Source organism: Phyllostomus hastatus, unplaced genomic scaffold, assembly GCF_019186645.2.
Source record: "Phyllostomus hastatus isolate PE091 unplaced genomic scaffold, TTU_PhHast_1.1 phas_contig_196, whole genome shotgun sequence".
Taxonomy (NCBI): Eukaryota; Metazoa; Chordata; class Mammalia; order Chiroptera; family Phyllostomidae; genus Phyllostomus; species Phyllostomus hastatus.
This window is the reverse complement of record NW_025333709.1, coordinates 7,217,394-7,339,289: the sequence shown is the minus strand read 5'-3', so window position 1 is coordinate 7,339,289 and position 121,896 is coordinate 7,217,394. Positions and strand designations below refer to the sequence as shown.

General features: G+C 46.2%; 1 protein-coding gene across 6 annotated transcripts; it reads right to left on the bottom strand.

The window, feature by feature from the left end:
- Positions 1 to 18,677: 18,677 nt before the first annotated feature.
- On the bottom strand, positions 18,678 to 114,169 carry C1QTNF7 (C1q and TNF related 7). Of its 6 annotated transcripts, none has more exons than XM_045834327.1 (4): positions 114,066 to 114,169; positions 113,736 to 113,785; positions 26,746 to 26,991; positions 18,678 to 20,826 (listed from the first exon to the last, which is right to left on the bottom strand). In XM_045834327.1, coding segments are annotated over exons 1-4 (930 nt in total). In that variant the 5' UTR covers positions 114,068 to 114,169; the 3' UTR covers positions 18,678 to 20,194. The 6 variants fall into 6 exon arrangements, with proteins under 6 accessions (XP_045690283.1, XP_045690287.1, XP_045690284.1 ...); XM_045834331.1 differs by lacking the exons at positions 113,736 to 113,785; positions 114,066 to 114,169 and adding exons at positions 33,230 to 33,405; positions 35,959 to 36,272; XM_045834328.1 differs by lacking the exon at positions 114,066 to 114,169 and having other exon boundaries at positions 113,736 to 114,014.
- Positions 114,170 to 121,896: the final 7,727 nt, after the last annotated feature.

The window sequence follows — 121,896 nt, the reverse complement described above, 5'->3', positions numbered from 1 at the left end:
CTGCTTCTGCTATTTATATCTTGTAGAAACTCCCTAGGGGACACATTTTAAAAGCAGGCGCAGGTCACAGTATCACCCTGTGGGTGCTGGGCAAGGGCAGACACGGGACTGTTCTGGAGGGACACACCTTTGAGCCATCCGTTCAGGACGGCGGCAGAGAGACCTGCAGACGGTGAGCTCACCGTCCAAAGTCAGGCAGCCCAGGGGAACCAGCCAGGAGTCTGCAGGCAACCAGAGGGCCCTGCTAGATGCCCAAGAAGTTCTGATAGCACAGTGATCAGAGGAAGAAAATAAAAAAGTAATGGCCGTAATAGAGCTTAAAAGGAGGCTTTGAAAATATAAAAGAAGAGTGAGATACCATCAGAAAGGTCAGGAAAATGTGAGAAAGAACCAGCTAGAACTTTTAGACATGAATAATACGGTTATTCTTTTTTTTTTTTGAAGCAAAGCATGGGTTAAATATCTGATGAGAGGGCTGGAAAGAGAATTAATGATGTAAAGAAGAGATTTTATTTTTTGTTTTGCCTTATTTTTTCTTAAAGAGTTTATTTATTTTTTTATTTTTAGAGAGAAGGGAAGGGAGGGAGAAAGAGAGGGAGAGAAACATCAATGCGTGGTTGCCTCCTGCATGCCCGCAATGGGAGACCTGACCTGCAACCCAGGCATGTGCCCTGACTGGGAATCGAACCAGAGACCTTATGGTTCACAGGCCACCACTCAGTCCACTGAGCCACACTAGCCATGGCATAAAGAGATTTTAGAAAGTGAAAATATGGCAGAGAGAGATGGACAATGGGAAAGAGTGGATGAGGGTCATGGGGGAGAAATCGAGGAGATCCATGGAGCTTCAGGAGGGGAGCAGAGAGGGAGAAGTTGAATGCAGGGTACTGAAGTTGGGGGTTCTTGGTCAACTTCCTTGACTTCGCTAGATTTCAATTTCCTCATCTGTACAATGACATGAATGATAGCAACTACTGCAGAGGGTTGTTATGAGGTTTATTAAGTTAATGATTATCAGGCAGCAAATGCTGTACACTTTATTAAATGGAAAAAAGATGGCGAATGTCGTCTCAGATAACTTTAATAAAATACCACAGACTGGGTGGCTTAAACAATGGAGTCTGATTTTCTCACGGGGCTGGGGGCCGGGAAGCCCGAGGCCAAGCTGCCAGTTGCTGCGGTGCTGGGCGAGGGCTTGTGCCTGGCGACTATCTTGCTCTGTCCTCACGGGGCCTTTCCTGGATGCGCTCAGGTGGAGAGAGACATAACTCTCCCCTCCTATCGGACGTCCCCGACTGGGATTAGCACTCCACGCTTAGTACCTCATTTAACAGAAATTACCTCCTAAGATTCCTGTCTTCACATACAGTGACACTGAGGGGCAGGGCAGCCACCTGGGAGTTTCGGGGGACACGTTCAGTCTATGGCAGATGTTTACGGTACGAGATCATTCACTTGAAGCGATCAGCTGCCACACAAGCAGAATCTGCTCACCCCTCTGGTGCTGATTCCCCTTCTGATTATACCCTCCCTCATCTTTTAACATTTAACCAAACTGAAACCCTGTTCCTGAGAATTCTACATCTCCTCATAATATCCTGAAATTATTAAAAAGCAAAATTCAAAAACATAATTTCTTGCAAAAAATCATATGCAAGAACAATAAATGAATCTAGCCGATTTGTTTTAAATCAAAGTGTAAAAATGCTTGTTCTTATAAGTTAAGTGTTCCTACCTGGTTAAAGTGTTTTTAATCTAGAACAAGTGTTGAATTATATATCAGAAGCATTTTTTTCCTGCATCTTTTGAGATCATCAAATATGATTAAAAATATTTTAATGTGAATGACATTAACAGGCTTTTTGATGTCAAACTTTTCTTGTGTTTCTGAGATACACTAAACTTGGTCAAAATGTTTAAAAAATAGGGGAGAAAAATGGGACAACTGTAACAGCATAATCAATAAAATCTGTTTAAAAATAAAAAATAATTGTTAGATTCAGTTTTTAATATCTAGATTTTTTTGCCTTTATGTTCATAAAAGAGACTGTACTTTTTTCCTTTCTTGTATTGCTCTTGTTTTATTTTAGTATAAAGGATATTTCTAATCTCAAAAAAGCAGACTAATCTCTTTCTTCTCCTCTCCTTGTTTCTGTCCCCCTGTCTCCATCTGTCCATCTCTCTCTCTCACACACACGTTATCTGTTCCGTGAACTTGTCTATACAACTGTTTGTGGAATACTACCCGGCTGTAAAAAAGAAAGAAATCTTAACCTTTGAGACAGTGTGGATGGACCTGGAGAACATCATGCCCAGTGAAATAAGCCAGTCCGAGAAAGGCAAATACCATATGATCTCACTCATACATGGATCTAATGAACTAACAAGCAAAACAGAGACAGGCTCATAGGTAGCGAGCAGGCTGACAGGTGTTGGGATTTTTGTGGGGGTGAAGGGATTGAGCAAAACAAAACAAGCAAGAAAAAACTCACGGACATGGACAACAGTGTGGTGATCGCTGCGGGGAGGGAGGTGGAGGGGAGTTCTGGGGGAAACGGTGATGGAAGGAGCTTCGACTTGGGGAGGTGAACGCACAGCGCAGTGTATGGATGAAGGGAGGGAGAATCGGAAACCTGAAACCTGAACAATTTTGTTCACCAGTGTCACCCCGATACATCTAATAGAAAGGAAAAACGTAAAACTGGATCTGGTGAGATTCTTTTCATTGTGGTGAAATATATACAACATAAAATTTGCTATTTTAGCCATTTTACTCAGTTTTTCAGGTATAATTGACACACAACCTTGTATTAGTTTGAGGTGTACAGCATAATGATTTAATATATGTATATACTGCAAAATGATGACCATAGCATGTCAACATCCGTCACCTCACATAGTCACAAATTATTTTTTTGTGAGCTGAGAACATTTCAGATTTACTCAGTCAGCAACTTTCAAATGGAAAGCCACTGCAAGTGTACAATTCAGTGGCATCAGTTACATTCACAACGTTGTACAACCAACACCACCACCTATTTCCGTAACGTCTGTTTGCCCCACCCCGAGAGAAACTCGGTGCCCGTTAAACAAGAGCTCCCCATTCCTCCCCCTGGTACCCTGCCCAGCTCCCGGTGACCTCCAATCCACTTTCTGCCTCCACAAGTTTGCTTATTCAAGTTATTTCTCATGAGTGGAATCATACAAGGGTGGTCCTTCAGTGTTTGGCTCAATCCACTCAGCATACAGTTTTCCCTGCTTATCCGTTCTGTAGCCTGTGCCAGTACGCCGATTCTTTTAAAAGCAGAATCATGTCCCCCTGTGTGGGTAGACCACACCTGCTTATCCACCTACCTACTCCAGGACACTTGGGCTGTTTCCACCTTTTGGCTCCTGTGATGGATGCGTTAGTAGACAGTCACATCCAAGTCCCTGGTTTAAGTCCCTGTTTTTGTTTCTTTTAGGTATATACCTAGGAGTGGAATTGCTGCGTTGCATGGTAATTCTCTCTTTACCTTTGTGAGAAACTGTGAAACTGTTTTCCACAGTGGCTAAGCCATTTTGCATCCCAACAGTCTTGTAACAGTGTTCTGATTTCTGCACATTCTTGCCAACATTTACTTCCATTTTTTGGTGATAGTCATCCTAGGAGGTATCAGGTGGTACAGCGCTTGGTTTTAATTTGCATTTCCCTATGAGTGGTGCGCACCGTGATTCACCAAGCTTAGTGGCCAGTGGTATATCTTCTTTGGAGAATAGTGTGTGTGTGTGTGTACCTCCATTTTTGACCAGTGCCTAGATTTTTTCAGTGCTTATAAGTCTCTTCAGGTTCAAAATGTCTTATTTCAGTTTTAGCATAGTATATCTTTTTAGAAAATTGTCCTTTTTCTTTGTTTTTGAATTGGTTGGTATCAGGTTTTTCAAAGTATTCCTTATTATTTTAAAATGCCGACATAACCTGTAGTTATATCCTTTTATTACTCCTAATGGTACAAGTCCCGTGCTGTGAAGCTTCAGCCCGGTATGCCCCCGCTGTGGGGTTATAACGAAACCTCCGCATTTCCTGACATTCCTCCTTTCAACACGTGGGGGCGACTTCTTCCCCTTACGTCTGAGTGGGCCTGTAGCCACATTCACCAGCAGGGTTTGGTGAACGGAATGGCGACTTGCTGGCTGATTTCTCAGGCCGAGGCACCAAAGATGATGCGGTTTCCATGTTGTTTTGTAGAGCTTTTGTGCTTAGAGTCTTAAGTTGCCGTTTGAGAAGTTCCACTACCCTGAGCCCGCCATACTGCCAAGGAGCCAGGCCGTGCACAAAGGCTGTGTGCACGCACGCTCTGTTCGGCGGTCCCAGTCTTCCAGTCGGTGCCAGCCCCCTGGCTCCAGGCATGTGTGGGGACAACCTCTTGGGTGGTTCCAGCCCCCCGAACACTGAGGCCCCTCCCAGGGTTGAGTTTTCTCAGCCGAGGCCCCAGAGAGTGTGGAGAAGAGATCAGCCAACCAGCTGTGTGCTGTCCAAACCCCTGACTCACATCACCCTTGTGCCTAACACGAGTGACGGTTTTAAGTCACTGCAGTCTGGGGACATTTGTGTTATGCAGCAATAGTAACTATAAGAGTCACATTTTAAATAAATTAATAAGTACATGAGTGAATGAATGCAATGTAGTCATGATTTTTTTACATGGGGCCCTGAGACATGTCATTTTTACACGTATACTTAAAAAACAGGCAAATGCATGAGCTGCCTTCAAAGGCAATGACACAAAAAGGTGACGCATTTTAAGCCTTTTTGGGAGATTAAGACACTGGAATAAACATGGAAAAAGCATATGACCAGAAATGAGACTACAGTGCTGTATTTTCCCCAGAGGAAAGCTGCAATGGTACATTATTTAGGTCAATAAATGGCAAAAATATGCTTTTCACACCTGACCATGTGGGGCACAATTTCAGCTTTAGCTGAATGTGTCCTTCTTATTCGGTTCTTCACATTTTATAATATTTTTGATTGTAGCTAATTCATTCTCCGTGAAAGAAAAACCAGTCACAAGGAAAAACACGTCATTAAAATGAGGCTTTACTTGGAAGCTAAAGAATCACCTTTGAATTATAAACTTCATAAAACCATGCTCTTCAATATTTGATTTATATTTTCTAATTTACTGAATTATATACATCTTCCCCTGAAATGCAACTCGAACTCCAGAAAATTTGCACCTCTTGTTTCTATAGCAAATGGAGAGCAACACTTATGGGCTCAGATATATTGGTCATGTAGCCTATTTTTATAGATATTAAGGCATTTAATTTTCTTCCTTCAGGGCTATGATTTTCAACCTGTTTTCATTTGCAACGACTGCCTTCGCAGTTGCCTCATTTCACAACGCCTTCTCCTCCTAAGAGAGCTATTTGAGCTATTCAGAATAAAATGCCATAAGATTCGTTTTAGTTAGAGACTCAGGTCATAATTTGAAGTAACCGGAGATGCTCTTACATAGAGAAAACTGCAGTTCTAGTATCAGTGGTGGATTCTCATATTTTTCTTGCTGAAAAGATTATTCACCGACACAAGCTTGACATTCTCTTCTCTTCAGCTACTCCCCTGAGGTGTGCCCCATTAGTTGACCTGCTTCACCTGCTTTGGGTGCAAATAGCACCACAGTCCATTCACTTTCTTATTACTTGGTTGAAAATGTGCTTGCTTTCATGGGCAGGCCATCCAGTGCCTTGTTCTTGAAGGCTCATTTTCACGTAGAGTTGCTCATGGATCTTGAGAGGTTTACTACTTTCCCATTGTCTTTCTGCATCCAAATGCCACTGGAGAGAGACAGACGTCCAGCTGGTCAGTGCAGGAAACACTCCCAAGGAAGCTGAGCGTTTTTGCCTTGGGTGCCTTGATGGGCCCAAGAGTCCCAGTACTCACACCAGGCACCTTGCCTTTGAGATTCTAGGGCTCTACTCTTCAGCTTATTCCAGTGCTTCTCTACCAGTGTCCATTCTGTCCTTTCAGGGGATGTTCAGCAATGTTTGGGAATATCACTGGTGGTCACAACCTGGAAGGACATGCTACTGGTATCTAGTGGTTAGAGACCAGGGAGGCTGCTAAGCCTCCTACAATGCACAGGACAGGGCCTCACCCACCTCACCCCCAGATAAAAAAATTATCCAGCCCAAAATGTCAATAGTGCTGGGGTTGGGCAACCCTGGTTTCTCCAATGTGGTCTACACCAGGATGACCTGCCACTGTTGCTGGCATTGGGAGAGGTTTTAGACTTCAGTCACAAGTTGTGCCTAAACCAGTACTTACATTCCCTCTTCCCACCTCCTCAGGCCATCTAAGTTCTGATTTCAACCATAGTCACTGGTCCACAGCCCCCTGTCTGACCTGGCATTCCCCTCCACAATGTCCAGCACCCTGCCTGGCTGACCAACTCAATTAGGACCATCCAAGTTCATCAGAGAGGTTTCAATGCTGTTGAAATTCAGTAGAAAAGAGACCAGTGTCCGCCAGTGGTGGCTGGAGGACTGGGTCCCACATTTGCATGCAGATAAACCGGGAGGAACAACTAGGGAGCGATATAGACCACACAACCCAGAGTTCAAATGTGGGGACATAAAGCCTCAAAGCCTCTGACTGGGAAAACCTGTGGGGGTTGCAGCACCGGGAGAAACTCCCAGCCTCACAGAAGAGTTCATTGGAGAGACCCACAGGGTCCTAGAATGTACACAAACTCACCCACCAGGGAATCAGCACCAGAAGGGCTCAATTTGAGTGTGGGAAGTGGGGGAAGTGACTGAACCCCCCACAGAGTGGAGCAAGCAGCACTGTTCCCTCTTGGACCCCTCCCCTATTTACTGGGTCACAAGGCAGGAACGTGGTTGCCCCACTCTGGTGAACACTTAAGGCTCTGCCCCTTAGTATGTAACAGGTGCGCTTAGAAAAAAATGACTCAAATGAAAGAATACGTCAAAGCTCCAGAAAAAATATAACTAAGTGATGGAGAGATAGCCAACCTATTATATGCATAGTTTAAAACACTGGTAATCAGGATGCTCACAGAATTGATTAAATATGGTTGCCAATTAGAGGAAATAATGAAGGCTATAAAAATGAAATAAAGGAAAATGTACAGTGAACTAACAGTGACAGGAAGGAAACCGTCACTCATATTAATGGTTTGGAGCAGAAGGAAGAAAGAAACATTCAACGAGAATGGATTAAGAAACAAGAATTCAAAAACATTGAGGAGAGTCTTAGGAACCTCCAGGACAACTTTAAACATCCCAACATCTGAATCATAGGGGTACCAGAAGGAGAAGAGGATAAGCCAAGAAATTGAAAACTTATTTGAATAAATAATAAAGGAGAACTTCCCCAATCTGGCAAAGGAAATAGACTTCCAGGAAGTCCAAGAAGCTCCGAGAGTCCCAAAGAAGCTGGACCCAAGGAAGCACACACCAAGGCACATCATATTTACATTACGCAAGATTAAAAAGAAGGAGAGAATCTTAAAAACCACAAGGGAAAAGGAGAGAGTTACCTACAAAGGAGTTTCCATAAAACTATCGGCAGATTTTTCAAAAGAAACCTTGCAGACCAGACAGGGCTGGAAAGAAGTATTTGAAGTCATGAAAGGCAAGGGCCTACATCCCAGATTACTCTATCCAGCAAAGCTCTCATTTAGAGTGGAAGGGCAGATAAAGTGCTTCTCAGATAAAGTCAAGTTAAAGGAGTTCATCATCACCTAGCCCTTATTATAGGAAATGTTAAAGGGACTTATCCAAGAAAAAGAAGATAAAAAATGTGAACAGTAAAATGACAACAAGTTCACAGCTATTAACAACCGAACCTAACACAAACAAAAACAAACTAAGCAAACAACTAAAACAGGAACAGAATCACAGAAATGGAGATCACATGGAGGGTTAGCAGCAGGGAGTGGGAGGGGAAGAGAGGGGGAAAAGGTACAGGAAATAAGAAGCATAATTGCTAGGCAGAAAATGGACTGGGGGGGTGATTAAGAATAGTATAGGAAATGTGGAAACCAAAGAACTTACATGTATGACCCATGGACATGAACTAAAGGGGGAGGAATGTGGGTGGGAGGGGGTGTGCAGGGTGGAGGGGAATAAAGGGGGGAAATAGGACAACTGTAATAGCATAATCAATAAAATATATTGAAAAAAAAAAAAGAAAGCAAGCCTCTCCAAGCTCACGCTAGAATTTTGTTAGAAAATTTGTTCTCTAGTAGAGTAGTTACCACTTTCGGCCACTAGAGGTCAGTGCCTTAAAAAGGAAGCTGGACACCTTTCATTCCTCCATCCAAGTGAGTCTTGAAGCAAAAGCACAATTACCATTTTCTTACCTTGTTCTGTGAAGGCAGAAACATTCCCAGGGGAACAGTTTTCCTCTTGACATATTAGAGCTTCGGTCTTGACATCCCCAAACTGTTTTTGGCAACCACGCACTGCATGAAGTTTACCGAAATCTTCATGTGAGAGAGGGAGTGAACAGCTGATACAGCCCCAGCTGCATTTAGCAGACCTACATGCATTGATGTCTGTGCGAGCACACGGAGGAGAAACTGAAAATGATTCGGTGCAGCAGGCCCCTCAGCAGAGTCAGGGGTGGGCTTGCGCCCATGCAGTTACCGAGCATTAAGGGGGAAACGGTTTCGGGTCAGCTATTCTCTTACAGATGTGAGATGGGAAGGCATCATTTTTTTTTTTTTTTTTTGTCTCCCTGAGTCCCCGCCACCCTGAAAAATAAGAACTACTTTCTTATTGGCTCTAAATTGCCAATGACTTATGGCTACCTTCCCATGACTGCTTCCAGTGGGGGGCGGGGGGTTCATTTCTTTCAGCGGCAATTTGACAAGTCTTGGAGCCCCGGGCTTTGGCGTCATTCTTGGGAGAGGGTGCTGTGTAGGGGGCCACTTGCAGGTGCGGCCAGTGGGGGGGTGGGGGGTTTGTGAACATTTATTTATTTTACAAAATAAGACCATGCCATATAGCCATTTAAAAATGTCACATTTTGCTTTCACTGAGGGTGTGAACCGAGGAGGTGTTGCCTGTGAGCGTGGAAACGGAATACAAAGGGCTTCCAACTTCCCTCAGTGTGGGAAGGGAAACTTAGGGCTCATTTAATGCGGGGAAGACAGGCAGATTTCATCGCAAGGGTGGAGCTCCTTGTCCGTGGCCTGCAGCCTGAGCGGAGCAGGATTCCCCAGGCTGCCCCTGGGCACCGTGGGGAGGAGATGCCAGATCCGTGAGCAGCGTCCGCTTTGAGTCCTGAGGCAGAAAGACAGCCACGCCCTTCCCACCACAAATCTAATGTGCAGAAAGACTTACAGGATTTAGGTGTCTTGTCCCAGAGTCACACCAGGCTGGTTACTGGAATTGCTGGGATTAGATCTTAAGTCTTCCGCTTTCCACCCAGCATTTCTCATGTCGTTCTGATCCCATTAAATTCGCTTCTCTGCAGCTGTCTTGGGGAGCCAAAGGATGCACTCGCATCATGAAAGCTGCTGCTTTTCACAGGACTCACGACACGCACGGCTTTGATAAAGGTCCCTTGAATTCATATCATGACTTTGCAGGTGAATTCCAGGGGAGCAGAGTTGCCACGTTTAGCAAGTAAGGATACAAGGCACCCAGTTAAATATCTGGGACACCCTTATACTAAACAGTGATTTCTCGTGCTATCTGAAATTCAGATTTGATTGAATATCCTGGATTTAGCCTGAATTTCACGCCTAGGGGCAGCCGAGTGAAAAGGACTTCTTGTGCGTGCGCGCATCTTGACAGACCAATGCGCACGTATCCTGGGTCCTGCCGGCTCACCCACCCACTGACCGACCACCGAATTATTCTTTGCTGATAGTCCCGCCATCTGGAACACCTCTCTGCTGGCTGTGCTTTCACTTGAGTTCTGAATGTTGCTGGTGGAAGGCAGGCTCTTCTATGGACCTGTGAGAAAAACATTTCATGAACCCACGCACGGGAGGCCGTGGTGTGGCAAGGTTTATCCGGGTGCGAGCTGCCCCTGGGTTTCCGTTTCCCCATCTCCATCCGCCCCACCATGGAAAAAGTCCAGCTGGGTCCTCAGCAAGGCCAAGGCAACGGCCGGCATCCAGAGTTCCTGTTTCATATTAGAGCTTAGTCCCGTGGAGCCCACGTGGCCTGCTGTGGGCCCACACAGCTGCTAGGCCCACAGGGTTGTGTGTGCTGCCAGGTGAGGGAGAGAGAGCGCAGGAATAAACAGTCAAGTGTGGGTCACTGAGCTTCTCCGCTTCCCTGCGGTTGTAGCCTCCCAAGCTTCTACCGGCTTCTGATAGGTCTACCCCCTAGTTAGTCTGACAGGCCTCTATGGTCCAGCACCTCCCCCTGAGCTCCCCAACAATCTGGTACCAGCGGGAGGAATGCAGGAATGCCGTCCCCTTGGGGAAGCAATGCTGTGGTCCCCTGGAGTGTGAAGCTGCAGCTTCCTGGCTGGGCAAGCCGGCTCCTGTTCCCCGGGTTCATCAAGCTCCCCCTCTAATTCCCTTTGGTTCTCCTCAGTATCTAGCTAAACGCAGACGGTAGCACTGAGGCCTGGATGTTTTCTGTAGACAATGCTAGCGACTGCCTATCATCCTTGCAGAGTAGTTTCAGCGACAATGAGGACGCACTGCAGTGCGCGGAATGTTATCTGAAGCTGGAGAAGGGGTGGGTCCCAGAGACTTGCCTCTTCTTCCCTGTTGTTTATTTCAGTCCCGGTGGCATCTTACGAGCTTCTTGTAAAAGAGGGCACTTTTGTGACGTGAGAGCATCTATGCAAAGCCCCAGCGTTTATGATTTTTTCTCCTGTCCGTGCTTCCAGATCATTCCTTGGACTTCTGACCGCGCTGGGCGAGCCTTTACTTCAGCAAATCGTGCCACCTCCGCGAGGACCCTGGGGCGAAGTCTCGGGGTCGGTCCTCTACATCACGCTGTTCATAAACGCCTTTGCCATCCCACAGACGGCTGGCTCCGAGTGACTTCATCCTGTGGCTCTCCCGTTGGGGTCAGAGTTCTGGGCTAATAAAAATTCAGTAACATGATGTCAATTCCAGCAAGACATTTCCTTCCCTCTTCCAGGGAGGGTTGGGATAATCTAAATATATATATATATGGATATGGGTTGTTTGGTTTTCTTCCCACTTAAAGAATCCCTGGAATAGACATGCGGGTACACCACCAGAAAAGTTTAAGGATGAAGTCATTTCTCACTTTGACCTACATTTTAGGCTTCCTTCTCGCTTCTTTGAATTTTTTTTTCTCTGTAACCCTTTGGGATCACGGTAATGTGCAACTACCCCATGGAAGAGCTCACATAAAAAGTTTTATGTAAAATATTTTTACTATGAAAAATGAAAACAAAGATCAAAGAGTAGAAATTTTAAAATTCCTATTACTTTAAATATGGGATAGTTACTGAAAGTGGTTTTTCGTGATCTATTTTCTTCTGCTCGTATGCCATGAGCATCTTAGGGTGCCAGTGCATCTTTGTTCCCATCCCTTTGAATGACTTGTGGATGCATGTCACAAAGCTCGTTTAACTACTGTTCTGTTATCAGACACCCAGGCTATTTCCCAGTTTTCCATTTTACAGACATTCTTAGAAATTGGAGACAGGGTGATTTTTGTATCTTACACAAAAGTAAATAGGCACATTTTGGCTCGAGGAAGAGAGAGTTGGGATGAGGGCATTTCCTTGCTGCTTCTTCCAGGAAAGGGTGCCGTCCAACTAGGGGATGGCCGAGGGGAGTGAATGTCCTACTGAAATGGTGACCAGCCACACAGCTGTGTCTGTGAAAAAAGGAAGGATCAGATGGGGAGCGGTTGTTGTCAAACAGGTGGACTGCAGAGAGTGAGTAGACTCTGTCACCGAGACCAGATTGTGGAGAAGTTCTCAGCTGGGGCCACTTTTGCTTCCAGGGGACATTTGACCTTGACTGTTTGTAGAAATTGTTCATAGTCATGACCCAACAGGAGGAGCTCCTGGCCCTTCCTAGACAGAGGCCAGGGACCCTGCTGACTCATCCTAAGATGCATAGGACAGGGCTGCATAACAGCGGGCGATCAGTTCTGCTGAGGCTGAGAAGCACTGATGCAGAACAGAAAGAAAAGGGAGTATCCATGTATCTCCGGAAACCCTGGTGTAGCATTCGGACAACCCATATCACAAGTATTATGTTTTCTTTTAAATTTTCTTCTCCAAAGGACTTTTCAGTTGCCTGATGTGTTTGGCATGTCTTAGACTCATTCTACAGACCACACTGAGGGACTCGTGATGCCTGTGGAAAGTGGCTTTTGTTAGGATTCATCCTGGGAAGAGTGTGTGTGTGTGTGTGTGTTTGCTGTAAGACCTGTCTTGTGAGGAAAGCTGGGAGGAATTCAGGCTGCCGGATATTTGTAAGCGTAATGATACTGTTGATACCACCGATGACACTAGGCTGGGGCCCTTTAGGCAGAACTAACCCAGGCCCACAGACCCGGCACCGGTCCTCAGGGTCAGTGTCTGTTTCTTGGCCAGAGCGAGGGTGGTCGGTACAGTTTGGGCCCCACAGAGTTTGCAGAGCCGCCTGGACTAGGTACACTGAGCATCTTGGTCATGCATGAGGTGGTCTGATGGGCTTTCCTGCCGAATGAAGTGGGAAGAAAGCGATGTTTACCAGCATTAAAGGAGGAAGATTGAAGCCCTGGCTGGCGTAGCTCGGTGGATTGAGCGTGGGCTGGGAACCAAAGTGTCCCAGGTTCGATTCCCAGCCCGGGTACATGCCTGGGTTGCAGGCCATAACCCCCAGCAACCGCACATTGATGTTTCTCTCTCTCTCTCTCCCCCTCCCTCCCTTCCCTCTCTAAAAATAAATAATAAATAAAATCTTTAAAAAAAAAGGAGGAAGATTGAGGAATGGGGCCTCCCCCACCCCACGAGGGAGCAATGATCTGTTTGTGAAGGCATGTCTTAAGGATGTGGTCCTGAGAGGCAGATGGGTGGGCTCACGGCAGGATGGGCACTGGAGGTGGGTAGGCAGGAGTAAGCACACCACGCTTATTAAGGTTTGACTGAGGCAACTGGCTTAGTGGCTTGGAGCCCCACCACTCTCATCTCTAGCTGGATGAGAGGAACACTTACCTTGTGAGGAGTCAAAAAGCTACTTGGTCAGAATCTCGAAGCCCAAGATGCTTTACTTGCTTCCTGGGGCTGTTGCAAGTTTAGGAGGGGGACTTCTGGTCCATACTGCAAGATCCTGACCCCCAAACTCCTGTGGAATTTGTTTTGTAAGTGGAGCTGGAGCTGGACCTCTCTGAGACCCAAAGGCATTCTGGGACACACATGACAGGCAGCCTGAGCAGCTCTGGAAGGGATCCCTTTCCCCTTCTCAAGGTGGGGCTCCAGTTTTATAGAACCTGCAGCACTAGAGAGAATCTAGACAGGGAAGACGTCAACAAGGGAGCTGCTCAACTTCCACTTGCTCTCACCCATCCTGGTTCCCCAGTTTCTGTCCATCTCCACACTGCTCTTTGCCCAGGAAGCCTGTCTCTGTGCACTGCAACACCTAGCTTCCTCTGCCCCCCCGGAGTCGTTGCGTTTGACCAGTGGGAGGTACAGATAGGAGATGGGGCGGTAGGAGAGTGTGGCCGGGAGGGTGATTCTGCATTTTTTTCCGGCTGTGGCTAGGTTCTTCTCCAGGCGTGGCTCCTGGAAGACAGTCCCTTTTGCCACGTCTCCAGGTCTCCACTGCACTCGGCAACCACAGTGGCTTCCTCCCTTCTGGCACTGGGGCAGCTACAAGTTCCTGCTGTCGCTAATCCTTGGATACCTCAGCGCCCCGACTAGGTTTCTTCAACCCCACCTGCACCTCTGAATACAGTTCTTCCATTCAACTCTCCACAGTACAATACTTATGAGTGTGCCCTGACGCTGGACCCTGAGTGGCACATTCCAAAGAGAAGAACACTTTGACCTCCTTGTCATGTTTGATCAATATCCCAGCACTGAGGCTGCTGACACGTCCATACAATCTTCCTCCTTCTAGGGGGGAGGGGGAGGGGAGAGATCCTGCTTTTTCTGAGAATAAAATGAGGCATCGTGCTAAAAGGACGCAGCATGGTGTCGGTCACTCAGCAGGAACAGAGAGAATGGTCACTGCGGGCAGCCCTAGGCACTGATTCACGGTGTTTCCGGAAACCAGAAGTAAAATGTGACATCAGTGCAGCTGGTAACCTAGAAGGGCTTTTTAATCTCTCCTCCCCGTCATGTGACTGCTGACGAAACAATGAATTGCATTTATGGGTCCTTTTTCGATTCCAGAAAGAGACTAGTCTCCAAGAACGGTTTTTATTTTCCATAATTACCAAAGATAATTGCATGAACTGTTACTTTAGTAGGGTGTTGATGTAAAAAATCAGAAAGTTGGGGGAGAAGAAGTACTGTAGCTGAGAATAACACGTTCTTTCACGAGAAGCGTCGGTGGGAAGCGACATTATGACAGCCTATAGCGTGAGATCACCACAGAGGCCAGGTTCGGGTAGTCCAAAATATTTGGTCAATTCTGAGCAAATAACACAAAAAATTAGATTATCTCAGAAGAAAGTTATCCTAGTAACACATTTATTTTGCATCATGCAGACAAAAATAAACATGCTTTTGATTTCATGTGGAAACAGCCCATAGAAGTCACCTGTTGCTTTTGACTGTCCATCACCCAAACTCTCCTCTTCTAGACCTGGCACCTTTATGTTCCTTTGGGGAGCAACCTCTTCCCCATCCCCCAGACCACGTGACTGAGGACTGATTCTGTCTCTGGCTCTAGGGGTAGACGTGTTACATAGGGGTGGCCAATGGGGAGAGCGCATCCCTTTGACCAGTCGTCGGTTGAGGGATGACTCAAGCAGGACCAATCAGAACTGAAAGACTGTCCTCCCCAGGTCTTCTGCTGGGACTACTGAGAAAGAGAAAGGGAAGCATATGCATTGTTTTCCTAGTGGCTGTCTTTGCCCCAGAGAGCCTGCCTGAAGGGGACGTCTGCACTGGCAAGAGCAGCTTCATTGGGGTGGGAGATAAAATCCCGGTGACAGTGGATGAGCGCCCAGATCTGGCTCTAGAATTTTAGGTTGTTTCCGTGAGTGCCCTCTGCCTTGAGCCAGCTGGAGTTGTATTCTGGCCTTCGTCATCTCAAGATTCTTGATGAATGCACAGGACGAGCATGGGGCTTTTCTATTGTGGTCTCTCTCTTCTTCCGAATGTAACAATTGTGACTGAAAAGAACTTGTGACTGACTAGCTCATCACATTTTTATTGAGCATATATCGTGGCGGGCATTGCGTATAGTCCCGGAAATATCTCAGGAATACAGTGATGGCACTATTGTGCCACGAGCGTGAAACAGGATAAGGACCCAGCATGGTGGTTAGGAACATGGGCTCTGGGGCCAGATTGCCCAGGTCTACTGTGCCACGTACTATTTACTGAGCACGTTTCTTGTCCTCTCTGTCTCTCAGTTTCCTCGTCTGTAAAGTGGAGAGAATAAGTAGAAGGTCAAAGTGAACTAACAATACATGTAAAACACTTGAAAGAATACTCAGTAAGTGCCTGCCATTGCTACCGTGACTGTACACTAAATCCCGGGTGGTAGGGAAGACACACAGACACAAGGTCACCGGTGATTCCCATTGGGCACAGGGCAAGAAAAAAGAAAGTTAACTTTCAAGCTGATCCTTAGAAGATGAGCTAGTCAGCCAGACAAGGACAGCGATGGTGTTACGAACAAAGGAAACAGCATGTTTGCAGGGTCCGAGGCATGTGAGAGCAAGGCGCCCAGAACTGCAGTTTTCTGCGTCTGTTTGCATTGCAGGTTGCATGTGGGTAACTCTGGAGATGGGACTATAAAAGCAGGCAGAGGCTAGATCCCAAAAGTGCTTAGCGTGCTTTGCTAAAGGGTGTTTGTGCTAATATTAGGTAGGGTAGCCTTGGCCAGCGTGGCTCAGTTAGTTGAGCATTGTCTCTCAAAGTGAACGGTCACTAGTTCTATTCCTGATCAAGGCACACGCCCGAGTTGCAGGCCTGGTCCCCAGTTGAGGAGCACGCTGGATGAGATCTTTGTTCTTTCCCTCTTTTTCTCCCTCCCTTCCCCTGTCTATAAAAATAAGTAATAAAATAAAAAAAAGTATTAGGTAGGGTAACATCTTTTGCAAGTGTCCAAATACTCTCTTTAAAAAAGCCTAAGCAAAAATAGCATTTAATGGTTACCATAACTGAAAAGTTCAGACGAAGGGATGGCTGCAGACATGTCCAGATCAGGGTTCAGATTATGACTCCAAGACCTATTCCCCCCGCCTTTATCTCCATTTCTTTGCTTCAGCCGTGCATGGCTCCATTCTCAAATGGTCTGATTTGTGATGGTAAGGCAGCTGGTAGAGGTTCACAGGCTTGAGTCCGGTAGAGGAGAATGAGATTTACTTCCTGTAAAAGTCCAACCAAACCTCATTGGCTCTGATTGAGTCACCTGCTCCAGTTCTTTGGGTGAGAGAAATGTTAGCTCTGATGGGTCAGGCCTGAGGTTTACATACTGCAGGCATCAATTCCACTTGGAAGCTCAAAGACCTCGGATGTGAGTGAGGGTGGTCCTTCAGATGGCAGCTGGGTATGAATATCAGAAAAAAAATATGGATTGCATGTGTATTCAGAGTTGATGGAATTTTTTTTAAAGATTTTATTTATTATTTATTTTTAGAGAGGGAAGGGAGAGAGAAAGAAAGAGAGAGAGAAACATCAAAGTGCGGTTGCTGGGGGCCATGGCCTGCAACCTAGGCATGTGCCCTGACTGGGAATCGAACCTGTGATGGCTGGTTCGCAGCCTGTGCTCAATCCACTGAGCTACACCAGCCAGGGTGAGTTGATGAAATTTTTTTCACCAAAAGCAACATCATTCACAATAATAAGTTATCTGGACACGCAGCAGGTACAAGGAAACACACGTGTCCTATAAACGTGTAACACAGGTACAAGTGCATTTACATGCAGTTTTGTATCAGCCTCACTCTTTCTTCTTTGTTTTGCTCTTTTATTCTCACTTGCTCTGGCTCATGTGTTCTTTCGGTATTGTGTCTATCTTTGTAAGTGGCTTTAGATCATTCTGGAATGAGATAATATCTAGTAATAAATATTTCTTAATGCATATCCATTCCAAGTCAGCCCTTAATAAGAATGATTGGAACGAGGCTTGGAATGTTTTAAACCAAAATTGCTCTTCTAATTCCTTTCCATAAATATCCATAAATGTGGATAAAATGTATTTGTATTTTTTAAGGAATAAAAGACACCTACATTTGCTTAAAAGTTTATCACTTTAATGCTAAAATAGCCTTTCATTTTCCACTTCAGCTCTCTGACCCCCAAACTCATCCCACCAGATATTTCAAAATAAAATTTACCTCCAGGTCTAGAATAAGCTAAAGAATTTTTAGTTTAAAAATCTACTCAAAGTAGGCTTTTTAATGAAGGTGATGGAAATATTTAAAATATAAGCAAGTAAACAATGTCCCCAAAATGACTGCATTAATGGATCATGATTGAAAAAAGTTTAAATTACATAATAATCTCCTTGGTCATGACTATCAACAATAACTTCTCTATTTCTAGTTTTTCCAGCAAATTCCATAGTCTTCAAAGGGCCCAGATTAGCTTCTTCTGTTGGCAGATTTGCACAGTTTATAGTTTGGGATTCTTGGTTCAGGTATATGTGCAGGCAGGTGACTACCTTGAACCACTTTTGCTCAGTCTTTGTGTAAGGGCTGTTGCCCTGGGTCTGCCAGACCCATGTCTTGACTCAGAAACAGAGGGACCAGTGGATAAAGGATCAGAGGCAGTGGCTGATGACAGAAGCAAGGTAGGCCTGGAAGATGGGAGAAGCAGGCATTGCCCTTACACACAGCTGCTCAGTAACTGTGAACTTCACCTCTGCCAGTGGCAGCACCCAGCTCTGGAACACACAGGGGCTCCACGTTTTTTCATAAACAAATGCCCCAACCCTCAGGTTGGCATTCAAGGTTCTTGCAAATATGGCTCCCAGATTCCTTCTCTGGCTACCTGTTCTCACTTTCATGATTTGTCCCATTATCTCTGTCTCAAGTGCCCTTTCCCCTAGTTTGATTGCTCCAACTTCTGCCCATCAATTTGGGCCCAGGGAACAGAGACTTCCCTAGCTCTCCTCTCTCACCTCCTAATGTGAGACTAAACATTTCCCCCTGAGCATTCCTTCCACAGCATTTTGTCTCTATTTCAGTTTAGTGCTTAGCGTATTTTAGCATGTGCTTGCTTTTCTTTCCTTTTTGTTTTAAATATTTTTTTCCAACCAAGGAATTTAAAGGTCACTTCTTATACTCCTACTTTTTTAAAAAAGATTTTATTTATTTATTTTTAGAGAGGGAAGGGAGGGAGAAAGAGAGAGAGAGAAACATCAATGTGCGGTTGTTGGGGGCCGTGGCCTGCAACCCAGGCATGTACTCTGACTGGGAATCAAACCTGCGATGCTTTGGTTCGCAGCCCCCGCTCAATCCACTGAGCTACGTCAGCCAGGGTGCTTTTCTTTTCTTGTACCATTTCAAATGGCAGGGACTGTGCCACTGTTATCTTGTTGTTCCTTCACCTTCAAAGAACCTACCGTGACAATTCACACATAAGAAGCATTAAAATTTTTATTAAATGAAAGATCAGAGAGAGGAATGCATGGAAAGAGGGTTGGACGATACAAAAAGGAGAGACTAAGGGAGTGCTGTTGCTGTCAGCCAAGGGAGTGGCAGATGACAGAATCACGGGTGAGACTCACTGAGGAGTTGCGGTGCAGTGGGAAACACGGGGCTGACACAAGGGAGTGTGGGACCGGGGGGTGAGAGACTTGGAAGGGACAGCTATCTGCTCAGCCATCTGGTCTCCCTCCCTCTCCCTCCTGCTCACCCCTCCTATCAGCTCCCTCATAAATCTGTGGACACTTTGCTTTATCTGAATTCAATACCTAGAAAATCCATCAGACACAATGTCCTTACCACAGTGGAAAGAAATTCCCTTATCTGTGAGAACGCTAAGAGGGTACGTATTTGTCTTGGGAAACTGTCAAGCTGATGGGCTCTGGAGAACCAGGGCTCAGGAACTTGCTTCTCTTTGTTTCCATTACCCCTCCTAGGCCTCCTCCGTTTCTCGGGTTTTCACACCTTCCTGTTTGCAAATACCAACGGTGCTTTGAGGATGGCGTGGGAAGCACGCCACCACTGTATGCCTTATTTTCTTTGCATATTTTTCCATCTACCTAGAGACACACACACTTGGGCACACATAATGTATTTCCACGTTTTCTGGCTCTCATGGAGTCAGTCTGCTGTTTGCCTTGGTGGTCCCTCACATGGAGTGGTGACAATAGGATCATCACACGCGAGCCTGTGCGAAGGTGGGGACTTTGTCTTAACTCATTATTACATCTGACCCAGCACCATAGTGTCTGTCTGGTTCCTACAGGCTTAGCTAGAGAGTTGTTGAATAAATATACAAGGTGGGGCAAAATTAGATTTACAGTTGTAGCCGCTTTCAAATATAGTAATTAATAAATAAGTAACAGTATAAGAATAAACTCTGCACTTTACATCCAAGCATGAAAGAAGAAATAACTAAAAAGGAAACTATGACTTCACTTTAACTTGCTTGAAATTACTCAGTACTGCTTACCTTTGGTTTCTGACTAACTATATAGCCTTTTGAGAATTATCAAAGACTGTCTGAGATGTTATGATTCTTTTAACTAACAGGCAAACATGTAATTTTATGAAGATTTAATGAGGCAATATCATTTCCAGGTGGTGTTATCACTCAGGGAATTTAATAAAAATTTTATTAACGTTGTCTTGCATTTGTTTAAATATTTATAAACACTGTTTTCAAGAGAATTCATATCCTGGGTTATTGTTTTATAGAATTCATTTTGGTTTGCTTTCCACAGTTTGGCGGTTCATCTTATTTTAATAGGCTCCGCTAGAGCTGGCTGTAAATGCTCTGGAATCTGAGTGGGAGTCTCTTTGGACTTCACTTCTGTTTTTCACCACCTCCCAGGGCCCCAGACTGAGTCAAAAAGCATGTCCCCCAAGGGTTTTGGAATGTTCTGCTCGGCTGTCCTGGTCACAGCTCGTCGTCTTCTGATATGGAATCTAGGTAATCCGTGTCCACGTACAGTAGAAATCCGGAGAACAAACTGTCTGCCCAGCCCGGGTCTGAGAAGAGGCCGTTCTGGTCGGTGAAGAAGATCTCCAGCCAGACTTCATCTTCCGGCTGGAGATAGATGACCGTGGACCCCGAAGCCACGTCATGGTTCCCTGTGTTGGCGTCGAAGGTCTTTATCCGGTACTGCCCGTTGTGGACCAGCCCAATGGCCAGATGCTTGTTTGCCAACGTGATATCGTAAGAAAAGTAATAGATCCCTGGGAAAGCACAGATGAACTTCCCCGTGGCAGGGTTGTAGTGCTCTCCCTCGTTGAAGAGGACCTTGTTAAATATAATCGGTAGCCTTTCTTCTGGGTAGCTGGTTGTGATGCCAACTGAAAAGGCAGATTTGAGCACGATGCTTCCACATCTACAAACTCCAGGCAGCCCTGGGTCCCCTTGTTCTCCTCTGTCTCCCTTTGGCCCAGGAGGTCCAGCTGGACCTACTTCTCCTTTCTCTCCCTCTGGGCCCATGGGTCCTTTCTTCCCAGTCTCCCCTTGGTCTCCTTTCTCTCCGGCAAGGCCCAGAGGTCCAGTCTTGCCTCTTAAACCTATAAAAAGAGTTTGCAGTTTAATCAGTAGTTCCTCTAAATATAGAGTGACAAACCGTATGCCCACATTGTCCCAGAATACCCTAAATTTGTTTCTTCAGATAACTTTCAAATGCATACTCCCAAACAATCAATCTTTTAAAGGATCATGAATACACTAAAAGGGAAATATAAAATTTCCATTAGAATTCCAAGTGAATTTTCTTGACTATGTGGGAAGTCATTTAAATCCTGACTAATTTAAAATAATGAACTATCATTCTGATGATGGATCACCTGTCAGTAAATTAGCTACATGCAGGACTCATCACTACAGGAGGAATTTAAGGAGAAGGAGGGTGACATTATCCCCAGAGCGTAGTCGGGGGTCAGGCAGAACCAGGCAGGTCTTCAGAAGCTCTGCTGTCTCATGCCCCGGTTCTACTATGAGTATTAATAACAAAAGAATCAAAATGAGATCAGCTCGTATTTACTGAACATTTCCTATGCACCAAGAACAGCATTTCATTTACATGCATTATCTTCTTTAAGTTCTGCAACAATTTCATGAACTAGGAATTATTATTACTTCCATTGTAGACGAGGAAACTGAGCCATGGAGAAGTCCGTTTACTCGAGGAAACAGAGCTAGTGAATGAAGAAGCTACAGACTGAACTCACGCCTGCCTGACTCTGGAGCCTGCACCTTTCTAGGCAGTGGCCAGAGTCAAATTGTAAAGGGTGCCTGGCACATAGTGAGGGGTCAATATGCTACAATCACTCAGCAATAGTGATTGCCAGCACTGTGCAGCAAGTCTTTTTCTGGAGGAAGAAAACTGAGTCCCACAGAGGTGAAGCAAGGCTAGGACAGGAATCCAAGTCTCAGCCTAATACTGCTTCCCCTCCATCAAAATGCCTCTTACCTTTGGGGCTGGAATCAAGAATCCTAAATTCTGTTTGGCTCTGCAGCTAAGGGTTGTATCGTTTTAGGCAAATCCCTTAATTTCTCTGGGTCTCCTCACATATAGAAAAGACATAGTAGCTGTGAAGAGATTTCAACAAATTCAAAATCACCATAGTGAAATATTTTGTTTGTTCAATATTTTTTATGTCTCCAGATCAACCACAGGCTAAATGCAGAGAAATAGTGGCCATGGCTTGAAAGTGCTAAGCAACAAGTGTTTAATTTTTAAATCACAAGTATAATAGCAATGAATTAGTAGTATTGAAAAGGTCATTCAATTTTATGGCCAAATCCATTCCACAAATAGTGTCTGTGTAACGATACTTTCTCAAAAATATTCAAATTGTTGGTTATTTATAATGTACTTTTGTAGTCAGGGAAAATATATTGTTGACAAATTGTGTAGTTTATTCTCAGGAACTTTTATTAAGCTAAGTGTTTTTATCTTGATAGTGCCTTGATATCATTTATTTGAATATTACATAAGCATCAGTGTAGGAGTTTGATCACATTTCATTTATTTGGAAAATGTAGCAATAAGCATTCTGGATATTGTAAATTTGCAAAGAATAAAACCTACTTTTAAAACATCAGATATTTTGTTTCTATAATTTTGGAAAAGCGTTGCTTGCCAATTTGTGGTGCACAAAAGATGCTAATAATGAAAGCAATTTTTTTTGTGACAGAGATCAGCATAATTACTGATCATAGAATTGTTCTTTAGCTGTATGTAGATGACATTTGTTTTTAAATTGAAATTCCACTGACTCCAGCCAGAACCCAATCTGGTATTTATTTCTTGAAATATGCTTATAATAGTCTGCTATTTCAATATTTGCTTTTTTTTGGAAGAAGTAGAACATGAGCATTATTTTGCTAATAAATTAACTTTTAAGTCAAAGACAAGTTCTAAATTATAAGTTTATCTTCAATAGCAGCTTAAGTTTTGCTATCTTCCTCAGTGACTTTTGATGCATTAATTAAAAAAAAACATTTTGGCATCAGTAACAACTTGACCACTAAATTTCACTATGTGCTCAAATCCTTTTTTCTCCATAACTTTGGGCAAGTCAGTTCTTGTCTGAGTTCCAAATGCTCCATTTGTAATATGAAGAAATTAGATCCTAATCCCTTTCAAACCTGGTGGGAAAAGCAGTAAACTGACTCAGCGGATTAGCCATAAAATCTAGTTCAGCTGTGAGTGGAGTGAACTTGACAAAGGGGCTTCCTCTCTCTGACTTTAGTTTCTCAGACCCTGAAATGAAGGTATTGGACTAGGTCACTGGAGGTCTCATCCTATTGGAAATTCTTTGAGATCAAACCATAAATACTAAGATGTGATTTTACAATAAAAAGGTCTTCACAATTTCAGTCTTTGGAGTTTTTTTTTTAGATTTTATTTATTTATCTTTAGAGAGGGAAGGGAGGGAGAGAGAGAGAATGAGAGAGAGAGAGAGAGAGAGAGAGAGAGAGAGAAACATCAATGTGCAGTTGCTGGAGGTCATAGCCTGCAACCCAGGCATGTACCCTGACTGGGAACCGAACCTGCGACACTTTGGTTCACAGCTCACGCTCAATCCACTGAGCTACACCAGCCAGGGCTCAGTCTTTGGAGTTTTTGTAGTTATTGACTATGCTAAACTGCTGGGAGTTAGATAATCAGGGACCAGCTACAATAACTTATAATGATTCTTCCTGTTTGCATGCGGATTTACCCCTGTGCTCAGGGCCAATTAACTGAGGGTAGAAAGAAGGGATAGATCATCCTCCCTCTCCCTACTCAGACATGACTGTGTAGAGAAGAGAATCGTGGAGAAAGTATTATCTGCATTTAGGTACTGAAGCTTGGAGAGAAAGGATTTCTTCTTAACTCTCTATGATGTGGGCTTACAAAGATTTTTTAATGCCATTTCTTTCTTCCATCCATCCATGCGCCCACCCATGCATCCAGGGATTTATGCATGCGTGCATGCATCCGCCTAAACCATCTCATGCCGACTGACCATCTGCTGTGTGCCGGGCAGGGTACCAGGGGCTAAGTGAGACATCGCCATGAATGCCACCTGTTCCCCCTTCAAGTTCGCTATTCCCGTGTGTTGTACTGTGATCTGCAAATAAGGATCTCAGCTAAGTTCGTAATACCCAAAGCCATGAAATAAACCAGAATTACCCATTTCATCAGGGGGTTCTCCTGTTATTTGAAGATATTTATGTGGATACACATGCAGATTTAAATTCAATGTGAATAATATGCTACAACAGTAATTGCTATAGACCAGTGAAGGAAACAAATATTTTAACAGAAAATTGACAATTCAGTATAATAAGCCATGTGTTTGTACTTTAGAATAGGGAAATTAAACAAAAGATTACGCTGATTCTGCTTGCACGCGGTTGGGGTAAATGTGGTGGGGATGTTCCCCAAAGGTGTGTGGATGAGAAGACTCGTGTGGGGTCACAGAGGTGGGGACAGGGAGAAGAAGTTCCCAGCTTTGTGTGTCATCCTCCGGCCGTATTCAAAGCGTGTCCCCAAGCCCCAGGACTCCGTGGCTCTTGTCTGTAAGTAAGGGGTGCTTCTCTTCATCCACCGCAAAGGCAGGCATTCTTACTTTTTCCTCTCTTAGCTGGTGCATACTCTCACGAATGGATATGTGGATACCAGATTTAAACAATCTCAGGTTGGGAAAGTCATTTTATTTTTAAATCTCCATTTTTTTCATTTGTAACCTTACTAGTGTGGCTGATTATAATAATTGCTAATAGGATTATGGTGGACAATAAGTATTAAAGGTAAAATTTCTGACACATAGGTATATTACATTTTTAAGAAATGGTTATGATGATGGTGATGGTGATGACGATGATGATATACTACTGTGACTGTGTTTTTCCGTATTGACCTCCCATACCCAAATGTTTGCTTAGTAAGGAAGGACAACGTCATATTCCGATTTGTGTTCTCAGCGTCCAGAACAGGAGAACACTGTAGCAATTTGCTCCTGTAGAACCAGGAGCAATTTTGCAATGCCTGCTAAGGGAGAGTTGGTAACGTTGAGACATGTTTGGTCATCACAGTTGGTGGGGGGGGCGTCACTGGGATGTAGTGGGGTGCTGCTACATGTCGTACAGTGCACAGGGTCATCACCCCTCAGTAAGTAATGATTCAGTCCAAAGTGTCATTAGTGTGGAGGTTGCAAAACCCTCGTCGAGAACACTTGTGGATAGCAATAGGTGTACAACAGTCTTGTGGAATGAGTAATGTGTGAGTGGATAAATGAATATATGGATGGATGAATATGGGGGCGTGTAGCTGGCCTTGTACAGGGTTAAAATGGTAGCAATTATGAACACCTGGTGTAACCTGAATGTATACCCATAAACATGTCTTTAAATATAGCACTAGAACTACTTCGTAAACCAGATCACTCATTTCGAGTTTATTATGTAGCTTTGAGTATTCACGAACTTAGCTGTGACTCATATTTGCAGATCCCAATGTCTTAAGTAACAGCAGCTAACATTTACCGAATGCTTACCACATGGCACTTACTCTATTGCATGTTTTACATGCATTATTGTTCTTAATCTTCCCAGTCACCCTTACTATCCCTCATTTGTAAATGAGGAAAACAAGGCTCAAAGAGGCTATTTGCCCATGATACTAAGTAGTAACCAAAGGAGCCAAGATTTTATCCTAAGCCTTGCTGACTCCAAGGCATGTTTGTGTAATCACTGTATTATTGCTTCCAGGCACAGTAAACGGAAAGGGTTGCTAATACCTAATTACGATCCTCATGTTATTTCAAGGGTACTCATGACCATGACACAGCAGTGAGTGGTGCTCGTAGGTGCTGCTGGAGAGAAGGATTTGAAAGATAAGATTTAATTTCCAAATTAATGTTTTTTTAATGTGATATTGAACTTCTACATAAAGATTATTTATCTAATGTTGAACAATACTTATGATTCGGTAGCTGCTCATTTGCCAAATACGCGGTGCGTGACAAATTCAGAAATGAATTATCAGCCAATAATTTGAATATATATTACATTGTTTCACAGAACAGGACAAAACAAGGTGCCGTGACTACAGAGAGACCCATTTCTTAGATCTATTGACATGTTCTGCCTATCTTCTGTCCCAGCTTTTACGCTTAGAAACACGTTTTCAAAGATTGATTCCAAATCGCTTCCTCTTTCAGGGTGAACATGGCCTCTCTAGAATTTTAATTCGTTTTACTCTGAAGGATTGCAAAAACTGGCAAGCTTCCTGGGCTAACTTTTTTTTTTTTTGTCAGAAAAACGTGAAAATTACTGAAAGACTAGGGGACATTGTGTTGCTGTAAAGAGCCTTAAGAAATCTTTTTTTTCCTCGCTGCTGTAGGACAGGTGGGAAGTGATAAACTGGGACAGAGGTATGCTGTCCTTTGCCATTGTCACTTCATCTTTCAGAAAGAAAACCCAGAAGCCCTTTGTGTGTCTTTGCTCAGGGTGTCAGTGCAGAGCAGGATGGCACCCACGCTTCTGGCTCCTAACTCTGCCTCTGTTTCCTCTCCCTTCCTGTCCATCTGTCTGGCCATCCACAGTGCCATCTCACACACAGCCACTGCCTGCTGGCTGTAGCAGTGCAGTGGGCACGACACCCAATGCTGGCAATCCAGCTCTGCCAGTCACTAGCAGTGCCCTTCCGTCTTCAGTGACTCACGGGACCGCGGCATTGCTCAGTATGCTCATCTATAAAACTGGAGGGTTTCCGCCTGAAAGAGGTGCCACTACAATGAAATGAGAATGCACACACAGGGTTGGGAGCAGAGCCTGCTGCCTAGTCAAGGTGCAAGCGACTGTTAGGAGTAACCGCGGTGACGCAGAGGAGGGATTTCAGGAACGGTTCCCACGAGAAAAAGCAACAAAGAAAGGGGGCAGTGTTCATGTGCGGTGAAGGAGGGGATGTTTCACAGAGCCTCATCATTCATTACCTGCAGCCCCCTTTTCTCCTTTTTCTCCTTTTCTGCCATCTCTTCCATCTCTTCCAGGAAGGCCGATCCGACCGTGGGGCCCGGGGGAGCCGTTTGCTCCAGGGGGGCCTGGAGGTCCAGGTAAGCCGGGGATACTACAGATGTATTTCGGGGAGTAGTTCTCTCCTTTGAACTGATTACCCCGAGGTTGCCCACTTGCACAAATGGCAAAACTTGTAACATAGAGCAAGACAAACATCTTGGGCTCTGCAAGAAAAACACACAAGACATAAATGCATCCTCTGGGGTGGGGCTTTTGGTGCAAATGAGCAGGAGAATGAGCAGTTGCAACAAGTGTCTTCAGTGCTCACCTTTCCACGAAGGTGAGAAACCACTGTTCGCTGTCATCATTCTGCTGGAAACTATCAACATATCATTGGTGGGGAGCTCTGAGTGCCCCACACAGGGTTGGTGGAGATGAAGGATTGATTTAAAAAATTTCATACTAAATCCCTTTGTTGCATAGTTCTGCAGGAACCATCGATGGACTTTGCTAAACAATGTTTTCTTTTCGCCAAAGTAATGAGTTTTTTTTTTAAAACTAGGGATGCAAATGAATAATATAAATATCAACATTATTCTCACCACCTGAGGATAATGTCTTCACATTTTGATATCTACATCCTTCCTGTCTTTTTTCTATGCCAAAGAAGAAAAGTGGTATCATGTCATTCATGCTCTTCCCCAACTCTTTTCACTTAACGATATATCACAAGCTCCTGCTCACGTCAAAAATTATTCATAATATTAAAGTAACTGTTGGATTTGATTTGTCTCTACTTTCGTTTATGGACAGAATTCCCCACTATAGACAGTTCTTTCCAGTTCTCTGCCAATATATACACCGTACTAGAATCCTTGTATCTAATCTTTGCATGCATCCCTGGTGGTTTTCTCAGAATTTCTGGGCTTTTTAAAGCAGGATAAAGAAAGTGGAATTTTTAGGAAAACCATGTTTTTCACTAAAAAAGCATGTGCAGTGCCAATTAGTGTTAACTGGAGCACTCTGCATGTCCTGAGGGGGGCCCAGACTTTAATTTAAAATCTGCAGGATACAGTGCCATGGTGTCCCATTAAGCTGTCAGCACCGGGGCCCCATTAAAGAGCTGAGCAAAGTCAAAGCGTGCATAGTGCCAGGTGCTCCGAGCGAGGCAGGCAACAGGTCGCTTCAGCTACGATCTGGTAGGACTTGGTTTCTCCCCCTCTTAAGCCTGGCAGCTGAGGGTGATGGGTCGTTTACTGTCATGCCATTTGGCATGTAGGCTGGAGGGTGTGCAGTGTAGGTTGGGGACACCTGATTTTCTACGCTAAATGTCCTTAGCATTAGTGGTGTCTTGGATTGGCAGAATGTATATGTATTGTTCGGGGGCCACATGAATGAGTAGTTTTTAGATAGTTGGACCTCTGCTTTAACAGGAAGTCTGTGCAATGCTTGATGTATATGCCTGATATATGTTTACCCAAGGAGAAAATTATAAAATGTAAGGGAAGCAATCAGATCAAGTTTCTTTGCTTCTTTGGACAGACACATCAGAAAATGAACCAGGCGCACTGTACCACTTTTATGGTACCCATGGGGAAATTGCAACATCTTGGAATTAGACCCAGAAATTTGCCAGATCATAGGAATGACAAACCAAGAAAAACAGTGTGCACATGTGATTTGAAATAGATCTGGTTCCTAGAAATCTGATTCGTGAAAAACTGAAGCAACTTATCCAAATATAGGCTCTGTCTCCTTGAGCACATTTCCATGTTACCAGTGGGCCCTTTCCCCCCCAATCAACACCTTTATCATGCTTGATTTCTTATACAGCACAAGCCCAAGTAGAATTGCACACTTGGAACCTATATAATTTTATTAGCCAATGTCACCCCAATAAATTCAATAAAAATATTCAAGATTACTGATTCTACGGCTCAAATTGGATTAAGGCAGTTTCTGAAGTCTAGTAGATCTGCTAAAAACACAGCTATCCACATGCATGTCAGATGAAGGAAATGAAAGAGCCTTCTATCTCCACTTCCTGCCACAATTAAGAAAAGATGCAATAATTACATTGCTGTAAAAAACTAATCAGAGGAGGCTTTGAGAAGGGATTTGAAAACATGCTCGTATAAGATAGTCATAAAAAAGCTGTTAACCTGCAGATGTAGGATGTGATGCTGTAGCTCAGGCCAGGAGTTGGTTCAAAGAGGGAGTTGAAATGACCTGGAAAGAAGTCACTTTGGGCAGTGACATCTCAGACACAGACGAAAAGGTGAATCAGCGATCAGTCTACGAAGAAGCATGCAGTGAGGGTCTCAGTTATGGTGGACAGAAGAAGCAGAAATTTTAGGTGCGCTTGTAACTGGGGGTATTACTATTTTCAATAGCCAGGCATGAGGTACTCAAAGGAGGAGTAAGTTAATGCAATGGGAACAGATGCATTTGCAGAATGAATAGTTTGCTTCTCATGGACAAGTGCACTAGAATATTTCCTGTACAGTAGTCTAAGTGCTGGAAGCATCCTCAGTGGGAATTTTTTGAAAGGCACTCAAAATGATTATCTGTTAACAATCCTCATCGGAATCAAGGAACAATGTGTTCTGGTGCCTGATGAGTGATGATGGTGTGGTTCTGAGTGGCTGGTCCAGTTTTTGGACTCAGTTCATCAGGATGACAAATGGGGATGGATTAAAATGGAAAACTGTAGTGGCATCACCCTGTAATGCTTTCTTATTTCACTTAAAAGCCTGTCAAAAGCCTGATGGTAAACAGGTATGGAATGAGGTTCAGAACTTGGGGTGTCCAGGAATACAGGAAAACCCCCCAAAGCCATCACTAGGGGCATGCGGAAGCAGACACACTGGTTGACAGGTACTTTGCATATCAATAACTGCTGGACAGCGTTGGCTAAATAGTTAGACTGCTGCGCTGGGGACAAGGGAGTTGGGTATGACTTCAACCCATGATGTAGCCCAGGGACAGTTCCCCCGGCTGTGCCTGTACGAGAGCAGGAAGGAGGTTCCCCTGCATCATAGAGCCATGCCTGCCCAGATTAACAATGGCAGCTGGAGAATGGCAGAAGAAACGAGAGGATGAGCCAGTGTAACCCTTTGTGGGAGGAGTTGGAAGTGGGGTTACAGAGGAAGGGCAGGCTGGGATTTAAACTCAAGCGTAGGGCAGCCTCATTCTCTTGACCATGTGGCTTGGAAGGGAGTAGGAGAGTCATGAGAGGGCTCTCTCTCTGGCCTGCGGCTTGGAGAAGAAAAGCACAATGACGTAGCAGCTGTGCAGAGCTCTCCTGACCATGCAGCTTGGGAAGGGGAAGCGCTCTAGGCCATGCAGGGAGTAATAGTGAGGGCATGGACATGCTGTCTGTAGCGAGGGATTAGGCCGTGCACTGCTGCCGTGATTGTGTTGTCTCTAGCTGACTCCAGAGTTGCAAAGGACTTCTTTGCAAGGTGCTGCTTTGCAGACCTGGACTTCATCTGGACTGGTAAGACTTGTGCCCTTCCCTGAATGTCACCATGATCCAGAGTGATAGAGAACATTCTTTCCTGGACTATTATATGGAGGCTGATGGCAACGTATCCCAGACTCTGCACAGATAAGGATATGGGAACCTTTTGGGGGTTCTGGCTTACAGTCTTATGGGGAGCATGAGAAGTGTGAGGTCTTGTGGGACAGGAGGGCTCCGAGCTGAGGTGCTCTGAGCACGCCCCAAGGTTGGTATGTTGTAAATAAAGCTCTGCTCCATCCTGCATTAATTGTTGGGTCGTTCGCCAAGGTGGCAGATGGACGGGCCGGTCTGCTCGCTTACAGTCTGGGTGAGCTCAGCGACAATGGTGGATGGTCTATAAGGCCCTTCTTGGCTGGGCACCAAGCTTACTTCCTCCCTGGGCACCAAGCCATCTTCTCCCCTGAATCCATCTTCTACTCTTCTCCTATTCACTTGCTCCGCTCCAGCCACACTGAACTTCTTGGTGTTCCTCAAAGATGCCAAGAGTGCTCTGCTTTAGCATCCTCATACTTGCTCTCGGTCTGGTCGTTTCCCTCTGTGTAGTACTCGGTCCCCCAGATGTCTGCTTGCTTCATTCTCTCCTCTCCTTCTTTGACTCTTGGCTGAAATACCGCCCTCTCATTAAAGCCGACTTTTACCACCTTGCTGAACACTGCAATCCACCTTCCCCTACCTTCCGACCCTCCCTCCCCCTGCCGACTTTTCCTCTTCCAAACTGTACTTATCTCCCTGCAACTCACTAGATTATTCTTATCTTTGTTGTTCTTTTTTTTATGTCGGACATTCCCCTCTGCTAGGAGGAAAGCTCTACGAGGCCGCATCTTGGAGCCACTGACGTCTCCAACTGTCTAGAACAGTGTTTGGCACGCACCGAAACTCAGGCTAGGGACAGAGGAGAAGGTTTTTATTTTTGTGGAAAATGTGATTTTTGCCGGGGGGAAAAAAAAAGACAACCAGAGAGAATGGAACATGACAGTATCACAAGAAAGAGGAAGGGGAGGATTTAAAGGAACATTCCTTTTGCAGAGTTTGAGAAATACAAGTGAAAGACTTGGGTTGTTTTCATTGTTCATAGTCTAGAGCATTTAAAAACATTTTAAACATGTATTTTTGTATGGGCAGAACGTGTACATTCATAAATTTAAAAACTAGAGTTCGCAGAAAAAGATACATTTCTTCTTCCTCTCAGTGTCTCGACAGCAAGGTACAGAGGGGCACGCAGTCTCCTTTCCCGGAGGCCACACGGCTGCTATTGTCTCACGTGTCCTCCTCCCCGTGTTGGCACGTCGCACGTGCCCCTTTCTGCACCTCGCTTTTTCACATCTTGGAGATCTTTTTGTGAGCGGTGTACACAGCGTCGCCTCATTATTTTTAGAGGCTAGAGCATACCAATCGCATGGGTGTGTTGTATTTAACCCGTCTCCTACTGATGGGTATTTGGGATATTTTCATTCTTGTACTGTTATTAATAATAGAGTGAGGAGTATCTCCATAGGGTTCAATGAACATCACCATATATATAGTTTTTGCATGTGGTTTATGACATGAGCAGTAAAAAGTGCTTTCTAGTTTGCCTTTTTTATTTTGTTCATGTATTTAAAAATATTTTTATCATGGAAACACATTTTTAGGTTCGATGTCTTCTGTCTATAAAAACTTCCTTATTTCAAGATTATTTGACCCACTAGCATTTTTTTCTGATGAGGTATGTAAGGTAGGGACCCAATTTTATATTTCAACAACTTATATTGAATAATTCATCCTTCCCTCACTGTCCCACTGGTTTGCAATTAATTGGTTATTTTGGCTGGGACTGACCTGTGTGTGTCATGGCTTTGTAGAAATTACAATGTTTTTAAACAGCTTTATTGAGATTTAATTTACACAGCATAACATTGACCTACTTAAAGGATACAACTCAGTGTACCCCACAATCTGATTTTAGAACATTTTCAAAACTTCAAAAAACCCTCCTACACATTAGCAGTCACTTCTCATACAAAATGCTTTGAAGGATTACATTGAATTATGCAGATTTATAGAATGTGTGCTAAAAGGCCTTTCTCCCCCTGTTATGTTTCTTTGGAGTTAGAAAATCAAAGCTCTGGAAATATTGGCACTCTTGAACGGATCTGTCCTTGATGTTCATTGTAAATGACCCTCTCTTTGCTTTTTTCAGTAGGCATTACAAAGTAACTGGTATTTAGTTTTTTAAGCACATACTGAAAAAATTACTTTGTGGTACTGTAGGTTTCAGAACCTGTGTGCTAATGTGTGCTTTGGATTCACAGGGCAGGCATGTGGTATACAGTGTTCTGCAAGGTGTTTTTTTTCCTTCTGTGATGGAACCTTTGTTCTTGCTAAACCAGCCCCTGCAGACACTTGGAGAAATACTAAATAAATCAGTGCAAAAGGGAACCTCTAGAAAATGTGTCCACAGATCAAGATCCCTTTATAAATAGCATTTTCCCCTTTATTTAGAAAAATAAAACAAACCCACGTATGTACAGTCAAGTGTTATTTGACAAGAGAGCCCAGAATACTCAACGGAAAACCAGTGGTCTCTTCAGTATACAGTGGTGGGAAAGCTGGACATTCACATGCAAAAGAACGAAATTGGACCCCTAACTTACACCACTCAAAAAAGGAATTTGCAATTGACTGAAGACTTAAAAGTGAGACCTGAAACCACAAAACCTCTAGATGAAAACAGGGAAAAATCCTTCACATCGGTTTTGGCAACAACGTTTTTGGATACGACACGAAAGCACCGCCACGGAAGCAAAAATAAACGGCTGGGGCTCCCACACACATAAAACTTTCTGCACAGCAAAGGAAACCACCCACGAAAGGAGAAGGCAGCCCACAGGATGGGAGGGCATGTTTGCAAACCACCGACCAGAGAGGGCACTACTACCCAAAACATATAAGGAACTTACACGACTCAAGAGCGAAGCATAAATAACCTGATTGAACGTGGGCAAAAGATCCGAACAGACATTGTCCCAAAGGGGACAGGCTGACAGCTACGTGGAATGAGGCTGGGCGTCACTAATTATCGGGGACAGGCAGATCAGAACCACAGCGGGATGTCACCTTGCACCCGTCAGGATGGCTGTTACCAAAAAGAGATAAGAAACGTTCATGAGGACGTGGAGAAAGGGGAGCCCTCGTGCATTTGCACAGCCGCTCAGGAAAACAGTATGACTGCTCAAAAACAACTCAAAGAATTAAAAATAGAACTGTCATGTGATCCGGCAATTCCGCTTCTGCGTTTTTAGCCAAAAGAAACGAAAACAGAATATTGGAGAGCTCTCTGTGTTCCCATGTCCACACAGCATTGTTCACAACAGCCCCGAGACGGAAACAACCTGGGGGGCTCCCGACAGACGGGTGGGTAAAGGAAATACAGCACAAATACGAAGGAACACCATTCCGCCATCCAAAGAAGGAGATCCTGCCATTTGTGACAAAACAGATGGAATCTGAAGGCATATACCAAGTGAAATAAATCAGACAGAAAGAAAAAGACTATATAATATCACTTACATGTGGGATCTAAACAGCTGAAACCACAGAAACATGGAGGAAAATGGCAGTCGTCAGGGGCTCAGGGGGTGGGAGAAAGGGGGAGATATTGGTCCCAGCAAACTCCCAGTTAACTGGGGTTTGGCCACTGTTTGGCTCTGTTTGGGGGATCTAATGTCCAGCATGGCATCGTTCATGGACAGTACTGTATGACATCCTTGAAAGCTGCTGAGAGAGTAAATCTTAAATATTCTCATTATATATACACAAAATGATAGTTATGGGAGGTGATGAATGTGTTCACTAATCTGACTGTGGTAATCATTTCAGAATAGTTACGATTATAAATCCACGAGAGACTGGGTGTCAAACCTTCACATGGTACCCCTTACACTTACACAATACTATAGGTCAATTATATCTCTGTAAAACTGGAAAAAAACTGTAGTTGGCAGAACTGTACAATGGCGTGGCTGCTGTGCAAAACAGTATGGAGATTCCTCCAAGAATTTCATGCAGAATTACCGTGAGATCCAACAGTTCCACTGTGGGGTATACACCCCAAAGAAGTAAAAACAGGGACTCAGAAAACACCTGCACACCCATGTTCACAGCAGCAATATTCACACTAGCCAAAAGGTGGAAGCAACCCACGTGCCCTCCGACGGGTGAGTGCATAAAGCAAATAGGGTGTAGACTTGTTACAGTGGACCACTGGTCCACCTTTAAAAGGAAGGAAGCTTTGATACACACACTGCAGCACGGAAGCGTCTTAAAGACTTTGTGCTGACTAGGGTTGAATGGTTCTACTTGCGTGATGTAACCAGAATGGTCACAGTTGCAGACAGGGAGTAGATTGACGATTGCCAGGGGCTGGGGGGCGGGGGAGAGGAGTCGGTGTTTAGCTTGGACAGAGTCTCAGCTGGGAGGGTGAAAAGCTCTGGGGATGGATGGGGTAGGGGTGGGGGTAGGGGTGGGGAGGGGTGGGGGGGGGGTGGGGGGGGGGTTGTACAACAGGGTGCACGTGCTTAATGCCGCAGAACTGCACACTTAAAAACGGCAAATTTTACATTATGTATATTTTACCACAATTAAAATACTAAACATGGGGATGAAGAAGACATATTCGTTTTCTTATTTCCGTGCTAGGCGTTTTAAAGACAACGTTTTATTTTACAAACGAGAACACCAGGACTGAGGGCCCAAGTCCACCCAACCATAAACATGGCTCCAAAGGACTTGAACTGAGCTCTTTCTGTTTGCAGATACTTCAGTTCTCCCCTGTTTCATGGGAGGGAAACTAGAACATGACTTCATGACAGAGGGCTGGACTTGATTATTAATTCAAGTTGAAAATGTGTTTTGCCTGGAAATGATTAGGAAGAGGCTAGGTAACCAGGGGCAGCCAAAGCGAGTCAGATCCCTGGCCTGCGGAGGGGAGATTTCACAATCGCAGGCTTTTCCTTCTCTGGCGGCATGAGGGGTGGCACTGTGAGGGACACAGGATGGGGGGACCTTAGGCACTGGAGCCCCAGAGCTTGTGTTTTGTGGCTCCTCGTATCTGACCCCGAGGTTCCATTTTTCCTCCTGCGACCTGCTCCTCCCGTAGGCCCCGAGTGACCGCCCCTTTTCCTGTGCCCACATCTCCCACAAGACCACACACTACCCTGTGCTGTGGCTGCGGGCATGCTTTTCCTCCACCAACATATAAACTCCACATCGCCACCATTTGGGACAGAGGCTGGTCTACAGTTGATGCTCAACAAAATTCGAATCAAGGAAAAATGTTCATTCATCCATATTTATTTTTATCAACAGCATCGGCTGCTTTCTGTGAAGGGCTACGATGGTATGCCAGTGAGAAATATTGACATTTGTCAAACATGCTGTCGTCAACAGAGCAATGTTAGGTCTGTATCTCCTTCCCAAAGACCCTTTCGTGGTAGGTTGTTCAGGGAAGTCGGGAAACTTCTTCATGGCCACACAGCCAGTGTCAGACCAGAGATTTGAACCCAGGTCTTCAGTTTCATGGATTCCTCTTACAGACCCGTCTACGTAATACACCCAAAAGCTACCATAATGATACAGTCACGGTCCCCACAGCTGCCAAAATTCTCAACAAAAAGAGTAAACACCATACCTTGCTCTGGGATGGCGCGACGCTCCAGGATTCTAAATCCACAAGAGACCAAGAGTCTTGCATGAGAGCTCAGCGAGAAACTTGCGTTGGTACCACGTAGAAAAACAGATCCAAGTTCTCAGAAGTTTCCAAATACTTGTGCTAAAAATAATTTTCTCCTTTAGTCCCAAAGAGTCAGAGGCCCTGGAAGTCCTTCACGGAGCGAGGTGCAGCCAGGGGTGGGTTAAAATGACGGTTTTGTTTGACATAAACCTTAAGCGTCTGCTTTTGTTGACAAAGTTTAGAGGCGCCTCCATCTCTGTGTGTCGTGGCCTCTTTTTCAGATTTGTTTGCTTCATTTTTTCCCCTCCTTCATGTGTTTTCCACTGAGTGGATGTTTCAGGAAAAAAAAAATTACTCACTGACTGGAAATCAGTCGTCGACTTAGAAAAAAAAAGAGTCATTTCCTCTTTGAGAGCTTTTGCAAGGTACAGTCTTCAGACCCTGGGCACAGGGCGGCGTCTCGGGGAGCGACAGGGGGCGATGTCCCTAATGTGATAACCGAGTCAGGAAAATGGCCTCTGGTCCTACACGCTGCAAAATGAAGCGAAGGCATGAATACACCAGTGACGTTTTCTTTGTCCTCTGCCGAAGGGATACATAATTGCATATTCTTAGCAGGCTCATATGTCTTTGTTGCTGTAGAGAACTGATCTTAACACCTCAAAAGGCTGAACAGTTCTTCAAAATCCCGTGATGACTCGTCTTCGAGGCAATCAGTTCCTTTGTTTCCTTCCAGTAGGTACTTAGATGCCTCCTTAGCAACAGCACTATATTATGCATGATGCCATGCATGGAAATGAAGGGACTGAAAACTCTTGTTATGACCTTGCTTTCCCCACCATCCTTCTCAAGCCATTGAGAACACGAATCGGAAGAAGTACTTCCGAAGTAAGGGAGTGAACACTGACCGCACATTTGACCAGGAAGCGTGGTGGGCTCCCCATCCCCAAAGGCTTTACTGTGTGCCTTTGCCACCCCACCCTGCATCCGGAGGAGATGGAGAACGTCTTTAGAATCTGTTGGCTGTCCAAACTCTAAGTGCCATCATAGGGTGGTAAAAACAATTCCTTGAACACAGAAGTGAAGCACAGGTTTTGCCAAATAAAGTTTTTTTTTTAAGTGAAATAAATTTGTCAAGTAACACTGCATAAGTTAAAGATGGACAGGGTGGCACCTCGAAATAATTTATATATTGTAATAGGATTGCCCCTGTCGCACCATTACATTACATAATTATAGTACAATATTATTGTCTATACTCATTATCCTGTGCATTAAACCTTTCTGGCCTATTTACTGCTTTTTATAAGCTTGTACCCTGGAAGACAATCATGCTGTCCTCGCACCCTCATTGCCTGGTAACCACCATTTTACAGAGTAGGACCTGCATCAGAAAGAGTCCCGGGTTTTTCTCATTCTCCAGATGAAATGGTTGTCCTTGATTATTTCTAGTTCTCCTCACTGTTCTTACTATTCTCTCACGGACTACTTGTGCCTCACGAGACAGAGTGTCAAAAAATGGCATCAGCCACTTCCGTGCATCAAGGTAGAGACACAAGTCTCCTTGAAAGCCTACTTTTGTTTTTACGGAGAGAAATCACTCAAATGACTCTTTCCGTGCTGTACACAAAACACAAAAGGAGGGATTTGGTAGTGGTTCAATGGAGGTTTTTCCTCTCAGGCACCCTTTGCTAGAGAGGGGTTGAGATTATCTGCTTAAAGCATCTAGGCCCTTAAAATAGAAAGGAACCAAGGGTCCAGCTTTTTCTTTCCATGATGTACATTTAGGGAAATTAGTAATGGACAATGGGGTTGGCCTGTTTCAAAGCTTGTTGTGAAATAAAACACTGTAGACCACAGGATGGAATTGACCAGGAGGTAAGTGGGAATCTGGGTAAAAAGACCTAAAGGATTTTGGGGTGGTCCATTTTGGTACAGTATGTGAATGGGGCTGAAACTTTGACTGCTTTCAGTCATTCTGTCATAGCAGCTACCCCATGAGGGACAGTTGAAAACATGGTGGTGAACTAGGAGTCATTATACTAGTGAAGGGGTAATGACGGGTTAATCCTGGGATCATCAAAAACATCCCCTACAAATGCATGAGCATCTACCGGATTGTGCTTGACTAGAGCGTCACCATTTGGTGGCAACTGAAGCAACAGGGAGAGCAGACAATCAAAGGTTCTGCTTTCTACTCTCTAGCTGGGGTGAAAGTAGGGATGACCCCTTTGGGATGAGGCAAGCCCCTAGGCTTCCTAGATCATTCGTGGAGGGGAGGATTTAACTCTTGACTAGTCTGCCTGCCATAAAAGCAAGTGGGGCCCTAGCAACTAAAACAGACGTGACTCTATTTGAACTTAAACTCACAAAGCAGTTCAGAGAGGCTCAATGCTTTCATTCACTCGCTCCTAACATAACGTCACGGAATAATATTTTGTCCTGTGTAGGAGCGCTCTGACTATCTGACTTTTAAGCAATCCCCTCACACTCCACATGGAAGTCTTCTACAAGGCTGAACTAGACTCCAGTCCCTACAAGTTTAATGTCAGATGTTCTAGCTTTTGGATATGTTCATTTACTTGTTTAAAAGTGTTGACTTCTTCTTAAAGGGCTTTTCTATTTACTTTCTTCAGAACAGCACAATCTCTGTCAAAGAGCTTACAGATGGATGAGTTGTTTTTTGACCCCTGGCAGTTAGGCATATTCTGATTTTTTTCTGTTTTAACTTGGCCAAGTGTTGATACAATTTGTGGGTATACACATTTGCTTTTGATATGCCCTCTGCAACTTCCTCAACTTCCCTTCGGTGGTTGATGTCAAGGTTTCCTGTATTATTACAGTGTCACAGTATTTTTTGTTCTGCAGTATTTGACTTCTTTTTTATTTTTTAAATCTCAGATAATTTGCTAAAAGCCACATATTCCTGGATGCCTCCTTCTCCTTCATCTTCTTTTTCTTCTTCTCCTTCACAGAATAGTCTCCAGGGCATCCAGACCTCAGATGTAGCTAGAGCTTGTTAGTGACTATTTCACTCCATTACTGTCACACTTATTTTAGAGGCAGTGGTAAAAAGTGGCGGGTGGGAGAATATGCCGAAGGGCGTATTGGCTTCGAGTAAAACGTGAGACTCCATTTTTACTCGTTATTCCTACGAGGGCCAGGGTTCTGGTCCGTTTTTCCCAGGCAGGTAACGGTTTGCTCTTAGCTCCTGCCCTTGTTCTCCCATAGATCCCACTCACTTTTCCACTGAATTCAGCTCCACACAGACTGATTATAATTCATGTGCACAGAGGATCTCACAGTGTGCTGGTAAACTAGTTCCCTTAAAAAAGATTCAGATTTACAGCTCTGTCCATTTACTTGCTGTAAATAACCCCATCATGGCCAATTTTAAGCTACGAACATGACCTTCACTGAATGCAAAGTTGGGAAGATATATGTGCAGAATTGGCCCTTGCTAGCTGGTCTCAGCTGACTCAGCACACCATTGGTGGCATAGGTGCCAATTCTAGGTACTATAATGAGTATAAATAGAAGGGTCTAATGATATATAATGAACACGTACATGCTAAGACATTACACCATTATCTCTTTCAGGTGGGTCACGTTATCATCTTCCTTCCATAGATAAGGAACTAGGCGGTCTGACCCACAGCTGGCCCAGCTGACCTCTATCCCAGTTCCCTCCCTAGGGTGTTGCCATCTACAAGTCAAGGTTTCTGCATCCAAACAGCCTGCAGCCGGGAGAATTGCATACCTGACTCTTCTGTCCCATAGCACTAGACTCTGTCTGGAATCTAATCTCTTTCTAGCCTTAGTGCCTTGTTTATATCATCTCCTCTGGCTTGCAGTCTCTGCCAGCCACGTTTCCTATGCTCTTGTCTTTACCTGTTCACACGTGTCCTCCTTTTGCCAGAAAGTCTCCCTGATTCTCCCAACCAGTTATATAGCCTTCTGTTCCATGACTCCTCCTGGCACATTTTTTTGGACTCTCTCATGTACCTTAGTGCACTGATTTTCAGCTAGATCTATTGAATCAGCACACCACTGAATCAGGTCTGAGCATTTATATTTTTCAAGAGTTCTGTGGGTAATTCAGAAGGGCAGCCAGTCTTCGGGCATCTTTGCCACATCTACTCTTGCTCAAATGATACTCCTTCTGTTAGTCCTTCCAAGCCAGGGCGTTGCGATGATACAGTTCCTGGTCTTCTTCCTCTTTCATCTGTTCCTTTTTATTCATTAGCTGATTACATATTGACTGAGCTGCTCCCATAGTCCAGATTCTGAATGCTTGGTCTTGGTGTTCAATGGAAGGCAAACATAGAGCCCTTGTAGAGGAAAATTCTAGTGGGGAGGACAGACATCCATCAACTCATCACAAAACTCTGCTTAATAAGATGTTAATTGGGACTTTCCATCACTTTGGAGTTTCAGTTGAAGACTCAGAGCAGAGAAAAATGGGCAATCGGTGCCCACATTCATTTAAGACTTGCTAAAAACCAGCTGGATCTGACGCTGCCCATCATCTGGTTTCACTCTACCTAGCAGAAAACTAGAAGTTCAAAAAGATTAATGGTCGAAGAGAGCTTTCAAGGCAGAAAGCTTTTAGCTGATGAGAGTGCTGGAGATCTCTCCCCTCCCCACCGCGCCATGAGGGAGGGCATGAGGAATGACGCCCACCCCCTAGCCTAGTGGCAAGGACCCCACGAGATCACAGATAAATTAGAGGGACCTGCAAGAAGGACACTATTTCTCTGTACTCCAGCGGGTTGGTCACTGAGCTCTGAAGCCGAAAGCCTTGCAGCTAACATGCGATCAGAGAAATGGCATAAACAAGTTGTGGGAGAGCTTGACCCACCCCCAGAGGTTTTTTTTTCTTTTTTTTTCTTTTTTTTTTACAGTGAAAACAATTTTTATATTTAGAATTAGCCAGCTGGAATCTGTTTAGATGATCCAATGTTGTTGGCAGCTTCCAAAGCATCTCAGTTCGACTGAGCCAGTCGAACACGGGCCTTCTTCTCCCCATCAGGCCTGCTCTGGGTGTTGACCTTGGCCGCGTCAATGTCATAGAGCTCCTTTGCAGCCTGTTTGATCTGGTGCTTGTTGGCCTTGACATCCACAATGAACACAAGTGTATTGTCTTCCACCTTCTTCAAGGCTCACTCACTAGTCGGGAAAACATGATGATGGCAGAGCAGTCAAACTTGACTCTCCTGGGGGTGCTCTTCCCAGAATATTTTGGTTGCTTTCGGAGCTGCAGTGTCTTGGCCATTGGAAGTGGGTGACATGCAAACTTTATCTATTTATTTATTTATGGCCATGGATGCATTTTAGCACTGCCCTCTTTGCCTGCAAGGCCTTCACATTGGCTTTGGCTTTGTGGAACAGGGGCTTCCTTCTTCATTTTTGGTGCTATCTTTGTGAAAAGTTCACCCCTGGAGTTTGATGTCTTATGTGGTCACAGAAACCACTGAATCCTGCAGGCTGGGGGCTGACTGAAGGTGAGAGAGCAGTGTAGGGACCGCTATTGGAGAGCCGAGGGTATCTGAGCTTCCCCACGAGGCAGATGGTGCTGAGGATGGCAGCTGGGTTTGGGCCATTTACCGGATCTGCTGAGCAAGGAGGGAGCCCCTCTAGGGTAGGAAAGCCAGTAAGAAGCCATTGAGTGTATCGCTGAGTACAAAAGCTGGAGCTGGCGTGGGACAATGTAAGTGACCCAGGAGTGACTCATCCATGTCAGGGGACTGTTCAGGATGGAGGTCCCTCAGAAAGCCTCCAATGACCCCAGAAATATGTCCAACCAGAGAAAGCCAGTCCTTAAAGATCTGGAGCACACAGCATACCTTGGCAGCCCGGGGAGAACCATGCAAACAGCACCCATTAAGTGAAAGTACCTCAGTCTTGTTTTCCCAGTTCTCCCACCCTCTGGCCTGACTCTGGACTTGCCCGAAGTGGAAGGAGGGTTGGGAGATGGGGGAAGAGAGAAAAAGCAGAGCATATACTGAGCTGGAGATATGCAAAGGGAACGGGCCTTGTATTGAATGTGGAGCTGAAGGTTTGAGTTAGATTTATTTTATTATCTGAAAATGAGTTATAATTGACTCACAAGGTTGTTCACGTAACTGAAAGTGGCCAGAAAGCTAAGCAACTTGCCCAAGGTGTTGTGAAAGGGCAGAGAAGAAAGATCCAACAGAACTTGACTGGGAGCATTGATAGGAGAAAAACAAGGTTGTTTCTTATTTTACACCTTACTCATTGGATAAATGAAGTAACCTCTGGAGAGTGTTCTGAAGGAACGGTAAAAGGTGTTTGCTATGAGAGCTTTCGGGGCAGTGACTTAGTCAAGACTATGGGTCAGGCTTGTGTAAAGAAAGAGCATCTGACTTGAAACAGGGACCAGGAAGAGGGCTGGGGGAACATCCCAGGCTGAGGGAATGCCCGTGCAAAGGCCCTGGGGTAGAAGAGGATGCTTCTGAAAGAAGGCCACTGAAGGGAAGGAAACAGAACATGTGCCTGGAGCGAGGACGTGCCTGGCCCAGGGCAGTCTTTGGGGGCCGTGGGAGCTTCTGGTCAGGCTCCTGGGGCCAGTCAGAGCCCCTGGGGGGCTGTGAGTGGGGTGTTACGGGTCACGCTGTCGACTCCCCCTCCACCCTAGTGTGGTTACAACGTTGCAGAGGATATAAGGAAGGGCAATGCCTGTTTCCACTTTCCTGGCCTGTCAAAGTGAGTTCAAGAAGCTGTAAAAAGATTCAGTTTGGTTTCTGAATGGAAAGATGTGGGTCCTGGCAAGGACAGTAGTTTGCAGAGTAAAGAAAGAAAATTCACCCATTCATTGAATGAACAAATGTCATGGGTCCCTACCACATGCCAGGTGCTGCCCCCGGCCCTGGAGATAAGGAGTTCAGAGGGACACAGATACCCCTCGGGACCCCCCTCCCCCACCATCATTAGGGAAGGAGGAGCCTCAGAAGCCACCAGCCTGATCTTCCCATTTCATAGATGGGAAAGCAGACTCAGCGAGAAGTGACTTGCCCAAAGGTCACTTTTGTACACAACATCATAATTCGCTCTTGGGGCTCTTGGGTTATTTCTCAGATTCCTCTGCACAGCGCAGCCTCTCACCAAGACCTGATTCCTAACACACAGAAAAGACGCTGCAGAATTTTTTTAAAAGACATAAATATCCGTTGTTGTAGGCAATTGGGAATTAACAGTATAGTATTATCCCAGATTGTAATACTTGATCCCCATCGTTATGCCCAAAACATCACTTCTCCTATTTTAAATCAAAAGAAAATTTTTTAAAATTCAGAAAATTTCAAACATACACGAACATAGGGATCAGATGGGCAGTGAGTTCCCACGAACCCTCCCCCCAGATTAACGGCCACCCATGGGGAGTCTCGCTTCGTGGACACACCCAGCCATTCCCTCCCAAATTCCACACCTCGTATCATTTACTCCACGGCTATTTTGGGAAAACCTAAACATTTTTATCATCTTGGACGGTCACAGAGTGATTGGCACCATGCATCGCCATTGGCCCTGGAGGCCTTTTAATCAAAAACGAGCCCATTTTAGATCAGTAAAAAATGTCTTCAAAGCACGTTAACACAGGCTGCTATAGTGTGCGCTAAACGATCCAAAATGTAATTTTATATGGTTGTCAGGGATTTTCAGTGAAGTTTTCGGAAAGCAAAGGGAGCTCTCCGATGGCTTGTTACAGACATTCCCAGAAGACGCGGGTTCCGGGAAAGGAGGCTGCGGAGCGGCCTTCAGTTTCGCTTCGTGCGCGGAGCACAGCGGGTGGTGTGGGGCAGCCTTCCCTCTCGCTGGCCCTGGCCGCCCCTGGCAGAGCCTGCCCCACAGCCAGGATCCTCCTGGGGGTGTCAGACTCATTGTCACCAGGTGGGGGCGGTGCACATCAGCCTCGTGGCTGCCCTCAAAGGGCTGAATGCAATTTTGGAACTGTGTAATTGTAACTACTCCTTAACCGGGGGCAGGGGAGCTGGGTGCAAGGTGCCGGCGGATAAAACAAGGGGGGAGGACTGGATTCAGCCCGTGGGCCTCGTGTTTGCTGCCTTTAGGCAGCACTGGAGGACCGGGGCTGTCTGTACCATGTGAGGTAATGGTAGAGCCTTGGCACTGGAGAGCGAATAGTAACATTTTCTTGAAATGTTTGGCGTTTGAGAGATAACTTTGTTTTGCATGCATGTGTTCTGCTTTTCAAATGGAGTTATAGTTTCAGGGTATGTACTTGTTGCAACATGATCACCGCAGTACATGCAGTGAACACCTATCACCTCACAGGGTTACAAGTTTTTTTGTCTTGTGATAAGGACTTTTAAGATTTACCCTCCACGCAACGTTCAAATGTACAGCATGGTCTCGTTAACGGGAGTTACCATGCTGTACGTTACACTCCGGGACTTATTTTTTTTTAATTGGAAGTTTGTTTTTTTTGACCGCCTTCCCTCATTCCATCCCACTGCCCCATCCCTGCCTCTGGCAACCACCAATCTGATCTCTGTATCTATGAACTCAGTTTATGATTTTTTTAAAAAAGATCTTTCATTCAAGTGGGATTGTATTGCGTTTGCCTTTGTCTGATATTTCACACAGCATAGTGTCCTCAGGTCCATCTGTGTTGTCACAAATGGCAAGACTTGATTCTTTTTAATGGCTGAGTAATATTCCACTATATATACAATATATGTATATTTTATATATATATAACATTTTCTTTGCCCATACATGCATTGATGGACTTTCAAAGTTGTTTCTGGGAAGCCACACCTCTGAGTGATAAAAAATAAAAAGCAGTTACCCTTTATCATGAGTTTATCATGGCATGGCCCAGGGCTGAGAGCTTTATGTGCATTTCTTGTTTATTCTTCACCAGGGGCCTGTGAGGCAGCTGCTGTGGCTCCTCCGTGACACGTGAGGGGGCTGAGGTTAGGGACGGATTGAACCACAGCTCAGGGCAGAGCTGGACTCCAAAACCCTTCCGTTCACAAATGAGCACCTTATCCACGTGGATAAAATCCAAGGACTATTTCAAATCTTGGCTTAGGGGGTCTGTCTTCATGACATTTAATGGCAACGAGAATGGAAAACGCAATGTGTTATTTGGAAGTTTAGCCTTGACTAGACAGAGCATAACGTTAGAGAAAGGATTTTTCTAAGCGTTCCACCGCCTTGTTTATTCTACCTTAGGGAAGGTTGGGTGGATGAATTTGGGAAACTTGGGGAGAACAACTAGGCGTGTTCGGCTCTGAAACTGTAGGCAAAAATCTGCTCAGTTTCATGGAATCTGGATGAAGAAGCTCATTTACCATCACACCTAAGCAATATTCTTTTTTAAAAAGGGTATAATGTACAAAGAGTAAAATTCACCTTTTTTTATGGGTAAAATTTGATGGTATTGACCAATGCACACGGTTGTGTAGCCACCACAGGTAGAGACACAAAGCACTCCCGTTCCCTCCAAAACGGTTCCCCCGCACCCCACGGTCAGACCGCCCTCCTGCCCAGCACTGATCTCATTTCTGTCCCGATAATTTTACCTATTCCAAAGTATCGTGAAAAATGTGCACACACCTCAGAATTTATTTTCTATGCTCTATGTGCTGAGCATAATCATCAAATAGATTTTCTCATATCATATTTTAAATATGTGCCCATTGAGGAAAATTTGTAGAGGAGAAAAGGCAGAAAAATAAAAGTAAAAATTTAAAGTCCTATCTCTCAGATAACCAGTTACCATTTTAGTTTATTTTTTTCTCTTGTTTTGTTGTGTCTGTGTATCGCATAGATCTTTTGTTCAAAGATTTGTAATATTACTCATATATGGTTGCTGCTTGCTTTTCCTTTCTTAAAAAAATAAAACGTATATTTGATATATAACTGTAATTTAAGATATAAAACATGTGATTTGATATTTAGGTATTATAATATGATTGCCATTAGAGCAATATTAGTAAATAGTATTATCATTAATAATAATCATAACTCTTTCTGTAGTGAGAATGATTGAGATCTAGTCTCTTAGCAAGCTTGATGACTATAACACAGCATTGTGACTATTTACCGTACCGTGCGTTAGATCTCCAGGACTGACTTACTCCTAGCTGTAAGCTGGCACCCTTAAACACACCTCTCCCCTCCCCCACCTCCAGACACGGCTAACCAGCATTCTACTCTCTGTGTTTATGTGTTTGTTTCTTTTTCAGATCCTGCATGTAAGTGGTATCCTGCAGTATTTGTTTTTCTCTGTCTGATGTATCTTACTTAGCACAGTGCCCTCCAGGTCTTTCCAAGCTGTCGCAAATGGCAGGATTTCCTTCTTTCTCAAGGCGGAGCACTATTCCATCGTGTCGATCACGTCTTCTTCGCCCCTTCCGCTCTTGCTGGGCCCTGAGGTTGTCTCCGTGTCGTGGCTGTTGTGAAAAGCGCTGCCATGAACAGGGGAGTGCAGGTGTCTCTTCCAAAGCCTGTCTTCACTTGCTTCGGATGTGTGTCCAGAGTGGAATTGTTGGATCGTCTGCTTGCTCTTTCTTTAAGCTAATTGATCGTAAGCATTTCTCCTCTGTTACTTTTTTGGAACTGTGAATGGCCAAACAATATATATCAAGTAGTTGTACCATAATTTATTTAATCTCCTTCACCACGCCCCCATTATTGGACAATTCCATTTTTTTCCTATTATAAATGAGATTATATTGAAAATATTTGTGCATAAGCCTTTATCCCTATTTAGGACTAATTCCTTAAGACAGATACCCAGAAATGAAATTACTGGGTCAGATTTGGATATTTTATGTCTCTCTTGGTACATGCTACCAAGTTGCTTTCCAAAAGGCTGCACTTACGTTGTCCATTGCTGCATTAAAACACAATCCAGGGAGATGTAAGCTCCTCACCCGCCAGTCCCCATCAGCCTCTGGAACCCAGACAGAGCTGCAGAACATCGATCTGGAAGTGACTGCCACGGTCGGCAAAGCCAGCCTCCACCAATGCCTGACCACAGATGTGTGTTTTGCAGACAGAACATCAAAACTCATTCCCCAGCGGTACTGCCAATTGCACTGTCTCTGGGTTGAGTGCCTCCAAATTCCCTACACGCCCTCCGCCGCTGGGGGTTAAGCCTTGTTCATCAGCAAGTTCACAGCATCAGTTCTGTGCTGGGAGCGTTAGGTGCCCAAGCTGCCTTGTCAGATTGGATACAGGTGATGAGACACTCTGCCTGGGTTGGCGTTACCTCACTGTCTCCCTGGGTAGACAGCCCAGGAGGACACCAGGGGCAGCCTTCCACTGCGACAGAACAATCACCCCCTGGTGTGGCCAGGGCTCCAGGGCGCCAGTGGCCCTCAGTCACCAGGCTCCTCTTCTATGGGATCTTGGATGCATGGGACATTGTTATACAGCTTTCCAGGAGTCCTCGCTCAAGGATGGAAGAGTCATGTGGCCAGGGAGGAAGTAGAAGCCGTTTCTATCTCTTCCACACCCAAGCTGTCAGCCCTACTAGCTCTCCCCTCAAGGCTCTGTACTGACTCCGCCCTACTGGTGACCTTTGTCCGGGTTTGTCTGGATGCAGTCTGAGCTTCCTTTGCTCCTCAGACTCTCTAGGACCTCCCACTTTGCCAGGCCCAGCTGAAAGCCAGCTCAGCTCTCTGTAGGTAGTTTATTCGTTCTACCCAGGTTTATCCAGCATCCTCCCGTCCCAGCCGCCGGTCATGTGTTGAGGTCCAGAGTCAGACAAGGCCACTCTGGTCCTCACACACACGTCCTTTTCTAGGAGCTCTGTGGCTTTGTGCGCCGTTTCTCTCCTTCAACCTGCGTGATCTCTCTCTCTCTCTCTGTTTCTTCACCTGGTTCAACCCCAAACTCACTTAAAAAAATCGTTGATATTCTTCAACTGTGTGCCCAGTGGACACCTTTGCGCAGACTCAGCAAGGCCTCTGAGTGTGCAGTGGGCGAGGGAGCTCGCCAGCAGTCAGGACTTCCGCTTTTGTTTTCATTTCATACACGGGAAAACGGAGGCATCGGCAGTATCTTGCCTGAGAGACTACACAGTCTTCGACTCTTAACCACCACATGTTATGACCTCTTCTCAGCAACCTTCTACACACCGAAGATACCAACGTGCCACACAGACAGAGAGGAGCAGTTGTAGACAGAGACCTCAAAGGGGGGCCTAGTTTAACTCTAGGGACTAGGGAAGGCTACTCTAAGGAAGGGACATTCGGAGGGATTCCCGAGGGTGACTTAGACAGGTGCCGACAGCAGAGGAGCATGTGTAGAGGCCCAGGGACAGGGCAGGGGTTTGGGAATTCTAGAAAATGAAAGGACGGTGGCCTGGCACTGTAGTAGAAAGCAGCCTATCACAGAGGCGGTCGCAGGAGGTAGGCAAGGTCAAGTCATGTCAGGGCTTTGCAGAGGGTAGATTTTATCTTTAGAGCAATGGGACAGGAAACCATCACCTGGGTTATGCTCCGAATGGGGTTCTGGTTGCTGCGGGGAGAACGGATTGGAGAGAGCTGGGGAGCCTGGTGCAGCCGAGCAGGCAGGAGACGGCCGTGGCTGGCCGCTGTGGTGTCAGGAGATAACGAGAGAGCCAGGGAGGTTTGGAACTCATCTTGGTTAAGGTCCGATGGGTCAGACGCAGTGTCCTATGGGGAACCTCCTCTGCGCTCATCAGCACCAGCTACATCCACAGCGCCTTCTCTCTGTTCCCGGGTGCCCGACCCCAGGATCTCACAGGCCACGATTCCCACGTGGTCTCGTCTGCTTCCTCCCTGGACGGTGAACTATCTGTTGTTTATGGTTTTACTCGCTGCTACCCCTACCACTAGAACACTGCCTGCCCCTTGCTAGGTGCTTGATCAGTGTTTTTACATTTTGTTGAGTTGGTCACTTACTATGTGACAGTCACTGTACAATGCATTATGTGCGTTCACTTGTGAGCTACACTCCGCAGCCTCAGAGGAGGTTTCATCCCCACTTCGCAGATGGAGAAGCAAAGGCACGAAGGGCCAGTTGCCTTTATTGCTCTCACGTAACTCACGTAACTAGAAAGTGCTAGAGCCGTGGCTTGAGTCCAGAGTCCAGACCTACTGGTGACAAAAGACCATAGGTGACAGCACCCAGCTACGCTTTCTGTCTGCACCTTCCACCAGCTGGCACATGAGAGGAGCAGGGTCTTCGTTTGGATCATCGCTGAATTTCGTATCCCGGCACAATGTGGAGGGCAGCAAGTAGGTGTGTGTGGACCTCAGCCAGACTGGATCAGGCAGCGGGGACACGCAGTGGAATAGTATTTAGCCATCAAAGCAAACAGGGCCCTGATACGTGTTACAGTGTCCATGAACCTCGAAAACATTCTGGATGAAGGAAGCCAGACACAAAAAGCCGCCCACTGTGTGAGTCTCGTTGTGCAAAATATCCACAGTAGGTGGATTCATAGAGGCAGAGAGCAGACTGGTGGTTGCCGAGGCTTGATGGTGGGAGTGAGGAGCAAGGAAGGACTACTTAATGGGTACAGTAGGGTTTTCCTTTGGGGTGGTGAAAGTATTTTGGAACTAGCCCTGGTTGGCATAGCTCAGTGGATTGAGCGCGGGCTGCGAACCAAAGCATTGCAGGTTCGATTCCCAGCCAGGGCACATGCCTGGGTTGCAGGCCATAGGCCCCAGCAACTGCACATTGATGTTTCTCTCTCTCTCTTTCTCCCTCCCTTCCCTCTCTGAAAATAAATAAATGAAATCTTTTAAAAAAAGTATTTTGGAACTTGGTAGAGGTGGTGGTTGCTCCATATTGTTAATAACTGAATACACTGAGCCGTTCACTTTAAGATGTGAGTTTTATGTTACGTCAGTTTCTCCGCAAGAAGAAATAAAGCACTGGAATGAAATGCACTAGCTGCAGAGGAGTGGTTGAGGAGCAAGGAAAGGCTCGAAGTGGAGCTTTCGCTATACCTATACTTTTTTATATCTTTATAAATGAATATTTAAAACATCTCCTTATAAAAGATCTGAAGCAGGAAACCCACGCCTACCATTGGAATGGCGCTTGAAATTCTCTGTATGGAGGAAGGTCGCTAAGACCGCACAGAGCGCAGTCGCTGAGTGTGGTGTCCAAGTTGGCGGAATTTCAGCCTAATTCTCCTTCCACTAAAGCCTGTGATGTTTAAAGCCGGGCCTTCAAAGTCCTAACAGATGCGCCGTGCTGTAGCCACACTTCCTGTCTTTGAGTGAATGTCTGTCAGTGGGAACTCTGACAAGCTGCAGAAATCAGCTTCTCATAACTCATCTCCCTTCCCTCGGATGGAAAGGAGTTGTCTGAGACACCAGCGCACAGCAGGGCGGAGGGCTGCGTCGTCTCCACTGAGATCTCACCGAACGTCGTGGGAAGAGCTGGTGCCTCGACGGCGCAGTTGCCCAGGCGTGTGGGGAAGTGGGGCTCCAGCACCAACACTTGCGGAGGGACCCCCGACTCTCCCTGGGCCCCTCCCCTGTGCACGTGTCAGCGTGGCTAACTTTCAGAATCACCTGGTGGGTGCGGGTCAAAGCTGAGAGAGAGGAGATCAGGCGAGGAACACGCCCAAGGCCACAGAGGGGCGGAGACAGAGCTGGGGTTCCAGCCTGGTCTGCCTGGCGCCAGAGCCTGTGTTCGCCGCGGGGCTTCCCGCCTGAACACACACCCCGGCACACAGAACGGGCCGCTGTGTAAGCCCTTGTTCAACGAATAAATGAACGACAGCAAAATGACGTCACTTCGAATGGCTTAGTATTTGGGTAAAGATGCACAGAGTTCAAACCAGGAAGGGGACAGGCACCAAAGTGTCGCAGGTTCGATTCCCAGTCAGGGTACATGCCTGGGTTGCAGGCCATGACCGCCAGCAACCGTACATTGATGTTTCAAACAGGTTATCTGTGCAAATGCAAAGTGACACAATTTCAGAGTGCAAAATTTAGGCTGACAGATGTATCTGAAGAGTTTGAAAACTGGGCCACCCTTTGTCCCAATACTCCCACTCTTAGGGTTTAATTTGAAGAAAATTAAAGGAACAAAACAAAACAATGAAGGCAAAGCTATATGTACAATGGAAATGATCAGAGCAGAACCTGCCTTTCTGCCATCATACATGATTTATTCTATAGTTCTAGACTGGTTAAGTTAATGGCACATCAACAAAAGGACTATTTTACAGCCATTAAAATTTATATTCTGTAAGAACATTTAATGACAAAGGCAAATGTTTATGATATATTAAGGGGAGAAGTAGGTTACCAAATAGTGTCTCTAGTGTCGGAACATTCATTCTGGCTTAAACAAGAATATATGTTTCAAAAAGAGGAGAAGCCTCAATACCTAAATGTTAATGTGGCTGCATCAGCATATGAAGGGCTATGGATCATTTGTATTTTCTACTTCCATTTCTATTGTTTTTCAATTTTCTGCAAGAGGCAATAAGCATATTTCTTTTGGTCTTAGAAAGTCAATAAGTGCTACATAAAAACAAAAGGAAAAAACCCTCACTCTGCCCACCCTTTGGACAACATCTTGTGTAAATAAAAAAAATGATGTTTTCAAGCCCTGGCTGGCATAGCTCAGTGGATCGAGCGAGGGCTGTGAACCAAAGTGTCACAGGTTCGATTCCCAGTCAGGGCACATGCCTGGGTTGCAGGCCATGACCCCCAGCAACCGCACATTGATGTTTCTCTCTCTCTCTCTATCTCCCTCCCTTCCCTCTTTAAAAATAAATAAATAAAATCTTTAAAAAATGATCTTTTCTGCAAAAAAGAAAGCATTGATGATAATATAAAAGATGGTTTGTGGCTACTTATCTCTGTGTATTTCTCCTTTATTTTGTTTGCTTGTCCTTCAGTGTAGAATCCTAACTGCTCCTTCTCTTCCTCGTACCAGATTTAAACATTTGGTTAGAGTTCCAAATTTTCTTCCTTTCCACCATCTCATTAAGGAATTAGAAAGCAAAGAGTCTTGGAGTTTAGACATCTGGGAGTGGCCAAGGTTTTGGATTTGTTTTGTAAAACATGCATTTGTTCAGCTGAGCAAGTGTGAAGCAAATGCTCTCGGCGTGTCTATTAATCTTTGTGGCCTAAGTGGTGTCAGGGTCTGCTAGCTCGTGTTTTATGATGTTCGGTTGCATAACAATGTTTGGTTTCAAGGCATTGGCCCCCGTCCTCTGTGGACGGGGAGAGGATTTGGAGTATGGAAGATATTTTGATTTTCCTTCTCACATTTAGTTTGTTTTTTTTTAATCATGTACTGGAACTCTGTGACGGTTATGACTAACATATTTGGTGAGTTCATGAAAACATTTATTTTAATTGAAAAAGCCCCAATAGAACAGCACTAGAACCAGAATGCCCGACACACCGTGTTGTGCTGGGAGACTCCTGCTGGGGGGTTTCGGGAAGGATTTAGGTGAGTGCTGCCGCTTTAAAGGGATGGAGGCCTCTGTCTGCAGGGCGCAGACCTGCACAGGTAAAGCCCCACAGACAAAGGGGCTTCCTGGTGGAGTCAGGGAACTGACGCCCGACGGATACTGGCTGAGGCACAGGTGGAGTTCTCTTCGGGTGACACCAGAGCTGAGGTGGATAAAGCACGCAAGGACATAAAAGTTGCTTGTATCCCCGAGAGTCGTGTTAGGACATTCTTCATCTTCAGTCGACTTCAGAGCTATGAGGTGGGGTAAAGCTCGTGTTACAGAGTTCAGTGAAAATACCCTGACGCCACACCACGTGTGCACAGGACTTTGGAAGGAGAAAAAAACACAAAGAAAGAAAAAGCACTCTGCGCTACAGTAAAAAAAAAAGGCCAGAGAGAACTATAATAAAAGGTTTTATGATCATAAAGAATATCTCTAGCTCTCTACCTTTCTCTATATTGTGAAATTTTAATAATCATGCCCTATTTCTCTAATAAAAGATTCCATGAAGGCGCTTTCGGCCTCTAGGGGAGAGAGGCAAATAGATAAGAAGTGCAGGTGGCCACGGGGAGGTATATTTGAGGTCAGCGTGTGAACCACAAAGCAGTGGCCATCACACTTGCGTGCAGTCAAAGTTTAAAAATAATGAAGCGTATGTGTCCCTAACGACAAAGCCCTGCATGCCTGAAAGAGTACCATCTCTTGGAGTCTATGTTGTTGTTTAGTTACGCGTGTGTCAGAGGATGGGACCTAAGGCCGAAGATGCTCCCTTTCGCAGGGGCTAAGTGAGGAGCAGAGCGGTGACAGAGCTTTGCAACTTGTCAGGTTCAGAAATCTAATTGGTCTCTTTGACTCCTCGTCTTCGCCTGCAGCGGCTGTAACTTCACCGACACATTCCTTGAGTTCCACGACGTACTTTACTTCGCTCCCTGGGATCTTGCGTTTTTTTAGGTCATCTTCCTCTGTCATTTTAACGATAGCAGAGGCGTACCCCTTTTAGGAGGAAGCTGAGCGATAAGGATTTCAACAGATTGGTCCGAAGAGGGAAGAGGGATCTGGACTAGGTCTCCAGGGCTTTTCCGAAGAGGCCGGGCCTTCACTTGGACGTGGAGTTGTTTATTTTGGCCGTGGAGAAGTCTATTGGGGTGTTTGCTCATTTCCAGTGTTCCATCCATGTGGTAAGTGGTGGAGTTTGCTCACATGGGTTATCTCTGGGTTAAAGGCGTGTTCTTTATTTATTACACAAATGCTGATTTGGTATGTACCATGTGCCTGGCCCATTCTAAGGGGTGGGGAGGGGGGGTAGGAGGAGGAAGGGGACAACAGTCAGCCGCAGACAAGGCCCTTATCTTCGTGGAGGCACGTAATAAACACTAGACAAATAAATAACGAAGGACGTCAGTGATAACACGCTGTGAAAGTTGTGGTGACAGTAGGCTGTATGCAGGGGGCTGCCTCCTTTTACTGTGCAGCCCCAGTGTTGGCCCGCTGCCCGCCAGCCCTGCTGTGGGACCACAGGAGAGGGAGGTAACTAATCCGAGCCTCTGCTCACTCATCTCTGTTCCGTGGGCAAGCGTGCCCCCTTCCATCCAGACTTGCTGTGACGATGAAATGAGTTCAGGCGGGTGACGTAGGAGGAACATAGTAGGGGCTCAAAACTAAGGGGGGTTGGTACACTCACAAAAAACCCTGTCTCCATTTCCTGTGGCTGCCTCTGTGGGGATTGCTGGGATTCTAAAGGTAACAGCTTTCTCCTCCCGTATTACCTCCAGAAAAGAAGCGATACAGCTACACTGTTTCTTTTCAAGTCGTCTTTTTCGCTGTATTTGCTTCCCAGGCACCACACACTGAATAATGTTCACCTCCTAGCCACCCCCACCCCCAAACCCCCGCGTCTATGAAGGTTACACTACACAGCGAGGAGGCTTTGCAGATGTGATTAAGGTAAAGACTGTGAGATAGGGAGATTGTCCCGGGTTGTCCAGGGGGCACACGGATCTTCTAAGGGGGAGGCGGGAGGGTCAGAATTATAGAGAGGAAGTGATGTGCGGGTGGCAGCAGAGGGGAACAGAATCAGAGACAGGAGGTGCTATCTGATGCTTTGAATCTGGAGGAACGGGCGTGAGCCGAGAAATGGAGGCTGCCTCTGCAAGAAAGAAAAGGCAAGGAGACAGCTTCTCCCAAGGGAACCAAGCCCTTTGCACCCATCTGAGACCTCTGACCTCCACAGCTGTTGGATGGGAACTGTGTTGTGCTAAGCCACTAAGTTTGCGGTGATTGGTTAACGGCAGCAATAGGAAACTAGTACAGGCGAGCCCCAGGCAACAACAAAGAGAGTGGAGGGATCTCTGGGGCTGGTGGACCTGATGTTTTCTGGATCTGCAGCCCACCTCTCCCACCCACGAACTGTTGATCTTGAGAAAATGACAGTCTCTCAGTGCCTCAGTGTGTCTTCTATAAAATGGGGTGAAAATGAGCATACGCTTAGGGGTACATATTAAGAAAGTGGCATGCAGTATGTGCCTAAGAAATGTAAATTGTAATTAGTAGAAACGAGGTCTTGCTGAAATGAACTACTGTCTCCCTGGGATCAGGGAAGATGAGTGTGAACTGTTAACCCTGAGGTGCAGGTAGGCGCTTCCCAGATAGTCACTGAGCGATACCAAAGGATTATTTCAGTTGGTAGACACGTTCATTTCCACGGAGAGTTAGCTGCCATGGAGGCCAGTTTCTTTCTCTTCCTGTTCGCATGTGGGACAAGATGCACGTCGGATGACAGGCTCCTCTGAAACTCTGTTTTGTTTCTCGGCTCTAATTCAAAATTGATGCTGAAGCTGTAGCTGCCAAATAGAGGGTGTCCTTTGAACTTTTTGCGATTGTTTGTCTCTGGTCGATCACAATCTGCCTTGTTTCTGCTTTGCAAAAAGTGATCCCCCTGCTAATTCTGAAGACCAGGGAGAAAGCATGTTCACATGAAATGGCTGTGATTTTTCTAAGTTTAGCTAGGGCAATCCTGTTGTCTAGTGTAATTTTCTATTCGAGAACCAGAATGCTTGCCGTTTGTGTGAATTTGGCCCAAAGAAATAGTTTTTAATTTAATAATAATATCTACCTACAAAGATGTCGATTACAGCATTATTAAAGAACAGGAAAAAAATGGAATCCACCGAAAAGTTAGACAGTAGGGGAATTATTAAATCTATTGCAGAATGGTTACTCGGTGGTTATAATGACTTTGCTGTAATAGGGAAAATATTTGCAATAGACTTTTAGGAGAAAAATTGAGAGATGAAATTGTGTTCATTGTAAACATAATGCTTATAATGATTAAAACTCACATGTTAAACAGCCCAGCAGAAAATATACCAAAATATTGCCACCCATCCTGATAAGGTGGTGGGATTATGAATTTTTTCCTCTCCATTTTCCAAACATTTTGTAATATGTGATTGTCATTTATTTCTCTAAGGAAAATAGAGTTCAAAAATTATATAAAGTAATGAGCCAGAGCATCAAAGTAGTGTGGAAGGGGTCCAAGAAAATTACGAACACACACATTTACAACTTCAATGAAAACGCCTGAGGACTTCTAACTTCCTAGACTGGTGCGAACGGCAGAAAAAAACAGGCTGAGAAATCTTGGCCATTAGCGCTTAGCGGGGCATGTGGAGACCTTTTCTGGCACACACACTTTCTTGCTCCAAGTCAGCTGATTTGGTTTCATAAAACAAAGGAGAGTGTTGCTTTCCTCAATAATTCGGTTCTGATTGTATCCGGAGCCTCTGTTGCAGCACAGGGGCTCATGGAGGGGAAAAAGCCCAAAGAATGTTTATTATTGATTGAGGGTTTGCTATGTGCCAGGCTCTGTGCTATGTGCTTTTTGCATTGGTGGTCTTCTCTCACCCTCACAGGTCTGGTAAGCAGGCCCGTTTGCATGAATGGTGCAGGCGAGAGATGCTCAGGAAAGTGAACGCTGGTTTTCGGGCAGAGAGGCGGCTGCAGGCCCCCGGCTGCTGGACCTACCTGCTCACGGTCTCAAACAGAGCTCTAGCTCCCTAGGCTTCCCGAGCCCCCCAGCTGACGCCCTGTGATGCTGCACCTTGAAGAGGTCCAACAATGCGTCACTAGGATGGCGCTTCCCTCCTACGGCTGTGCACGGGGAGTTTTCAGGTTTGAACACTTCGTATAATAAAAAGCATATCACTACATAAATCTTCCTTCCACATCCATCCCTCATTCCCCAGCTGGTCTTCCCCGAGAAAACCACCATAAATGGGGATCCACGCTCAAGCTTTAATGCCTTACAATCTCCTAGGTTTTCCCCGGAACCTGGACTTTCAGCAGGCTTCTCAGACGGTCTGGAGGCAGGGCGTGGGGCTGAGGACCACTGCTGTGGTGATACAGAGATGCCAACTAAATTTTTTTTTTTAAAAGAGCAATTCATCCTGTGTACTTGAACAGTGTTTCAGTTGTGGCTTTTCTGGAATATCGATGTTTAAAACAAGTTTACCTTTTTGCAAAGTTCAAACAGTTTTGGCACGTGGTGCATTTTAGTTAAAAATGTTAATGAGCAGAAGTGGAATTGAAAAATCAATCTTAAAACTCCACGTGTCCTCGGTGCCCGCTGGTGGCCTGGGAAGAGTGATGGCCTGGGGGAGACTGGGTGTCTCAGCTCAGACTGCGATGACAAAACACCACGGACTAGGCGGCGTAAATAGCACACGTCTATTTCCGACAGTTCTGGAGGCTGCAAAATCTAGGCTCAAGGTGGCAGACTTGGGTTCCTCGGAGAGTGCTCCTGCTGGCTTACAGATGGCTTCCTTCTGGCTATGTTGTCACATGCTGGAGAGACACAGCTCTGGTGTCCCTTCCTCTTCTTACACAGCCACTCATCCCATCGTGGGCCACCCTCGAGACTCATCTAAACCTAGTTGCCTCCTCAAGGCCCTATCTCGGAATACCATCTCGTTGTGGGGTGGAGCTCTGTGTCACGTGAATTCGAGGGGGACACATTCAGCCCGAAACACTGGGCTTCTAGTCTACTCTGCCCATGTCCAGCTGAGTGTTACTGGGCAAGCTACTTCAGTCACTGGGCTTTTGTTTCTTCATCTATAAGGTAAGCAGGTTGGATCAGCTCAAGGGTATCCAAAGTGTTCCCCGGGAGAATCTGGAGCTCTCTTTGGGGCTGAGATGGGGAGAGGTGGTGGCGACTGAGCAAGCAGGTTTCGACCTCGATAGCCCAGCCCTCTCCTCCCCAGCATCATGCTACAAGAGAAGCTCCTGTCTGTCTGTCTTCTATGTATCTGTCTGTCTGTCTGTCTGTCTATCTATCTATCTATCTACCTATCTATCTGCCATCGTTTTAGTATTTAACTCCAGATGTACCAGCTTTTCCACTAATGCTATTTGTCTTTTCCAAGACCAAATATAGGATACCACACTGAAGTTAGTGTCTTTCTTATTTGATTCTTGCTTCTGATTAAAATTTTGTTCAAACCCATGGTTCCAGAACAACAATAACAATGTGTGTCTGATACCCCCTGGATTAACTGCTTGTTAGGTGCCTTCCACTGGTCTGGGCTTGAGGCTGATGATGTGTGTGAGGGTTGACTGTGCTGCCGGCGAGTGCACATGGATGGCCCTGAGATTCAGGCCGGCTGGAGGGCCTCAGACTACTCACCGAGCCTCCCTAAACTCCAGGGATCTCGTCTGTAAAAGGGGGGAGTCGTGCCTACTTTGCATGTTCTGAAGATACAGGGTGTTTGACAGAGGTGAGTTTTGCATTTTGCCTATGGTGGCTATTTCCTGGGTCCATAGGGTGTCACTGGCCCTCAAGTGAAGGGCTTCCTAGGTCACCCCATGGTTGTATCATGGGTCCGGGGCCCCCGTTACGCTTGCCCCACACCCAGTTGAACCCTGTAAACATTTGCGTGCGCCTGGAGTAACAATGAACAGCAGCCTGCTGTTCTGTACCAAGGAGAGACCCTCTGATATCTGATGTTTTGATCAAACTGTTGAGATGGAATTTAAAACATGCACCATAATTCAGTTGTTCCCAATGGGAAAGAAAGATTACACGATTAATGCATGCTATCCATAGAAAAAGTAGACTATATGGCTGACAAAAGGAAGAAAATAAAAACCAGCTGTAATCAGACCACCCAGGAATGGCCCTGTTATCATTTGGGGGTCTACATCTGGAAAGATGCATCACCTCTCTCTTCTTTTTGAAATCGCACTATTCTATGCATCACTGTTTTTGCATCTTATTGACATTACTACATATATATATGTATATGTACACATATATAATCATATTTCCATGTAATACAATACAATTCTGCAGTGTAATTTTAAAATTGTATTATGCAGATGTATTGAAATTATCTTGATTCCCTATTGTCGGGGGGTAGGGCTGTTTATAATTTTTGCTTTTGCCAATACCATTGCGGTACACACCCCTCTTGGGAGGTCTTTGCGGACCACTCTCCAGTTTGGAAGTTCCAAGTTGGCCACTGTCACAGTCCGCCCACACCTCCATTCCCCTTCTTCCTCCTCTCAGAAACCCAGCATCGCTGGTGCTTGCCCGTGTTCCCAGGGCGACCGTGGGCTTCTTGGAGGGTGGCACACATACGTTGTTCATCTTCATCTTCTCTTGAGTACCTAGCAGTGTCGGGGGCCCTCTGCGTGCTTCTGCTTCCGCCCTGAGCTTGCGCCCCTGTTGCTGGTTCTGCTTGGACATTTGCTGTCTGGTTTCCTAACTCTGGTCCATACCTCAGTCATTTCACAGACATCTACTGAGCGCCCCTGAGGTGCAAAGCACAGATGCAGGCACTGAGGAAGCAGAGACAGAAGCGGTCCTGTCCTCGGAGAGTGGTGCTGCAGAGTGGCAGGCAGATGCCCGCCAAGGGGACAAACGCAGTGACCCTTTCGCCCTTTCGAATGGAGATAAGTGCCAGGAAGCCTGGACAATGGTTTGGTGGGGGAAGGCCAGTCTTGGGGAGCTCAGAGGAGGCTTCTGAATGGAGGTGAGTATGTGGAGGGACAAAGGGCCATTCCTGCAGAGGAATGGCCACTGTAAGGACACTGTAGCAGGAACAATCCGGGCTGTCCCCAAAGCAGCCAGAAGGGGATGAGTCGGCCAGGGGGGAAGCATGAGGTGTCAGAGATGGGTGCCTGTGGGGTGGGGGGTGTGGGGGATGCAGGGAGAGAAGCTAGATCCTGCTGGGTCTCAGCAGCCATGGGGAGGAGCTTAAATGCAATTTGAAGTTCAATGTTTCATTTTTGTAAAAGATCACTCTGCTCAGATGTTATCCTAAACTAAAATCATTTGGATGATAAACCCTCATCAGAGAAAGTGATAGCCTCTCAACAGATATTGCTAGGAGGAAGGAACACGGATTTCTGAATTTTAGTTTCCTGAGCTTTTCAGATTTCTTCACGTGGCCCTTCACCTTTGCGTCCAGAATTCTGATCTTCTCAGGTGCCTATATCTGCCCACTTCCCAGCCTCCTCTGCAGGCGGTCTTGGAAGGCATGTGACGTAATTCTAGCCAATCAGGTCTAAGAAAACATGGCGTGGCGAGTTCAGGAAAGGCTCTTTCTTGCTTTCCCGAGGCAAGGACACAGCCACAATCGACTCACACTGAGATGACATCTCAAAGCACAGAGCCATCTTGCTGTCACGTGATGACAAGTGGGAGGATGAGAGACAGCACGTTAGGGATGAAACAGTGGGAAGAGAGGCAGCCTGGGTCTCTAATGGCTGTAATGAGCAGCTGAGCCAGCACCGGCGACCCCCTGACATTTCGTTATGGGAGGAAATAAAAAACCCTCGTAGCTGAAGCTGCTATTACTGAGGCATTCAGTGGACGGCGGCCCAAGCATTTCTAGCTGATGCATTCATCACCAAGGGAAAGTGGGGACTGACTCCATTAGTAATTCCACAGCCTATTAGGCACCTCATAAAAATCCTGAAAGTCTCAGTTTCTGTTGAAAGTGAAATGGTCACCAAACCCAACGTGGGAAGTTTGTGTGTTGTGGATTCGGGCTCAGGGTCTCCATGACAGGGTGGCGTGCGGTCCAACAGTCACACAACAGGAGAGAGATACCTACAGTGCCCTGCAGGCCTCTCCACCTGAGAGGCGAGGCCCGCAGAAGACTCTGCTGCAAAGACCGTGGGGCTTGCTTTCTCTCTCAGGTTGCTTGGTTCCCACTACCTGGGCTGCCACGGCGGATGAAATGACACCCCTGCTCCAGGCGGGCCTGCCCTGACTGTGCCACTTTAAAGTCCCAAGTGCCCATCCGAGATTGGGGAACACACTGTGTAAGTGACCCCTGGTACTGGTGCATTCGAGGAGCTTGGAGTCCGAGCCACCCCGTCTTCCGTAGTGTCTCCCTGGCACAATCCCGCTGAAGTATAATTTGTAACATGAACGTTGTAAACACCCACTGTAGTCTAGGTACTTTATGAGGCACTGCACACACATTATTCCCTCTAATCCTCATTTCATCTTCACTGTGGTTGGCAGGTGAGAGATTCTTTTCCTAATAAAACTCAAGACTCAGAAAAGGAAAATCACTTGCCCAAACTCATACAGCTAAGTAAGTGGACAAAAGGAACTTGAGCTCAGGTGTACCTGGTTCCAAGCCCTGTGCTCTTTAGCCATCCTCGGGCCCCGTGTGTTGTGAGAACTCCTCATCTACGGGGTTGCTTGCTACCTCCGTGAACCACTGAAGCAGCAGCATACCATCTTGGTTTATTTGCCATTCAGAAAGCATTTACAGGAGGTTGAACGGTGGTCCCCAGAGGACATGTCCACCCAAATCTATAGGTGTGGAAAAGGGATGTTGCAAGTGGGATTTTGCAAAAGGGATTTGGGTTCCTCCAGGAGGAACCAAATCCAGCCCAAATCTTGGTTTTGGACGACTGGTCTCCGGAACTGTGAGAGAATACACTTGTGCTGTTTTCAGCACCAAGTCTGTGATAATTTGTTGTGGCAGCCACAGGGAGCTAAGACCCCATCGCCCGTGTAGGAGGATGAGACGGGAGGAGATGGTCCTCAGTGTCTGGAAGGAGAAAGAGCTACCTTGCTGGGGACCACAGCAAGGGGGATCTCTGCGGGCGGGGCCGCTGGCCCTGAGCGGACTGGACGGCTTGGCTGGTATGGGGTTTGGGGGGCTCCAGGGAGTGGCTGGGTAAGTGATATCTGTGGGTGAATTCTTACTTGGTTATGATTGTGGTAATATTTGCAAAAATGTGTCAGCTTATTCTAAAAATTTCCAAGAATCTCAGAAAAGAGCAAAGAAACAAGCAAAACAAAACAAAACTTCTGTCTCTCAGAAACTATTTTGTTCATCAACACGGATGAACATCAGCTCAGACTTCTCTCCAGACACATGTTTAGCAAGAAGCCGGGGTAGATATAATTTCACAAAAACAGATTCAGACTACGCATACTGTTTTTATAAGAATTATTAAACGTACGTCTACTCGAATTTACCAGAATTAAAAGAAACGAGAGTCAAGGCTGAAGGAATTGTTGAACGTTGGATAAACATTTGTTCATCATGAGAGCGATCAGTTCCTAAAAGATGTTTTTAAGGTTAAAAGGCAGTTATGAAAAAAAAATTCGAGAGCGTGGCAGTATTTCACTTTTGAAAACTCTGTATGTTTTTGCTTAATCCAATTTGCACTTACTTTCTGTCAGGAAAGAGGATTTCATGCCCTGCTTCCCCCCCTCCCACCCCCAGCCTCCCAGTGTTTGCCGCTCACATTATTATTTTTGGATCGCCTGAAACGATAACATTTATATTCTGTTATGTCAACTCGCTCCCACTGTTACTCAGTCTCAGTTCGGGGTGTAAACGTATCCAATGCTCTTGTTCTTCTCTGTGACTTTTCCACTGCTGGGTGTTTCGTTTTGGTTCATGTCTTGTTATGCTGGATTTCACATAAAATATTTTTCAAGGAGGGCTTTGTTTTTTTTAGCCCCGGACTTCTAGCATGTTTTAAGGATGTTCGCCTGTTTCACAGCCGCAGTACAATCTGGCTGAGCCGAACACTCGTGGGTCTCCCTTTTCTCCCTTGGCACTCGGTTGATGTTATTCTGTTGTTTTCTGGTGCCGAGCGTTGGAATACGAAAGAGGGATCTTGTGATTCGTGTTCGCTACACAAAACACAGACTGCTCATTTCCCCTCAAATTTCAGTATCTTCACGGCACGTCACCAATGTCGCAATTTCGCTTATGGTTCCTAGGATACGTGTGTCCTTTAAATCTAGAGTCACCCAGCTTCCCTTACTTCAGGAAACTTTTTGGAATTTTCTTAGGGTTTTTCCTGTGCCTTTCTGTTCCCCCGTTCAGGGTACCGATTTGTGCATGCCAGCCTCCTTTTCCTCGGTTTGTATTGTCTCGTCTGTAACCACTTTTATCTCATTGTTCCTTTCTGTTTCATTTCTCGGGATTTCTTAAGCTTGGCATGTGCTTTCAACAGTATTTATCTCTTTTCTGTTGCTTCTGAGTTGACTTTCATTGCTATAATCGCTTTATTTTGTTTTAATCTTCTGTTTATTCCCTGAGCTCTGCCAGTTTACTTTTCAAAGGGGTTTCTTCTTGTTTCTTTTTTGATCCCATGTTTCTTCTTCGAGCTTTTCTGAAAAACCGCGTTGTTGATTATTTAAGACTGAAGAGACTAATCCCACGTTCTCAGGAATAGATCGTTCATGATGTATATTGTTTTAATCTGCCCTGGGCACTTGTTTGCCGTCCTGTTCCCGCCCCCTTGCAGCAGTGCATGCCGGGGCCCTCGCAGCCGGGTTACTTGGGTGGCGGTAGTACCCCAGCATGCACAGGTGTGTCCCACTGCGTGGCCAACCACAGTGCCGACGGTGCAGAGAGGCACGCTAAATTGGGCTCCAAATGACAATAGGTTGTGGCGGCTGTGCTCCCATTCGACCATGGAATGTCTCCCTCAGGCTTTGGTTTCCAGGGGGTCAGGGTGGCTCAAACCCATAAAGTTATGGGCTGTCCCAGAACTTGACTGCCTTCCTCATCCCCTTTCCCACCACAGTCTTTTCCAACCAAAGACCGTTCTTCAAAAACAAACATGGCTTGTCTTCCTGCTTCCTCCTCATTTATTTGCCACTGCCCTCTTTCTTTCCCCAGCCCCTCCTCCCCTCCCGGCTATCTGCAGTGTGGAAATAGATTTTTTATGGGGGTATTCTGACTTCTCTTGTGGGGGTACACAGCATGGTGTCCACCAGTATTTCTGGTTCTATTCTCTTCTGAGACTCACCCCACCTTCCTCATCCCTCAATGTTAGCATGGCCTCATGATTGCTTAGACAGCAAAAGGTGAGTGGAAGTGACCTGAGTTAACTACAAAGTTTCTTCCTTTTCCACACGGAACAAGGAAGCTTCCCATAATGATGGTGGCATAGGAGGCTGGTGAAGTTGGCCAGGTTGCTTAGTGCCTACTCTATGGTCTCACATTGAATGTGTTGCAATAACAATATTGTAGCAACAATAATATGTAGCACAATAATAATAATAATAACAATAAACAATGCATCAACTTCTGCTGGTTTAAGCCACTGAGAGTCAGGATTTGATCGTTACTCCTGCCAGCCTAGCTTCTTTGACTGGGCCAGGCAAGAAAAGCCAACTTGCGCTGTGTGGAACACGAGGAAGCCTGGGCGGTGAGGCGACCTGGAGGGCTGGTGGGAAGGTGTGCATTCCTCACCTGTCCAGGCAGCTGACTAGCTGCAAAGGCTTCCTTGAACGGTGGAGGGGAAATTTTGTAGAATCTGTCAAGGGAAGGCTGCTTGTTGCAGAGGGTTTCAGATTTCTTGTCTTGAACAGGAAACAGAACAATGGGACTTAATCTGTTTCTGCTTCTCTCTGCTTCTTTTCATACATCTTTTGCACCAGATTTAGTGCTGCTGACAGCATCGTTTACCACCTTGGCACAAGCCTGGCTCATTTCTGATGGGTTTCCCTGATCATCTGCCCCTCAGGGAGCTGTGGGGCCTGCTGCCTCCGGGTCTTCTTGCAATTCACAGCCTGAAAATGCTCTCTCTCTCTCTCACTCTGCGTCTTTAAAATTGAGTTATCTCTCCCCTTTATAATAAAAAAAATGTGTATGATCCTAGGCGTTCTACTAAGAATAAAACCTTGAACCTTTGAATTACTGCGTGACCTGGAGACAATTGGAGATGTCTTAGCTCCAGTCTCGTTTCCCTGAAACCCAGCACACTCAGGAGCACTGGGCCACTTCTCTCCCAGAACCGGACAACCCAGGCTCAGACCCCTGCCTTGCCATTCCTGCAGGGCAGTGGCCCTGGAAAGAATTGCATAAACTTCTGGAGCTCATTTTCTCCCTCCCCTCTTCCTCCCTCCCTCCCTCCCTCCCTCCCTTCCTCCCTTCCTCCCTTCCTTCCTTCCTTCCTTCCTTCCTTCCTCTTTCTTTCCTTCTTTCTTTTTCTTTAAGATTTTATTTATTTATTTTTAGAGAGGGGAAGGGATGGAGAAAGAGACAGAGAGAGAAACATCAATGCATGGTTGCTTCTCACAAGCTCCCTACTGGGGACCTGGCCTGCAACCCAGGCTTGTGCCCTAGACTGGGGATTGAACCAGCAACCCTTTGGTTCACAGGCTGGTGCTCAATCCACTGAGCCCCACCAGCCAGGGCATCATTTTCTTATCTGCAAAATGTGATAATGGAAGTAGTCTTTTCAGTCCCACAGGGATATGGGGAAGAGCAGGTAAGCTAATACATGGTAACGCCCCTGGACCAGTGCCTGGTCCCAAGAGATACTCAGTACATGTCATGCATAAGCACCTTGTGGATTTTACAAGTGGCATATCAGTTCATTTACTCATGCACTTAACATATACACAGTTACTAATTTATGTAAGACATACATAAGGAGGCGACAGATGAAGGTAACAATTGTAATCAAGAGTCACACCTATTCTGAGATTATATTTGAGTGTTTAATTATGTACTCAAGCACTGGACTAAGTTTTTAAATGGGTCATCTCATTTAATATGTACAACAACTCTCTATAATAAAGGTCTGAGTCCAACCATTGTTAACATAATGAGAATAGTTTGTGTGACATCAGTGTAACCTGGCAGCCAGGGAGAGTAGACTGGATGCACATGCGTGAACAATGATGACTTCACTGTACTAGTCAGTGGGGGTGGTAGACACAGTTGAATGAGCATGTGTACTGTGTGGCTGTCACATTCAAGATGACTGGGCAAGTAGAGAAACGAACTTGCATCAAATTTTGCCTTAAGCTTGAATGTTCCTCCATGGAAACTATTTGGATGATTCAGAAGGCTGTAGCTACGGGCAGCTGGTGATTGGCAGCTTCATCACAACAACGCACCTGCTCATGCATCATGTCTTGTGCAGAGTTTTTTGGTGAAACATCAGCTCACCCAGGGGACTTAGCCCCACTACAGCCCAGATTTGGCACCCTACGACTTCTGCCTTTTCCCAAAATGGAAATCACCTTTGAAAGGGAAGAGATTTCAGACCACAGATGAGATTCAGGAAAATACAACAGGACAGATGATGGTGATTGGGAGAACAACTGTGTGAGGTCCCAAGATGCCTACTTTGAAGGGGACTGAAGTGTCATTGTCCTATGTATACTGTTTCTTGTATCTTCAATAAATGTCTCTATTTTTCATAGTATGTGGCTGGATGCTCTCTGGACAGACCTTGTATTTCCAGTGTTATCCCCATTGTAAAGAGAAGGAAACAGGCTTTGAGCTATAAAGGAACTGGCTTGGGTCACGGAGGTCAGAGTTGGAATGGGCATTTTGGGCAGTGTGACTCCAAGCATGTGATCAACCCCTACGTACGTGCCTCTGGAGGTTCTCCCAGGGGCTGGAAGCAGACTGCTGTCTCAGGATGGATGGTCGAAAAAGGCCTTTTGCAGAAAAGGACACCTGAGCTCAGCTCCGAACTCTGCATAGGAGCTCTCCCTTGGAGGAGACCTGGGCATGAGCAAAGGTCATCATGGAACAGAAATGCTGCAGGTGTGGAGTCTGTGAGGTCGAGGTGGGAGGGCAAGGCCTGAATCTGATCAAGAGGCTTAGACATCAGGTAAAGAGGCTGGGACCAATGATAGATTACCATCTGACTTGAGCCTAATGCACACCTGGGTGCAGATTTCTTAGCTAAGGCACTTTTGGGTACCTGGGGACTGTGAGCCTCCCCACCGTCTCACCTGTCATCCCTGAAACCTGAAAAGTAGATCCCAATTCAATGTGGATCAACACACATTTTGCATTTTCTGAAAACTATAAAAGACATACTTGTTGTAAAAAAACAAAAACGATCAAGAAGTGTATGAAGTCAAATGAGTGTCTCTCTGCAAATCTCCTCCTTTGAGTCCTCACCCTCAAAGAGTTCCACTCGCCGTCCTGTGTGCACACCCTTCCACACTTTTCCACTCGGCACAAATGTGTATGGACAGGTGCTGCGATCAGCTTTTCCCCAAAATGAGATCCAAACATAACTGTTTTCTGCACCACAGTGTTCTCGCTTAACAATATGTAGTGAGTGTCCATCTCTGCCCAGGGTCCCCTCTGTACTACGAGTGGGTATGGGGTTCTAGGCATTCCCCTACCGAGGGGCATAAAGGTTGTCTTCAGTTCTGGGTCGCTTCACTGCTATTTCTTGAGAGTTCTCTCTGGCTGGCGAGACCCTCTGCAATCTGTCCTTGGGGTTCTCTCTGACCTCAGCCCCCTGTCATCATCTCTTGTCCACCTCTGCCCCAGCCGCACTCCTTACTTTCCTCAAATGTTCCAAACACATGCTAAACCCAGGGCCTTTGCATGGGACTTTTCCTGTGCCTGGAATACTCATATGCTAGACTCTCATAGGCTCGCTCCCTTCCCTCCCTTCCTTCAGGGCCCTGCTCAAGCATAACACAGCTGTGAGCCCTCTCTCCCCTCCCCCACGTGAAACGGAACCCTCGCTACTTTGGCCCCGCACACTCCCTTGCCCTAGTCTACTTCTTCCCTGGGCGCCGCCACCATCTGAGGTAGGGAATGGTCTAGGTGGGGAAAGAGTTTGTACCTTGTTCACTTCTGCGTGCCCCCATGTCTAGAACAGGGCCTGGCACATAGTAGGTCCTCAACAAACACGTGTTGGCTCTGAACATCCCTGCATTGTTGCCTAGTGGTCTCAAATCATCTAGTTGTCACAACCACCCTGTGAAACAGGCAGGTTTGCATCATCTTATTATTATTTTTTAGTCCTTACCCCGAGGATATGTTTATATTCACTTAAGTGGGAGAGGAATGGAGGGAGAGAGAGAGAGAGAGAGAGAGAGAGAGGAATATTGATGGGTTGCCTTTTGAATGTGCCTCAACCTAGGTATGTGCCATGACTGGGAATTGAACCTGTAGCTTTTTTGGTGTGTGGGACAATGCTCCAACCAAATGAGCCGTCTGGCCAGGGCTAGGTTTGCATCATTTTAAAGTTGAGGAAGCAGCCTCAGAGAGATGACCTCCCTTGCCCCAGGTCACACAGCAAGAAAGTTACCTGGTGTGGTGGTTCTCGATCCCATCTCGTCCTCAGAATTTCCAGGGACCTTCTGGAAAAGCACAGATGCCCAGGCCCCACCCTACGTGGTCACATCAGGATCTCCAGGAGTGGGGCCCGAGAGTCTGCATTTTAACAAGCTCCTGGGAGACTGTGAGAACAGCCAGGGTGGGAACTGCTGGGCTAGCGTGTGTTTTAGCTCTCATGGAGGGTCTGCTCCCTCCCTCCCTGCCTCTGAGCGTTAGCAGCCCCGGCCAGGTGGAGAGTCCTGCAGAATAACTATCCCCCAGGGAGGACTGTTGGGCACATTAGGGTAACTGGGTCTCCCAGGCAGGCTCATGGTCTGCTTCTGGGCTCCTATTGCCATTGTTATGGTTAGTCCTCACGGGAGGAGAGCCAAGTTCCAGGCTTTGCATTCACCTGCTTTCCTGCTTGCTTTCACCCCTAGACTTTCATTTCCATCAAATCCCTTTTGAAAACCTCCTTAGTTCTTCCTTCCTTCCTTCCTTCCTTCCTTCCTTCCTTCCTTCCTTCCTTCCTTCCTTCCTTCCTTCCTTCCTTCCTTCCTTCCTTCCTTCCTTCCTTCCTTCCTTCCCTCTGCCTTCCTGCCTTTCATGCTGATTACTGCTCTTTATTGCCAGAAGATGGAGAAAGAAAACAGGCCCGAGAGAGGCACAGCAGACCCATAGGGAATTCCTGGCTCACGGCCGCTCCTCTCATACCCTCCATTTTCCCGGAGGTGCTGGGGAGCCTTGTGGCCTCTGTCCAGCTCGGACAAGCAGGGCTGGAGGTGGGCATTCCTGGAGAGGCTGGGGCTGGACGGACATGGATGTTTCTCTGGGCTTATGGGATGTAGGAAGCAGGGCTAACGCCCTTGGACAGGGGTGGCTGTGCTGGGCACATGCCTGTGATGAAGCTGATGGAGCCCTGGGCTTGGGTGAGAAGGTTTGGCGAACACATGGGCTCTGCCATTCCATCTGGTCTGTGCCGTGGGGCTGAGTGGAAGGTCCCTTCCACTCGGGGGCCGTGGTGAGGAGCCAGTGAGATGCTCCAAGGCAAGAGCCGCTAGGTATGCACAGGTGTGAACCACAGTGGGATGCAGGTGCCACCTCAGCCTCCTGGCATCGTTTCCCGGTGTCTCCAGGGGCGGAGAGTTCAGGGGTTTGGGGAGAAGAGCACATAAACCCTGCATAGTGTCCACGGCACACTTCTAACACTTGCAGTTTCTTTTAGTGCTGCCTAAAACTTCCTCTAACAGAGCCATGCAAATTATTATCACCGAATCGAATGCTGAAGGAATATTCTAGGACACATGATTAATCCCGGTTTAAAGCGAATCGAGGCTAAGGACCTGAATACTCATGAATGCTTTTTTCCCCTTCCTCCTTCCTTCTCTGCCTCCATCCTTGTCTGCCTGTTTTTATGAGGTCCTAGTCGCCACAGAAAGAACACGAGATCTGGGGTCAGTCGGACCTAACTTTATCCACTTAATTCCTTCACGCATCAGTTTTTCTAATCCAGAAAAAAACGGGGCTAAGAACACCTACAAATCCAGATGGTTTGGGAGCCCAGTAACAGAAGTTGATAATTACAGAACAGTTAGCACACGCCCAGTGCGTTACCTATATATTAATTAATACATTCAATCCTCATAACAACCCTGTGGGGCAGGGACTCTTCTCATCCCGTGCTACAGGTGAGGAAACCGGGACAGTGGGAGGCCAAATAACTCACCCAGGGTCACACAGCTAGTGAGGACCACAGCTACAACTCTCACTGCTCTTATTTCAACTCGTTCTTAACAGATGGGAAGTCTGAATGTATGAAGGATCACCTGTATTTACTCTGTTAATAGAACAGAACAAACCTCTCTTTACGTCTGGATAACTTTGCCCACGTCATGGTTCTTTCTTCCTGCTTCCCTTTGCTGCACAAACTCAAGCCCCGCCTTAATAAGAAAGCTCTAATCATAATAAATAACAGTGTTTATTATTTAGAAGGCATATTTGCCTATATCTCATTTGATTTTTAATACTACTTGTTGTAGCTGTGAGACGGACAAAGTTTCGTCAGTAGCCCCTCCTCGGAGGTGAGGAGACTGAGCCTGGAGCTCAGGACAGTACGGAGGTCCCAGCTCTGTTCTGACCTGCCACGGCCTGGGGACCCCGAGTTGTGACACTCCTGCACAGGGCCCTGACCTTTGTTGTCTGCCCAGCAGCTGTTCCTGTTTCTCGGGGGCCTTTTATTTCCCCCCTTAGAACTTGTGGGTCGGGGGGGCTCTCCCCAGCCATGCTCCAGCACCTCGGGTTTGCTGCATTGCTCTGGTCACAGTGATTCATTCATGGGACATGCTAATGACTTAAATGAGTCCAGTGGCGCTTAACCCTGGGGATTTGCTGCTGGGATGGCTGCTTCATGGGGTGGGCCTGGAGCTGTTGGGGACCCTCTCTGCTGATGCAAGGAGATACCTGAGCAAGGGGGAAGGCAGCTCAGAGAAGAACAGAACCAAGGGATGCAGCAAGATAAGATACAGAGGACCTGGATCCAGCAGAACCTGAAGCCAGTCTACCCCAGACTTCAGTTCTGTGTATGAATGAACCCCCGCCCCACAAAGCAACCCTGTTTCGCTTTGAAGCATCTTGAGTTGCATGTTCTGTCACTTTCAATTGAAAGAATGGAAACTGATGGTCTCCCCAGATGAATGGCGGCTAATTATTTTTTTTTCTATTTCAGTTAGCTGGGTACTCATTAGGTGCACACAAATATTTGTCAATTCATTACTCATTAATTCAGTGGACAATGGGATAGTTTTGGGGAATTTTGAACTATTACTTAAAAACCCTTGCACACTGGACATATGTTTTCTTTCTCGAAATATCAGGGAAGTTTGGAATGACTTTTTGTTGGGGTCCTTTCCAACTTATTTTATTTCCCACTGAGATCAACTGCAATTCACATGGGTTTGCACTGGAGAAAGTCACATTTTATTTTTAGTACTGTTAGCTGGAATTCTCTATGAATCTGTGCCACTGAAGCATGAGCTGATCTTTCTGCAATGCAAGGTAGACCATTTCACTCCTTTCCTTATAAAACTTCAAGGGCTCCTCTTTGCTCACAAAGGGAGTGTCCCGCCATGGGTCTCTAGGTGTGAGGGGACACGCTGACATCACTGTCAGTTCTATATGTATATCAGCTTGGCCAGGATTCAGTCCCCAGTTTTTCACCAAGCGCTCCTCTAGGTGTTGCCTAGAGGGTATTTTTTTTTTTTTAGATGCGATTGCCATCTCTATCAAGTTGACTTTAAGTCAGGGTGATTTTTCCGGGGAATCTGAGTGGGGCATGATTTGATAAGCTTGAAGATCTCAGCAGAGCTGATGCTTCCGTAAAAAAGGGGAAAGCCTTCCTGTGCACGCTGGCATCCGCGCGTGCGTAAGAGCTCCTGTCTGCCCTTCCTGGAGGTCTCCCCTGTCAGATTTCAGACTCTCTAGATGATCTTCCCAGCTGCACCGTCCAGTTCCTCACAGTTCATCTCTTGGTGTGTATTGTCTCCTACTGGTCTGCTTCTCTGGTCCAACCCCAATGTGTCCAACTGACAACCTCCTAACTCTCCGAATTGTAGACGCAACGGCCATGTAGGGTTATGTGGGGTGGAGAGAGACCGTAATCTTCGTGGTTCCCCTAGGACCCTGTCACATCCCAGACACTAAGAGCCCCGGTCTGCTGGATGAAGGCTGAGGTCTTTAACATGGTTCTCCAGAACCTGTCCCCACTGCCCACCCCAGCCTCATTTCCTGCTTCCTCAGCCTTCCCGTATTTTATCCTCCAGGATTACCAGTGCACCTGGGTCTCTCAAGACAGTTCACGGAAATCTTCGTGGGAAGCAAGGAAGTCACCTCAGAGCTGTCTGGGTGCCCCAGATAAGGCTCGTCACCACCCCACCTCCCAGGGCCCTGGTTCTTGTAGACCCCCCCACTTGCAAGCTCACCCCCCCCTTGCAAGCTCACCCCCACCCTCTGCCTTGGGACCATCAGGGGAGTCCCATCACACCCTTTATTTCGGTTCATGTGCTTCAAGCTCCAAATCACCGCTCATCCTGTGCACTCTCACCCCCAGGGCCCCTTTCCTGACCCATCATCTCCCACCCCTTCCAGAGTCCGGTATGCCTTCCCCGGGTCTTCACTCACCAGGAAAGTCCTCCATATCCCTGTCCTCCTTCCTGAATGTTCTCTCACTCTCTTGTTCTGACCGGAGCCCCAGCTCTCCCCTGAGCCCACTCCAGTGGGGGTCCTTGTCACTCTCTGGGGATATCCCTACGATGGCCAGGAAAGGCAGGTCCAGGGAAAACAAGGGTGAACAAACAGCTTTTTTCTTTGCTCTCCAGGTCTGGCTTTGAACACAATAGTCTGGTATTTGAGCTTTCTGGCTGCTGAAATAAAATGCCACAAATAGAAACGTTGGTAAGCCAGCTGATTACCTTTTATTACTGCGCTGTGATGGGGTTTGTCTGTCCTCAAGCTGAGCAGTGGAAGGTAAAATATTAGCTGCAAGGTGGATTGCTGTCAAACCTTTTATGTATGTCCCTTTTGTTCTGGCATGTGAATTTTTTTTATCACATGAGCCTGCTATTGTTGTTGAAACAATTGTAGGCCTGGCAAGCCTACTGAGAGCTAAGCGGGGATGACGTTATTCACCTAGCTTTGCCTCCCGACCGTCCATTATTCCAAACAGCAGTCTTTCAGAGTGGTCTTTCAGAATTAGAGTCAGAACCTGTCAGTCACTCTCTTGCTCCAAACCCTGCAGAAACCGCTCACGTCCCTTGGGGTAAAGCTCAGAGCCCTTGAGGTGCCCGAGACGTGGGATGCCCACTCCCTTCTGACGTGGTGTCTCTGCCTCACCCATGCGTCCCAGTCCCTGGACGTTCCCCTGTTCCTGCCACCAGCCAGGAACCATTTGTCCCGCCTCTGTCCTGCTTGTGACTCCTCAGCCCGGAACACCCTCCTTCTCCCAGATGCTGGCACGGCTCGGTCCTCTCTGTTGGCTCCTGTGGCCCCAGTCTTCTCTGACTCACCTGCCTGCCCCCCTCGTACCCCACTTCCTTCGTCATGGTCCTCATCACCCCATCTCTGTGTCGTCTTTGTGTGTCTACTTCTCAGCTGGACTGGAGGGGTCTGGCAAAAGAGAGTTTGTCTGTTTTTGTCACAGCTTTATCCCCAGAGCCTGCTTCCCTGTGACCAAATTTCCTAAGAGACAAGCCAAGGAGACCAGTGCTTAGTTACTTATAAGAAGTGTGTGTGTGTGTGTGTGTGTGTGTGTGTGTGAGAGAGAGAGAGAGAGAGAGAGAGAGAGGGAAAAAGAGGAGAGAGAGAACATATATATATATATGAGATCTGTCCAGGAAAATCCAACTTGTTAACATAATGAGAACAGTTTGCATGACATCAATGTGACCTGCCAGCCAAGGAGAGTGGACTGGAATGCGCATGCCTGAACAATGACGACTTCACTGTGCCAGTCATTGGGGGTGGTAGACACCACTGAGTGAGCATGTGCACTGTGTGAATGTCATTCAAAATGACTGAGTGAGTAGAACAAGGAATCTGCACCAAGTTTTGCGTTAAGCTTGAACATTTCTCCACAGAAACTATTGGGATGACTCAGAAGGCCACAGCTATGGGCAGCTGGTGATGGGCAGTTTCATCACAACAACGCACCCGCTCACGCATCACACCTCCTGCAGAGTTTTTTGGTGAAACATCAAATCACCCAGGTGACTCAGCCCCTCTATAGGCCAGATTTGGTGCCCTGCAACTTCTGGCTTTTCCCAAAACTAAAATCACCTTTGCAAGGGAAGAGATTTTGGACTGTCGATGAGATTCAGGGAAATACGACGGGGCAGCTAACGGCAGGACAGCTGATGGCGCATCCAACAAAGGATTTTGCAGAGTGTTTTGAACAGCGGAGGAGACTCTGGGAGAGCTGTGTGAGGTCCCAAGGGGCCTCCTTTGAAGGGCACTGAGGCATCATTGTCCTATGTATGCTGTTTCTTGTATCTTGGATCTTCTTCAACAAATGTCTTCATTTTTTTTGTATTACATGCCTGGATATTTTCTGGCCAGACCATTTTATATATATCAGCGTTTGATAAATCACAGACTCTCAACCCTTGTTTTTGCAAGAGAACTCTCCTCTCTGGAACCCCAGAGCGCTGGCTGAGCCCGGCCCTGTCTCTCCATGTTCATGGTCAAGGACAAGGAGAGGATCGAACTTCCCCCACAAGCCACTACCTGCTGTGTTCTGTCTGCCAGCTGCCCTCAAGTCGGAGCATAAAGCGTGCCCACACTGACCCAGATGATTTCAAACAAACACATGAAGACAGTCTAAATCTGAAACATTTGGGAGCTGAGATCCTGATTTAGCCCAGGAAAGCTGATGGTTATTAACATCTTCAAAGGCAGCCACAAACGGTCCATGGTTTAGATTACCTTCCCTACATTTGTCATATCTGGAACCATTTTTACAACACTGAAATAAAACTCTCTAAGAGTTCAGTGTTCTTCCTCCACACACCTCTTTGCTGGCGAGGTTCCAGAATATTCTCCAGGCTTTGGGGTCACGGAAGGAGCTACATGTGGTTAGAAGGCTTCTCTGACAGTTTGGCACCTGGGCCAAGTTATTTTCAAAACTGAGATAGGTTCAGAGAGGTCATTATAATTCAGGGTTTAAAAGCAAAGTTTCAAGAAGGCTCATGTGTTTTATTTATGCAACATGTATGGGTGGTGTCATGGTAGCTAATTTTATATGAGATCTCTTGGAAATAAACACTTGCCATAAATTTCAGCCTGTCAAGGGAGAAAGAAGTGAATGTCATTTTTTTCCCAGTGCTTACTCTGTGACAAGAACTGGGCTGCATGCTCGTGGCACACGCTTCCTCGGCTCACCATCCTTATCTAAAGCCACCGTCCCAGTTCCAACCTCCCAGAGAAAAACGGGAGCATCATCATGATCCCCTCAATTTCCCTACCACCCCTAATTTACTCACATTCTCATCCATCCTCACCTGCTTCCTGCCTGTCTCAATGAGCACAGGTGTGAGTCACAACCCATGCCCGTTCAAGACCAAGCACTGCTCCTGGGTGGTAGTTTGGACAACCTCCTTTCTCTCCTAGATTACACGACTGATTGATGGCTCATTGTTCTGAACCCGTGCAAATGTTCAAGTCTTTTCCATTCTGAAATAACCTGGACTTGGCTCTCTTGGCCCACCTTTAGCCACTATGCATCTCTGTCCTCCTGAAGAAAGTGGACCTGGCAGGTTAAGGCATCTCGCAGAACCAATAAGGAGTGAAGACAACAAGTCAGCCTTTCCCGAGGATGCTTCAGAAGCCATTATCTGAACATGTTTTGGTGTGCCTGGCCATTCTGTGCTTGATCATAACTATGTCCAAACTCTACTAATTTTATTGAATTTATTGGGGTGATATTGGTTAATACAATTATATAGGTTTCAGGTGTACAATTCTATAATGCATCACCTGTTTATTGTGTGGTATGTTCACCACCTCAGGTAGAGTCCCCTTCAATCCCCCTTTATCCTGCCTTTACCCTCTTCTACCTCCCCCCACATACCACTGTGTGCCTATGAAGTCTTTTTTCCCTTTGCTGAATCCCTGCACCTTTTTCACCCAGTCCCCAACCCCCCTCCCCTCTGACGGCTGCCAGCCTGCTCTCTGTAAGTCTCTCTCTGTTTTGCTAGTTAATTTTATTAGATTCCACATACAAGTGAAATCATATGGCACTTGTCTTTCTCTGGCTGGCTTATTTCACTTAGCATAATATTCTCCAGGTCCATCCATGCTGTCACAAAAGGTAATATTTCCTTTGCTTTTATGGCTGAGTAGTATTCCATTGTGTAAATGTCCCATAATTGTTTTATCCATTCATCTAGTGATGGGCACTTGGGCTGCTTCAATATCTTGGCTTTTGTAAGTAATGCTTCAGTGAATATAGGGGTGCATATATTATTTTGAATTAGTGTTTGGGTTTTTAAAAAAATATATTCCCAAAAGTGGAATTGCTGGGTCATAGGGCAATTCCATTTTTAATTTTTTGAGGTTAACTCCATACTGCGTTCCACAGTGGCTGCACCAATCTGCATTCCCACCAATAGTGCATGAGGGCTCCCTTTACTGTCATTGTCAGCAATTGTTTGTTGATGTATTGATGATAACCATTCTTTTTAAAAAAGATCTTATTTATTTTTAGAGAGAGGGGAAGGGAGAGAGAAAGAGAGGGAGAGAAACATCAATGTGTGGTTGCCTCTCACGTACCCCCTACTGGGGATCTGGCCTGCAACCTAGGCATGTGTCCTAACTGGGAATCAAACCAGGGACCCTTTGGTTCTCAGGCAGACACTCAGTCCACTGAGCCACACCAGTCAGGGCCATTGATGGTAACCATTCTGACAGATATGAGATGATATCTCATTGTGGTTTTAATTTGCATTTCTCTGGTGATTAGTGACATTGAACATCTTTTCATATGTTCATTGTCCATCTGTATGTCCTCTTTGAAGAAGTGTCTATTCAGGACCTTTGTCATTTTTAATTGGATTGTTTGGGTTTTTTTGGTGTTAAGTTTTATAAGTTCTTTATAAATTTTGGATATTAACCCCTTATCAGATGCATCATTGGTGAATATGTTCTCCCATTCAGTGAGTTGTCTCTTCATTTTGTTGATGGTTTCTCTTGCTGTGAAAACTTTTTAGTTTGATGTAGTCCAATCTGCTTATTTTTTTTTTGCTTCTCTTGCCCAAGGCAGTGGTGATACATCAAGGAAACTATTGCTCTAAGAAATGTCAGAGATTTTACAGCTTATGTTTTCTTCTAGGATTTTTATGGTTTTGAGACTAATATTTAAGTCTTTAATCCATTTTGAGTTGATTCGTGTGTGTAGTGTAAGAAGGTGGTCTAGTTTCATTTTCTCTGTATGTATCTGTCCAATTTTCCCAACACCATTTGTTGAATACACTGTTTTTACCTCATTGTATGTTCTTGTCTCCTTTGTCAAATACTAATTGACCATAAAAGGTACTAAACTTTAGGCAGATTGACTAAATTTTATTGGTTTCTACAGTGTTCCATCCAAAGCCAACTAAAGGTTGGAGATGGACCGTGAAGGTGACAGGTGTGTGTGGGGGTGTGTATGCACAAGGGTCTAAATGGGGTGGGGTGGATGAGGAACAGTCAGTAGAGGGTATAAATTGTTTCTATTCTCTGGCCAGGGACTGGTTTTTAAGGCTTTATAACCAGACTTGTTAAAGTCAGGAGCTAAAAGGAATTTTTCCAGGACAATTTTTCAGGAAGATGTTTTCAGTCAAGGCTTGAATCTCTGGGAAGAACACAGCTACTTGGGGCCAAGTGACTCAGTATGCGGTTGTGGCTTTCTCTCTAGCTCTGCCTGGAACTTAGCAACCCTCTGGCTGCTTAAAGATCAGTTTTGACAGAGACAGGAGATTACATCCTTCCTGTGGATGTTACCATTCTTAAGATGGACACAATTAGGTCCATGATTTGCATAGATGACTCAAATTTGGACCATGGCTTACATAGTGACTGTTGCATAGAAATTCACGAACACAGGTGGGCACAGCATAGAAACACTTGGGGTATCTCTGGGATGGGAGAGATCATGGCATTGGATTGTTGATGCTGGGTATCCTCATCAGTGTTCCAGGCTGGTAAGGCCAGGGGGCAGAAGTGTAATCTCCAGGAGGGCAGGAAGTTTTGTCTGTGTGGATCACTCCTGATCCAATTAAATATATATATTCAACGATCCTGACATAATTCTGGCTGCATTTGCATCAAGAAAAGGTGGTCAGCTTGCAGAGAGTGGAATATTTAGTCTGAACACCTAGGACTAGGTAGAACCCAGGAAGAACTAGCTAAATTCAGATGAAGGATACAGAAGAGAGAGTGATGGAAGAGCTGTCAAATCTTGTCAAGAAAGTTTGTAAAAATAAAGTGAGAGTTCAGATGGAAGTCTGAGAAGGTTATGGGATTCATTATGTGGTACAAAACGATACAAACTGTACTATAATCAATGGGAAATAACAAAATAGACTTGAGTACACTATGCACTCTTTTGAATGGTGTATCTAGTATATTATTTGAATAATCTTCATATTAATTAGATGAAATGGGAGGCAAGGTATGTGTATCCCTTCTTCCAGGTGAGGATAGAGAGAACAAGCTTCAATAGTTTTCTGGAGGTCGCCGAATTCATACACAAACAAAACCTCATGGCTGTGCAAAGCATTCCATCATTTTCTCCCACCTTACCATTGTGCAGATATGAGATTTTGGCTGGTGGAGAGATTTAGACTCTGCAAATCCGTGGACTCTTTCTGGTTTGTTTGTGTTCTCTTCTTAATTCTGCAATGGTGACCACGAGGCGACAAACTTGAAGCATCCTCTTTGACTGACAAGGTCGGAGGGACATGGGGAGATAATTAAAATGGAAAGAAACCCAATTTAAAGCCTGGCTTCACGGGTTAAGCTGAGGATAATGTGTCGAAACAGCTGAAAGTCTCCGCGTAGGCTTCATTGCCCAGCTCAACAACACAGAACAAATTGCACAAATTCTAGGAATTACACCCCTTGGTAACAAACACTGAAGTCACTTTATAAAATGTCACCAAATGGCTCTGTTGATTCTGTTTTGTAACAAGTCACAAGCAGATGGCACTTTGAAGCACACGATGCAGTTTGGAAAACAAAATCACTTAGACATTTTTGTCTGGCTTGGTAAGATAATATGCTGAAGCCCCTGATGAGAGGTTCTTGGCGTGAACTGAGAGAGAAAGGCTACACACCATTCAGAGGGTTTGTTCTAATGTTGTTGCAATCAAAAGGTTGATTCTAGCCCTGGCTGGCGTAGCTCAGTGGATTGAATGCGGGCTGCGAACCAAAGTGTCACAGGTTCAATTCCCAGCCAGGGCACATGCCTGGGTTGCAGGCCATGACCCCCAGCAACCGCACATTGATGTCTCTCTCTCTCTTTCTCCCTCCCTTCCCTCTAAAAAATAAATAAATAAATAAATAAAATGTTTAAAAAAAAAGAGTTGATTCTTCAACTGTCAGCCCCAGCTGAGTAGTGTTTCATGAAGGTTTATGCACTTGCTGACTAAAAGGTGCAAAGCAAGAGAGAAAAGAACTGCCATTTCTTGAATACCTAATTAGGTATTCAAGACTCTTTCTATGGTATTTAATTCTAAAGCAACTCTATGGGTAGCTCTATTATCCCTATTTTAAATCTAAAGCAATGGAGGTCCAGAGACATCCCACACCTAATGAGGTGTAGAGCTGGGATTCAGACCTTGATCTGACATCCTGACCCATTTGTTTCCATTGCCTGTGGTACCACAGGTAGGATGCTGTCACTACCTACTTCTTATTACTTGATTTGGAAATATTTTTCTGCTCACAATTGCGTATTAAAATAGATGTGGCTAGCGAATGTTGATGTAAAATAGTATTTTGCTTGTATGAAATTCCAAATATATTGCTTTAAGTTTGGGATATATGACACATTTTGACAAGTACTGTAGGTTGACTCACTCAAAGCCCATCCCAATCCACTTTTCCCACACCTTTTTCTATATTAAAGGCTGGAAAACAGAATACCCAAACTTCCAGATTCCCTTGCAGCTAGGGGTGGCCATGGGACACAGTCTGGCCAACAAGAGGCACATGGGAAGTCCCAGAAAAGTGTTTCCTTTCCTCCCCCAAAAGCCGAAGTTTGACAAGGAGAAAAATTTTGCCTTCCTGCCTGGATTATGAATTCAACAGCTAGAGGTTCAGCCCTTTCATAATAAGGATGAAAGCCACATGCTAATGCTGGTGAAGCATAGAAAAGACAGAAAAAGCCTAGCTTCCTGGTAACATCTTTGAATAGCTACACCATCTTTGGATCACCTACATGCGTCTGGGCTTCTTTCTATGTGAGAAAAATAGACCTCTTACATGCGAAAGAAACGAGGCTTTCTGATACAGACAAATGCAATCCTGATTCACGCAATAGCCAGAATTTTTTAAAAAAAATGTCTATTTTTATGCTCTTTTGGTCCCAATATGTAGTTCTGAAGACTGGAAAAACAGTATCAAATGAGATAGCAGAGTTATTGGAATAGTGCAGATTTGGTTGGGCACAAACTGGAACAGAGGTGGGGCCCCTTCCTGGTGGTGGGAAAAGGGGCCGGAAGAGCTTGTGATCTGAGTGACTACGGCTCCTCCAGAAAGTCCGGACCTCCCTTTGGCCAGAGTGATGGCGCAGAGCTAGGGAGGAAGAGGCAATGGCTGGACTCAGCACGTCACCACCATCTTGCCTCACCTGGAGGTAGACTTGGCCTTTGGTTGGAGAAACTAGAAAGGAACTTGAGGAGTCATTGTGTCTATCTTTTCACCTTGAGGAGTACCACACTGAAGTCATACTAGATAGACATAATAACTGATCTGATTTTACTAGACCTCCAAAGAAGACATTTCTCAGCCTCTCTCTCAGAAGGCTATTTCAACATTTAAAAACTTGCAGTAGATGCTTTGTGTTTAACTTAAATCGAATGTCTATGGCATGTGAAGAAAAAGCCCATTATCTTTTCAATGTAGAGTGGTAGAATAGAACATCTGTGAGTCATGGACTTGGGCGGTCCTGAGTTCAAGGTGTAGTTCTGGCATTTCCTAGCTGGAGAACTTCCTTGCTACTTAACTGCACCAAGTCTCAGTTGCTCATTGGTAACATAAGCAGAGCAATAGCCACACTACACTAGCGTGAGGAGCTAATGTCTTAAAAATGCTGGGAACATTATTTGCCATAAAAGTAAATGCAGCCCTGGCTGGCGTAGCTCAGTTGATTGAACATGGGCTGCGAACCAAAGTGTCGCAGGTTCGATTCCCAGTCAGGGCACATGCCTGGGTTGCAGGCCACAGCCCCCAGCATCCGCACATTGATGTTTCTCTCTATCTCTCTCTTTTTCCATCCCTTCCCTCTCTAAAAAGAAATAAATAAAATCTTAAAAAAAAAGAAAAGAAAAAGAAGTAAATGCAGAACAGTAGTGCCCAAACCCTTAACGTCCCCACTGGGTGAAACTGCCTTAGAACCCTAAGGATCATGCGGACTCACCCACAACTCACTGTCCTATGGGTGACGGAACACCAATGTTCTAATCTCACTCTCTTTGCTCTGAATTTTCAGTCTTTGGATCTCAGCTTTGGACTTTGTTTTAAAGACAATTTTTAAAAGCATGTTTGCAATTTGGAGAGATCCCATTTTTAAAAATTAAGCAGAAAGATATCAGTGTTTGAAAATCCAGAACGTTGACTTGTACATTTTCTGTTGCAGTGCGCACAAAATTCTTGTTCTGGGTTGTGGATCCATGTTTGAGGTTTGTACTACTGTGATAAAGGTGACATGGAGGAATAAAACCATTATCTGGATCGTTACAGCCAAGAATACTCTGACCACAGAAACGTGGCTGATTGAAAGACAAAGACTCCTCTAGCACACATCATCTGCGTTATCAACTTAGTGTTGGAGAGATGCTGTCTCAGACCCAAGAGAGGTCTCCCGCACCATTTTAAGAAAGGAAACATTTCAGAGCAGGGATTGTTTTTAAAAGCCATACGCATGATTCTTGGCTAATAATAGCGTGTTGGATCAACGGACTTCTGGCAGCTCTACTGTTGGCGCCACTAACACATGTACAGTTTCAGACTCGCAGCCACACATGAAGTCATTGGGAAGCTGCACAGCTCATCCCCAAACATCTGTCATGCGGTGGGTCTGGTCTTCTCCCACGGCGCAGCCTCCAGGAGTTGCGATGATGTGCGTGTTTAAAGAAGAACCATTAAATTCATCTTCATTTACTTAGGACTTACTAATTTATCTTTGATGAGGAAGAACAGTTTGAAAGCAATCCAGAAAATGGAATAAAGGAAGAAGTAACCGCAGTGTAGCTTGCTTCAGAGATGGTTTTTATTCTGTCCGTATCATTACCCATGGCACATAATGCTAAGCCCAGGGAAGCAAGTGACAGTTTCAGGGACGGCAGCTGCGCCAGCCAGGTCTGTGGTTTTGAGGTGATGAAATGGGGGCCTGAGGAGTTTCAATGGCTTGTCTAGTGTCACATGGATAGTTAGTGACTTAACCATAGCTTTTGTGGTTTTCTTATGATTCAAGTCCATGCCAAATACCACTTCCTCAATGAGGTGGTCCCTGACGACCTTAGCTGAAGAAGTATCCCCTCCCCCACACCTGCCAGTCATGCTCTCTCATTACCATATTTTATTTTCTTCGGGACGCTTAATCTGTCTCCAAAGTTACATTCTGGCTTGTGGTTCTGTGGCCCCCCCCTTGAAAGATCTGAAGGCAGAGACTTCAGCTCGTGCTCACGGCTAGATCTAGAATAACGCTGGGCACACAGCAAGTGCTCAGTAAACATCTGTGGCTAGAATGCCGAGTTGTTGATGTCGGATACATATGCTCGAGAGGTAAGCAACATATTGGAGTCTTGTAATTAGAAAGCGGTGAAGCCAGTACTCACAGCCAGGGATAGTTCCCCTCAAATCCTGATATTTGACACCGCGGGAAATCATTTCCAACGTTTGATGGCTCCTATTCCTCTACACCCGCCCCATGACCTCTCTCCAAGGCCTCTCACGTTCCCAGTATGTGTATGTGGCATCTTCCTTTCGGCTTGTGATCTGTCTGTGTTGCAGTAGTCTTCAGAGAAATCAATCTGATTGTATTTTATTCAGCACAGGAAAGACCGCCTTGCGGGTTTCTCTGCGCAAAGTTTATTGAGTACGTTTCTCATGCTATAGATATCGCTCACGATACTCTAACACAGAGATGCATTCCACGCAGTTGCACTGATTTCTAGTAAAAAGCCTTCCAAGGGAAAGACCTCTACCCATCTGCTGATCGTTGAAGCCTGATGCAGTCAAAGGGGCTGATGACAAAGAGTTCAGATGGTCAGAGGGCTTAGAGGGTGACATGGGCCAACAGATGTGACAAGCACTGGGACACAAACAAGACGGTGAATAAGTCTGAAAGAGTGTGGCTTCTGGCCACAGGGCAATCAAAAATTTAAATGAGGGAAAACACCCAATCTCCCATCTTGAACAAAATTTTCACCTTTTTCAGGGGAAGGTCATACAGGGTTTTTCCTGGATTGCAGAACAGGCTGCGGAGATTGATCGTCAGATTTTGATGCACATCCAAATCCTCTGGAGAATTATTAACCAAGGGGCTCAGGTACACGCTGTAATGAGGCAGAGCCAGGCCCTGAGGGCTCGATGGACAGTGAGCATTGCCAGCCTTCACTAGCGCACTCTGCCCTGCAGGGGGCCCAGCCTTTTCAAGAGCACGGGGTCAGGAAGAGAGCACAGGACTTGGGGTTTTTGAAAACCTGTGCTTAGCTCTCAGCACTGCTGATTTCTAGGTGTGTGACTTTGGGTGAATTACTTCATGTCTTTGAGCCGCCGTGTTCTTGCCTGAAACCTTCATGGTCAGTGGTCAGTGATGTTTACATAGAAGGCCATTGCAAGGACTAGATAAAGGAATGCACTCGAAAGAACTCAACAGCACAGGGAAGGAGGCGATGGTTAAAAATGGGGACTTTCTCCATTACGATAAAGCCAGATCTTTTACTTCCAAATCCCACCCTGCCCATCAGCTGTCACCTGTGTGGCCATGGGGAAGTTCCTTAGTTATCGCTAGCCTTGGTTTCTCATGCATGAGATAGACAGAAGCAGCCCTGTACCTGCATTACTGGTAACTCTCAAGCTTCACACGCATCCTGCTGTTGTTTCCTTTGTTTCACAGTAAGAAAACCTAGGCACACAGGAGTTAAGTCATCACCCCTGAACCACATGCAGGCCCGCCTGGGATGTGTCCCAGGGGCTCTGGGTGCAGAGCCACCACTTCTGACCAGTGAGTCGCCGGCTCTGAAGACCCTATGAGACATGGGAAGCAGAGGGCCAAGCTCATGGCCAATGCTCAGTAACGTTGCCTAATGCGTGAATGTTTCTTTCACATCCCAGCTATGCATCCCTCCCTCTTAGGACCCATTGCACCGCACGTGTCCAGCAGGCAGTGCCCAGACTCATGGATGCATTGCCCATGGAAAGGATGCTCACTTGGGCTGCACAAACAGGGAACACGTTACACCGGAAAGGGAGCATTGCATCACGTTTGCTCTTATTGCCTTCAGAACGTTGGACATACATGTGTGTTAAACAAAGGTTAGAGGTCCCCTGAGTCTAAAAGTCAAGGTGACTTGATTGATAATGGAGGGCTACACAGGAAACAGGTGGTGGTGAGTTCCTAGTAACGCACATCCCTTTCTGCCTGAAGCCTCCTGACCCTCGGCCATGCCTGACATGGGGGCTGGCCCGCACTAACATATCGGGCACGAGACCAGTCTTATCCTCACAGGATGCCAAAGGGTGCGCCAAAATTATTCAAAGAGAAGAAAGAAAGCCAAATGTTGACTAGAGCTAAGAGCAATATTCTTGTCATTTCGGGAGCTTTCTAGGGCATCAGGGTGATACAAGCCAGGCTCTGGGGGTGAGGCCTTCTAATTCAAATCAGGAGCCAGGCCCCACTGCCACAGTCTAACGATGGGGAAGGTGGGAGTTCTTGGGGCACAAGTTTCCCGCAGCCCTAGGGCTCCTGATGAGGGTCCCTGGAAGAGGAGGCTCAGGGCAAGATTTAGGGTTTCACCAAATAAAGGCAGACCGAAGCCAAACCATTTCCTACAAGTTGGCTGTATCCCCGCCAACACTTCCCAGTCCTCAACCAAATACGACTCGAAATACCCGTGAGAGAAATACACTCTAGTACAATGCACTACTCATGAAATTCTACAATTCATTCTTATAATTCCTATTAACACAAACCCATCGTTTTATCAACACAGTCCAGAGGCTTACAGCCCTACATGGCAAGGGATGCATTACCACCCCCACAGCCACGTGGACCGATGAGTACATTCGTTTTAGAAAATAAACAATAAATAAATTAGCGCCCTTAACCAAAGACAAATTAAGCACAAGATTTAGACTGCAACAGGGAAATCTCCGTGGAACCATATTAGCTTTGTTGTGTTCTTTTCCTCGATTAAAATCCTGCAGTATATCAAAATGAAAGAAGCAACTTAAACTTGAATTATGTGGGCGCAGACTCGATGACAATCCTGTTTTTCTGGGTGAAGTTCCCACAGGATATCCTGTCAGCCTCACAATCTCTTGAATATGGATTTACAGCCACTCGGGAGCACCATTTCTAAGACAAGGGCTGCTTGCAAACCCCACTCTCCCCACGCGAAGCCAGCTCTGACGTCTTCTGTTTTCTCTCCTCCGTTCGGCAGAAGCCTCCCCAGAGGGGCTTTCCTTGAGTCAGCCCCAGGCAGTAAACACCCCCCAAACCTCAGAGAAGAACAGAGGAAAGAGTAACACCAACCTGAGCCAAAAGACTCATCTCCGGGAGAAAAAGAGCCTGAAGAAGTTCACTTCCATCGGCACGGCGGGCTCCTTGCTTCCGTCGCTCGCAAGTCCTCCCAACAGCTGGAGCCCTGTGAACAGCTGTGGAGCATTCACTTGAAATCCCCATCCCTTTGGCAGCAAGGCGAGCTCATAACCCTTTGGGGCTTCAGTCTGATAAGTAATTTCCTGATTCGTTTCAAAAGCATTCTCCCAGGCTTGGAGCCACGGCAACGGCAGAGGGAACACGCAAGGCCCACGGTGTGCTGTGACGCTGTGGTCTACGCAGACCTCCTATTTGTCTGATGGAGTTCCAGAGCAGTATTTTTGACCTCCCAAACAAAAACAGATATCCTTCCCTATCTGTTGGCTCACTCCCCAAATCATATTTGGAAAAACAGCACAAAGAGTGCTGGACAATATTTGTTCTACGTGCAAAATTCAAGTTACATGCCTTTCTCGTTTTTCTTGTTGGGGGAAATCAGGGCTCCTTTGGTCTTCAAGGCACATGGTGATGGCTTTGTTACCAGCCCCTGTACAGAATGTCCCTGGGGACCCTGCGGGTCAGCCCCTGTGGTCTGCAGTGGAAGGAAATGAAGCTCGGGGTTGCCTGCCCCGACCAGGTTACACAGGAAGTGAGAGGAAGAATGGGGGCCACAGGTAGGTGCAGACAGACACAAAGGTTTGGGATCTGGCTCTTGATCTTCAGGCTGCGTGTCCCTAGAGGATGCCCCTGCGAGTCCTTAGTATTTCAGTTCTCACAGCTGCACAGTGGGGGTTATAATACTAGCTACCCTTGCTTGGTCATGCAATGTGCTGATCACTGGGAAAGAACGTCATCAAGGATGAAATCAACTATGTTGGGTGTAGGAATTTTTTTAACAGGTCCAAATGTACATGCTTCTCTTCTCCTCTCCTCTACATTTTCACGTTCCATTTATTGTTGTTGTTATTATTATTATTATTATTATTATTATTTTTGCTGCAAGGAGCCAGCAGGGGACTTGGGGGAGAAGAAGAATATCAGTCAGGAGATGGGATTGGACGTGGATAAAACTTTGACCTTGGAAAACAAGGTCAAGATCAGAAGAAAAGGTGTGCTTTGGCATTTGCCAGGGAAAGGACACTGGGCCTGAAGTCACAACACCGAGGCTCACCAGTGTTTCTGGCACCAGACAAGGGAGCCCCATGTAAACACCTCGAACCAGAGTTTTCTTACAGAGGCTGTGATCCCCGTCTGCTGTGCTTAACTCACTTTCCTGGAGGGAGAGTCCAGTGAGGTCTTCATCGAGATAGTGCTTATCGGCAATGGCTGGCTTTGAAATTGTGAAGTAGCTGTGACATTGGCCTCACCCCTTAGCACCAGGGCTCCTGGGTTCTTGGCCTTTCCCCTCTCCTTTTAAGGAGCATATTTTTCGGAGCATAAGACGCACCAAGGTTTTAGAGGAAGAAAATAGGGGGGGAAATTTTGAAGCAAAAAATGTGGTAAAATATTTAGTAACATACATAACATGATATTTCACCAATGTAAATGTAAACAGAACTCAACAGCAGCATGAGCAACCATTATTCCCCCCAAATTTGGCGGGGGGAGGTGGGGAGAGAAGAAAAGTGCATCTTACAGTCCAAACAGTAGGAAGAAAAAAAGAAAAAGAGAGAAAACATTTGCCCAGCCACATAGAAAAGCATCAGTAGGCTTTCGACACCGACAGGCTGTCTTTTCCCGGGAAGCGGTCACGACCAAAGATGAAGTAAATCAAAATCAGCCTCACTTTTGAAAATACTCACCTTTCGAATCCAGCTCATGTTTAATTATTCCAGTCACTTCCTTTAATCCATTCTTTCAACGTCATTGCAATTAAGATTTGCACTTTATTGTCTATTAGAGCAATTTATAAATGGAGCCTTGTCTTTAGTCAGGTTCGGTGGCTATAACAAAAAAGACTTAGGGATTAAACAACAGCCCCAATGAGCTGCATTGCCTGCAGCAGCGTAGACTATCTAATTAAAAAGAAATACATTTGTAGGAAAACATTAGGTAACCATGTGGCACAGGTGGTACTGTGTAATGGCAAAAAAATGGGGAGTGATGGGAATGCTGATATTTGGAAAATGCAAATGTAGCGGAAGGACCAAGTAATGACCTTGACTTGTCGGTGGGAACCCTGCCATGAGGGAGCATTTGGATTTGTCTCCAAAGTGAAGTGGATTCTTCAGCCCTTTTAATAAGGGCCATAAAATTCACAACACTCTCAGAAGGGTGTTCAGAAGACTCTGCTTTCCCCTATCGGAGCTCTCCCCTGAAGGCTAGACATTGTTTTCTTTCAACTTGCATGTTCAAACTTTGATTGAAAACATTTGAACACAGGCCTGGCTTCAAAGCATAGTTTATAACCGAAGAGGATTTTCTGGTTTGCATTGCTTAATTAATGGTGATGTTGATTCAAAAGAAGAAAATGTTTCCAAATCTCAAGAATGTTCTGTGTTGGTAGATGCGACCTCTGTGTAAACAGTTAAACTGAGATGCCCCTTGAAAGAACTCGGTCTCAAGCCCTTCCAGCCTCCAGTCTCCTCATTTCACAATCTCTGTCCTTTTCACCCTCCTCCCACTCATTTTTTCGTTCCCTGTGTTCAGCATCATCACCATGCTGTCTCAGTGACACCACAGTAACTGCGCATACACTTCTTGTCTTAATCAACAATGAGGTTTCCACTTATTTGGTGGCTTAGCCAGGATAAATGTATTGACTGGAGCAGGCTTGTTTTTGTCAAGCGACACAGAACAGTTCCTTGGAAGATCACAAACAAGATCTAAGTCAGATGATATTTGAGCGGTACGTACGTTGCCAAAAAAAAGAAAGTAGAAAAGAAAAAAGGAAATAGAGAGATGGAAAGGAGATCAGGAGATTGGATGCATTTGGAAACTGTGATCATTTGACGGGTGAGCATGTAGCCTCAGAAAGATAGGCTTTGGGAGAGAAACGTCTTTTGTGCTTCCACTGGAGACTGTCATCGGTCCTCTTGTTTATCATGTATGACCCAGTCCACAGACTCACAAGGAAGTGGGGAAGGAGGGACACACACACACACACACACACACAGAAGTATCATTTGAGCCCCTGGATGATGCCCTGAGGAAGCTAACGCCATCCATAGACCAACAGGAGCTGACCACACCTTGCCTTTCCTTGTCTCCCAAGCTCTCTTGAGTTAGGTGTCTGTCGTGGACAACAACAAAGCTGTGCCCAGTAGAAGACACACACGAACTCAGCCTTCTATTCCGATTTCAGTCTTGTGAAACGGAGATAGGCTGCACCACATAAAGTCGCCAACATGCAACTTCTTTTCACTCCCTATATGGCAGTGTTACTTGGTGCAACTTAAGTATTATTTCCATTTTACCGATGAGGAGCAAACGTGGTGGTGATCAGCAGTATGACTAATGTTGCACATTTATCAGCTAGCAGATCTGGGAATCAAATCCAGGTCCGATTCCAAGGAACACAAATACATGATCAGTTGTTTATGCGGCCTGAAAAAAGGAAATCTCTTGAGAGCTATCTTTTGCTCTCTGGCACAGGCCTTGAAAAGACGCAAGACTCCCACCCCATGGGGTTCCAAACACCTGCGTGCTGCTCTCTAAATTCCTGTTCCACTGGATGCGTCATGAAAAGAAGTCAGACACACAAACACGCCAGGCAAGATGGGAAACAGCTCTCTACTCTGGAGGGTGTTTACACTTTGGTAGGGATAGAGCTCAGGTTGATTGGATATCCGATGTCCAAATCTTTTCCAGCTTTGGTTTCCACTGACAATCAAAAGATGTGGTTCTTGCCTCACAAGGGCAAGACTCTTTACCCATTCTCCTCTTGGTACAGACAGATGGTTTGTTTCCCATAACTCCAGCCTAACACACTTACAACGCAGCCGCATCAGGGAGGTAAGTTTTGGGGGCGTTTTCTGTTATCATCGCCATCCCACAAGCTTGCCCACTGATAAAACAAAACCAAGCTTGGCCAGAAAAGATTTCTTTCTTTGGTGGTATTCTGTACCTGCTCTAAAACCCTCAGGGGGTGACATGGAGAAGTCTGTGTGTCGTTTTTTAGTATTTATTTTATGGGAGGTTATTAAACTTTCAGATTGCCAATGTTAATGAGTGCTAGAGAAACAATGCGTCTTCTTACAGCATGGATGCTCTTCCGTAGTCAATGCCCTTAGCATTCTCTGCTGGGCATCTCTTTTCCGTGAGTTTGCCTCCCCCACCACATGGTGGCAGGCTGCATCATCAGCTATTGCAGGTGTAATACTGCACCGTGATAATAAACAACTCTCAATCCCAGTGGCTGATAATACCAAACATCCATCTTTTCTCTCTCAGAACAGGTTATGAAATGTTCCCAAGATCACACAGCTGGTGAATGATAAAGCTGAGATTCATTCCTTCAACAGATACCTCCGAGCTCCTACTAAATGCCAAGCATGATCAGAAGGCTGATAAACCACCAAACTGAAGACTATTTATGTCTCAGCTGATGAAGGTAAAAGTGAAAACAATTTCATTAGGGCTCTGGAGAGTCCATCGAAAAGAAAGAACGTATCAAGCAGGAGAGACTTAATAGGCTCTTAAAGCCAGCAACGCTGTGCTCGCCATGGGTCGGAAAGAAGTACAACAGAGAAGTAGCCGTAACGAGACCATAACGAGGTTAATTAGATCATGCCAATGGAAGGGCATTCTAAGAGGAAACTGGTGTTATATCTCCTAATGTCACTTGAGAGAGGGGACAAGGAGAGGGGAAACCTCTGAAACCATTTTGCGGGCGCTTCTCTGGACCATGCCTTGTCGCATGAGAAGAATCCACATGGCAATCCTCTGAGAAAAGGGCATCTCTTTCTTACTGTACAGCTCTCTGGATAGCCCCTTCTTTATGTCTAAGGCAAGGGCAGTGTTGGTTCTTTCTAGCTTGTGCCTAACACATTGCAGGCCCTCAGTGAATGGTGATGCTCTGGGCAGACTGTTAGTTCCTTTCTGATGGCTGTTTTCCATTTTGTCCTCCTGTCTTACTAACAGAGGCCTCGTTTGCTTGGGGAGCCTGTGTCCCCAGGTAGATTCCTACCCACCTCCCAAATTCCCTGTGGCCGGGGAAGTCCGCGTGACTCACTCAGCCTGAACAATGATGTTTAAGAAGAGGTCAAGTGCAGAGGTCGCTGGGAAAACTTCCCACAGGGGAGGGAGAGCGGGTGTCGTCTGTTCAGATTTTGTTCTTTGTGTTTTGCTGCCTTTCCCCCAGAATGCAGTCCTGACATTCATGCAGTGTGGACACCCTGCGGTCACCATGAAGAGAGCTACGTGCCAAGACTGAAGAGCAGGAGGGGAGAAGGAACCGGGGTCTCCGATGACACGGTGAAGCCACTGCAGCCACTCTTGACTGTGTATCTCTGAAATAACTGCTTTTCAGAAGAGAAGCACCCACCTTGGTTTGGCCACATCCCCAAGCTGGGTCTCTGGCCCAGGTGTCGGACGCACTCCCTAACTGACCCAGCTCCACCCCACCTTTCCCTCCCAGTCTCAGTGTGGAAGACTTTCAGATGTGCGTACAATACTTCATTGTTGCAAAAGACTTGGCTCCTTTCTGAACAAATTTTCTAAAATAGTTTGTTTTTTCCTTACTACATGAGGCATTATTTGGCTATGATATCACAGAGCTCTGTTTGAAAGAAAACAATTAAGCATGTCTTCTGTTTTTAAACCAGCCATCCAACCTACAGTCACCGCAACCTACAGAAACAGCTCCAGCCTGGCGCACACGGCAGCATCAGAGGAGACGGAGAGATCAAAGCCTACAGTGAAAAAACAAATCCAAAACAAAACATGATTCGAGCAAAGAATTCCTGAGGCCTCTTGTAAGGTCTGCACTCCAGTTCTATAGCATCAGCAGTGACATTGGGTAGGAAAAAGACACAGAATTTCAAGGCAGAGAATCCAGGTTCCAATCCCCACTGAGTCACTTACCAGCTGCATAATTTGGGGTAAGTCTTTTTGTCGGACCAGGCTTTGGTTTTCCTCCCTGCAAAATGCTGATGACGACAACAGCAACAAGGATAACAATACCTGCTTCACAGAGCTGGGATGAAGAGGAAGTAGGGCGGTGTACGTGTAAGGGATCAGTGAATGTTAAAACATCACACCAGCTTTCATCGCCACCGAGACGTGAAACCGCAAGTCACATGTGAACTGGAGCTGAGTCTGTCCAGTGGCCACCTGGCCCGCATGTGTCACCCAGAGGTGTGAAACTGAGAGGCTGAGGGACGGACGGACCGCAAATTCTCTGTCGAAGGTTAGCACTGAAGGCCTTCCATGGAGTTAGCTTATCAGTCACTCTCAGAAGTATGAGAGTCTTCTCAATCCAAGGGCAAAGAGAGGTAACTCTGTCTATCTGGAGGGAAAAGGGGGACTGGACTTTCTAGCCAACCCCTGAGATCTCCTACATCACCTCTCTGGTAATAATGGGAGCAAACATTTTGCCGTGTGGCTGGCACTGTTCTAAACACTTCAAATTATTAACTCATTCATCTATCACAACAACCCTAAGCAGGAGCTGCGATTATCCCCATTTTGCAGGCAAGAAAACTGAGGAATGGGGAGGCGAAATGACTTGCCCAAAGACACCTAGTAGGGCTGGAATCAAGGCAGCCTGGCTCCAGGTCCTGCATTCACGATGATGCAATTTTACCCTTCGAGGGGGGACATGAATACAGCAGAACATGTGGCCGACAGCTGGGCTGTGAATCTTGACAGCTCAGCTCCTTAAGACACTCAGAGGAGTTCATGTGTTTCCTTCATGGGAGGAAGCCTGCAGAACTGCCTGGAGATCCTTTTGGTTTTTCAGCAAATTGAAATGTAACCATCTACTCACAAACAGCAACGTCTCTCCTTATTCTGATGGGGAACTCAGGGATTCGGGAAGGCATCTGGAACTATTTATGCCATCTGGGTTTTACAATTCAATATTAAATTTTTATAATGAAAGAGCCCAAGAAGTCAGAGTAGACCACATTAGCAAAACCTGACTACACAGGGCATATGTTTGCCAATGGAGCTTTAATGTCAGGCTGAAATATTGCTCCCAACACCCTGGACCAAAAGGGGCAAACACGCCGCTGGGACTCCCTGACCGGCTCTGTCCGTGGGACAACGTGCAGGGCTGGAGTGCTCCCCAGGTGCGTGCTCTCCAGGTAGTGCTGCAAACAGCCTCGGCAATGACCTTGCCCGCGCTGAGATGAAATACGGCACAAACACACCTCGGTGCCAGCGCCAGTCTGTCGTTGGGATCCGGGGATGACAGCCTGGGTGGGCTTCAGGGGCAGACAGCCCTGGATGAGCCTTGCCACTTCGTGAGCTGTGTAATTTCACACCATCTCCGAGATGCAGTTTCTAAGCCAAGGGGACATCTCGAGCAGGCCGGGGAAAGCTGGGACACAAATCCGGGGCATTTTCTATGGTCCGCTGTGGCCGAAGCGGAAAGAGCTTGTGAGGAAACCTCAGAGGGTAAGATCAGGAGTCATCGCGTGCCCCCACACCAGAGTGTTTGGACTCTTTCCTGAAAGCAGCAGGGCACTCCCAGTGGGTTGTTTTAATTTGAATATTTTAAGCACTAAACAGAATGAGTTTTCCTCATGGCTAATGTGATGGCTTATTGTAGAAAAAAGTAATAAAGAAGAGTGCTTTCGTTAACCTCCTGAGAATGTTGTTCTTTATTGCAGAGGGATGTTTTAATAAAAAAACCTAATCAGATTGTACCCACTCTTTTAGAATCTTCTTTTCTGTTATGACTGTATAAATACCTGTGCAAGTCCATGCAGATTTGTGCGCATTGTCACCGTAATGGCTACCTGGTAGCTAGTGGCTGCATGGATGTGTCATCATTTCTGTAATAGTGTTCCATTCTTGGGACTCTCGGTTATGAAGAATGCTGCAATGTATATTCTCCTAATTAAATCTTAGCCCGATTACTTCCTTAGACTCAATTTTGAGATATGGAAAGATACGCGTAGTTTAAGGAATTTCATATACATGGACAAATTATTCCTCATGTACATGGCGAAATTACACAAAAGCGGGCAATTGCCCTCTTGGAGGAGGGGACTGGGGGTGTCTTCCAATATTCTAGAGACCACCGTGTGGAGGAAGGGCTGACCCTGTTCTGCGTAGTCCCCAAGGACACGGCGAGGACCAATTTGTATCAGTCCCAGAAACAGAGCCTGCCTTTGTAGGAACCAGATTTTTTAAAAAGATTTTATTTATTTATTTTTAGAGAGGGAATGGAGGGAGATAGAGAGAGAGAGAGAGAAACATCAATGTGCGGTTGCTGGGGGTCATGGCCTGCAACCCAGGCATGTACCCTGGCTGGGAATCGAACCTGCGACACTTTGGTTTGCAGCCCGCGCTCAATCCACTGAGCTACACCAGCCAGGGCAGAACAAGATTTTTCTATCAATTCAATGCTAAAATATCCAAGTGACGGATCTTGGAAAGATGTCCCTATTTGGGATCGGTGTCCTTTTGTAGGAAAAAAACCCCAGCTTCTACAATGGAACATTTTACTTTCTTTTGACAACCACGGTGACCTCTGGGCTAGTTAATACTTGCAGTTTGTAGATGTACATCAAGCTGATCCAAACTGCCTGGAGCCCTTACAAGGCTGAGTTTGAGTGCAAATGTTATGTCTGATACATAAGTGTGTGAATGCCTTTTAGATACAGTCAGTGCTTGTCATGGGCAGGTTCCATGTTGGCAAATTCACCCACTTTCTGAAATTTATTGGCAACCCCCACCTCCACGCTCACGGTGCTTTCTCAGTCATTTGAGGACACGCACAGAACTGCAAAAACCCTGAGTCTTCAACGTACACAAATGCAGCTGAAGTGGAACGAGGCGATGCTGTGTTTTCTTTCCGCTCTCATGGTATAAACGAGTGGCCTTTCTACAGTCTATTTAGGGCCACCTGGTTTGCATTCTTTGGCTGTTGAGAATGGCCTTCGTGGAAGTGGTGTGCACAATTCCCAGGTGCGAGAAGGCTGTGTGATGTGCCTTATGGAGAAAAATGTAGTGTTAGGTGCGCTGCACTCAGATGCGAGTTAGAGTGCCGTTAATGTCAACAGTATGCATTAAGTAAAGTGTCCTTAAACAGGAACACATGCGAAAACAAGGTTATATGTTGGTCAATTGTTGAAACGCTGTCACCAGAGACGTATAGGACCGTAATTCTGTATTTTCCCCAGGAACAATGGTTTGGGATTTGCTTATTCAGTCTCTGGGAGTGACTGTAAATAGAACCTAACTACTGTGAATAGCAAGAATTGACTGTATGTTTCTAAACAACCGATGGGTTACTTTTGCCCATGGAACCCAGCTCTCAAATGCCTGGTCACCTGCGTTGGTCCCAAAGCCCTGACTGTTTGGAGGACGGCCGCCCGCCCAGGTGGGGGCCTCCTGAAGGCCTTCTCACTGGGCCAGACCATTGCTTCCACCAGCCAGACCCGTGGTGCATGCGGCCAAACCCACGCATGTCAGGGTTCCCTTGGCTGCAGAGACAAGGCATGTCTAACCACTTCGCTCAGTCCTGGGGTGGGCCATTTAAAAACTAGTTATCCTCTAATAGTCAGAGGCTGCGTCTGTCTTATATTTTATCCCCCTTCCCACAGAGCACAGTGTTGAGTGGCATGCAAACCATTCTGAATGGCGAGGAGCCAGATACAAGAAAGGAACCTTAACTGAGCCTTAAAATGAACTGCCCTAACTTTTGAGCATCATAGGGGACTGGCAACCAGAGGCAGGGCTGGTAAAAGCTGTTCTGTGGCTCCCACCTGCCCCCCGGACCTCCCTGCAGACCAGAAGCTGAAAGGTGAATGCCTGGCACAGTGAGGGATGGTGAGGGGGCCCGGCCACCACCTGCTGCAGCCCCCTGCTGATTGATGGGCGAGCCCCTCTGCACTTGACCTCAGTTACTCCGCACCACGGCTCTCTGCATGGCCCTTATTACCCACGGCCTTTGACGGGGAGAGGGAACATAGAGAAGGTGCGGGCCGTGTTTAAACACACACAGCCAGCAAGTGGGTGGAGTGGGGTTCCAGCATAATAATTTGCAAGCACCCAGCCTTTGTCAGTGAACTGGCAGGCAATTTTGATGCACTGCTTTGTTTGACCCAATGATCTGAGTCCGTTGCTCTTATTTAAAAATCAGGACATAACCCCTGGCTGGCGTAGCTCAGTGGATTGAGCGTGGGCTGTGAACCAAAGTGTCCCAGGTTCGATTCCCAGCCAGGGCACATGCCTGGGTTGCAGGCCACAGCCCCCAGCAACTGCACATTGATGTTTCTCTCTCTCTCTCCCTCCCTTCCCTCTCTAAAAATAAATAAATAAATAAAATCTTTAAAAAAAATCACGACATAAATTGAGCTGTGCGTGCCCTGCCTCAGGGGAGGCATGGGGGCTGCAGTTTCTCCGGGCCTCCCCCAGCCCGCTGCATTCCTCCCCCTCCCAGGCTTGGCTCTGTTGACCTTGGTTTGACCTTGTCCTCCCCTGGGTCAGCTCCTTACCTTCAGTACGATCCTGTCATCTATATAACTGCGTCTGATCCTCGTGGTTTTATGACTATTCTGCAGCTGAATGAATTTACTCAAGATCATTCGGCTAAATGAGATTCAGTGTAGTTCTCCCGGCCCCTTTCTCCACACGGCCTCCTGGACTTTTTACAGCCCGTGAACTGCTGCCCCCGCGAAGCAAGGCCGGTTTCGACTTTCCCGAGGCACTGATTTGTGAGGATTGCTCCGCGGAAAGCAGGAAGGCCGCGGTGCAGGAAGGGTGAGCGTGAGCAGAGGCAGGGGGAGGCGACAATACTTCTGCAGAAACTCTTCCTAAGCACTAACAGAGTCCACGTGAGCCCTTCTTCCCGTTCCGACATTTCTGCTTGTGAGCTGTGATTCAAGCAGGTGTCCCACAGCCTGGGGAATGCTTCTTCGTGAGGCAGGCACGCTCATTCCCCGAGTGGCTTTCCCCCCAACCCCCGTCCTGCTTCCTAAGGTCAATATGCCTGCGGGGGGGGGGGGAGACTCCTTCTTTGGGGAGGGGTCGTTCTCTGGTGAAAGAGTTCCAGATGACGTTTCCACATCAAGGGTCCTGGGCTTTGCATCACTGCAAACGAACCCATTACGAAGAGCACAAGCAGCTGGAAGGTGCCTGCTTCCTCCAAACAGGACTCAGCACAGCCCAAGTGGCATGCAGAACCTCCAGCTGGCCGGGCCGGCCCTGGCCTTCGGGGTGTCCTGGAATTTGCCTGAGGAAAGTCCCGCATCTGGCCTCCTCCTGTCCAGCCCCGCCCCCGCAGGGTGGCCAGCACAGTCCCTCTGAGACGCTGCCGCCCACATGGCCCTCTCTCTCTCAAAAGCCGTCGGTGGCTTCTCTTCTCCTCGAGAAGCCAGTCAAAGTGACCTCTCCTGCAGTCTGAGTTCTTTGCCGTTTGAACCCTCATCCCACCGTCCTCCAGCGGTTATCTCACTGCTTGCCTTCCAGAACATTCTTCTCTGAGTAAACAGGGACACTTGGCCTTTTCAGAGGAGTCCATATGCAAGTTTTTTCCCCTCGCCCATTCTCCCCTGAATATATGGGTCCTCTCACTCCTTCGAGACCCTGTCCAAGTTTCTCTCCTTTGAAGTCTGAGACTTATGGGCCTCATTTTCCCTGGTTGGAAGAGGGATTTTGATGAGGATTAAGTGCACATAACCAGCCCTCCACAGAACAGCTGCAGGGGGGTGGGGGTGGGGGGGAAGCGATGATGATGCTTCTTCTCCAGACCCACAAATATTGGGATGTACCTGGACCGAGGCTTCAGACTCACACGAAACATCGGCTTCCAATTTCCAGTGGTTGGAATGGATACAGGGCCCATAGATTCCGTGTATGGTTTACTTCTTCTTTCATTATGTTCCAAGACCCACTTACTCACGGACTCAAACACAATTTGGACCAAGAGTAGTTTCAGCCTCATCCTGCCACTCGTACGTCCCCTGCACCTGGCCATGCCATCCCTGCCGCTCATCGTCCTCAGCTTCTACTCCTTTCCTGGTACACGGAAATAGTGCCCACCTCGGGGGGTGACTGGGGGACCGAATGAGATGTCCGTCAGCCCCTAGGTAGGACGGATGGCACATGCCCGACACAGCGGGCACCCAGCCAACGCCTCACCTTCCCTTTCTTCTGGTGACTTTTGTCATCAAGTAGAGCCACCTCGGACCCCCCAGACTGTTGCAGTCTGAGACACAAACTCCGTCTGAGGTGCTCACATTTTATGGGTCTATCCTGTGGCTTCTTTCAAATTTTTGTTTCACAAACTTTTGGAGAAAAGCTGAAAACCAGAGCCGAAAGAAAAATCCGCCTTTCCGTGGGCATGTTGGCAGTCTGTCCGTCCAAACTAAACAGTCACTGTTACGGTCTTATCCAACTTTATTCTCAAAGAATCTAAAACTTGCTCTGGAAGGAACTTGCTGGCCAGCTTCTTTTAAGATACATTATTAAGATAGTTTTTTCAAGAGGCAGCACAAAATGTCACTGGCTCTTTCAGGCAGACACAGCATCAGCAACTTCCAGGCCTTTTTGGTTGGGAGGGGCAGCAATGTTCTGCCCCCTTATCGGAGTGCAAAGTATGACTAGCAACAATGTCTGCAGACGGCAGCCCGAATGGAAACCATCTCTTTGACACAGATTATGGAGCTATTTAGAACTAATCTCAGTGTTTGTATTAGACTTCATGGTTTAAGTTAGTATTCCTGAAATCAAAGCAGCGCTCTGAAGGGACTATATATACCGGGATGTGCTCCGAGGAAAACATGCTTGCAAATGGTTCCTCCTCAGTTCTCTGGGGGTGATCGAGGGTCGTGGCGAATCTGCTTCAGGAAGCGAAGACCGCCCAGTGAGCGGAAACCGGTGGGGTGACTGCGCAGGCAGAAGCCGGCAGGGGCTGTGTGTATCCAGGGGAGGAGGAAGGAGCGGCCGGCGGCGGAGAGGAGCAACGCGGAGAGTGACTGGTCCAGCCCGTGCACCTGGGCGTGGGGTTGGGGTCCGTTGTGGGCGACCCCTATTCCGGCCGCCCCTCCACCACCTTCCTGGGAATCGGTGCCCATGATGACAAAGACGTCATGCCCACCCCTTTCAAAAAATGCTTTGCACCTTGCTCAAGGCTTGTGCAACCCGAAGTAGGAGCTGCAGCCTTTGATACATTTTTACTTTTTCATTCATTTCACTCAGAGGCCCTGGCGCTGGGACGTGACTTTTCAGGGCACAGTCTTTGTCATTCGTCAGGTTTCCACGGAAGCACGCAGCTCTCCAAGGATTCAATTTGTGCTTCACCTGGGGGCCCGCGGCAGGGCGAAAAGACCGTGGGTTTCGGAGTCATCCAGATCCAGGTTCGAATCCTGATATTCCACTGCTGACTCGGGGCAAACCGGCGAACCCTTGTCAATCTCATCTCACCTGAAAAGCTTCCCCGTCTGTGCAGCAGAGCTGGCCACTTTATAAGGTTTTGTGAGGGTTAACAGAGGTAATAAATATCTGACGCACAGCAGAAAACTGAACAGAGGGCCGTTCAAACAGAGGAGCGAGGTGTTGCACAGAGGCATGGTTGCCCAGGATACGGCCCTGGGTCTGACGTCATCACAGTGAAATCTACTGCACCAATGAAACTTTTTTTTTTTTTTTTTTACTATTGCCCACAATTTAAATGGCAAGTGTACAAGATACGGGAGCCTCATCAATGGTGGGAATACGTCTGGGTCTCCCACACTCTGAAAATGTTATTGCGCTTCAGCTAACCCCTCCGTCTGCCTTCCTCACTCTTCCCTCCCGGCTCCACACGTGTGGAAGGACTGAGCCATCCAGCCGTCCCTTTCACAGCCTAATTTCTGTTTCCACAAGTCTCCCGACAGCTCCTCGAGCGCAGTGATTTTCCACCAGCGTGACGCAGAATTTTTGAAACCTGCAGTACCTGCCTATTTAGCTAGGGGCACTGGCCCCTTTTTTCCCTTATCAATGTTTCTCTTGTCAGATAAAAAAACAAAAACAAAAACCAACAACAGTCAACAAAACAACAGCTGTCTAGTGTGAATGAATCAAAATTATGCCTATTTTTGGTCAGACTGGCAAAAATGCATTTTTGGGGGTGTGCCACAGAGTTTTAGTAATTAATTTGTGTGCGCCACGGGAGGGGAAAGATGGGAAATTGCTGCTCTGGAGTCTAGAAAGTTATCAGTGTGCCTGCACCGTGCACACGGCCCTGTGACCACCGTGGCTTTGCACCCCACGGCTCGCCACTTCCTCCGAAACAGCAGCTCTGGGCCTTGTCTGCGCATTAGAATCACCTCGGGGTCTTTAAGCTTTTATTTTTGCCTGGATCCCACCACCAGAGAATCTGGTGTAATGGTCTTGGGTGCAGCCTGGGCTCTGGAGTTTCTCAAAGCTCTCTCATTGCTGCGTAAAGCACAGCTAAGGCTGAGGACCGCTGCAAAGAGTCCTCTCCTTGATTCATGTAATGTGACAAAACTCTGTTTCTCCCACTAGCCGAACACTTCTGAATCTCTTTCGGGGGTCTTACTCAAATCCTGTTTAGAATGTGGTTTCGTGCAGTAAAGGATGCAACTGTTATAAGTAAGGCAACTTATAGTTGGAGCTGTTCCTCTGGTATTGTTAAAGGAATTCTGCAAATCTTGGTTAATCAGAAAGCTTACTGAATGCAGGTTCAAGGTATGGCTGGATGGGTATGGGAAAAGGGAGAAGGAAGGGAGGAAGGAAGGGAGGAAGGACCTTATGCTTTATGATCCAATAACCCTGTATATCTAATGCTTTCTCTTCTATTATTGTATTTCAACTGAAGTATCAGGCATATTAATCTTAGCAATGGTTGATTGAGCACCATCTTATATCCTCACATGGGTCTATAACATGCATGTATCACAACTTTGATGAGATGGATTAGCCTCATTTTACAGCATGAAAATGCATATGGGGAGGGTTAGTCGTCCAAGGTCACAAGACTGGAAAATGACAAAGCTGCAGTTTTAAGTCAGGACAGGTTCTCTCTGGGTTAGAATCTTAAGTAATTGATGCCAAATGTGGGAGAATTCCTGCAGAGGTCTTATTTGGGGGAGACATTCACATACTCAACATCGGTGGTGTATCTCCCTTCAGTTCCCCCCTCTGCAGGCCAGGGCCCTGCAGTCTTTCTCCCTGTGCTTTGGTGTGAATGCTTCTCATCTTCTGGTGACTCAGGCCACCTTGAATGCAGTTTGCAGGGGCCCTGCTGGCCTGTGCTGTCCACAGTAAGATGGTAGCAAGGGTCTTAGGCATTGATGAGTTATCAAGGGTATTCTGAGGGAGCGGCTGGGTCAGCCACAAAGCAGAAAACTTGTGATGGTGGGTGGATTTCTATGCTCAGGAAAAAAGTGTTGGAAATAAAGAACTAAGTGTTCGTTGAACAGGAGTGGCCAGAGATGGAGATGTGGCTTTCTCTGCAGGCCTCAGAGGGATGCCGAGGGTGACAGAAAAGAGTACAGTGTAAGGAAGATAAGGAAAATGAGTAACTTGAGGAGAACGTGGAAAAGGATTCAACAAAACCTCTCCTTCCTTCCTTCCTTCCTTCCTTCCGTTCTTTCTTCCTTCCTTCCCTTCCTTCCTTCTGTTATCTGCTACCTTTCTTCCAAAGTGAACCAGCTGTCACTTGAACCTGCATTCAGTAAGTTTTCTGATTAATCAAAAACTTCAGATTTCCTTTAACAACACCATAGCAACAACCCTAACTACAAATCGCCTTCATTGTAAGATTTGCCTTATTTTTTTAAAAAATATTTTATTGATTATGCTATTACAGTTGTCCCATTTCTTTACCACACAAAACAACGTTCTAAACAGGATCTAAGTGAGAGTTCAATACCGCACTGGCTAGCCAGTGAGAGACCAAGGCAATGCTGGAAAGAATGCAGTTACATGAGGAGAAACAGTCGTTCAAAGCAGGAGGACCCAGGTCAGGGCCAAGGACAAAGACTTCATTGCCTGTCCTCTGGCCCTTCACCCCGAGCACACCGGAGGGTGCACGGGTTACTTTGAGTCTGAAAAGGCTCTGGGTCTGGCTGCCAGGAGGCGGAATTTCATGCTCAATCACAGTAACTACATGGGGCCTTGTGGTTCACACATTTTGTTCCTCTTCCATCTAATGGCTTTGATTTTTTTCTTTCCACTCCCCCTGCTTCACCTGGCACACTTCTCTGGGCTTGCCTGGAGCTCCATGTAGAAGGGGCACGCTGACGTGCACGGGATTTCCACTGTGGACCAGGCGCTGTGCACGGCACCCCGGCTATCGGGGGCGTATTCACTGCGGGCATATTCTGTTGGTACTTGCGAGGCATACATACAGAGAGGGTTTTGACTCAAGGGCTCTGGCGGAGGGGAGGGGGCAAGGAGAAAAGGAAGAGAGAGGAGGGGGCTTTGGAGAGGAGGATGGTTGGAATGCAGGAGCAGGGAAGGGAAAGCAGAGGGAGAGAGACAGGAGAATGGGTGAGGAGAGGGGCGTATGGAGAGTGAGGCAGGAGCGGGGTGGAGAATGAAAAGAACAGCACGGTACAAAAAAAAACGGGGTAAAGAGAGGGAATGACTGAATGGAGTGGGCTGGATGGGAGAAGACTAGGGGCGAAGATTGGAAACGGAGAAAACGTAGGAGAGGCTGATTCTCCATAGAGAGGAGATGGGGTGTTACAGACACTTATCTGTGATCCCCACCCCCCCAATTCATATGTTGGAGCCCTAACCCACTGTGTGACTATATTTGGAGACAGGACTTTCAAGGGGGTAGTTAAGGTTAAATGAGGTCATGAGGCGGGGCCCCGATTCAACAGGACTGGTGTCCTTATAAGAAGAGAAAGAAGCACCAGATCTCTCTCTCTCTCTCTCTCTCTCTCTCTCTCTCCCCGTCCCCTCTCTGCGACCCCCCTCTGCCCCCCCACTAGCTATAACCTGATCTCCCTGATGTCAAGATATAGCTAGAAGGTGGCCACCTGCAAGCCCAGAAAAGGGTTTTTGCCAGGAACCAATCTTATAGACACCTTGATCTTGGACTTCCACCATCTGACCAGTGAGAAAAGTACATTTCCATGGCCTCAGCCATCCAGTGTGTGGGGTTGTTCTGTTATCACGGCCTGAGCGAGCTAGAACCAGGGGGATGGAGAACGAAAGCGAGTCCAGGAGATCTCTGGGCCACCACCTGCCCTCTCTGGGGGAGTGGGCCCTAACACGCATTTTAAGTTTCTTCCTCTGATCTAACAGACGTGGGGGCACTGGCTCTCTAGGCCAGCAGACGACACATCCATGTACACGTGTGTCAGCCTCAGTGGGTGCTGAGGCTTTGGGTCTCGTCTGGAAAGTAGGGGTACACACAATGCCAGCTTTACGGGGGTGTTGGGGGATTAAATGACAGTTTGCCCCCACACACCTTCTGGGTAGGGAGGGTGCGCCGTCAGCGATCACTGTTAGTACTGTGTATGTGTGTGTGTGTGTGTGCACACTGTGTTTATGTAGGACAGTTTTTTTTCAAGGGCAAGATCTCTTGAGATGTCCCACACAGCAAAAAAATCTTAAACTCTTTGTGTGTCTCCAGGTTATCCTGGGTTGAGCCATATGAGATCACCATTCCCATAGGTGAAAAACAGCAAGTGTTTTAAAAAGTAGGAACATTTCACATAAAATCCTGATACATGGATTTTCTTTTAAAATCTGAAGATCTGGCCCTCTCGGGCCACACTGGAGTGAGCAGTGAGTGCCCCCGTGGGGTGGAGCATGCCACCCCAGGCCGCAGGGTCTCGGCCACACGCCCACTCACTGAAGCACGGGTCCAGCTTGCCCCTATAGACAGAGAATTACAGCCTTCGACTTAGTATGCTGCCTAGAGCTGCGGCGATGTGTTGCTTAATGATGTGCCCTGAGGGACAAGTATATATTTTTTACAGACAAACGCATTAAAACCACAATGTAGATTTGGGTTAGCAAATGGCAAGCACAAATCATCTCGAATCAAACAGCTGAGGCCCTTGGAGAATTCCAATAAACCAGGGAGAGCCACTCTGGGTTCTGCTTGTCGCTCTGCACTCTCACCTGGGCTGAAATGGTTTCCCTTGAAGGGTTCATGTTCACATGCAAGTCCCGCCCCTGAGTATCGACGCGTGTTCTTCTCTCTTGCTTGAACTTTTCTTTTTAATCACCTGCCCCGTGTCAATGTGTCCAGTGAGAAGAACTCCCCTACAACAAAGCAGCCTGTGGGAATATCAGCTGGCCAGCCAGAAATATCAGGCTCTTAAGAACAACTGGCATTTGGGGGGCTGGGGAGCATAACGTTATTTTGTTTTGCAAATGAAGAAACTGAGGCTCAGAGAGGTTACTAAGCTCGTCCAGAGTCACACAGCGAGGTGGGAGAGCTGAGATTCAAGCCCCATTCCCTCTGTGGTTACGGTAGGTGTCCACAACTCCGTTGAGGCCCGCATAAGTTAGAATACTGCCCCCAGCGTAGATCCAATCCCGCGCAAGAGAACACTGCGTAGATGCATCCCGGGCCTGGGAATGGGATTTTGTTGCAAGTGGTCATGTTGTGAGTGGCCGTGGTAAGAGGGTTCCTATGCCCTGGGCTGCAGTAGACAGGGAAGGCTGAGCTACAAAGGCTGCCACTTGATGAGCCCACACTTTCAGAATGCGATGTTTTATTTTTCCCTTTGCATAACAGCTGGCATTTGTATTTCACCTTCTAGCTTGCATACTTTCTCTTACATAGTATCTCATTTGATACTACCAATGGGCCCACTGGACCAAGTACATATTATTCCCATTTCAATGATGGACAGACAGAGGCTCAGAGAGTTCAGAGAACTTCCCCACAATCGTACAGCCAGGAAGAGTTAGGGCTGAAACTGGCACACAGAGATTATAATTCCAGATTCTTCATTCTTTCAGTTAACTACGAAGAAAATCAGCACCATTAACATGGGTGATAGTAGGCTTTGTTACAACTAAGTATTTGTTGTTATTTTTTTAAGTCAGAGTGTTGGTCTTTTTATGAGATGAGCTCCCTAGCAGATGCAAATTCAGCACTAAGGAAAGGAAAGTATTTCAGTCAGAGAGAGTACCCGTCGCCCTGCAGTGTGGGTGTCAGGCAGGACCCGGAGAGGCAGTGACAGCCACTCGAGTTCTCCTTCAGCCACCGCGTGTAGGACGCTGCCTTCCTCCCCACCAGCCCGGGGTGGGCTCCGGTTCCTTCTCAGCACAGGGTGCCCCTCTCCGTCCCCGGAAGCTGATGTGGCCTGTGCAGTAGGGACAAGGCATCTGGAACCTGGTGTCCAAGTCCGGGCGCCCCTTTCAAGGGGGGTGTGGCTGTTCCCGCCAAACCACAGAGTGTCCAGGGGAAATTGCTCCCTGTAAGTGCAGGGAGACCCTGGAGAACTTTGGGAAGGCAGCTGCTGACAGTCTTCAAGCATTTCAAAGGCCAGGAAAAAAAGACACGGACTTTTCCACGCTACTTTCGAAAGCAGAGCAACGACCAACGGAGAGACATGAAAAATGGCCAGATTCTGGTATAATAAAGAACATTCTGGCAGCCAGTGGTGGTTTAATGGAAGGAGCTACCTTCACAAATATGAGCTTTTCGGTACAGCCGGCACTGAGGCTGAACGTGAGACCCGCCGCCTGGATCAATCCTAACAGGCTGCTCGAGCAGCATTCTGTATCAGCCTCAGGGACAAGCAGGGAGATGATCAACAGTTTCGGTGACATTTTAAGGACCTAGCACATAAATTGCCTTCAAGAAATGAGAATTTTTGTTAAGTCTCCACACTATGTTGGAAACATATAAAATTGCCATTTCCGTAGGTAATAAAATGGTTGAAGGTCAGCAGTTTTATATAGTTCAACATAATTCATACAAAGATGGAAGAATAGGCTTGATTCTTTAGACCTGTGCCACCTAGAGAAAGGAGATGCCCGTGCAGCTATGTGGGGTTCACTGTGCAGAGGTGTCGTGCTGTTCTGGGCTGAGTTGTGTCTCCCCCATAATTCACGGTTTAACTACTTCAGAGCATGGCTGTATTTGAAGATAAGACCTGTTTTTATAAGGTATTTAAAAATTTATTTTTAGAGAGAAGGGAAGGGAGGCAGAGAAACATCAGTGGGTGGTTGCCTCTCATGCATCCCCTACTGGGAGCATGGCCTGCAGCCCAGGCATGTGCTCTGACTGGGAATCAAACCTGCGACCCTTTGCTTTGCAGGCCTGTGCTCAGTCCACTGAGCTACACCAGCCAGGGCTGAAGATAAGACCTTTAAAGGGCTGATGAAGTTAAAGTGAGGCCCTGAGGGTTGGCCCTAATCCCGCTGGGCTGGTATCCTTGTAAGAAGAGGGGATTTTGACCCACAGAGGGAAACCAGAGGCGTGCTGTATGGAAGAAAGACCCCTGTAGGCCTGTGCAGGAAGGAAGCCGACTACACATTAAGGGGAATGGCCTCTGAAAGAACCAAATCAATGGACACCTTGGTCTCGCACTGCTAGTCTCTGGAACTGTGAGAAAATTTATTTCTGTTGTTTAGGTCACCCAGTTCATGGCATTTGGCATACACGGGTCTATGGATACATGGAGGATGACTGTAGGGATGAAGATGGACAAGGAGGCCTGGGAAGAGAGAGATTTCCAAAGTCCCCTGAAGACCATGCTAAGGAACGTGGTTTTAATTGGGAAGGAAGAGAGGGGATGCTGATGACCTGGGAGACCGGCATCAACACCTATGATAGGACGGGCTGGTGAGGCCAATACATTCAACGAATCCCTTAACTCAGATCCTATTAACATTAAATTAGATTTTAGAGTGGAATGGGATAACAACTACTTCCTAAGAAGTCTTTTCTTTTAAAAAAAATTTTTTTAAGATTTTAATTTTATTTATTTATTTATTTTTAGAGAGGGAAGGGAGGGAGAAAGAGAGAGAGAGAAACATCAATGTGCGGTTGCTGGGGGTCATGGCCTGCAAGCCAGGAATGTACCCTGACTGGGAATCGAACCTGAGACACTTTGGTTCGCAGCCTGCGCTCAATCCACTGAGCTACACCAGCCAGAAGAAGTCTTTTCTAAAAAAAAATTAATGGTTAAGAAAGAAACTGGAAAAAAGTCACAACCAATTTAAGAGAATAAGCTGCTTTGGGGATGACAGAAAAGCCACCAAGGAACGTGTTAATGGCAACTGTCAAATGTTGGTCGAGTGCTGAGGGCGGTACAGCTGGTAGGATGTGGTTTAAGACAACCGCGCAAGCTCTGCATCGCTGTTACTGGTAGAATAGGCCCCGAAACTGCAAATATTCAATAGTATTCTGTAATTTATCTTTGATTACTTAGCACTAGCTCCCTCCCCGTGATTTGGAGGCAGACAAACGTGTGTTGGAGTCGGAGCTCTGCTCTAGCTCCATGGCCTTGGGCAAGTCACTTCTTGCTCGTGTCTTTCAGACGGGATGCAACCTGCCCCCTGCCGCTCCCCAGATGCCCGCTCAGGTGGGGTCATAGGCCCTCCTATGGGATTCTTACGATATAAAGCAGAGTCACACTATGTTCCTAGTGGAAAAAAACCCTCTATTTAAAACAAATTTTAATTAGAAATGGCAACTGAAGGACTAGTCAAGAGCAGACCTCTGGACTGCTGGGTAGGAAATAAAGAATCCTTCCAGGGTCCCCGTGTGGCAGGGTGGAGGGGTGTGTGTTATGGACACTGCGACACCTTCAGTTTAGATACAGGCTCCATATCTTGGCGCTTACAGGACATTAGCTAAGCTACTCACCACTCCTCATCTGAACAACGGGGATGTGGACACCGCCTATGTAAAGCACTGGCCCATGCTAGGCGTTTATTAAAAAGACTCTGTTAAGCTGATCATCATAGCACCTCCTCGGGTGGCAAACGGAGCAACTTTGGAGCAGCCATTTCATCCGCTATTGGGGACGGCATTTCACTGACGACAACTGAATACCAGTTGGGTATTCAGTTGCTGAATAACTGTGCGTGTCCATCACCTCCAGCGGATTCTGAGAGTGTTGCCTGGGCCTTGGTGTGTATTTGTTTCAAGATTGTGCAAAACAGGAAGCAGGCGTTTCTTGAAAACACATTTTCCTCTCTTTCCTGAGTATATGCCAGGAGCGGGGGGGATAGGAGACCTCTGAGAAGACATTTCCCCAGGCCCAGAGAGACGGGGGTCAGGATCAGTGCATCCGTGAGGAGCGGGAACGCTCACTCTGTGGGGTGCCTGGCCTGGACAGTGATTCCCAGATCCCAGACGGGGGTTGGAAGCAGATGCCACAGACATCAGGGACAGGCAATTTATAAGAATGAGCATAACTGGTGAGAAGAAAACCCTCCCTGGTATTGGAGGCGGTGGGAGCAGGAGCCTGATAATTTCTAAAGCCGAAGTTCCTGTGGGCATGGGCTCTTGGAATCAGATTCAAGTTGAATGAAAGAAAATAAAGAAATGTGACATTCCTTGCAGACCTGTGTTTTTTAGATTGATTGCCACTTGCTCTCGTGGTAAGACATTGGAGAATTTAAAGATGCATTAATTCCCACTCCTTGGGGGCTTGGCACCAATTTGGGAGCTGGAGGCGGTCATGTGACACCCGGTGGGTAACTGTCATTCAGAGCATCGCAGGGCCCAGACACAGGGTCAAGTGCAGTTAAGACCTCGCGGTTCAAGAGGCAGACAGCTGACTTGTGCTAAAGGCAGACAGCCAGGATGATGGCTAAGCGTTTCTCCTGAAGGGACGTATTAAAATACACTCTCCCGATCACTGCATGCCAATACCACATTATGTAATGGCCATAGCTGTAAGCTTATGCATTTTTCTAGGCCCTAATGTTCTTTTGGAAGTAGGCCCACTTGATAGGACGGAGAAGTGCAGACCCTGGTGACGGCATAAGGCACTGCAGAGCTGATGATTCCCACGGAAGTGCTGAGAGGTTTATCTCCATGGAGTCCGAGGGCTGAGAAGGGGCCCGATGTCAGCTAGCTCCTCCTGCCCCTTCCATTCCCCAACCCCTCCTATTTCACAGGGGCTGGTCGGATATAATGAGGCCTCAAGGCTGTTATTTGAAAGACCACAAGGATGGTCACGGCCTTGGTGGAGCAGGTGGAGGAGACGGGGGTCCAGGTTCACCTCCACCCCTTAACCGCTGTGCGAACAAGAGCCGCTGTTATCTCCTGCCTGGACAACTAGCGCCTCCTGACCGGGAGTTCAGTCTCTGCCCTGCCTGCGCACTGCTTAATCATCTTAAATCATTGCTCTGATGAACTGCTGGCAAGTTACTTTCTTGTTTACAAACTTTTAGTGATTACTCCATTAAAAAATTCAAGCTCTGTGGTTTGGCATTCAAGGCTTTCTTACGATCTGATTCCAGTCAAGTCTCCATGACCCCCTCCGCATCCACCAACTAAGTCTTAGAGCTTATTTCCCTTTGCTCCCCATGCCTGCACTTTGTTCTGCCAGGGAAGCCCTCCTGCTACTCCCCATATGGGCATCTTTCGTGGTTTTCCTAATATTCTTTTCCCTGCTTGGAATGCCCCTACCACCAATTCTTACCCATCCTTCAAGGCCAAATTTCATGTTACCTCCTCTGAGGAGTCTTCTCTGAGCATCAGTCAGATGGACCCAAGTTTGAGATCATACTCTGCCACTTAAGTTCTTAGAAAACTTCAGGCAGTTACTGAATTTCTCTAGGGCTCAGTTTTCCCATCTGTTAAATGGGCCAGTTAAAACCCATCTTGTAGCCTTATAAAGTACACATGGATTAGTCATATTGTAAGGTACTTAGCACAGTCCCTTGTACATGGTAAGTGCCAAAGACCATTACACATTACTCTGGTTTTTCCAGGGACCCGAGGTCTCCTTTTGTCTGAATTCCCGTTCACTTTGAGCCTCTCTGATATCTTTCTTGGAAATCTAACTTTGCATTTTACATATTGGAACACATATTTTATTTCCCCCATTTGACTGAGCACTCCTTCCAGGTGGGATCCTGTTGTATTCTAGCTGGTGTCCTTTGTGGGGCCCTCTATACCGCAGGCCCCCAAAACCATAGACAACAAAGGCTGACTTCTCGGCTGTGAAATGAGGATTTGGTTTTTGTCACTTCTCCTTCTAAAAGATGACTTAATTGCCTTAGATAGGAGAATTCCAGTTGTTGGGCTTCTGTTTCACAGAAATGCGGGAAATCAGTTCATGAAGTGGCTGGTGGAGATTTGAATGTTAATGAGGTCTTGGGGAATGTCACGGGTTTGAAGGCCACGGGGCAGCGTGCCCTGGCCGTTTCCCGGCACGCATTCCACATTCCGTGGTCTGTGTGATAGCCCTTGGGGGCACATGGTTTCATGTCCTAATGGAAAAGTGTGGAAAAGGTCAGATTCTAACGACCCACTCATGGAAAGACAGAGGACACACGAAGAAACAAAAACATGTGAAAATAGCTGACTTTCTAGCATGAGTGAGGGTCAGGAAGTGTTGATTATGGGCGCCCCAATCTGGAGTTCCTGAGACGGATCTGAGCAAGCGACTGAAACTTTCTGGGCTACAGTTTTCTCAACTCATAGAGTAGAGATTATAGCAGAATTTCAGTACTAATATCCCAAATAGTTTGTGAGTTTTATTTCATTTTTAAAAAATATTTAGTTTATTTATTTATTTTTAGAGAGGGGAAGGGAGGGAGAAAGAGAGAGAGAAACATCAATGTGTGGTTGCCTCTCATATGGCCCTCACTGGGGACCTGGCCTGCAACCCAGGCATGTGCCCTAACTGGGAATTGAACCTGCGATGCTTTGGTTTGCAACCCACGCTCAATCCACAGAGCTATGCTAGCCAGGGCAGGTTGTGAGTTTTAAATGCAGCTATTCATTTTTGACTATGATTTAGTTATTTTTTTCATTTTATTTTACTTTATTCTTATTGTAGACACTATTACAGATGTCCCCATTTTACTCCCTTTACCCGCCTCCACTTAGCACCCTCACTATTCAAATAAAGCACTTAGAATAGTGCTTGACACAAAATAGGTGGTCAATAAAATGTTATAAATTAATGTTTTCATTAGTAGAAACAAATGCAAAGGGAGTATTCGAGAAAAATAAACTAAAAAACTAAAACGTGTGACAAGCCCTGCCGTGAAGGAACCAGCATTGCACAGATAATAAAAGCTCACACTCATTAAGCTCTCATATGCCAGACACTCTGATAGTAGGCCCTTTGCACAGATTCCTAACTCAAACCCGACAATGCTTTTATACGAATAGATATAATTATTAGCCTCATTTAACAGGTGAAGAAACAGATGCTTGAATGGGTCTGAGTTTGCAGGGTGGTTGCCAGGTGGAGCTGCATTTGAAGTCAGATGTTTGTCTCCCCAGAGCCCGAGTTCTGGTCCACGGTGGCACAGAGCTTCCCACATTTGCTTTGGGTTATCCTCTTATCATTAATCGCTGAAACTGGTGGCCTCAAGATAGCAATTTGGGGACAAGAGCCTCACTCCCTGCAGTCGACTCAGTTCATGGGAGCGGCCATGGTCTTCCCACCCCCGTGCCTTTGCTCACTGGCCTCTGCCTGGACTCTCTTGTCCCTGTGGCTTCTTTCATGATATTTTGATCCTCCTCCAAGGTCTAGGTCAGACGCAACTCGGTGAGATTTCTTTGACTTTATCAGGCTGATTTCCAAAGCCCCACTCAGCGCTGTTCTCCATGCACTTCTACATTGACTCTTACGCATGTTCTCTCCGTCAAGGGCCAGGCTCAAAGAGCCTCGGCAAAGTTTCTGGCATGGAGTGGACACTCAGCTAGGGGTACCTCTTTCCTAGTCTCTCCAGGGTTCGATGCCTGAGCCTGGGGCTTTTCGGGTCCTGGTTCACAGACTTGGGATATGTGAGGGGAGCTCGCAACCTGGGCTAAGCCTGGCTTACATTCACATCCTGCTCAGGTTCAGACAGCTGGGCTCCCACACTCCCTAGCAGTTCATTAGTTAACACGGACGGCCTCGCGCCACCCTCTCCTTCGGCCTCTCGGAGGTGAACAGGCATGATTAGGTCACACGGGGCCTCTCCTCACCGTCCTTTTTGGGACAGCCCTGACCTGTCCTTTCCAGGGCGCTGTCCAGGTCTCGTTACAAAGCCCCTCAGCGGCTGCGCCTCAGATGAGTCAGCTGGCGTGGGCTTCATTAGCAGCTCTGATTGCCTTTTGTTTTCCTGCGCACTGGGGCCTCCGCAGGGCCCAGAGGCGGGGCCTGGCGGGCCTGGTTTCCAGAGACCGAGCCCGCCTCCGTCGGAGCGCGTGGTGCAGTCCTCGCTCTGCTCCACCTCTCCCCCCTCCGGCCCCCCCAGCATGTCATGCCACACTGCGCTGTTCTCGGCCGCACCCGTCCCCGGGGTACACTCTGGCGCCACGAAACCGCTGGCCATCCCAGCTCTCCAGCTGCCTTCGATGAGGTCATGGGGTGGGGTCCTGGAGACCCCCTCCTAATAGGGTGGGGGCTTCTCCAACTGGCCCGGGAATGGTCGAGAGGGTGAGGAGGAAGAGATGAGAATTCTTTTGAACGTCCAACCCACTGCTGCCTCCCTCGCGAGGCTGTACGGCCAGCGTGGGTAGAAGGAGAGAAAGGGAAGGGAGAGCACGTAGGGGAAGGACGAGGAACGGGTGGGCACTGGCCCCTCGTTTCTTCCATTAACAACCGTGGACGGGGGAAAGGCACTCTCAGTTTCTCTTGACCACCTTGCAAGGAGCTGACTGAACTGCCTTCTCTGTTTTGAACAATAATGTCCTTCCTCTGATCTTAATCTCATTCTCTTCACGGAGACCACAAAAGGCAGAGAAGCCACTGTAATCCACCTTATGCAATCAGAATGTGACACAGAAGGGAGAAATAGCTGAGACGCAGAGTAACAACAGTTGGTACAGCAAAGACAGCCCTTCTCAACCCAAGCACGGGGTAGCACCCCACATTCTCACCCGGGCCCCAATGAGTGTTTGCGAGTATCTCCCCAATCGGGGGGTTTTGCGGACAGCGGGTGCTTAGATGTCTCAAGCCACTGGAAAGCCGGGTCCAACCCACAGAGCTTGCTAATGTCTGCCTGTGGGAACATCTGTGTGCGTGGAGGAATGAGTGCGGGGCTCTGCTAAAGGCAGCCGGCTGGAAGAATGTGCAGACCTCCACAAATATCTAGGTTTTATTTTATTTTATCTTTTGCACCTGGAAGTCTGCCTCGAAAAGATGGGAATGCTGATAACAGACTTTTTCAGGGAAATTGGAAGAACAGATCGCATACTTATGTGCCCTTCCTCCGAAATCCGCAAGCAGCGTCTCATATGGCCAACACATAGAAAAACAGGGCATACTCTAGCCTCTCTGCCCCCTACCTGTTTCTGACGCACGATCCAGAGGGCAAAGCCACTCCATTGAGATAATAACATTGTCAGTCAACTGAGACCGGAATGAACAAACTTGGAGTTGAAACAGTTTTCCCCCCAAGACATAATAACTGTAACCTCATCTCGTGTGGCTACAAAGGAAAAATCAAATGATTTATTTAACTTTTAAAAACACGTTCTGCAGAACAAGTTTATAAGCAGTCACAGTAACCGTATTTAAGAGGATTTTTGGAATGTTATTAAAAAACTTCCATGGGAAAGATTTCCGAGTTAATAGAAAGATCATAGCTCCGGAAGTTGAGTTGCATATAACAGAGTAAGAAAACATAGATACTCTGACCTCGGCAAAATTAGCCCATCACCACATTAGTGAAAGCCAAGCACATCGGAGAGAGATTTTGAAGTCTCACGTGCATTTTTCTAAAGGAAACGGCATTTTCCGAACAGTCAAAAGATACTTCAGAGAGGTTTGCGTGTCAAGCAGAATAGAAAGTAGGAGAAAGCACCACCGCTGCATTTTCGAACCTCTGATATATCATTTGTTGAAACACTTTGTACAAGCTCCTCATTTCTCTGCTACTAGATGTTTTTGCAGTTCCCCTAGTAAACATTTCTGACGAAGGCCAAACAGGAGGGGAAGAGAAACACCACAGTGAGGTGGTTGCTTACCTTTTCTAGGCATTGCTGACATCACACTTCCCTCCGGAACATGAGGCTTCCTGGCTCCGGTTGTCCCATGAAGGTAGAAACCATGGAAAAAAAATGTCAAGCAGAAATACGTGTTTATGATTCAAAGCTGCTTCAAAACAACACCAAAAAATTGCTTGATGAAAAACGAAGCACTGGTCTGCGCACTAGAACACACTTGAAGCTTGGAGCTCATGCTGTTGGAGGAGGTTTTGCAACTGTCTTCCTCCGTTTAAACAACCTCCTGCTCCTCCCAGGCACTTGCCAGCTCCTCTAATTTAAAGCAACTGCGATCCTTCCCATAATACTCACATTTCAAAGAGCTCAGTATATACTCTCGTTAGGAAGGAGTAGGAGCGGGTGGGCGGCGTGCTTCTACAAACCCCGGGCTGAGGCAAATCAGAAGCAAAGGTTTCAGGTATCGGAACACTTCTGTGTCCTTCCCGCTTTTATCCACGGATCTTCTCACCGTGTTACTTCAAGTTGTTTTTGCCTTTTCAAGTGGTGCCTTGGGACCGAACGGCATCACCTCACTGGAAGCAAAAAGTGCCCCAGACAGTTTATGTCTCGAGTTAGGGAACAAGGATGCTAGTGAAACTGTGTTTAAACAGCGCTTTGCTAACACAATGACTTCCATGCAATTCTTCCCTATCTGTTTGAAAATGTAAAACGAGCGCCCATGATCTTTTTTATAAAAGGGGAAAATACCTAAAATGATGCCCTTGGTTGGTGTTATTTTAACCTTTATCCTGTTTGCAAATCATCGCCTCCAGGAAGGTTACTTGCTTTGCAAAGTCTGTCTGTGTAGCTGAATAAGCCTTCTGACAGTTCCGTCTGCAATGGATGTTACCAAGTTTACTACTTCCATCACCCGTCTCCTACTGCCACTGATCTCTTCCCCCCTCCCTCTCACACACATGCACACACATTTGTGAATTCAAAGTACAGCCAGCTTGAAGTGTGGTCAACTGAAAACGGTGGTTTAAAACATTTTTATAGTATATCTTTTTTAAAAAAGTTCTCAGTTACAGTCTACACTTAATACTAGTCTGCATCAGTTTTGTACATACAGCACAGCGGCCAATCACACACTCTCCAGTGTGGCCCCCCAGACATTCTGAGCACCCACCTGGCACCGTACACAGCCGTCACAGTATTATTGATATGTTCCCTCGGCAGTAATTTACATGCCTGCGACTGCTCGGTGACTACCAGTCTGTACTGGTTAATCCCTCCACCTTTCTCACCCAGTCCCCCAACCGCCCTCCCCTCTGTCCAATGGTGGCCTGTCTTTATACCTATGAGTCTGTCTCTACTTTGTTTATTTTGTTCTTTAGGTTCCACACGTAAGTGACATCATATGGTGTTTGTTTTTCTGTATCTTAAAGCAGGTATTACTCAGTATCTGATAATAAGTGCTCAAAAAATACAAACTGAATCGAATAAAATATTGCACAGGTTCAGACGAGTCAACAGTTTTGGCGATCTGGGCTTGCAGGTGTGTTCCTACGAGACAGTGTTTATATGTCAAAGCTGGTGCAGGGAGGTCAGAGCTGTGCCCTGGCTCCATTTAATGAATGCTTATGGTATAATGAACCCCCTGAATGATTATAGACGATATTCATGAAATAAATAAAACCATTTGGTGGAGTAAAGAAATGTCGACACAGGCACAGTCCATTAAGTATGCTCACCGTGTGAATTTAATCAAACAAGTTACAGCACAAAAATCTCATTCATTAATTAAAAAGCTATATGTTGTTTCCCACTGTGTGTTTGGAGTCACCCAAAGTAACTATTCTTCTGTGGTTAGAGGATAACACTTCTGATTGAAGCCGTGCAAAGAGAGAAAGACTCTCAGACTACAGGGAAAGGTTTCAGACTTCCGTGCGAGGAAAACAGAGGAAAAGGTGGAGTCTGTTTTTGCTCTGGCTTCTCCTGGGGCCATGTCTGGAGGCACAAGCACGTGCAGTGTCCTAGACCTGGGCCCGCCACAGTCCAGTTATGTGGCTTTCCATGTGTGACTTACTTTTTTTAAGCATTGGTTTCCTTACCAGTCAAAGATTAAATGCAAGTGTATTAAAACAACCTATCTGTGCATGTGTATATTATACACAGGGTCCAGCACATGCCCCCTTTTATAACAGAAGAAACATGTAATTCTGCAACATAACAATACCACACGTGAGCACATCCTATGACATTTTAGGTGAAATGTTCAAATTAAAACTATAAATTATTATACCCATATTATTCCCCTACCAACCACACTCAAGCAGGCCTTACTTCTGCCTGTGTATACATTATACTGCATTCATTCAACAACTATTAATGAGGCACCTCTTTGTGTATCTGGTACTTTGCAAGACCTATTTATGAGTCACTGTGAGGAGTGCTGTGATTAACACCAAAACTGGCCGTGGACATGGGATTCTCTAACACAAACCTCACTCGTCCGCCCGGGCCTAGCGGGAGGTGAGTGGTAAGGAAACTGACCCCAGGAACTACAGGGGCGAAATGCCATGCTTTGCAACGGGGAAACATTTGGTGAAACTGATACCTGTGACACCTTGGAAGGCCACATGTGCCAGGTAACTTAGCAGGTCGAGGAGAGAAGGATGGCGAAGAAACAATCGTGTGCATCAGTTGCTATGGATAGCGTCTGGCAAGGATTTTCAAGGAGGAGATGAGTCCAAGAAGGAATGTCTAAATTACAAACAGAAATAAAAGGGGACAGAGAGATAGCACATACATTTGATGGCTTGCAGGAGCTTACTGATTTTTGGCAGGACTTACGTTGCTAAAACCACTGTAAGCCTATACTAAAAATGTCTTTCAAGACTGAAAATAACTTCTTCCGCTAGAAGGAAATGGACTGTTGGCTGCATGGAGGGTTCTCAACACATTCCTCGGAGGTGGTCAAGGGGAGCCTCTCAGAAGGAGAAACTAGTGGACGTCGAGACTACGGATGAGGGACTTTCCCAGAGAGCAGAGCTGGGGTGCATCCATAACCTCCTTCCACAAGGCAGTGCGCCTCTCCTGTGTTGACCTGCCCACCCGTGGTGTCAGTGGTTGCTGTGTGTCTCCATTCTTTCCTCTCATTTTCTGAATGGGGATTTTTACTGTGGTCATCTTATCACTGTTACACCATTTGTATTGTGTGTGTTTGCATGAGGGGTGGGGGTAGGGGGGAGAGAGAGAGGAGGGAGGGAGGAGAGGGGGAGAGAGAGAGAGAGAGAGAATATGAATACCTTCCTTTGCTGCATAGATTCCTTTCCTTCTCATTCATAGGTCACTGGATCAAGAGATGGCATGTCCATACTTACAACGAAAACTTCATGTAACCTGGAAGTACTGGGCTCTGACCAGCTTGCAGCAAAGGGATGGAATTTGTCATTGTTTCCTTTGGGAAGGGATAAGTATGCTCTTTGTTTGGAAAGAGGAAAGGAGGTAGATATTTAATGGCCAGAAGAATAAACCGTAACAGGTGCTTTTTAGTGTTTACTGATGTCTACATACTGCCTACCATTTCCCAGCCTCTCTCGTAGTTCGGTTGACCACATGCTTTATTTCCAGCCAGTGGGATGTGAGCAGAAGTAATCTAGGGTTAATCCTCAACTGAGGTGCTGAGAAACTGGTATACCCACTTAGCACTCTTTCTCTCTAACTCATCCATGTGGCAGGAAGCAAAAGATGCAGAGGTGCTAGAGCCCCACAGTAGAAGGAACCCTGAAAGCTGAGGCATCCCTCAGAGGATCAGACGTTGTTGAATAACATAGAAACTGACATTGCGGTCCCCCACTGAGTTTGGGGGTGTATTTGCCACAGACATCTAATGTCAATGACTCTAATACAGATAGCTATCTTAAAAGATTCTTGGAAGATTAAGTTATAGGTAAGGAATGCAGAACAGGTCTCATACAATAAATGCTTGGACATGGTGGTTATTTTTATACTAACTGTAAATTCCAACTTTTTTGCTCTAGCCAAACTAATCTAGTTAAATGCCAGTTGTGAGTACTTCTGTAAACTGAAGATTTATACATTGTGTGCTAACGGGCTAAGTACATTGGAAACCATGGAAAGCTTGGTGACAGAAACAAATGTAGAAAACAAAATGTATTACCCATCTATAAACATACATGCATTTATTAAGGAAACTGTCCAGTGGGTTACTGTCAGATTTTACCAGCAACCTGCAAAGCAAGGGATAAAGGGAGTGAGAAACTTCAAGGCACCAGTTAGGTGTTGTCCTTAGCATTTAATTAGCACACACTCCACTTACCCAAACATTGGTTTTACTGTGTGTACAGAAGAAGGCCATCGTCTTGACATTGACTGTTCCAGGCTGCTCCTCAGCACAAATGGGGTAAACATCTCACTAATGCTCGCCGAGTGGTAATTCTTCTACAAATTGCCCTCCATGCAGACCAGGTGTTTTCCCTACTGACTTTGAGCTGCTCGAAACAGAGGTACAAAAGGTTCTCGTTCACCCATTTTGTTTCTACCTCGGGTGTTTTGGGCCCTTCCCACTAGAAATGTGGCTGGCTTCATTTCACAAACTCCTTTAAAAGGGTCACACCCCTTTCTCTTCTAGCATTTTAAAACAATGATAACAATTGCCGACATTTGTTGAGCACGTGCTATGTAGTAGGCAGCGTTTTATGTGCTGTGTAAGTATATTAACTGATTTTATTTTTTTCAACAGTCCTATGAGGTAGACACTAGTACTATCCTCATTTTACTGGTGGGGAACCTAAGGCACAGAGAATTCAGGGTCTAGCTCAAGGTTACACGGCCTATAAGTACCTCAATACTTAAATGGTGGTTAAAATATATTCTCAGCCCTGGCTGGCATAGCTCAGTGGATTGAGTGCGGGCTGGGAACCAAAGTGTCCCAGGTTCGATTCCCAGCCAGGTTACATTCCTGGGTTGCAGGCCATAACACCCAGCAACCACACATTGATGTTTCTCTCTCTCTCTCTATTTCCCTCCCTTCCCTCTCAAAAAATAAATAAATAAAACCTTAAAAAATATATATTCTCCACGCCAAATAAAGAGAATATGCTTACATTGTGTATTTTCCTTATCGTCCACTGCATGTGAGATGATTAAAGATTACTTTTGAAACACACACTCGACTTGTAGACAGCAGGTTGTTTTTCTTGGAGAACATGCACTTCCCCTTTCTGAATGCAATTATAAAGCTTGAACATTTTTCATGTTTAAGCGTTGTGTTTTTATAGTTGACTTTACTTCTTCTCCTTCATGTGCATAAATCAGCCAAGTTCCAAATTGTATCCTGAAACCCAGGTGCCTTCATCTGGCTTGTATCACACGGCCTTTCTCTGAAGTCTATCAAACAGGTGACGGCATTGAGGAAGAGGCCAAAGGAGAAATGAACCTCGTTGGAAACTTCATCTTCCTTTTGGAAAATGTTATTAAACAAATAAAAATATCAAATCACTGTGTCGTACACCTGAAACTAATATAACATTGTATGTCAGCTATAGTTCAATGAAAAAATGGCGATTGGAGATCAAATAAAGTGGTCTTTATTGAGAGTGGCAGGAGATAATCCAAATCCAAACTTCCAAGTGAAGCCACTCAGAAGGTGCTGACCCTCCTTTCAATTGTCAGATGGTACAAAGATGCCTACTGTGTGCTGCTCATCACTCTTGGGTATCAGGTACATGAAGGGACAGAAGCCATTTCTTTGAGTTGGCAGTCTCTGGCTCACTTTTCTCGGATTTTGGTCATGGTGAGCAAATCTGAAGGTCCCTTTTACTTTCTTGGGAATTTAGACTAACAAATCAACTGATTGCGAATAGTCAAAATGAGAAAAGGAGACAGCCTATTTGTAGATCACTGGATCGTAGACTTGGAAGGAGACTCGAGAGTGTTCTCATTTACTCTCTCTATTCATGAGCTCTCTGCACAGCCCGGGCAGGTGGCTACTCCACTCTTGCTTGCTGGCTCCCAGGGATACAAGGAGCCACACCTTCACGAAACACAGAAGAATTTTCTGAGCAACAGTGAATCTTCCTGCTCCATTCTTCACACTTAAGAACCTTTACAGTATCTGAAAGCAATGCTTAGACTCCTTCTTCCCCCACCATTTCAACTTCCTTTTCCCAAGTTCAATGTATCTGGCTCTTTCAACTGTTCTTCATGCAACGTGATTTCAATTAGATTGTCATCTTGCTTGGTTGCCCTCCAGTGAACCACTATTCAGTTAATCACTAAATGACACATGAGCACTGGGGCAAGATTGCTGAAAAGTCCAACCATTTGAGTTATAGTCTCAATTCCACTATTGGCCTTAAGAAGTAATTTTCCAAAACTCTTGGCCTCTGTACATAATGCCCACTTATATTACAACATTTTGAGGAGCCTCACTTGTCTCTGGACTCTCTTCCCTCTGCAGGATTCTCCTTGATGAGTTGCCATTCACCAACTCACGCAATCTGTGCAACCAGTCTAACTCCTCCGCCCCCTGCCCCCCTGGCCCTGCTCTGGCATAATTTTTGCTTTCCTAATGTGAGTTGGATTTCACTTCTAGAGCTAGCACATTTCTGTCAAGTTTAATGGTTCTAAAGCAAAGCTATTTTCCCTCAAACCCACTTTCCCTGAGTTGTCTAATTTTGTCATTAATCCCATAGTCTTCTCAGATTCTCAGGATTTTAAACATCATTTTTTTTGCTCTCTCTTCTACTTCCCCAAAACTTTCCACTATCAAATCCTGATATATATATATATGGATATCATTATATATATATATAAAGTCTCTAAAATCTAGCATGCTGGGGCACTTAGGTTATTGCAACTTTTTTATTGCAACATCTCCCCAGATTATTTTTGGAAAAATATTCTGAAATATTCCATGGAAAGAGAATAAATGTATAATAGTAAGTAATTTTGGATGATACTACTTACATATGGCACTTTTAATCTTAGTCTGCTTGGGCTGCCATAACAAAAGACCATAAACTGGTGGCTTAAGCAACAGACAAATATTTTCTCACAGCCTTGGAGTCTCAGACATCTGAGATTGGGATGGTCAAATTATGGTGAGAGCTTCCTTCTTGGCTTTTAGATGACTACCTTCTCACTGTGTCCTCACCTGGTGGGCAAGAAAGAGCTCACGTCTCTCCTCCTCTTCTTAAAGACCCTAATTCCATCACTCTCATGAACTCATTGATACATTATTCTCTCCCAAAGGCCCTGTCTCCAAATACTATCACATTGGGACAAGGGCTCCAACATATGAATTCTGGGGTGACATAATTCAGTTCGTAGCAATCTCCAAGATGGGTATATCCTTTAGCTATTTCTATGTTTAAGAAAACAAAACTTGATGGTTTAAAACAGCAACCATTTATTGTTCCTCATGAATCTATGGGTTGACCGGGTGATACCATTGATCTTGGCTGTGCTGGGCTAGATAGTTCTTCTGGTCTTGGCAATGGATGACTCACATGTCATGTAGTTTGCTGGATGTTGGCTGATCTAGGATGGCCTTAGCTGGAGCAACTGACTCTGTGCCCTGTATAATATCTCATTCTCCATAAAGAGAGTTTGGACGTGTCTTCAGGCAATTGCAAGAGTTCAAGAGAAGAAGTGGAAATATTCAAGTGCTGCTTTTAGGTTTTTGCTTGCATCAAGTTTCCTATTGACCCATTGGCCAAAGCAAGTCATGTGCTCAAGCCCAGGGTCAGTATGAGATACAAGAGACATGGACACACACAATTATGAGAAAGCTGTGCCATGGGTGTAATCAGTCTTCCACTAAGAAGTAAAAATATTCTGTTTTCCAAAGGAATACTTGATTCAACGAATTCTTATTTTGAGGCACAAATATTGTGCAAAGCACATTCAGGGAAAGGCTATTCTAAGGTAATGACACTTGTGGGGAGGGGGAGAAGGTTTCTATTCCTCTGCTCACATCTCATCTTCAGCCCGGAGGAGAGAAAAAGATAATGCTACTGCCTTCCTTTTCCATAGTCTTCCTCTCTTTGTCTAGTTGTTCTCTAATGGAGAGAGTTATAATGTGCTTGGTCCAAGACTGAACTTTACTGGCCACAGTTTCACTAGTGGGTGGAGATACAGCCTTAACAGCTTATAGCTTGTCTGGCTGAGCTCC

What these genes read in the sequence shown, in the direction of transcription:
- C1QTNF7 (XM_045834327.1), bottom strand. An exon ending in GTCAGCAATGCCTAGAAAAG is followed by an intron (nt 26,992 to 113,735) that starts GTAAGCAACCAC and finishes TTTTTCTTGCAG; the next exon opens with AGCCCAAGATGTTTGTCTTG. An exon ending in AGGAGAAAAGGGGGCTGCAG is followed by an intron (nt 20,827 to 26,745) that starts GTAATGAATGAT and finishes CTCTTTTTATAG; the next exon opens with GTTTAAGAGGCAAGACTGGA.